Source organism: Schistocerca cancellata, chromosome 5, assembly GCF_023864275.1.
Source record: "Schistocerca cancellata isolate TAMUIC-IGC-003103 chromosome 5, iqSchCanc2.1, whole genome shotgun sequence".
NCBI classification, from domain to species: Eukaryota; Metazoa; Arthropoda; class Insecta; order Orthoptera; family Acrididae; genus Schistocerca; species Schistocerca cancellata.
Window position 1 is genome coordinate 226,820,843 of NC_064630.1, and position 144,087 is coordinate 226,964,929.

General features: G+C 40.4%; 1 protein-coding gene, 1 long non-coding RNA gene and 1 pseudogene across 2 annotated transcripts; 1 reads left to right on the top strand and 2 right to left on the bottom strand.

Moving 5' to 3' along the window:
• Positions 1 to 2,273: 2,273 nt before the first annotated feature.
• LOC126188915 (uncharacterized) lies at positions 2,274 to 3,031 on the bottom strand. The gene is made up of 3 exons (XR_007537878.1): positions 2,877 to 3,031; positions 2,613 to 2,723; positions 2,274 to 2,453 (listed from the first exon to the last, which is right to left on the bottom strand). It is a non-coding gene; the product is annotated as an uncharacterized LOC126188915 (long non-coding RNA).
• Positions 3,032 to 7,322: 4,291 nt separating this feature from the next.
• LOC126188180 (cystatin-C-like) lies at positions 7,323 to 57,219 on the top strand. The gene is made up of 5 exons (XM_049929702.1): positions 7,323 to 7,449; positions 21,242 to 21,388; positions 30,234 to 30,338; positions 32,812 to 32,922; positions 57,068 to 57,219. The coding sequence occupies exons 1-4, from the start codon at positions 7,372 to 7,374 to the stop codon at positions 32,920 to 32,922; spliced, it is 441 nt and encodes a 146-aa protein (XP_049785659.1). The 5' UTR covers positions 7,323 to 7,371; the 3' UTR covers positions 57,068 to 57,219.
• Positions 37,945 to 38,062, bottom strand: LOC126189426 (5S ribosomal RNA; annotated as a pseudogene).
• Positions 57,220 to 144,087: the final 86,868 nt, after the last annotated feature.

Below are 144,087 nucleotides of genomic sequence, written 5' to 3' on the forward strand. Positions count from 1 at the left end.
AGAATCTATAAACATTTAATAATTAGGCATTAAACAAACAACAAATAAGCTAATGCAAGCAACAACTACGAAACAATAGATGACGATTGGTGGGCGACAATGAGCAGTCTAGTAGTACTCGGGGGGGGGGGGGGGGGGGCGGAGTTTCTCACTCACGCATGCTGCGCCGTTGCGATATTTTGCGACAATGCAGTTTCATTCATTGAGCGACCGAATTATTCATTCAGATGTCGATGTTAGCAGCATAGCTGTGAATGTGTATCCGTAAATGTTTAAGTGCGATTTCCAAATAAGTATGTCATGTGACGACAGCAAGCGTGAAATGCTTCATAAGGAGGTGAGAAGGCTTATTTACCGCGTTTCTAACTTTTCCAAACGCTAATCTGAAAGCGGGACTCCTATTTTAGACAGTTTGAAGACACAACTACAGAAGCATAGGACAGCGAGATAACTATACAGAGAATAATAAGTATAATAGCTGTAGAAACCTCAGTACAATTTGGTTTAGTGTCACTTGGAGAGCATCTAAATCGCAAGAGAGCTCTAACAAATGGATATTTTAAAACGCTCCCGTGTTTGGAATGATGCAAACAGTGAATAGCCGAAATCACAAAAGCTTGTTGCAATTATGCATGAGAAAATTGGCTTCAAAGTTAGTGCTTCATCCATGCAAAGAATTTAATAACACATTGGCTTCAAATACGTTAAGAAGAGAGTTTTCAACAGAGAGAAGTGACACAGGTGCAGTAAGAACCACATCCCTTATAAAAATGCACGATACAAGGGAAGGAGTAGTGGTGGGCAGGAAATCGCGTATTTGTTAGAAATCGCAGTGACTGAGAAGTCACAGATATCACAGTAGCAACTTCACAGAATCTAACTGCGATTTCAGTCACAGTTAGCAGTCGCAAGTAGTATTTCACATTCAAAGACATGAGCCATCTATTGGTCGAATTTAGCACTGCTTTCTGCGATTTCAGTGACAAGTCGCAACTAAGAGTCGCAAGTAGCAACTAAAAAGCGCGGTTAACAGTGGCATCTGTTGGCCGAAGTTCGTACTACGTCCATCTCTGCGATACGCTATGGAGTCTAACTGCGATTTCCGTGACAAGTCGCAACTAAGAGTCGCAAGTAGCAACTAAAAAGCGCAGTTAGCACTGCCATCTGTTGAGCAAAGTTCATACTACGGTATTCGCTACCGAGTCAAACTGCGATTTCTGTGACAAATCGCAACTAAGAGTCGCAAGTAGCAACTAAAAAGCGCAGTTAACGTACTTTTCCTAGTGTCATCTGTTGACCGACGTACGTACTTCGTTATGAGAGCCTTGTGCCTCACGAGTTCGATGTGCTGTGTGTGCATATGGAGGGCTTATTTCAATAGTGGTACAAGTCCATTTTTGTTCATTTTGAGATACAGAGTCGCAAAGTTAAAAGAGCGCTGACAAATCTGCATTTGAGATACCAGAAATATTCAAGCATATGGCTTCTTGCTAGAGATGAACCTTTATTTATGTTTGTTTGGATCACTAATTTCAGAAGCATTATAGACAGAAAAGTGAAGCTAATGGACTTGTACCACTATTGAAATAAGCCCTTCATATTATATGACGACATGCACATTCAGCATCAGTTATGATTGATCAAATACTGCTGTGACTCTGAATGTATTATATTAATAAGAAGCAACATTGCCTTTTTCTCCTGAAAATATCAAGTAACGTAACAAATGTGTTTGATTCTGCTTCCAATATGACAGTTTTGGTTAATACTCCACATGCCTACAGGACTTTGCAATGTTAACACAGCACAACTCAGACATCTGTATAAGTGTAGAGAAATGAAAACAGTCATATGAATGCCTCACTTTTGTTCCGATACAGTTCAAGACTTGGGAGAAAAGTTTTACACCTGGTGTTCTACATGGCAACTTCACACACAAGAACTTTTTGCCGACACTACTACCACCTACATAAGTAAGCTTTTCCTGTGTTACTTTCAAGTAATGCACTTAAGCTATTCCCGATTTAACTGGAAGATCTGTACTTCCCACTTTCATATCAACAGCCTCAAAATGCATATTGTAGACTTCGGGATATGTTACAGGTCAGTGTCACACCAAGATTGTGGAGAAAGGGGGGGGGGCATGTCACTCTCCAACAAGTGTTTACCAATAAGTAAGTGGCGGAAAATTATGGGTATAGGACGGCTTAAACATGTGGAAAATGAGATTTTTATAATTCACTCACTGTATTTGACACATATTATTCCTTTAAAATCGCACAACTACTTCAATAAAACACAGTTTAATCATTCACACACTTATTTCACAATAATTTCACTTTTAAACTGCAAATCGTCTAAGAGCTGTCTTGAATCTTCAAGAGTCTCTCTCAAAAACAGCCTTGATGTGGATAGATACGTACAGCAACCAGTAATCAGAGTCAGAACTGTGTCTGCAAAAACACAAGGATTATTAAACAATTTTTGCTGTCATTAATTACTAGCAATATAATTGACAGAGTAGATTGCTAATATTTGCTATAATGAATATCACATTTGCAAGAACGATCTCACTGAAGTAATTAAGTCCATCGAAACGCTTAGAAACTAACCTCTCGTCTGACGAAAACGGTCTAAAGACGCTGTGGCAATTTCTTCAGATCTGTTGACAATGATATTTTGAGTTATCACTTTACTGAGTGACTGAAATGTAGTTCAGGTACCTGTGAACATAACAATATGTTAGAATTCATTTTCTAAATACGAACTATTACGGTACTGTACGCTACTTACATATTAATTACACTATTAATATTTTCACAGTTGTTTCTTTAATACAAAATTGAAGCCAACGGAAGAAAAAACGTAAAACATACTTGCCAATGACAGGTTTGTTGAGATGCAATTTTCTGTGTTGACAGATGTAACTTTTTCATACGGTGGTAAGTCGCAGGAATCACAGAAATCGCAGAAGTAGCAGAAGTCACAGAAATCGCAGAAGTAGCAGAAGTCACAGAAATCGCAGAAATCGCGGAAGTAGCAGAAATCGCAGAAATAGCAGTGGCGGAGGGATACACGAACTATGTTCCTTAACTGCGACAAATCACAGTTAAGAATAGCAGATACTGAAAAGTAAGATTCACAGAAATCACTGATATCGGAAAATCGCAGTTTAGCCCATCACTAGGAAGGAGGTAGTTCAACAATGTATTACCTTGATGAAATAAGAATAAGAATCATTCAATGAATACGCTCTGGAAAATGAGTGTTGGAACTGGCAATTTTAAAGTTCCCATAGGCAAATGTTGTCGAATAATTATTCTCCATGCTGGCCCGTCTTCTTGGTTTTGTTCCTGAAAGTAGGCTTGCAAGTAAGTGTAAGAAAAACTGCAATGACTCCATTAGGAAATGAACGTTGTCAGTTTCAAGAACTAGTTCACTGAATAGTTCTTACCGTGCTTCGAATTCGGTCATTGTAATTACGGAGCCAATAATCATTCAGTTGTTACAGAGAAAGCACCAAGTAAAAACACTAGGAAATCGGACATTGTGCTCTGGCTTAAAAATAAAAACGTTCTGCACGGGATAAGCCTTACTCGTGCTGAACTTCTGCAGTTCGTTAATTTATACAAGTCATGCTGACAAAATTTAAAATTTGGTTTTGTTGCACGTGAATGTGGACACACAACTTTGCGGTTGTCCACATATCGCTGTCGGTATAACCCGAGATAATTAATGTGGACACTGGTTAAAGACTATATGGTTAAAGACTATATGGGGGAAAAGAACAAAACATTCAAAATAACAGTCAGTGAATCAACTGCGCTTGAAGCAAAGACATTCCCCATTCAGAATACGCACACTGTATGCGACACACAGAAAAACTCAGAAAGACGGCTTTGACAGGGAAGTGAAGCTGGATGTAAGCATTGAGCTTATCATCCTAAATTTACAATCAGATGATTTGGGCGTGGCCGCAGATAGCAGTGACAAACGTATTGTGATGCAGAGTTTGGGGGCGCCCGCATCTCGTGGTCGTGCGGTAGCGTTCTCGCTTCCCACGCCCGGGTTCCCGGGTTCGATTCCCAGCGGGGTCAGGGATTTTATCTGCCTCGTGATGGCTGGGTGTTGTGTGCTGTCCTCATGTTAGTTCGGTTTAAGTAGTTCTAAGTTCTAGGGGACTGATGACCATAGATGTTAAAGTCCCGTAGTGCTCAGAGCCATTTGAACCATTTTTGCAGACTTTGGAACACAGTAAAGTAATAATATTTCCTGGTTTTAAAGACTCATGGTTTCAAAATTGTGTTTGTCAATATGTCAGTTGCATACGTAGTTAATGAAAACTTCCTAGCGTTTATTCATTAGGAATTTGTGTGCTATGAAGTTTGCAGACTATAATGTTCAACATAATGCACAAGGAGAATTAAGCTTTTCCTTGTCTGCTGTATGCTCTAATTAGAGGATGTGGTCGGATAAATTCGTCAAAAACTCCGCTATTTCGACAAGTAAACCTCTGCCATTTTCAGAGCACGAATTGGAAAATGCCTTAAATGGCAGGGAGGGTTACATGTCAAGATATCAGTAGTTTTCAGCGTTATCCGTCAGCATTCTCACGAGTTATTCAGAGATGATGGTCAATTTCTTCGTTGTTCAATTGATCACAAACGGAGCCTACCACTCTATTACATAACGAGTTAGTTTACACTCATAATGACCACTGACAGCGAAAAATATAACATTGAAAATTTTTACAGTAGTCTTTTGCACTAGTCTTTGCTATCAGTTATTATTTTTCAAGTCTCATTCCGTCTTTAGACCACAATTGGCCCAGCGGGACCGTCTGACCGCCGTGTCATCCTCAGGTGAGGATGCACATAGGAGGGGTGTGTGGTCAGCACACCGCTCTCCCGGTCGTTACGATGGTTTTCTTTGACCGGAGCCGCTTCTATTCGATCGAGTAGCTCCTCAAATGGCATCACGAGGCTGAGTGCACCCTGAAAAATGGCAACAGTGCATGGCAGCAGGGATGGTCTCCCACCCAAGCGCCAGCCACACCACACAGCGCTTCTCCCTCGGGCATGGGTGTGTGTGTTTGTCCTTAGGATAATTTAGGTTAAGTAGTGAGTAAGCTTAGGGACTGATGACCTTAGCAGTTAAGTCCCATAAGATTTCACACACATTTGAACACAAAGATGGGCAACGTGAATTTCTTACTGACTTGTTTATTTCACACGAAAGTTGCATAAATGGTTAAACCCTTAACATAAAACCCCAAGTTATCTCGTTTTTATTATTTTGACAGAAACTTAAAATCCTGAGTACACTCAGGCAACTTAAGAACAGACCGTTGTAAAAATAAAACCTTGCTTATATCCGTTTTAGCACTGGTAGTTGTAAGTTTTCAGACTAGACAACGTCCAGTCCTATATTTAGCCTGGATATCGTATTTTGATTGAGGTGGTTGACACTAGTTATCAACTGTAGTGTGTGCAGCTTTGGATATTCGATAACAAAACGGGTGCCTTCAGCCTCTGTCCTGTATTGTTGTTTGGGCAGTGCTTTCGAAAAAGGATGGCTGTAGTGATCCTGAGTTGGCATTGAATTTACCGGCCGAGTAAGTGAAGATGAATGTGATGTTACATCACTAGAGGATGAAAGTGACAACCAGTTCGTCTGTGGTACTAGATAAATATATCCACTATGCTTCCGCCGGTTACTCAGAGATGAATATCACAGGAAACCATTGTCAAATAAGCGGTTAGATTGCATAGCTACACATAAACTAAAAAAAATGACTTCTAGTTTCAGGATATTGTAGTCAAAGTCCAGTGCACAACTATACTCAGGATTTTATAAATGGTGATCGTCAAAAATTTGTGACTCATCATTTTCAGCCTTAAATGTGTCTTTATATGAGTGTAAGTAATGTCATTCATTATAGGACGTCCTTCATTAATAAAAAAATATTATTTCGAACATAATTTGGAAAAAATATCGACATGTTAAGGGCTTTAACATCAGAGTTAACAGACACTGGTAAAATATGAGTAATATCTCATGTGAAAATGTGGTAAAAAAAAAGAAGAAATATGAATCGATCTTGAGGGTGAAATCTATGAATATTTTCCAGGCCATCAATGTATCGCTAATCTAAAGATAGAGAACACGAAATTATTATTGAAAGTTCGCACGGGGATCTGTAAGAAATTATTCTTCACATTAATGAAAAATATCCACTGCTGAGTGAGTTTGCTAACTTGATGTAATTGATGGGAGAGTGACTACATGTATGGTTTTAACTTTGTTCTTTCTAGACTTTTGAATATTTTCGTCTCCTTGTTTGTGTTCTTTCCCGCTGCTGCACAGTTGTTACGAGCGCAGCAGGCTTTCTTTGATGTATTTTTTTTCTTTATTGTATTTCAATTTCCCATCGGGGCGGGCTGGCAGCAACATATGCGCTGCTCTTTAGCCGAAAGACATAGAACAAACAATAGAAGACATTTAAAAATAACAAAGGAGAGAATATGGTGAACATAGATATAAAAAAGGGGGAACATTATGGAAGGCAATAGACAAAAAAAACGGGGTGACCATAAAATGGAGATAAAAAAACTGTGAAAACTGTTTAAACGTAGCACACACAAAAAGCCACACACTGCGACAATTAAAAGAACACAAGGCACAGTATGACTGGAGCATAAAAGGTATCGACGGATGGTGTAGCACATAACAAACACTGACGGCGAACCTCAAGGCAGGACACAATTAAAATCACACCTCTTGACGCACAGGAGAAACAGCACTAAACACAACACTGATGTGGCACACTGACGATGATCAAAACAGGATCTGCCAGGCGCAAGGAGATGAGGGTGACTGGAAAGAGGGAGGGAGGGGAAGAGATGGGGGAGATGAGCAGGGGGCGCGCTGAAGAGGGCCAGGTAGGGAGGGATGTGGGAAGGAAAGAGGCAAGTATAGGGTGCAGGGTCTCAGGGGAGGGGGGGGGGGGAAGGAGGAAAATCCGCTCTGGGAGAAGGAGGGAAGAGGGAAAAGGGGGGCCCTGGGGAGGAGGGGGGGAACAAGGCCAGGTTATAGTTGGAAGGAAGGGTCTTCGATGTTATCTCACACTGCCTTTTATACACACAATTACCAAGCACGCCATATACACTCAGCGCCATCTAGGTATGAGGTGTTGGGAAGTGGGGGTACAGTACAGCCAATAGCCGCCCACGATTGTCAAACCGTCCCCCCACCCCTCCCCTTCCTCGCACATTTTAAAAGGAGCAACGCCTTGTTTGTGTCGTTACTTGTCACGAGTGAGGCGGAAGCAGGTTGTGAAGGAGTGCAGCTGCATCAGTAAATCGGTCGACCATGAAACTTGTTTATTTCTTGGCATTACTCTCTTTATGCATTTCATTAAATGCACACCCTGTGTCGGAACCGACCGAGGTAAGTCCAAAAATTACTGAAATCGGTATTCTATTTTGTATGTATATTATTGGTAAGTATTTAGGAAACAACGTTTAATTTGGATAAAAAAGAAATTAAAAGAGGTAGATTAAAGGTTGTTGCTCAACGAGTTTTGTATATGCTTTAGTAATTGTTTGGTAACGTAAGGTGATCTGGGGTAAAGTCAAAACGAAAAACGGAGTTCACACGTTGTTTCTAGACCTAGCAAAACACAAAATAATTGTGAATGCCCGGCCATACATGCCCCTCACATGCACAAGCAGTCTTAGTAATGACTCTTTAAATGCTGTTCGAAAATGTCTTTACAAAACGAAATTATTCAGTTAAGAATCCATGAAGTATATCGAACAAGACCGTATACTTCGACCCCTATTGTTTCTAAATTCGTGTAGTTTTATTGTTATCAGCCTCCTTCATTTTACTGTATTCTAGCATGCATTGGGATCTTAAACAGATAACATTATTTACATTATTCAACTTGTGCCAGCATTAATATCATATACAACGATTACAGGTGGTTCAACAAACTGAAATTGTGGCCTCTGCTTCAGGAATCGCCGTTTACTCAGTATTAACGTCGTATTGTCTACGTGAACCTGTTGTGAACCGTGAAATCGTAGAGCGACATTTTTCAATAGAATCACCCGTTGTGATTTGCATCAATTATCGATTGCGATAATTTGTACCTCTTATAGTGCCGATAATATAAGCATACTAAAGACAACAATACGTTGTCCTCTCCGTCTCCTTACAGCTGAATCGGCAGAACACGTTAAGTGTTAATTTTTATGTTTAATACATAAAAAATCAAAAACGAAGAAAAAACACTCTCCTACCAAAAATGAAAACAATCCTCATCATCGTCCTCTGCCTCATTTCCTTTGCTTGTGCTGCAGATTTCCCTTGTCTCCCATGTGTATGCAGCACATGTACCAATAAGCTTCAGTATTTCTTCTGGGACTTGCACGAGAAACACCTATGGCGGCGTCTCAGTTCATACCTTACACTCAGAATAGCAGAGAGTGTATCCGTATTAAGTCTGTTTCTGATTTTTTTTCACCAAATTTGCCTAGCTAAAAATTAAGTCAACTTCCGTTTTGGAGTGTGGTGGTGTTAACACTGGAAGTGTGAATGAGACCTCCGTAAAAAGATTTTCGCCTCCTGTATTACTCCACTGACTAACTTGTTGCCGGAATTCAGAAGTGGATGTCTGATTTAACAATTTTATGTAAGTAATGGTTTTCAATTTTGTTAGTGTTTTGCCCAAAACCCTTAGCTAACACCAAGTAGTAACAGCGTGTTTCACTGTTTCTTTGACGTTTAGCAACGATATTTGGTGAAGTGCTTCAGAATTACCTAAAAGTTGATTTTAAAAATGCTGACACAGCTTTTTTTGTGAAATTCACTCGTGTGTCTCGTAAATTTTTCTTTGCATACGCAGACACATTGAAGAGTTTTAGTTCATTTTCGCGTGTGTAGCCGAAATATGGGGATGGTTCAGTGTAATTCTCAATGCTACTCTTAATGGATCAGTTTTAGTAGTGGGATTTAATATTCTGCGTCTTATGAATTTAATATTCTGCCGCTTATGGACCAAACTAAGTTGACCAGCTATCTAAGAACTTGGTAGGACTCGAATTCGAAGAGTTTATTGGATTTCGTAGTTCATTCGCAATATTGTTAATGTAGCATAGTACACCTTATTGGCTGTATCATTGCACATATTGTACAAAAGTTCTGCAGTAAGGTCGGCCGAAGTGGGCGAGCAGTTCTAGACGCTACAGTCTGGAACCGCGCGACTGCTACGGTCGCAGGTTCGAATCCTGCCTCGGGTATGGATGTGTGTGATGTCATTAGGTTAGTTAGGTTTACGTAGTTTTAAGTTCTGGGGGACTGGTAACCTCAGAAGTTAACCCATAGTGCTTAGAGCCATTTTTCTGCAGCAAAGCAATGTGCCTTACGTCGGACTAATTCAAAATTTAGTTTTACTTCTGCATAGTGTCCACAACTGGTGCTCTAGTGACTTGCGTTGCTGCCTCTGGATCACGGTGTCCCGGGTTCGATTCCCGGCCGGGTTGGATATTTTCTCTGCCTGGGGACTGGGTATTTCTGTTGTCCTGATCATTTCATCATCATCATCATTCGTGACAATGGCTAGATTGGACTGTGTAAAAATTGGACTGTGTAAAAATTGGGACTTTCTAAGCGCGCTGATGACCGCACAGTTGAGAGCCCCACAAAGCAAACATCATCTGCATACTGTTCTAAAACTTTACTAACAGTGGGTTCAGTGGAACTCCTCGAGTATTATAATTTTCTGAAATGTTTCATGGATAGGCGTTCACCTTATTCACAATTAATTGTGTTGTATATATGACTATATTCTTAATCGGCACTGAGAAGAAACGTGAGAACTATTTATGTGATGCACGAATAAGAATTTCATTGTTTGTGGGCAGTGTTTGCTCGGTAGCATGAGAATGTGCATGCTGTATTGAATGACAGATGCATCACATAAAAACAATAGAAACGTTTGCAAATTAATTTTCATCTGGACATATAACACATTCTTGAGACCGTATACCACGATTTCGTTGTCTGTTGCGAGCCCCGGGATTTGTTTAGGACCAAGTTTCAAATTCAGCAAAAGCTGTTATATTCCTAAGAGTATAGACGCAGCATCAAATTGTTCTAGCTCAGCAGTACCCAAAAATGTGGCGTTATTTAGTTCAGTTGTGTGCTACACAGTCACACCGCAACTGAAGTGTTAGTCGATTCATCTTTAGTAAGATTGAATTTCTGTTCGCCTGTATCTCCCACTAATATATCAGCGAAGTGTGGGGCGAGTTTATTCACAATTATTCCCATACATTTTGTCCCAGGTAGACCAAGATCGAATGTTTTACTGTCACTCAGAAAAACTGTGTTACCGTACTGTATAATTACGACAGATGCTCAGTGCTCATTACTGCGGAATGTGTTGCAGTGTACTACAGGCGCAAACCAAGTCGACATTTGGCGCGTTGGCTGGTGGGACCGACCGCAGAGGCATTTCCCATTTACAGTCGCTCATGTCAGCCACCGCGCCAAGTGCCAATTTGGTTTGTGCGTGAAGTATAGTTCTAATCTAGCGTCAGCCTTTTTGCTACCCGTGATTTTATCATCTCTTTTAAAAGTTTCTTGGTTTGACATTTGCCACTAATACAACATGCATTTTATTTCAAGTGGGCACTCTGGCAAAAGGACTTTTAGATACTGAGGGAAGATCAGAGATAAGATTACGTCTCAGGAAATCAGCTTTATCTTTGTAGAATGAGATTTTCACTCTGCAGCTGAATGTGCGCTGATATGAAACTTTCTGGCAGATTAAAACTGTGTGCCGGACCGAGACTCGAACTAGGGCCCTTTGCCTTTCCCAGGCAAATGCTCTACCAACTGAGCTGAGGAAGGGGCGTGAATCATGCGTGGGCAGCTCAGTTGGTAGAGCACTTTGCCGCGAAAGGCAAAGGTCCCAAGTTCGAGTCTCGGTCCGGCATACAGTTTTAATCTTTTAGGAAGTTTCATATCAGCGCACACTCCGCTGCGGAGTGAAAATCTCATTCTGGAAACATCTCCCAGGCTGTGGCTAAGCCATGTCTCCGCAATATCCTTTATCTTTGTATATTGATCACATATGAAAGACATTTTCCATCTTTTTTCGTTTAACAAATTTAAATGATGCTCCTTAGCTCTTTTTGTTCTTGGATCCTAGGTACTAGAAGGATGTATCATACCTGTAGCTTGTACTTCACGTTAAAGAATAATGGAATTTAAACCATTTTCCCATTATTTTGGGAGCATAATACGAAGCCCTTCGTTCCTGTACAAATGGACAATATTTTGTTGAAATCTTGGCCTGAAAGTTAATTGGAAGTAATTAGTTCGGTGAGACAACAATCGCACGCCACAAGCAGGCTACCGTGTTGTCATTTCAGTCTTTGTAACTAAGGAAGTTCGACTGTGATAATTTTTACGATGCAAAACTAACTTTTTGGATGAATGGTTAACAACAGGACAATATGTCACTAAGCTCGCTGATTTTCACCGACAACTGCTGGGTCTGAAACTAAAATCATTTCACGCCATAAGAGAAGTTTAAAGCATGCCTATACTGTATTACACATTTTTCTGATTGCATGTTTCTTTTCTTTATGGCGATGTGATATATCCTTTCTCTCGACAAAATTTTACTCTCAAGAATAAATTTAAAATGCTTATCCATTCTGGAAGGAAGAGGGCACATTACAAACAGAGGCAGAAATGAGTTTTTTAGAACTTAAATGATGTTTTAAATCGTGAAGTCCAACATATTCTCCCACTCCTTTTTTTGTTTTATATACAGGGTGTCCCAAAATAATGTATACACTCTTTGAAACTAAACATCTCTTTAATGAAGGGGATTAAAAATAGAATTTTAGTGGTTTTGGAAAAAACGACATTTTGTCCGTGGAGTGAGTGATTGATTATTTTGTAAAAAAATAAACAAAAAAAATTTACAATTTTAGTTGTGTTGGGTGCCTCATGGTTCGACTTAAGGTGGTAAATGTTCAAACTGCTGTCTGTCCATCGCAATACACCCTCGACAACGACTTACGACTGAGCGACATGCCAACTTTATTGTTTCCAACGAAATAGCATCAAAGGCTTGCTCAATTTGCTTTCTACGACCAGTACACCACAGAAAGAAGTCTAGAGGAGTTAAATCTGGAGATCGAGCGGGATACTCCACACTCTCTCTTCGTCCTATCCGTCTGGCAGGAAACATAGGTTGAGAAATGCCCTCACATCCAGGTGAAAGTGAGGTGGCGGCCCTTCCTGTTGAAAGTAATAATCATCATTTCCAAACACAAGGCTAAGACCAGGAGTTATCATTTCCAACATTTCCAAGTACGGGTCGCCCGTGACAGTGTTGTCAAGGAAGTACGGCCCGATTAACCCTGTAGGAGAGAGACCACACCAAACTTTTACTCCTGGTAGATTAACATGCCTTTGCTCGGTTACGTATTGATTCTTCCTGGCCCAGTACACGCAATTAGGGCGGTTAATTGTTCCATCAGGTTTAAATGTCGCTTCATCTGACCAAGAATTCGATCTTGTAAACATTGCTTTTCTTCACATCTGTTAATGAACCACTCACAAAATTCTCTTCACCTATAAGGATCATCCTCGTTAAGAGCATGGAGAAGTCTTGGAATGTAAGGCTTAAAATTCTGAGACCGCAAAATTCTATGAACGCTGCTTCTGCAGATCCCAGTCTCAGAGATTTCTTCGGGGATCGTGTGTATGTCTGCATTACTGCATCAACACTCTCATTGTCTGTTGAACTTCTCTTTCGTCCGTTATGTCCCTTCTTCATATCGAGCACCGTTCCTTCGACTTCAAACTTATCTCTGATTGTTGTAATTGTTACTCTTGTTGGTGGTGGTGTTCCAAAATCAACTCTCCAACGTCGCGGCGTACCTCACTCACATCCTCTGTTTTCTAGTAACACTTAAGCACCCATTTCCGTTGTTCAAACGATAACGCCATGTTTGCTGACAATCCTGAAATAAAAGAAAGCATTTTTATGTTTTCACCGCCTTCTCAATTATTACCCATAAAAATTGTATTTCTGTCTCCTTTAATTAAAGAGATATTCTGTTTCAAAGAGTGTATACATTATTTTGGGACACCCTGTATTATAGTTTCAGCATGATGTGATAATTAACTGTCACAATTAGAAAGTACACTATATTCGTCTAACACTCACTGCTCACGTACGTTAAAAACAAGAAACTCTGCCCATCACAGTTGTAACTTTATTGTGTTTCCAGAAAACTGCTGCTACAATATTGGAAGCTCTTAGATCCATAGCTGATATCCCTGGCGTTCAGCTTTCTACAGGCAGGAACACAAAGTTAGCTGTCAGATAGTACAGGAGATAGGACTGCGTATATTATGAGGTCATTGCATTGGCACTGGCGTGCAGGGATATCCAGTATTCACACACCACCCATGCTTGCTATCTGTTGTCACGGAGGAAAAGGAATGGTAAAAAAAATACAAATAAAATTTAGAGCTGGCGAATAATACAAATGGTTAGAAAAATGACCAGGAATGCCAGCAGTAGCTTGTCTAAAAAGCAGCGGCTAGTTGCCTCATCAAAAAGGCTAGAGATATCCAAAAAATGGCTGACTTGCAACACTGTGGCAGAAGGTCAAGCCACTTTCGAGTTAAAAAATGTTGCAGACTTTGTTAAAAATGTTGCCGACTTTAAAAATCAACGGTGCTGTGGAGCAACAGCAGCTTTAGTGCCGTTGTTAGAGCTCATGTTTTAGTTTTTCTGTGCAGTAATACAGGAGGCGAAAATCTTTTTACGGAGGTCTCAATTTTTAGCTAGGTAAACTTGTCTCGTGTAGAGACGTACGTTGTTGTTGAGTACCGGTATTTCTCCAATTTTAAAATCAGTTAAATTCCAATTACAACGGAATTTAGGCGAACTGCTGTTTAGGTGTGTTAGATGGTCATAAAAAGTCAAGGAAAGCAATATACATTCCCGTTTGTTGACAGCACACAGACATTTGCTTTCTGATCGCTGTCGAGAGAGGGAGGGTAGTGACTAGTACACTGGACTCGCGACTGGGAGCACAACAGTTCAGAACCCCGTCTGGAGACCCAGATTTAGCTTCCGGGATGGGAAAGGGAATTTCCTACCCAGTTCGTGATTGTGATTTATCTCTAATTACCTCGTTGTCGACGGACATTAAACTCTGTAACAAAGGTAACCACTTACGTTACCTTTGGGAGCCGCTAACTTACGGTGCTGTTTCGAAGTGGGTCGCAGATTTTAGGGACTAATAATTAACGACAGTGAAGAAACACTATTTTAAAAATAACTTTATTGAACTGTTTCGTTACACAACATGAAATTGAAAATTTCATCTGTGAAGTGCTTTCTCGAGTGTTTACTTTTGCTGTGATATATCTAACGATTGGTGAACAAGTTCACTTGAATGTTCATCAGATAGAACAGATCGATGTTTAGATTTGATAAACGTGAGTGTTGAGTTCAGTGATTCGCACATATAAGTGGAACCAAAAATAGAGATCAATCTCTTGTCACACTCTCTTGGTAGTGGTCTTTTTTTTGTGAAACATTCTTCCAAAATTCAGCAATTGAACGACCACTACGTGCGAGACCATTCGTCCTCTTGAACTTCCAGTAGCGCCAACGCTGAATACTTAATAACTGGCGGTGAAACGGGACAGCCACCTTCCACAACTTCAACATGAAAAGGATTTTCCGAAACTGGAGGTGAAGCTTTAAGCGCCCTCACGCCACTGAACTTGACATTTCTTTCTTCAGCAAGGACAGCGTTCTACTTTTATATATTCTTGTATTTGCACCTGAACTAAAGGAAGGCCTTCTGTAATTTTCTTCAAGCGTGTGAAAAAAGCGAATATTTAAGTCTCAAGATCCTTCCGAAAGAGTCTTAATTTGTTATGAAAACTGAACACAGACTGCGCTAAATCAGAAATAAGTTTCTCACTTCTTTATAATGATGTGTTTAATGTTTGCAAATGCTGAACGAAATCAGTAAGAAAGGCCATAGCAGCCAGTGTGGCTCATCAAACTAAGGGAAAGATTTTCCCTTTTCTAGCAAATTCCTTGATTGGATCTCGTGACTCGATCCAGTAACTGCCAATAGCCATTTCACTAACGCAATACCGAGACACATCATCAGGAAGCTCGTCATTGTTGATTTCTTCAATTAGCTCACAATTTTTAGGGGCACCTGCATAACATGTAGAAAGGCCTTGGTTTTTACCTGTCATAGACGGTGCATCATCAGTCGCGATAATGACAATATTCCCAGCAGACACTTCACTTAAAACACAATCCAGAGCCCCCTTAATGACACAACCTCAAGCAGTATCCTTCGATGTAGCAAGCTCTAAAGAGCTCTTCCACAGCCTCTATTTCATTTGATACAAATACTGCATGTTGCGGTTTATTTTGGATATCTGTACTCGTCCAAAGCCAGACTCATTGCTAGGCAGTCACTTATATTTTTTTGCAAGTTACTTACAATATCATCACTAATAGCAGAAACTTGTCTCTATATTGTATGTCTAGAAGCGGGTATTTGGTCAACCAGTTTTTATAGTTTCTTACTTTTGGGGTCTAAATTAGAAACAATTCGTGCAGAATTGATTTCTGGAAACTACAGATCTGTGTAAGGTTTCTTTGATTTTGCCATATTTAAAGCCAAGACGAAGCCGGCTTCGCTTGTTAAATCTGCTTCCCTGGTAACCATGGTCATGACCTTGCTCTGCCACTGAAATATTTCCTTTAATGATAATTAAGCTTTTCTTAACTGAGAACTGAGAGGAAACTCCTTCCTGGAACCGCTGTGGATACTTTCACGATGGCTCTTGAGATTACTGATCTTGAACTGTGACAATGTCATTTGACATAAAAGGTTCGTTGTTTTACCATTCTTCTATACAAAAAGAAATTTCTCCTTCCACTCTTTATTAAACAGTCTGATTTCTTCTTCGCATTTACTCTTCTTAGATAACATTGTTAACTGTTAGAATACCGGCAATAATCACAAGTTTAATTAAACAATGTCACTGCACAGAGAATAGTAATCGTGCTATTATAGGAGGATGAGTTAATTATTATCCGCAATTTAGTTATATTTTTGTTTATTTTGGTAGTACTGTCGTTTTACGTTGATGAGGCATGCTTTGTTTATTTGTTGTTATATCTTTGCAATTTTCAAGCTGCTAGGTTAGTTTCGTTATCGCTACTGTGCTGTTAATCATGGCTGCTCTGCTGTCTATTTGCACCAAAGAAGAGCAACGTTCACTGATCCGTTTTTCGCGGTCGGAAGGCGTATCAGGGGCCGAAATTCATCGAAGACTTTCGGTACAGTACGGAAACAGTGTTTTGCCACAATGGAGTGTCTACGAATGGATTGAAAAATTCCGAAATGGTCGCACAAGTGTTACGCAAAATTATGGAGCCGAACGACCGTTTACCGCTACAAATGAAGAAACCATTGAGCGTTCACGTGAAATGATTCTCTTAACAGACGATTAACTATTGATGAAGTGGCACATCGTCTGCAAATTAGTCACGGTTCTGCCTACGAAATCATCCACAACAGACTTGGGTTTCATAAAGTTTGTGCAAGATGGGTCTCAAAACTACTCACACAGTTGCATAAACAAACGTGCTTGGACATCTACAAAAAACATTTGGATCGCTATGGTAAGGAAGGGGACAACTTCTTAGACAGTATCATTACTGGTAACGAAATATGGATCCATCATTACGAGCCGGAGATTAAACGGCAGAGTATGGAATGGAAACATCCAAATTCGCCATGCAAGAAAAAGTTCAAGACCCAACCGTCTGCAGGAAGACTGATGCTTACTGGAACATTATGGTGAAAGGGGCACAGCAATAAACAGTGTACGTTACAGTAAGATGCTTACTGCCAGGCTAAAGCCTGCAATTCGAAGCAAACGCCGAGAAATGCTGTCAAAAGGTGTTGTGTTGTTGCACGACAATGCCCGATAGCATACTGCTCTCCACACTGCTGAAACGCTCCAGAGACTCAAATTTGAAGTACTGGACCATCCTCCATATAGCCCCGATCTTGCCACTTCTATCATTTGTTTGGTCCACTCAAACAGGCATTAAGGGGCCGTCGATTTGCCTCAGACGGAGCAGTGAAAGAAGCCGTGCATTCCTGGCTCGCAGCTCAACTGAGAACCTTCTTTTATAAGGGCATCAGGAAGCTTGTACAACGATAGACCAAGACTGTCGAAAATTGATGTTTTTGTAAGTTTTCTATTTGATTACAATAAAATTTTATAAGTACTTTGCGGATAGTAATTGACTTACCCTCGTAGATACGAATGTTCCTGCAGCAACTCAATCCGTACTGCTACATGGGCAGTGCTGACCTGTATAGAATCGGCGAATTGATAAGAATGTTGCACAATTCGAGCAAGGCGTTCATTTTGCATTAAAAGAGGCGTCCACACTAGCTGTGCTGCGCTGCACAAAACCGACAAAAGAGGTTAGGCGCAACGCGTTGTGTCAGGTGTGCGGCACTCTACGCAACGAGTATTGCCGGGTCCACACATTCGTCTAATGTGGCACCACGGCTTGCGGCTTGCTGTACTGGCATCGTGAGTTGCCGTTCACGGTAGAATGCCACAAATTCTATGTAGTAGCACAGCTTTCAATATGGCGTCATCTGAAATCATATGGGCGGGTATGGAAGTTATACTGTAGGTTACAGCCTTAGAGCTGTTACAAGACTTAAATACAAGGAAGACGCACAGGAATAAATCAAGTGGAAACAAACACATTTATAAAAGAAGTAACATTTAGAGACGAAAATACTGACTGCAATGGGAAAATACCCAACAGTTGGAATGTAAATATCATCTGCAGACACGCCACTCTTCCAAAATTTTAGAATCTTATTGTATTCATTGATACAGGCATTTCGAATAATTAATTTTTAGTTTAACAGCTGCGACGTCACACATTGGAGCTATTTCCTGCATATCATCCACAATTTATACAGTGCTTAGTCTCACAAATTACGAAGGTTATTCGACTCGCTTTTGTGGTTACATATATTAAGTTTATTTATTTATTCCTTCATGGGATATGTCATTGGTTTACACACACACACACACACACACACACACACACACACTGCTGCAGAGAATCAAATATAGGTTGCTGTTCATGTACCGTAGTTCTAGAAGCTGTGAAATTGTATCTGCCGACCATTGTTTTCACTTATTTCAGAAATAAAATAAAAACACACTGAAATCAGATGAGTATAGCTACTGCATGATAACTGCAACAGAGATCTAGTGTTTCGCAATACTGCCGCCAGGGAGCAGTGGTGGTAGGAAAGTGGCGCAACCTGAACTTTCTGTGGCGTGACAAAACTTGCGTCTCTTAAGTTGCGCCACTGAAAATCGGGAGTTCACACATGCAACTGCAGTATGCCACTAGCTGTGGCGACACTTTTGTTGCTTATGTGAATCCGACTTAAGTTCCGCAGAGTGTCGGTATATCAAAGGAAATGGTTAGTTCGTTCGCGGCTCTGCTCGGCCAGCGTTTCTCGTTTCGAACTTTAATCACGCGCGCGTACTGGAACACGGCTGCGTACCACAACGAATGCTTTGCTCCGTCGTGCGCTGCTCTGCTCCACGCGTTTGCGGTCGGCGCGATGCTGCACAGCGCGCCGCGTTCAGTGTGGACGCTGCCTACGACAGCCCCCATATTAAAAGCTATTACAAAACATAGAAATGTGGACCTGAAGAGCAGTAGTTTAAACCTCAATCCGCATTTTTTAGAACACCAAATAATTTTCTTTTTTGTATTTGAAATTCTTCAAGGATGTCAGGAAAAATGATTTTAAAAATACTGCATTCTTAATTCCAGCAAAAATTTTTTTACACTTTGCTTTTATACAAAACTGTGTGAAATTCACGTGATTAATAAGCATTTGTCTGGTATAAAAAAGTAGTTTTAAACTCCAGATGAACAACAGTTACGATATAACTAACGGTATTATCGAAAATATAATGATGGGACATGTCTTCAAACACTGTAGAATCCAATAAAGTAATTTTTGTCATTATTTACACATTTCAAGGCGAATAACAACGTTTCCAGATACTCCAATATCTGGTTCATTCTCTAATTTGAATTTGGAATTATTTTCTTGCCCATTGTAGGCTTCAGTGTTGTGTGCAAACCCCTTTTCTCCACATAAAACAAGAAGTTTATACTCCCACTACGTGGTTTGTCTTTCATATATAGTACACGTTTATGTGATGCCTTGCTTTGGTTGAACATACTTGTTCGTCAATTGGAAAACGCTCACTCATTGCAACTGAAAGACATGTTTTACTCACATGATCAAATATAGGTCTAATTTTGTACAAGTTGTCATGAACTCGACTCTCAGGGTTTGATCGTTTCATACTGTCAAATGCAACGTGATCATCAGACTTTCAGGTATCTCTGAACGTTGTTGTACTAGCTCAACATCAGTAAAATCATTCCAGAGATCACAAACAGTGATAGGAGGAGCCAAAAAGCTAATAACACATGTGCCAATAAATCTATGAGTGTTATAAACATTGCAATTAAACGTTTTGTTCGCTTTTTTCTGTATGCTGTAAAGGTTAGTTTCATCTACAACTCCTGCCATTAATTCGCCAGTAAAAATATTTATAAAGACTGATATGGCACAGACATCTCCAGCATTGATTCGGGCAGAGCGAAATTTCCCTTATACCTAAAGAGGTCGTTTACGAATGGAGCACTTTGTTCTTTCCCAATGATTTGTTTTTTCTGTATCTTTTGGTTGGGGCAGTGCAGTGTTTCCTTTGTATCTAAAAATGTCATTTACAAATAAAGCACTTTTTTCCCAATTATTTGATTTTACTGCATCTTTGGGTGGTTTTCAGAAGCTTGTAGTGGCGGTATATCAGCAATAAACGCATAACTGTCATCCTCCAAAAAGTTGTTTGAATAATTATGTGTAGACCTACTGGTCTCAGCAAGCCATCACTATATGAAGAATCCAGGTCATTTACAGTTACACCAGAATCTTCATCCGAATCGTCAAAATCTAACCCAGCTTCACTGTCAGACGACTTCTGAGATGAATTCTTCATAAATCATTACTGTAAGTCGTCCATTTTCAAAATACGACAATGACCCCACTACAGCACTCAATAAGCACGAGAAACTAGAAGAAAGCAGAATAAAGGAAACACCATTTTGATATCGTTCAAGTGTGAATGGGAGCATATTTACAAACTATTACACATATGTTAACAAAATTTATTCAAATAGTACTTACAGTGTGTTTATTAACAGAAATACAAGCTAAACTGAACAGCATACTCGCCACAGGTTACAGAAGCACTATATATTTTTAAGGTCACATGTTCTTTCTTACAACACCAGCAGTCACCATCAAAAGAGAACAATGTGTATCAGACTGAGAACGCTACACACAACATTCATTGTCACATCAGGAGCTTAGTGGCACATTCTAGTGGCAAATTCTTTTCCATTACTTTTATAAAACAACATTGCCCCTTTGCAAGGCAGTTTTGAGTGTTAAATTTCAAGGACTATGATGAAAGGCGAGTTGAAACTTTGCTTTGCACATCTGGAAAGCAACGCAGTAAAGGGTTAACTTTTAAGACATTGACTACTGAGAGACCGTCAGTGGACACAGCAGAGGTTCACACCTGGCACCATGAGTCTGCCAGCAACCACATGAACCACTCTGTGAAGTACAGTGTACTGTTTCTTTGGATGGAGATTAAGTTGAAAAAAAAAGTACTGTACCTGATTTCCTGCATGCTGGCATCAAAACGGCCAGGAAATAACAAATTAATGTACTACATGCATACTGCAATAAACATAGTGGAGCACAGGGCTGCCGCCAGCTTGGGCCCGCAGGGAGGGGGGGAGGGGCATGGCGTCAGACTAGAACCACTCCTGTGCCTGTTGGCAGCCTCAACTTGTTACTCTGTGAATGTAACACGACCATTTTTCGAGTAACAAATTGGGGAAGTCTGGTAAATATGGAATATGATGTATTCGATTAAAGATTCTTACTTCTTTCGATATCCCCCACGGAACTCAGAATTTAGCATCATCATTCATTCTTTTTTCTCTCAGGTTCCTCCTCCAGGAGGTCTCGAAGATGCGGATGTAAATGACGAAGCCGTCAAGAATGCTGCAGCTTTTGCAGTAGGTGAAATCGATAAGCAACAAGATAGTGAACACAAGCTAGTCTTGGTTGAGATTATTAGTGCTCAGGCACAGGTAAGAATATTTAATACTAGTAATATTTATTACTGTTAAGAAACAGCTACAGGCTGTGTAAGGTCTGTGCGCCACTTTCAATAAAAATTTGACAAACTGTTCTGAGAAAGCATTAAAAGAAAACAATTATTTTCAAAAATTTAATCTGTCTGCACGTGATCTCATTCTATGATGGGGTTACTCATCCTTTCAGCTTTTATTTTTGCTACAATCTCAGGATCTTTATATAGGTTATATCTTGTAAAATTTGACTGTTTGTATAAGTGATTTATAAATACATGTGTTGGTTTTCATAGAGAGATTTCATCTCTTCAAGAAACAAATTTTGTGTCTCTTTGTCAGACAGCTGACAGAGGTGCTTTTTGTTTTCATGCATACAAGCATTGGGTTTTTAAACATCATATTTTCTGGAAATCGTTCATGGGGAGGTCACTTTAAATCAGATATACACAACTTGATTCAGTAAACATATATTCTTTGTTTTACGCAAAATGAGAAAGAATAGGAAGGCAAAAGTTTATGTTTGAAATTCCTGGTAGGCTTTAAGAAATGGTTGTGGGTGAGTGACATGTGATCAACATAAGATGACCGACGAATCTGTTCAGTGTCGTTTGGCAACAAACATCATCATAAGGAGGCCACAAGAGGTGTTTGGGAATATGGCCAGGTATGAGTGCTTTGGGTAAGACTGGTAACACTTAGAGGACAATACTGGTGGGAAAGGTGACAAGTTATTTTGAGATGCAACTGAGTATTAAATCAGCTCAGAGGCATGGTTGCTGGCAGGTTAAGGTTGGCCAAGCTTGGTTCATATACCGGAAAGTGAGAGCCAAACACAGATGGAGGCAAGAGATTGGGACTGCCATAGTGGATCCTTCGAGGGAATTACGTATGTTGTTGTATGAGCCTACCATTGACTTTATAGAAAACTATCTGATTACCCAGTTACTTATTTATATCGATCTTATGGAGTGATGAAAAGTCATGAAAACTGATCGATGTCACTCAGCCTAGTGACTCCTGGAGTTTTGGCTTCCACACTTAATGTCAGTTGACTCATACTGGTTCGAGAGATATCCATAGCCATAAGCTACCCCCCCCCCCTCCCCCCTCCAAATTAATAAGCAACACATGTATCAATTTCCTTAATATTTCACAAAACAACACAGAGCTATGCTTATGCCATTAAGCCCCCCACCCCACTGTCGCCACCATCAATGCCACTAAAATAATTGTCTCCTCGTACTCAATTTGGTATGTAGTCAAATATTATGCAAAGAGTACGGTAACTGTTTTGTCCATACACCAAAAGAAGAGCCCTGACAGTTAAGGGGGACGTGGTGTGAATTCTTCACATGCCTGCCAGTACCAAGCACATAATGTGATTTTGTGTAGCCTGCATCTCAGCGTTACTGCAGCTCAGTGACGTATCACCAGCATTCTTCTGTACTTAGCAGTTGAAAGCTGACAACAGTGCTGCCAACTTTCAGGGCTCTTCTTTCACTGTATGGAGCACAATAGCTTGTGAACAGGAAGGTGAGTGTCTAATGGAATTAGCTAAGAGACTGTAATGACAGAACCCACACACCCCGATGATCCTTTGCTAACTGTGGATGTGTTCTATCAACTGATCCCTTATTTTGGTCAAGTTGCACCATAAATCTCTTTGATTGCCAGTTCAATTCAGTAATTCCTAATTTATTATCTGATCAACCCATTTAAGCTTCAGCATTCTTCTGTAGCACTATATTCCAAAAGCTAATAGTCTCATTTTGTCTGAGCTGCTTATCATCCTTATTTCACTTGTCTACAATTCTACTCTCCAGACCAATACCTTCAGAAAACGGTAGCTAACATTTAAATGTACATTTGATTGTTGCAGATTTCTCTTATTAAAAAAATGCTTTTCCTGTTATTGGCAATGTGTTTTATGTCTTCTCTGCTTTGGTCATTGTCAGATATTTAACAGCTCAAATTAAAAATTCATGAAGAAGAACTTTTAGCGCCAATTGTATAAAACACTTGATCTTAGATTAACACAAAAAGTGATCTCAGATCAAGTTTAACTCGGAAATCTGCATTCTATAATTGTTAATATTGTTAATCCTAGACTATGTCGTTGTGAAGTAGGATCAACTTTGACTGGTGAAAATTCATAGGTCAAAGTCGTGTTAAAATGTAATCATAAGTTTACAATTTAGCAACATTACAGTGCAATGCTTCTGTTTTGTGCAAAAACATAGTGAAATGATAAAGAAGTTATTGTTAACAAGTAAATGTCTGTCACTTCCACACTGATGAAGCTCGAAGTAGCTATATTTTTCGATTGTAGGGTTAGGTTCAGAAAATTGTCAGATATTTACATAATGACCGCAGATAATTCAACAGTTCTTCGAGATGCCTCGTAGTTTTGTAGATACTCAGTGGCACAGTAAGAAAGGAAAATTGGAAATATTTGACATGAACAGTCAATATTGGAACTAGCTGTGCAGACTGCCTTTTGGCTATTAAAAACCACATGTGCTTGATACGATGGAACCAGAGTACACAAAAACCCCCTTGAACAATTAATGGTATCTTTATTGTTTACAGCCACGGGAGAAGATGAAAAATGCCATGGCTTGTTCAATCAATCCGAGCTTGCAATTCAGTATCATATAATATGCATGGAACAAAAATATGAGTTACCTCGTAGCTATGCACAACCTAATTACATGCATGGAAGATACAAATTATAAAAAGGATACGTACTCTAAGAGTAATAAAACTGTACACAAAACACAGTGCCCCTGATGTATGGCGTGTATGTGTTTGACAGCCCAGTGTTCGTAAGCAGCTGCACAGGGCACACATGACAGCATTACACAATTGCACAATGTCGCCATATCGACCAACATGGTGGAAACAGAGCGTTATTCCAATAGCAGCGGGTTGGGAAGTGGGCATGTCAACTGGATCTTGTAGTACTTGTTGGCAGGTCCTGTGATGTAATCGGTACTGGTAGCTGTGGAGTTGGTGTGGTGAGGCAGTTGTTAAGTAGGGCCATAGTCTTGGTAGCTCTGGCATTGTTGCTTCTTGGAAGACGTAAGCCAGTTTAACCCCATCTATAGACACAGCGGTCGTCTTGCCATTAATTGAAATGTCAACTGTGACTACATGGAAGGGTCCTGTGTAATGTGGCTGCAATAACCATTTGATGCCCTCCGTGTGTAACATGACATGTGAGCGAATTTTCAAGTCTTGATGCATGAAGTTGGTAGCTACACCATGTCTGTGAAGCTATTGTGGACTGATTCGAACTACATTTTCTTGCAGGTGGTGTGGTAATTCTGGTTGAGCATCTCATGGTTGCTAGAGTGTTAAGTAGTACTGTGGGAAGGGGAAGCCCACTCAGCTGCCTTAAGTGAGTGGTGCCATCTTTCAATCATCTGTTTGCTGGCCAAATGTTAGCTCGTTGTTTTGTGATGAGTTCTGCTGCAAAACTTCGGGTGTTGGCCAAACACGTTGGATTCAAATAGTCATGCCTAACAACAGCCAAAACATGGCACCCAATGCGACATAAAAGTGAAAGCCAGAGTTTAAGCTCTTGCATGGTGTACAAGTGCAGCTTTTGGCCAGTGGGTGTAACGATTTATCCTTGTAAGTATGTAATGTTGGCTGCCAGATGATGGCAATGGACTAATGTTGATGTGGACATGATTGAAATGGGCTGTAGTGATTGGAAAGTTTCCTATCAGTGCCTGCACCTGTTAGTGTATCTTGGTGCATTGGTGTTTAAGTCAACACCTTGCCCATTCACGATAGTCTGTCTGTTTTACCGCCCACACGCAACATTCACCACTAGGCAAGTTGTCGATCAAATACCAGGGTGACACAAGTTGTGTAGCATATTTAAGACGTCCTTTCTGAAGGCAATTGGTAGGAATGGTCATGATTTTGATATGGTCGTGTCACAATACAGCTTGACATAACTCCCTTGAATTGGATAAGCTGGTAATCTGACATCAGTATTCCAGTTGCTAAAATTCCATGTAGTTCTTGATCTTACTGTTGAGTAACAGCGAGGTTGGCATAACTGATCGTGCCAATAATGCTTCTGACCTGATGCAAACAATGGGTTACCACATTGTCAATGCTGGAGATGTGCCTGATGTCCGTGCCAACTTTGCAGTGAAAATCAGCTGTCTGAGTTGCCTAGGTGAGCTGTTTGTATTGTTCTGGTGAAAGGCATAAGTTTGTTGTTGGTGTAGATAATAAAGTCTCTAGCTAAGGCCTGAAATATTCAAAGACTCATAAACAGCCAGAAGTTATCTGTTGTATATGCTCCACAGTTTTTGTGAGGGCGATAGTTTGTATGAGAAAAACATGAGTGGTTGCCATGTGCAACTACATAGTTGCTGCAATGCTGCACCAGTCGCTGTCTGGCTAGCATCAGCTACTAGTGCCAAAGGTACAGTAGGCTCAGGGTGCACCAGTAGTGCGGCGTCTGCAGTGCTCTTTTTGGCTGTTTCAAATGTCATACGCATCCTATTGTTCTCCTGTGTCCTGAGAAATCCACTTGGGACTGGCCATAGACACATTTAGCAGTGTTTAGGATGATGCTGTGAAGTTCCAACTGCTTGCACACTTCTATTAAATGCTGTTGATGTTGCCCAGACAATGACGAAAAAACTAACGTATTATCCAGGTAAGTTAGGCCCTGTAGCACTGAGACAGTGAAGTGTTGCCATGTTAGAGCAGTGATCCTAAGCCCAAAAGTCACAAATTTGCTCGCTTTAAGCCTGATATGTCGTTCAGCTACAGGGATCTGTGTGTGTGTGCTTTTCCACCGTGTAAGATGCTAAAAATAAGGCCGCCATGCAGCACCCTTCTTCAGGAACAAATGTAGTAGTGAGAACCAGCAGCTGTTGGAATGCCACATTACACCTTCACAAATCAAATTGTCGAAATCTGCCGTTCCAAGTTTAAGATGATCTAGAGCCAAATTTCATGGAGTGCGAGACATGGAGGGACCGTCAGTCATCTCATTGTATTGTGTAGTGTCATGCCTCACCTCCTTAGATGCGCCAGGGTATCATGTCAGAGTTGGAAGTCCATGCAACAGCTCCAAGTACACACCATCTTTCACCCAAATTACTTTGGCGGTATGAACGGCTGCAGCCACACTTAAATCAGGATGCTGATAAGCATATGGTGTTGTCATTTAGGTGCGGTCCCTCATGCCTGGCAGTAATTGTAATGGGTGAGGAAGTCCACTCTGATGATAGTTTTGGCAACATCTGCATCCGAAGGGGCAACATCTGCATCCGAAGGATCGTCGTACACTCGGCTTTAGTTCCAAGCATAGAGTGAGCTTGTAGTTACGACTAAGTTGCCGGCAGCAGTTAGAAAGAATACCATGGGTGGTCGCTTTCTGTGCAGTATAGTCCATGGATTAATGGACAAATCAGATCCAGTCCATATTAGATATTTCTAGCTGGACCATCGATCACCAACAAACAGATGTGGAGACACTGACTGGCAGTCGGAGGGTGCGCCTACTTCTGACTGCTACTGCCATTTTGGTAAGTGTAGGGGGTTGTGCATCTGCACCCTTGCTAGCTGAATTTTCAGCAGCGTCAGCAGATACCTGGCTGTTCAGGGTTAGTTGCAAAAGAGTGTCGGTGGAATGAGTTCTGGCCTGTGTCATTGTTTAGGTCATGCTGAGATAACATTTCACCAATCTGCTTTATCAATAGATCTATCTTGGCCACCAAGGCATCATTTTCAGCACATAAACAGTTGGTATCACTGGATCAATTCTGTTCTTAGCCAGTCGTAGGAGTTAGCCTCTGGTGGTGAGGTAAATATATCTTGCACTTCTGCAGTGTACTGTTGATCAAACTGGCTTACTACCAGCACAGTCTAGGACACTAAAAGTGACTGCACCCTCAGTGCACAACTATAGTTGTGTAACAATGCCGCTGGAACTTGGTAGTGAGTGCTGAAATTTCAGAATAGAAAAATCTGACCTCCACCTGCACAAACAATAAAACTGGATTGTGTGGCCAGAAAGATGGTAGTTTTACAGCGAGTCATGACACGGCAGGACTAGTATCAGCCAGTTTGCAAATCTCTTTCATAAGTGCTCATTAATTCAATGACACTACACTGGTAAATCGTGTAGGGGGTCACCACTCTGCCAGTGCAATATGTTGTTCAAGTATTAGAACCTGCGTATACTTCATACAACATACCAGACTACACAAAAACTCCATTGAACAGTTAACAGTAGCTTTATTGAACAATCAACAGTAGCTTTATCAATCGAACCTCAGGAGTTGGTGAAAAATACAATGGCTTGCACACACACACACACACACACACACACACACACACACGTAACTGCGATGTTGCCACAGTTAAGTAAATTGGCTATGAAAGCAGCCAAAAACATTCAGCATCACTGAAATGTGCTCTCTCAGTTCGAAAGCAGTAACAATACAACACATGTTATTTTTTTTTTTAGCTACCAAACACTTGCAAGGCTGCTATGACAACTGAACGCACATTGGTGAATGAAGTGTAGGCAAGTGTAAGTAAGTTCTTTGGCAATGTTTTTCAGGCTTTCTACTATTATTGTAGCTCAGAAGACGCCAGCACAGAGCTTATTGTGTTCAGACAGAGAGCTGGATGGCCTCTATGATAAAAAAAAAAAAAAAACTTAAAATAAATGATGAACCTGAAGGGGTGCAATGTGACATCCACTCAGACCAAATGTTGAGAATAATGATGGAAAAAAAGTCTTGAAACTGTACTATACTTTTTTTCCTGAATGTTGTGGGACACTGTAGTAGGCAGCATTCTGTATGCTTACGTGATGTGAATTGAATGGTTTCCTTTCATTTACTTTACAGATATCTGAATATTCTGATGTGTGTACTGATGATGAAAAATGACAATTCTGTTTTTAAAATTAAATGTCAAATGATTTAAAATAAGGTTTCGCTTGGACAAAATTACTGTGCAGAAGTTAGAACTAAGATTGAGAGCACGGGACTTTGAGAGTATCTGCTGAAACCAAACAAAAGAAACCAGTCACTGACTACAATGTGCATGCTACTTTTAACATTAAGATTTTATGCCACAGGAGCCTTTCAGATGGTGGTTGGCGATTTGTTCAAAAAACCGCAGATGTAGCAACAGCTTGCAGAACTGTGCACAAGGTATTAGCCTGCATTCTCTCACTGAAGGAAGTACTCATTGAAATGCCTATGAAAGAAAATGATGTGAGAAAACCTAGTGTGATTTTTATCAAATACCAATAGTGCACTTACCTGGTGATGTAGGTGCTATTGACTACACACTTATCTCCATGAAATCTCCTGCTTGTGAAAGTGTAGAGATAGTTAGGATTTGTCATGGATATTTTTCATTAAGTGCAAAGCTTAATTAGAGCATATAAAATGCGTACAATGCACCACATATAACTTTAGGTTGAAAATCTGTCCATGGAGAAATTTCAGTACCAACAGAAAACGAAGCTAACAAGAGTCACGATGCAATGAGTACATAATTTATTAACAGTGTACTTGCATGAAAACAGTTATGCCTTTATGTTTTTGACCATAGGGACCTGTTCAGTTTTCTTGTTTCCTTTTGCATTCTATTGTGTCTTTATATTGGCCCAATGATTCCCAGCAACCAAATTTTTTATATGGGAAAAAGTTTACATGACGCCTTTGATTATAAATATTGTGTATCTACGATGTACACTTAATGTCTGCATTCAAACTGCGATAACTGTAATTTACAATACTAAAAGCCAAGATCTCTTGATGTGAAATACTTTATTTCATTGCCAGTTTTGGCAGTAACTAGCTGTCATTCACAGACCTACAATGTATGGATAGATTAACATTAAGGTTGTAACCTGCATGAACCTATAACAAATCTACACAAGGAACCATATTATCTGAATAATAAAAATTATATATACCTTTGAGAAATATCATTACATGTCAGTCTCATCTACATACAGAGAAAGTGCACTGATTATAATCATACAGCTTCACAATGGTTTGTCAAATTTATAAAACTTGCTAGATAAAATGTCCATAGCACCAATAAATTTTTGATGAAATATCGTAATTGGATTCATAAAAGGAGTCTTTCCTTGTCATCCCGTGTGGTAAGTCTCCCCTGACCTGACTTTCTCGAAATCTACCCCTTTTCTTAGATCTCTCCAGTCTTTTTCCTTCATGCCTCTTCCTTCCCCTTCAACCTTTCTGCCTGAAGAAGGAGCCAGTGTCTTTGAAAGCTTGCCTAGTTACAGCCTTCTTTTATGTGTGTTCTGCCGCAACTTGGTAAGTAGATTTTTTATCTATCCAATTAAATTATTTTGTCGTAGCACCAATAAGGAGTATAGGAGCAAAAACAGGTACACCAGTAAAGATCATGCATTGACAACAACCCAGGAAGACTGAGCTTGAGCTGGTACACTGTGAAGTCACTGTTAGGTCGCTTATAGCTCTAAAGCTCAGAATTTTTTAAAAGTATTTTTCTTCCGTCTTCTGTATGTGCAATCTGTGATGTGTATGGTCCTTTTGCATAAGTGTAAAAGTAAGTTTGCAATATATGCAAATGTGATTGTACTTCTTTATTTACTCTTACACACCAAGAAACATATTTAATCAGAACAGCATCAAGTTAAGTTTTGGATCTCAACTGTTTTCACAGGTGACACCAGTATCATTAACAAGCTCTAGATGTCTCTCATTACAATCATTAACTGCTGACTACTGTGTCAAAATGTCAGGAATTTCACAGCAATGCACATGTAACTAAACATTACATTTATTTCTAGATTGTTTCAGGAACAATGTACTATTTGGAACTAGAAATTGGGGAGAGCAACTGTACCAAAGGAATTGATGTTGCCACCACAGAATGTATAGTCCAGCAGAACTCGGTAAGCTATCTATAAACAGATGTTATTCATTTACATGTGACTATTTTGAAATAGCCAGTGGCAGGGCTAATCTCTTTGCATGAGTATTCTAGAACAGAAGTCACTGACATGAGTGTACAAGAGAGTGATATGGACACTATACAGCTATATTTAGTTGAGTACAAACACTGATACTGAATTCAGAATATAGTAGCACACACTGGACAAGTCCGCTGTCACACTGTTAATGTAGGAATCACAATATTATCACATGAGTGTAGGAGCAAGTCTGGACTGTGGCGGACTGAAATGTTGCTTTGCAGTGAGTGGCCATAAAATACACTGTTCGAAGACACTCTTTGCATGAGTATTTTAGAACAGAAGTCACTGACATGAGAGTACATGAGAGTGATATGGACATTATACAGCTATATTTAGTTGAGTACAAACACTGATACTGAATTCAGAATATAGTAGCGCACACTGGACAATTCCGCTGTCACACTGTTAATGTAGGAATCACAATATTATCACATGAGTATAGGAGCAAGTCTGGACTGTGGCGGACTGAAATGTTGCTTTGCAGTAAGTGGCTATAAAATACACTGTTCGAAGTTTGAACTGTGCAGTTTGAACAGGGAGATGATAGCAGCTTTTGGGTTAAGAGGAATAATGGTCCAATACTAACAAGAAAAGGTAGATCATGGCTCGGGCTTCCAAATTCATAGCTACTGACCACTAATCTCCTGCTTATAAATTTAATATAGTTATCTGGAAACTAAACTCCCCATGTTGGGACAGCAGCATATGGTCCGGATGAAACAGTTCTCCCCATTGCCTCTTGTGAAGGTACAGTGCTGCATTTCAGTTATTTTTACCCCTGGGTTGGTATAAACTACAATTTGGTGCTGGCCATGAGATGGTGTTGACTCTGGGCAGCCCTTTGAGCCAGCTGTGTAATAATACTATTAACATTATCGGATTCTAAAGTCAACGTATAGTAAAAGTCAGTCCTGCATGAACAAGATCTTCCTGCCTCAAACTAATGATGCGCCACTGAAAGTAGTAATAATCCTTTTAGGTCTCTGGCTGCACTAACTGGAGAATAGTCTGTGCTTTATGCCAGTCAAAATAGCAGAGGCAGCTGTATGTACAGATGCCTCTGCTATTCTGACTCAAAATGAGTCCAGGTTACATAAATACATATATAAATTGTCGTTAAAATATGGTACTGTATAACAGTCAGTTCTTTGCATAAAGGCAAAAATGTGTGCTGCCACAGGACATTGTTATTGCTTTTATGCATTTCTCCATGTTATGAAGCAGATCTTGTGTTATGGTTTAAGGTGATAGAAATGGACAGCAGTTCACAAGACAGTCTTTCCACTGAGAAATAGTTCACTGCTAACTTTAAAGTAGTGTATGAAAGTGGGGATTTGTTTTTGAGAGGAAGTGAGAGCTCCTAACCACATCATGAACTGTCGATCCTCTGCAGGTATTCCTGCATTTTGCAACAGTCTTCTTATATTGCAACCCCACTGTAGAGAAAAGCATTGTCCACAGATATTCTTATCAAGCTTTCAGTGCTTCAGTCAAGAACGATATCATTTTTTTGCAGTGCTGTGGAATTCATCCCCTTTTTCCTTTTTTTGATGTTTTGGCTTATACAGTATTCTTTTGGCAACATTTTTGCTATAAAGAATGGAAAATTCATCATTTCTGCTATAACAGCAAGTGTGCTGAGTAAAGTATGCAAACTGACTGAAATCCATGAAATTCAGGGTAGTCAAACTTCGTTTATGTTGTATGATTCGAATGCAATCAAATTTTATTGAAATTAAGTGATAAAATACTGGACTTGGTAGGAGACATTAATTGTTGTCCTCTGAGACTTTCTTGGCTGTAGGTCTTAATCTCTGTATTGTAGCTGTATAATTTCAAATAAATTTCTAGAGCTTTCAACAACTGTCTCAACCATTGTCTTTAGTAATGAAACTACTGTCTGCTGGGTGTGGAATGGTGTTACTCAAGGCAGGACAGTTTGGAGCCTTTCAGAAGATGACTTAAGTAAGACATCTGTGGGCAGGCAAGTTGAGCAGCATCTGACAGTTCCAGTCGGCTGTGCAACTAAATGGTGTCGGGTAGCATGAAGGAGGCTCCACATTTGGAACTGCAGATCCTGCCTCCCTACAAACAGTGTGCATCCACCTATGATTTTGCTCAGTGTCCAGAACCTGTCCCATATTCTGACTCAGTACCCCTGATCTTGGTCAAAATTATTACAATTTAATGTAATCAACTGAAGCAGTTAATTGTTGGTTCAAGTAATAACATATAATTTGTTACAGAATAAATGCAGTGAGCACTCACACATTTGTTAATAAGGAACTGTAAAGTTTTTGTGATACATGCAAGTCTGATTTGAAGTAACTTTCTAATTGCATATTTACTGATAATAACAGCATTTTTTCATTTCCTGTACTTCTTGTTTTAGAACAACCAGATCTGCAGTGTGCAAGTCTTGGAAGTGCAATGGGAAAATATACTTGAGGCTTCAAACATAAATTGTGTCCCAAAGTCAGAAAGCCAGAAGAAGAAATCATAGGTGAGTTTTGGACTTCTTTGCAAAATATTTACTTCCAGTCCAGATATTAAATAGTTTGAAAGAAAGAACATTTTTTCTCATTTCATCTGTTGCACAGGAAAGTAAAAATTAACAGTCATTGTATTATGTCATGAGTCCTGCTTCGTAGATAGGTATAAAATTTTATCCACCATTCTGGACTTTTCACATACAAATACTGTTGGCTTCTTGGCCAAGCATGAAATTAGTGAACTCGGTTAGTCAAATGGTAGTGAACTCTCAGAGGGTAGTAGCTATGGGATGCTTGATGATAGACTCAGATCATTGCTGTGAAATTCAATTAATTCTTCCTGACAGTAGCTAAAACAAGGAGGGAAAAATGGGCCATTGAAACCAAAATATTTAGGTCACTGTAAACAATTAACTCCTCTAATTATGTCACTATTTCAACTAAAGCACTAAATTCTTGTGCTGACTTGGTAGCCACACCTTCCCTCCCTCCCTCTCTTCCATGTGTAACCTCTCTAGTCAGTTGATGGTTCAAGGTTAATTTAATAAAAAGCTGGAATATGTTATGGAAATACTCATTTAGAAAAGTATATAAGCAAATGAGCTGTAATTAGAGGCCTCTTGCATTCTTGTTCTCAAAAAATATTATACAATTTATCAGAACGTTATGACCCTATAATAGGTTGAGAGTGCAAATTTCATTTACACTAATGTTCATATTAATCATTTTTTCACTTTGTCAGTAATAGTATTGTTCAATGAACTGCTAGATACAAATTGCAGCCAAAATACTGTTCAAGGAAGAATAATAACTTTTTGTTGTCTCATTTAGTTGTTGATATGAGTATACTGTAAGTAGCCGACAGTAGCTGCTGCAGCCAATGTGCAGTTTCACCTGTTCCACACCCCTGAAGACTCTCCTTCATGGAGGAATAATATAGACTGAATATAAAAGTAAGACAACATTAATAAAGCATTTACAGTGGTGTGTCTTAATACCCTGTTAGATTTATGGTCTTGAACCAAACATGCAGCAAGCAATTTTTAGCATTTTATTACAAACCTTGTTAGTGCTGTCATGATTTCTCTATGAACACAAGAAATGCATTCACAGTACGGCAAGTTAGGTCTTACAGAGACAGGCTTACCATATTTCTTTGGACCCAACCCAGGGCATATTACCATGCCTTTTTCGGTCCAATACAGAACATAGTTTTGAAATTACTTTAAAATCCTAACAGTTTATTGAAACATTAACTTTGTATTGAGTTGTATTTTTCACTAGACATGACTTTTTAAAAATGGTTTGTTTCTTTAATTACACCACAAAATTCAGAACAAAAAAGTTTTGAATTAATTTTATCATTTAGCAAATGATTGACAGTAGATACTGAAAGTATACTCCTTTCTGCAGATCAAAGTTCGCCATAATTTATAAAAACTCCCTTAACTGGGGCAGATGTCACAGGCAAAGATATCAACAAACTCAAATAATTTTAGAAACATTGCAGCATGAAATATCAGTCTTTTGAAATACGTTAAAAATTGCTGTCAACTTCTTTTCAATAGTATTTGATACTTTTTCAGAACTGAATTATGTGGTTCAAGAATGTTTCTTCCTCATACAGCACATCAATGTATATGGAAAATCTTTAGCAACACACTCACAATCCAGTTCCTCTTACTCCCATTTTGACTTCAAAAAAATTCTTATGTTTTATGAAGCAGTAGTATTAGTAGTACTTCTATATTTAGCTGTTTTCATGTGGTCTTATTATCACCATTTGTATTATTTGCAACCAAAAATTCTCCAATTAACAGTGTGCAGTAAACACACTCATTGTTATTGTTATTACCATGGAGGTAAGAATAAGGGGAGATGGCGCTACGTATCCCAGCCGTACTATGTTTTGAAGCCATGGGGCGTGGCTCGCTGCCGCGACACTCTGACCAAAACAGTGCCAGTATGCTATAGCGCTGCGTGTATTACAGTCGCTAATTGCACCATATACGCATGTAACGTCATCAGATTGGTTGTTTCAAAGTTTTTGTTTAAAATAAAATCTCGTAAAGGCGAAATTCCGCATTTCTTCTGATTAAAAATAGTTTTAAATGTAATATTACGAATAGCTAGCCTTCAGTGTAAACGATACAATTTTGTTAATTCAGTAATAAACGTGTATCACAAACTAAATAATAGAAACTGAAAACTAAGTTAGTTATACCCTCCCTCCAAAGCCCCATAAATACATCTTGTTCGTAATACGTACTGGGACATTTCAGTAATGTTACACTACTGGGAAACACTGTTTATTACCACCAATATTTACTGAAATACGGTACATAGAATGGCAAATCTACACAGTGTCCCGTTTAGGCCTATACTTTACGCCAGTTAATGTAGTGTTAGCTTTTAATTTGGTACATGATGAAGACAAAGTGAGTTACTCAACACATCGATTATCGACGATATGTACGTATCATACTGAAACGTGAACTTGAAAACTAAGAATTTAATTCTTTGAATTAACATACTTTTTGCAAATGTTTTGGGTGTGTAGGGAAAACTGATGGTACAGCATTTTCTCGGAGCCTTACTGTTGAAAGGGAAGTTCGGTCTATGTCCTCTTCTCGGAAATGCTGAGAACATATAGTGCTCCATTTAGACGCATGCTAATTCTTCCTCCTCACGGCATTCTTCCACAGAGCTTTCCGACTTTCATTTTTAGGAAATCTAAAATCATACAGGAGAAAAACACGCTATAGTGCAAGTACCGATGTAGCACACGTTCATTCACAATGAAGTTGTAAAATCACACTTAATGAGACAATTTACACATGAAATGTTATTCCCTTTGATTTCGCATCACAATCAGAACGATTCGTACATCCGAACACCACACAAGTCACCATAATAGCGCAAAATCCTTCCAAAAGCGAGCGACAAGCCTATGCACACAAGCTTACAGCAGCAGTGTTTTGGTCGGATTGAGATGGCTACCCTCGGCTTTACATAGCTTCACAGCTGTGACGTCACGGCGTCTCCCTCTATTCTTACCTCCATGGTTATTACACAGTTTCAAAAATTTTTATTCTTGTTGGACACACATTAACATTTAACACATGCTTTCTTTTACCTATTGCTAAATGATGATACAAAAAATGAATGGAGATAAAATGATCAAAAATGTGTAGCTGAATTGCTTCACACCTGAAAACAACATAAAAATGTGGACCGCCCTTGTTTTGTTTAGTTGATAAGATACAAATCACTGCTGCAGGTTGTCTTGGTTCTGTGCAGTGGGTCGGATGTCAAGCCAAACTGATGTAATGATGTGCCCTGGTTAGTTACAGACTCTAAAACAACTCATTTGTGTCTTCACTGCCACCAGTTTAGCAGTAGAATTACTTAAATTTACTCATCTGCTTTTGTTTCTCATAGCAGATATTCTAGATTCCTATGACTACCAAGATCGTTGAATCTGTCATCCCATATCAACTTAGGAGCAAGCACCAGTGTTTTCCTTTAGTTTAAAATTTCTTGTTAATTTGTTTGGTAAATAACTGAGTATCTGACTTACAATGTGATAATGGATTCCTGTGTAGCTTCTAAGTAGAAAAAATTTTTTCTTTAAGGGTCATAAACACAATGACTATAATTTTTTCCACTGAGAATCATTTATTTCTAGATGGTAGTCTTTGTGTTGTGTCAACATCATGTAACTACTGACGAGTGTCCATGAAGACACTCACAAGCTTGGAACCCAAAATCATAAGCAACTAGGATTACAGAATTATCCAATTAGTTACTTTTCACACAGTAAACATCTACACTCAACAATTTCTTGTTTAATAATTTCTTGTTTACTAGTTACAGTCTTATGTAAATACACAAATATTTTTGGTAACCAATTACACTCCTTGTGGGAATTAATGAATGAAATGTGCTGCTTGAAAATCCTACTAATCTATGTACCTTATGGACTTTATGAAAAAATCTGGCAATGTATCCCAACAACACAGACCAACTCTTACCTTCCATTTTTAACAATGCCAAGTCATGCTTGAAGTTAAGAATTGTGTCCTCAGGTTTTACATAGCAGTCTCAGTGTGACAGCATAAACTTTGCTCAAAGAGTCTGTGGAGGGAGGGGGGGGGGGGTGTTACATTAGAGTTGGTATTTTCCAAATTCCTTATTTTTTAATTGAATATTCCAAACTTAGAATTTGGCTAATTTTCAACATAATTCTTCATAACATAAGTGATGGGAAGATTTATGAAGAAAAAGTGTAAGATTTAATGAACCAATAATGGCAAGGTCATTAGAGATGGAGCACAAGCTCGAATTGTGGAAGGAAACTGGACATGTACTTTACAAAGAAATCATCTTAATATTTGCGTAAAAGAAATTTATGAAATCAACAAAAAACCTAAAGTTGTATGATACTGTGAGTTGAACTTCCACCCTTCTCAATGTGAAGATAATGTAGTAACCAATGGATCACATTGCTCAGTACTGGTACCGCAATTTGTTATTTAGACTATGCTCCTATGGGTTACTGCATGAAGAAATTCACCTGTCACCATCTTGAATTAAGAAAAACTGTAAGAAAATAGTAAAGAGTGCTTACTGTGCTTCCTTTCATTGTCACCTGAAATACTTGGTGCATTATTTGTTGTGTAACTGTCAGATTACGAAAGCCAGTGGTTGAATCAGCAACTGCAACGTCTCGCATGATGATGACGGCCAGCTGGTCGGCCGAAATATTGTGTCCACTTGACTTGTTCTGACTGCAAACTCTACAAGAGTATATAAAAAAACGAAACTCCTCCCGAACAGGCCATGAAGGCCCAATAATACCGACCAGCTGCCATGTCATCCTCAGCCCACAGACGTCACTGGATGCGGATATGGAGGGGCATGTGGTCAGCACACCGCTCTCCTGGCCATATGTCAGTTTCCGAGACTGGAGCCGCTACTTCTCAATCAAGTAGCTCCCCAGTTTGCCTCACAAGGGCTGAGTGCATCCCGCTTGCCAACAGCACTCGGCAGACCGGATGGTCACCCATCCAAGTGCTAGCCCAGCCTGACAGCGCTTAACATCAGTGATCTGACTGGAACCGGTGTTACCACTACAGCAAGGCTGTTGGCCACAGCGCATCTGCAAACAATCTAAGGGGGCTGCTCAGATGATCACCTAGATCATTTATGTAAATCAGGAACAGCAGAGGGCCTATGACACTACCTTGTGGAACACCAGATATCACTTCTGTTCTACTCGATGATTTACCATCTATCACTATGAACTGTGACCTCTCTGAGAGGAAATCATGAATCCTGTTACATAACTGAGACGATACTCCATATGCATGCAATTTGATTAATAATCACTTGTGAGGAATGGTATCAAAGACTTCTGGAAATCTAGGAATATGGAATCGATCTGAGATCCCTTGTCAACAGCACTCATTACTTCATGTGTTGCACAAGAACGATATTTTCTCAATCCGTGTTGGTTATGTATCAATAAGTCATTTTCTTCAAGGTGATTCATAATGTTTGTGTACAGTATTGCTCCAAAATCGTACTGCAAATTGAGGTCAGTGATATGGGTCTGTAATTCAATGAGTTACTCCTATTTCCTTTCTTGAATATTGGTGTGACCTGTGATACTTTCCAGTCTTTAGGAACAGACCTTTTGTCAAGTGAGCGATTGTATATGATTGTTAAGAAAGGCGTTATTGTATCTGCATACTCTGAAAGGAACCTGATTGGTATACCATCTGGACCAGAAGACTTGCCTTTCTTAAGTGATTTGAGTTGTTTTGCAACACCTAAGATATCTACTTTTATGTCACACATGCTAACAGCTGTTCTGGTTTTGAATTCTGAAATATTTACTTCATCTTCTTTCATGGAGGAATTACAGAAAACTGTATTTAGTAACTCCGCTTTAGTGGCATCATCATCAGTAACATTTTGAAAAGTTCATAGGCTGCATTTGTGGTAAAAGGTAAAAAATATTCTGAAAGAGTGATAGCTTCAGGTGTCCAGTCATCACTGTGTTTCAGACCTGTGAGAGAAAAATTTTCCCTTTGTAAACCTGTTGTGTGCTTTTCATGTAAGACCACCACATGCTGTATGGAGGAGGGACATAGTGTACCAGTGTCATTGTCTACCCTTCCCATACCTTTTGCTGGTAGTACTTGGGGAGAGAGACTGTCAATACTTTATATTATTTATTTGTTTATTTACACATCAAGTTCCACAGGACCAAATTGAGGAGCAAGTCTCCAAGGTCATGGAACATGTCGGTACATGAAATTACAACATAAAAGTAATAACAGATAAAAATAAAATGTTTATGAACCCCAAAAAAGTCAAGCCTCAAGTTTAAGTAAACGCAATCAACAATACAACAAGAATCAGCATAATTTTTCAAGGAACTCCTCGATAGAATAGAAGGAGTGACCCATGAGGAAACTCTTCAGTTTTAATTTGGAAGCAGGTGGATTACTGCTAAGAGTTTTGAATTCTAGTGGTAGCTTATTAAAAATGGATGCAGCAGTATACTGCACAACATTCTGCACAAGATCACTTATTGCCTGAACCACCCATTTCTGAGTCACAAATATCCTTTTAGAATGGGAAGAGTTACCCCAAATTATAATACCATATGATATAAGCGAATGAAAATAAGCAAAGTAGACTAATTTTCATGTCAAACCATCACCCATTTGAGATACCGTTTGAATAGTAAAAATGGCAGCATTAAGTCTGAACAAGATCCTGAATGTGGGCTTTACATGGCAGCTTACATCTGTCTGAACACCTAGAAATTTGACTGTTCAGTTTCAGTAATCATATGCCCATTCTGTTAAATTAAAACATCAGGTTTTGTTGAAATGTGTGTTAGAAACTGTAAAAACTCAGTCTCACTGTGATTTAGTGTTAGTTTATTTTCTACAAGCCATGAAATTATGTCACGAACTGCACTCTTCTCTATTGGGCAAAATTTCTCTAATGTTGGGGTTATGGTCATTACCTTATATATATAAATATATATAGTATGTTTCTTGACTCATTTTGGATTGTGGGGGCCACTCAGAATTTTGTAGTGCTCTTCACAATGCATAATGCCTTTCTTGAAATGTCCCTGATTACAATTATTAAAGCTTTCGGTAAGATTCTTACATTGATGAAACAAACCTTTGACGAATTGTACAGCTCTTCTTTGAATTTATTCTGGATTGTTAATCTGACTTGATAAGTTACAGCTGAATGAACAGTACCCAAGAATTTGTTGTAAGCAACATCTTACTTATTGAATTACTCTTCTGTAGGATCCTTCCAATAGATCAACCTGGCATCTGTCTCTGCAATGGCACTAGAGTTATGTGTCCAGGAAGAGGGGTAGCAAGAGTATGGGTGGGGTATAGAAGAGCTCTATCTGGTGTAGTGTGCAGGGACTTCTGTAGAAGTTGGCAGGACAAGGTTGCCAGGAATATTGTTGAAAGGCTGTAGAGCAGGGGGAAAGGATAGCAGAAAAGGAGAGGAGCAGAGAGGAGAAAAGACTGGTGGGTGCATTGGCAGGGAGTGAGGGTGAGAGAATGTGAATTGTGAGGAGGTTATAGCACAGAGTTGGCAGAAGCTGTGGATGGTGGGTGTGGGGACAGTAGGTTGTCGTAGGGTGAGGCTGAGTAGATGGAGAATGTACTGTAAGAATAACTCCCATTTGCACAGTTCAAAGAAGCTGCTGTTGGAGAGGAGAACCCGGTCCACTTTGCTTGTAGTCACAGTTTGGTGGTGGCCATTAATCTTGATAGACAGCTGACTGTCATATCAATATAAAAAGCTGTGCAATAACTGCAGCAGAGCTGTATATGGCATGGCTGCTGACTACCAACCATCTGTCTACCAGGCTGAATGGGTACTGCCAAACTGTGGCTAGGAGCAAAGTAGACGACCCTGTGGGACAACATTCTTGATTTTAATGGGTACTTCACTACCCAGTCCAATTGGATCCTCCCCTCCACCACTGGCTTTTCTGAACTGCACAGATGGGAGTTATCCTTACAACACATTCTCTGATCCTGAAAATATCCCAGCCTCAACCTATGGCAACCTACTGCCCCACACCCTCTACCTATCAGCTTTTTCCCTCTCTCTCCTGTAACCTCCTCCCAATTCATGTCCTCACTCTCATTGTGCTTGTTCTCTGCCTAGGCACCTACCAGTCTTTTCCCTTCTCTGCTTCTCTCCTTTCCTGCTACCTGTCCCCCCCCCACCCCCTCACACACACACACACACACACACACAGCCTCCTGACATTGCTCCTGGCAGCCTTGTTCTGCTACCTTCTACAGTAGACTCCACTCTCCACCAGGCAGTGCCCCTCTCTTCCCTCCACTTTACTCTTCTATCCCTCACCCTTCCCTACCCCACTCCTGAGTGCTGCTTTTGTTCAATACAACTGTTGCTGTCCAGCTAGAGTGGCCAGAGATAGTGGTCATGTGTGCATGTGGTGTACCTGCTTGTGTGAGTGTGTGTTTTTCTTTCATTTCTGCAAATCAGCATGTCATCTTTATGGTGAGTAGCAGTCTGTCTTTTTCACAATTGTTGATATTCCAATCTGGACTTTCCATTGCTTGATTTTGCTGATGCTTTAATATTGTAACTCAACACTGATTGTGCAGTGAAACAACACTGGATGCTTTCAACTGCTTATGTACATTACATTACTCTTTTATGCTGAGATTTGAATCAGGCAATGATCTGAATGTGTTGCTGCATTTTGTAATAAGTTTCTAATGATACCACCACCTTCTACATGCCTGCCACCAGCCAAATGGGGGTACAGCAGAAAAAATAAAAAGAAACATTCCACATGGGAAAAATATATTAAAAACCAAAATTCCATGACTTACCAAAAGGGAAAGCGCTGGTAGATAGACACAATAAAACAACAGAAACACACACACAAAATTTCAAGCTTACCTCTAAGGTAAGTCTTTCCACTCCCGGGATTGGAATGACTCCTTACCCTCTCCCTTAAAACCCACATCCTTTCGTCTTTCCCTCTCCTTCCCTCTTTCTTGATGAAGCAACTATTTGTTGCGAAAGCTTGAATTTTGTGTGTATGTTTGTGTTTGTTTGTGTGTCTATCGACCTGCCAGTGCTTTTGTTTGGTAAGTCTCATCATCTTTGTTGTTTTTAGATATATTTTTCCCACGTTGAATGTTTCCCTCTATTTTACATACATACACACACACACACACACACACACACACACACACACACACACACACACATATATATATATATATATATATATATATATATATATATATATATATATATATATACCTAAAAACAAAGATGATGTGACTTACCAAATGAAAGTGCTGGCAGGTCGACAGACACACATTATTATAACTATATATATATATATATATATATATATATATATATATATATATATATATAATAGAGGGAAACATTCCACGTGGGAAAAATATATTTAAAAGAAATGCCTTGGTGCACGGCCAGCACATCTTGGCACAGTGTTACACCGTCCGGGTTATCTGGATACTTCCCACTAACACCAACCTGTCAGAACTCCGGAGATGGGAACTTGCCCTTCAGCATATCCTCTCTTCTCGCTATCTGCCTGGCCTCAATCTCCGCTAATTTCTAATCTCAATCTGCCGCCGCTCATACCTCACCTGTCTTTCAACATCATCTTTGCCTCTGTACTTCCGTCCCGACTGACATCTCTGCCCAAACTCTTTGCCTTTACAAATGTCTGCTTGTGTCTGTGTATGTGTGGATGGATATGTGTGTGTGTGCAAGTGTATACCTGTCCTTTTTTCCCCCTAAGGTAAGTCTTTCCGCTCCCGGGATTGGAATGACTCCTTACCCTCTCCCTTAAAACCCATATCCTTTTGTCTTTCCTTCTCCTTCCCTCTTTCCTGACGAGGCAACCGTTGGTTGCGAAAGCTAGAATTTTGTGTGTATGTTTGTGTTTGTTTGTGTGTCTATCGACCTGCCAGCGCTTTTGTTTGGTAAGTCTCATCATCTTTCTTTTAAATATATTTTTCCCACGTGGAATGTTTCCCTCTATTATATTCATATCATTAATTTGAACCCAACAATCACGTTTGTTATTGTTATTGTTATTGTCACTGTTACATTTCGTAGTCTTTTCTGTCATCTTATTTCCTCCTTCCGTTTTTGCCAGCAGTTTTACTTTCTATTCACCTTCTCCTTTTTTACCGTAATCCAGTATACAATTTTATCCCGCCGATATATACTCAATAATACGTAATAATACGTAACCCACTTCCAAACCATAACCAAAAATTTTTTTTTTCTTTTTTTCTTTTTCCGCTTTCAACACTACCGCTGCTATAAAATCCACCGTTTCCAGTTCACAAACAGTTCCTTTCAGCTATTAAACAACCTTTTCGGCTAGTTTTAATATCTTTTGCTTTATTTCCATTTCCGTTTTTCTCACATCATCGATCATTTTTAGCCGCTTCCCACAGGTTTTAACGTCATTATTTCTTCATCAGACAATTGTTAGCTTCATTTCCATAATCTGCCACCACCAAACTACCCTTTTAATACATCCTCACGTAGTTTTTTCGAAATTTTCCCGTATTTCTCCACCCTTTAACGTGTTTTGGCGGCAACACAACCACCTAACCTTTATGCACATCATTATCTACCTACACAAGTTCACCACAGGATCAACATAGCCCAGCTCTAACCAACCCTTTTTCGCCTTTTTTCACACCAGATCTCCATTTGCTTTCTAGTTTTACCTTTATCTAACCCCATATATTTTTATATTTATTTTCATTTTCATTTCAGCCTCGTGTTCCACTTTCCACCTTCTAGTACCATGTCACCCTCACAACACCTCCACAACGACCCCATTAAGTTTTATTTACATTCCCTCCGCAAACATGCCTTCGCCCTAGCCAGATTACACTCACATATTTTATTTTCTCAGGCTTGTCTGACATTTGGCATCACCCCCAAAGGCCTCACACTTAAAGTTCCCATCTCTGGCTGCAACCCTTCTTTCCATCAGTCCCTATACCAGTTCCAAACCGAACAATCCATTGCCCTCACCCACCTAATCCTTCACCTACACATCCACTCAGCCAATCAACACACCCATCAACTCCTGTCCCTAATAAAAGTCCTCAATCTTTCCTCTCCCACATCCACACCGGTTGTTCAGAGCATCCTCCTACAGGCCAACCGCAAATTAGAACAGCATGCCACCCTCCACCTTAAAAAACTATCCAATCTCCTGGTTTCCCACCTCCGGAAAGGCAACTCACTCACCCTTCACAACCTTTCCAGCAAACCTCAACCACCTCTCATTGCACACAAACCCAGTCTCTCCCATCTACTCAATCTCCCACTTCCAGCTCCACTCCCTCCAAAACCTGAAAATTCCAATCAACACAATCTGGAACCACAACACCCCAATTCAGTAGTTAACCTCTCCTCCAAACCTCTCTCCCAATCCGAAACCTCTGTCCTATCCAAAGGCCTCACCTTCAGCCCCACTCCCAGATTTAACCAAACAGCCCTTGTCAATGATTTACTGTCCTACACCCGTACTCTCTGCTGGAAATATCACTTTGCCACGAAGAAAAATGATCCTAATCCTACTCCTAATGATCCAACTCCCCAAGATACTATCCAAATTGAACCCTGCCTGGAACAGTTCCGTCCTCCGTCACAGCGGGACCCACCTCCTCTTCCTCAAAATCACCCTCTCCAAACCTTCCAGGAATTACTGACTTCCAGCCTTGCCTCTCAATCCTCCTTAAAAAACCTTAATCCTACTCCCAACATCACCACTGCTGAAGCCCAGGCTATCCGTGATCTGAAGGCTGACCAATCCATCGTCATTCTTCCGGCGGACAAGGGTTCCACGACTGTGGTACTTGATCGTCGGGAGTATGTGGCTGAGGGACTGCGTCAGCTTTCAGACAACACTACTTACAAAGTTTGCCATGGTAATCCCATTCCTGATGTCCAGGCGGAGCTACAAGGAATCCTCAGAACCTTAGGCCCCCTACAAAACCTTTCACCTGACTCCATCAACCTCCTGACCCCACCGATACCCCGCACCCCTGCCTTCTACCTTCTTCCTAAAATTCACAAACCCAATCATCCCGGCCGTCCCATTGTAGCTGGTTACCAAGCCCCCACAGAACGCATCTCTGCCTACGTAGATCAACACCTTCAACCCATTACATGCAGTCTCCCATCCTTCATCAAAGACACCAACCACTTTCTCGGACGCCTGGAATCCCTACCCAGTCTGTTACCCCCGGAAACCATCCTTGTAACCATTGATGCCACTTCCTTATACACAAATATTCCGCATGTCCAGGGCCTCGCTGCGATGGAGCACTTCCTTTCACGCCGATCACCTGCCGCACTACCTAAAACCTCTTTCCTCATTACCTTAGCCAGCTTCATCCTGACCCACAACTTCTTCACTTTTGAAGGCCAGACATACCAACAATTAAAGGGAACAGCCATTGGTACCAGGATGGCCCCCTCGTACGCCAACCTATTCATGGGTCGCTTAGAGGAAGCCTTCTTGGTTACCCAGGCCTGCCAACCCAAAGTTTGGTACAGATTTATTGATGACATTTTCATGATCTGGACTCAAAGTGAAGAAGAACTCCAGAATTTCCTCTCCAACCTCAACTCCTTTGGTTCCATCAGATTCACCTGGTCCTACTCTAAATCCCATGCCACTTTCCTTGACGTTGACCTCCACCTGTCCAATGGCCAGCTTCACACGTCCGTCCACATCAAACCCACCAACAAGCAACAGTACCTCCATTATGACAGCTGCCACCCATTCCACATCAAACGGTCCCTTCCCTACAGCCTAGGTCTTCGTGGCAAACGAATCTGCTCCAGTCCGGAATCCTTGAACCATTACACCAACAACCTGAAAACAGCTTTTGCATCCCGTAACTACCCTCCCGACCTGGTACAGAAGCAAATAACCAGAGCCACTTCCTCATCTCCTCAAACCCGGAACCTTCCACAGAAGAACCCCAAAAGTGCCCCACTTGTGACAGGATACTTTCCGGGACTGGATCAGATTCTGAATGTGGCTCTCCAGCAGGGATACGACTTCCTCAAATCCTACCCTGAAATGAGATCCATCCTTCATGAAATCCTCCCCACTCCACCAAGAGTGTCTTTCCGCCGTCCACCTATCCTTCGTAACCTCTTAGTTCATCCCTATGAAATCCCCAAACCACCTTACCTACCCTCTGGCTCCTACCCCTGTAACCGCCCCCGGTGTAAAACCTGTCCCATGCATCCTTCCACCACCACCTATTCCAGTCCTGTAACCTGGAAGGTGTACACGATCAAAGGCAGAGCCACGTGTGAAAGCACCCACATGATTTACCAACTGACCTGCCTACACTGTGAAGCGTTCTATGTGGGAATGACCAGCAACAAACTGCCCATTCGCATGAATGGACACAGGCAGACAGTGTTTGTTGGTAATGAGGATCACCCTGTGGCTAAACATGCCTTGGTGCACGGCCAGCACATCTTGGCACAGTGTTACACCGTCCGGGTTATCTGGATACTTCCCACTAACACCAACCTATCCGAACTCCGGAGATGGGAACTTGCCCTTCAGCATATCCTCTCTTCTCGCTATCCGCCAGGCCTCAATCTCCGCTAATTTCTAATCTCAATCTGCCGCCGCTCTTACCTCACCTGTCTTTCAACATCATCTTTGCCTCTGTACTTCCGTCCCGACTGACATCTCTGCCCAAACTCTTTGCCTTTACAAATGTCTGCTTGTGTCTGTGTATGTGTGGATGGATATGTGTGTGTGTGCAAGTGTATACCTGTCCTTTTTTCCCCCTAAGGTAAGTCTTTCCGCTCCCGGGATTGGAATGACTCCTTACCCTCTCCCTTAAAACCCATATCCTTTTCTCTTTCCTTCTCCTTCCCTCTTTCCTGACGAGGCAACCGTTGGTTGCGAAAGCTAGAATTTTGTGTGTATGTTTGTGTTTGTTTGTGTGTCTATCGACCTGCCAGCGCTTTTGTTTGGTAAGTCTCATCATCTTTGTTTTTAGGTATATATATATATATATATATATATATATATATATATATATATATATATATATATATATATATATAATTATATTAATATAATAGAGGGAAACATTCCACGTGGGAAAAATATATCTAAAAAGAAAGATGATGAGACTTACCAAACAAAAGCACTGGCAGGTCAATAGACACACAAACAAACACAAACATACACACAAAATTCTAGCTTTCGCAACCAACGTCAGGAAAGAGGGAAGGAGAAGGAAAGACAAAAGGATATGGGTTTTAAGGGAGAGGGTAAGGAGTCATTCCAATCCCGGGAGCGGAAAGACTTACCTTAGGGGGAAAAAAGGACAGGTATACACTCGCACACACACACATATCCATCCACACATACACAGACACAAGCAGACATTTGTAAAGGCCTGCTTGTGTCTGTGTATGTGTGGATGGATATGTGTGTGTGTGCGAGTGTATACCTGTCCTTTTTTCCCCCTAAGGTAAGTCTTTTCGCTCCCGGGATTGGAATGACTCCTTACCCTCTCCCTTAAAACCCATATCCTTTTGTCTTTCCTTCTCCTTCCCTCTTTGCTGACGAGGCAACCGTTGGTTGCGAAAGCTAGAATTTTGTGTGTATGTTTGTGTTTGTTTGTGTGTCTATCGACCTGCCAGCGCTTTTGTTTGGTAAGTCTCATCATCTTTATATATATATATATATATATATATATATATATATATATATATATATATATATATATATATATATATATATATATATACCTATATGGTTATAATAGAAGGAAACATTCCATGAAGGAAAAATATACCTAAAAACAAAGATGATGTGACTTACCAAATGAAAGTGCTGGCAGGTCGACAGACACACAAACGAACACAAACATACACACAAAATTCAAGCTTTCGCAACAAACTGTTGCCTCATCAGGAAAGAGGGAAGGAGAGGGAAAGACGAAAGGATGTGGGTTTTAAGGGAGCGGGTAAGGAGTCATTCCAGTCCCGGGAGCGGAAAGACTTACCTTATGGGGAAAAAAGGACGGGTATACACTCGCACACACACACATATCCATCCACACATATACAGACAGAAGCGGACATATTTAAAGACAAAGAGTTTGGGCAGAGATGTCAGTCGAGGCAGAAGTGCAGAGGCAAAGATGTTGTTGAATGACAGGTGAGGTATGAGTGGCGGCAACTTGAAATTAGCGGAGATTGAGGCCTGGTGGATAACGGGAAGAGAGGATATATTGAAGAGCAAGTTCCCATCTCCGGAGTTCGGATAGGTTGGTGTTAGTAGGAAGTATCCAGATAACCCGGACGGTGTAACACTGCGCAAAGTTGTGCTGGTCGTGCACCAAGGCATGTTTAGCCACAGGGTGATCCTCATTACCAACAAACACTGTCTGCCTGTGTCCATTCATGCGAATGGACAGTTTGTTGCTGGTCATTCCCACATAGAATGCATCACAGTGTAGGCAGGTCAGTTGGTAGATCACGTGGGTGCTTTCAGATGTGGCTCTGCCTTTGATTGTGTACACCTTCCGGGTTACAGGACTGGAGTAGGTGGTGGTGGGACGGTGCATGGGACAGGTTTTACACCGGGGGCGGTTACAAGGGTAGGAGCCAGAGGGTAGGGAAGGTGGTTTGGGGATTTCATAGGGATGTACTAAGAGGTTACGAAGGTTAGGTGGACGGCGGAAAGACACTCTTGGTGGAGTGGGGAGGATTTCATCAAGGATGGATCTCATTTCAGGGCAGGATCTGAGGAAGTCGTATCCATGCTGGAGAGCCACATTCAGAATCTGATCCAGTCCCGGAAAGTATCCTGTCACAAGTGGGGCACTTTTGTGGTTCTTCTGTGGGAGGATCTGGGTTTGAGAGGATGAGGAAGTGGCTCTGTTTATTTGCTTCTGTACCAGGTTGGGAGGGTAGTTGCGGGATGCGAAAGCTGTTGTCAGGTTGTTGGTGTAATGCTTCAGGGATTCCGGACTGGAGCAGATTCGTTTGCCACGAAGACCTAGGCTGTAGGGAAGGGACCGTTTGATGTGGAATGGGTGGCAGCTGTCGTAATGGAGGTACTGTTGCTTGTTGGTGGGTTTGATGTGGACAGACGTGTGAAGCTCGCCATTGGACAGGTGAAGGTCAACATCAAGGAAAGTGGCATGGGATTTGGAGTAGGACCAGGTGAATCTGATGGAACCAAAGGAGTTGAGGTTGGAGAGGAAATTCTGGAGTTCTTCTTCACTGTGAGTCCAGATCATGAAGATGTCATCAATAAATCTGTACCAAACTTTGGGTTGGCAGGCCTGGGTAACCAAGAAGGCTTCCTCTAAGCGACCCATGAATAGGTTGGCATACGAGGGGGCCATCCTGGTACCCATGGCTGTTCCCTTTAATTGTTGGTATATCTGGCCTTCAAAAGTGAAGAAGTTGTGGGTCAGGATGAAGCTGGCTAAGGTGATGAGGAAAGAGGTTTTAGGTAGGGTGGCAGGTGATCGGCGTGAAAGGAAGTGCTCCATCGCAGCGAGGCCCTGGACGTGCGGGATATTTGTGTATAAGGAAGTGGCATCAATGGTTACAAGGATGGTTTCTGGGGGTAATGGATTGGGTAAGGATTCCAGGCGTTCGAGAAAGTGGTTGGTGTCTTTGATGAAGGATGGGAGACTGCATGTAATGGGTTGAAGGTGTTGATCTACGTAGGCAGAGATACGTTCTGTGGGGGCTTGGTAACCAGCTACAATGGGGCGGCCGGGATGATTGGGTTTGTGAATTTTAGGAAGAAGGTAGAAGGTAGGGGTGCGGGGTATCGGTGGGGTCAGGAGGTTGATGGAGTCAGGTGAAAGGTTTTGTAGGGGGCCTAAGGTTCTGAGGATTCCTTGAAGCTCTGCCTGGACATCAGGAATGGGATTACCTTGGCAAACTTTGTATGTGGTGTTGTCTGAAAGCTGACGCAGTCCCTCAGCCACATACTCCCGACGATCAAGTACCACGGTCGTGGAACCCTTGTCCGCCAGAAGAATGACGATGGACCGGTCAGCCTTCAGATCACGGATAGCCTGGGCTTCAGCAGTGGTGATGTTGGGAGTAGGATTAAGGTTTTTTAAGAAGGATTGAGAGGCAAGGCTGGAAGTCAGAAATTCCTGGAAGGTTTGGAGAGGGTGATTTTGAGGAAGAGGAGGTGGGTCCCGCTGTGACGGAGGACGGAACTGTTCCAGGCAAGGTTCAATTTGGATAGTGTCTTGGGGAGTTGGATCATTAGGGGTAGGATTAGGATCATTTTTCTTCATGGCAAAGTGATACTTCCAGCAGAGAGTACGAGTGTAGGATAGTAAATCTTTGACGAGGGCTGTTTGGTTGAATCTGGGAGTGGGGCTGAAGGTGAGGCCTTTGGATAGGACAGAGGTTTCGGATTGGGAGAGAGGTTTGGAGGAAAGGTTAACTACTGAATTAGGGTGTTGTGGTGCCAGATTGTGTTGATCGGAATTTTGAGGTTTTGGAGGGAGTGGAGCTGGAAGTGGGAGACTGAGTAGATGGGAGAGACTGGGTTTGTGTGCAATGAGAGGTGGTTGAGGTTTGCTGGAAGGGTTGTGAAGGGTGAGTGAGTTGCCTTTCCGGAGGTGGGAAACCAGGAGATTGGATAGTTTTTTGAGGTGAAGGGTGGCATGCTGTTCTAATTGGCGGTTGGCCTGTAGGAGGATGCTGTGAATAGCCGGTGTGGATGTGGGAGAGGAAAGATTGAGGACTTTTATTAAGGATAGGAGTTGACCGGTGTGTTCATTGGCTGAGTTGATGTGTAGGTGAAGGATTAGGTGGGTGAGGGCAATGGATTGTTCAGTTTGGAACTGGTATAGGGACTGATGGAAAGAAGGGTTGCAGCCAGAGATGGGAACTTTAAGTGTGAGGCCTTTGGGGGTTATGCCAAATGTCAGACAAGCCTGAGAAAATAAAATATGTGAGCGTAATCTGGCTAGGGTGAAGGCATGTTTGCGGAGGGAATGTAAATAAAACTTAATGGGGTCGTTGTGGGGGTGTTGTGAGGGTGACATGGTATTAGAAGGTGGAAAGTTTAACATGAGGTTGAAATGAAAAAGAAAGATAGAAATATATGGGGAGAGATGAAGGCGAACTAGAAAGCAATTGGAGATCTGGTATGAAAAAAGGCGAAAAAGTGTTGGTTAAGTTGATCCTGTGGTGAACTTGGGTTGGTAGACAGCGATGTGCAAAAAGGTTAGGTGGTTGTGTTGCCGCTAAATCACGTTAAAAGACGGAGAAATTCGGGAAAATTTCGAGAAAATTTCGAAAAAACGTATTAAAGGAGTGGTGTTGTGGTGAAAGATTACGAAAATGGGGCTAACAATTGTAGAAATAATGACGTTAAAACCTGTGGGGAGCGGCTAAAATGATCAGTGATGTGCGAAAAACGGAAGTGTAAATAAAGTTAAAGTTATTAGAACTAGCCGAAATGGTTGTTAAATACGTGAAAACAGCTGTTATAGTACTAGAAACGGTGGATATTATAGCGGCGGTAGTGTTGAAAGCGGAAAATAAAATTTTTTTGGTTATGGTTGGGAAGTGGGTTACGTATTGTTGAGCATATATAGGCGGGATAAAATTGTATAGTAGATTACGGTAAAAGGGGAAGGTGAATACACAGTGAAACTACTGGTAAAAACAGAAAGAGAAAATATAAAGAGAAAAAAGAGAAATAAGACGACAGGAAAGATTTCGAAATGTAAAGGCGACAATAACAAACGTAATTGTTGGGTTCAAATTAATGATATGGTTATAATAGAAGGAAACATTCCATGAAGGAAAAATATACCTAAAAACAAAGATGATGTGACTTACCAAATGAAAGTGCTGGCAGGTCGACAGACACACAAACAAACACAAACATACACACAAAATTCAAGCTTTCGCAACAAACTGTTGCCTCATCAGGAAAGAGGGAAGGAGAGGGAAAGACGAAAGGATGTGGGTTTTAAGGGAGCGGGTAAGGAGTCATTCCAGTGGATGGATATGTGTGTGTGTGCGAGTGTATACCCGTCCTTTTTTCCCCATAAGGTAAGTCTTTCTGCTCCCGGGACTGGAATGACTCCTTACCCGCTCCCTTAAAACCCACATCCTTTCGTCTTTCCCTCTCCTTCCCTCTTTCCTCATGAGGCAACAGTTTGTTGCGAAAGCTTGAATTTTGTGTGTATGTTTGTGTTCGTTTGTGTGTCTGTCGACCTGCCAGCACTTTCATTTGGTAAGTCACATCATCTTTGTTTTTAGGTATATTTTTCCTTCATGGAATGTTTCCTTCTATTATAACCATATCATTAATTTGAACCCAACAATTACGTTTGTTATTGTCGCCTTTACATTTCGAAATCTTTCCTCTCGTCTTATTTCTCTTTTTTCTCTTTATATTTTCTCTTTCTGTTTTTACCAGTAGTTTCACTGTGTATTCACGTTCCCCTTTTACCGTAATCTACTATACAATTTTATCCCGCCTATATATGCTCAACAATACGTAACCCACTTCCCAACCATAACCAAAAAAATTTTATTTTCCGCTTTCAACACTACCGCCGCTATAATATTCACCGTTTCTAGTACTATAACAGCTGCTTTCACGTATTTAACAACCATTTCGGCTAGTTCTAATAACTTTAACTTTATTTACACTTCCGTTTTTCGCACATCACTGATCATTTTAGCCGCTCCCCACAGGTTTTAACGTCATTATTTCTACAATTGTTAGCCCCATTTTCGTAATCTTTCACCACAACACCACTCCTTTAATACGTTTTTTCGAAATTTTCTCGAAATTTTCCCGAATTTCTCCGTCTTTTAACGTGATTTAGCGGCAACACAACCACCTAACCTTTTTGCACATCGCTGTCTACCAACCCAAGTTCACCACAGGATCAACTTAACCAACACTTTTTCGCCTTTTTTCATACCAGATCTCCAATTGCTTTCTAGTTCGCCTTCATCTCTCCCCATATATTTCTATCTTTCTTTTTCATTTCAACCTCATGTTAAACTTTCCACCTTCTAATACCATGTCACCCTCACAACACCCCCACAACGACCCCATTAAGTTTTATTTACATTCCCTCCGCAAACATGCCTTCACCCTAGCCAGATTACGCTCACATATTTTATTTTCTCAGGCTTGTCTGACATTTGGCATAACCCCCAAAGGCCTCACACTTAAAGTTCCCATCTCTGGCTGCAACCCTTCTTTCCATCAGTCCCTATACCAGTTCCAAACTGAACAATCCATTGCCCTCACCCACCTAATCCTTCACCTACACATCAACTCAGCCAATGAACACACCGGTCAACTCCTATCCTTAATAAAAGTCCTCAATCTTTCCTCTCCCACATCCACACCGGCTATTCACAGCATCCTCCTACAGGCCAACCGCCAATTAGAACAGCATGCCACCCTTCACCTCAAAAAACTATCCAATCTCCTGGTTTCCCACCTCCGGAAAGGCAACTCACTCACCCTTCACAACCCTTCCAGCAAACCTCAACCACCTCTCATTGCACACAAACCCAGTCTCTCCCATCTACTCAGTCTCCCACTTCCAGCTCCACTCCCTCCAAAACCTCAAAATTCCGATCAACACAATCTGGCACCACAACACCCTAATTCAGTAGTTAACCTTTCCTCCAAACCTCTCTCCCAATCCGAAACCTCTGTCCTATCCAAAGGCCTCACCTTCAGCCCCACTCCCAGATTCAACCAAACAGCCCTCGTCAAAGATTTACTATCCTACACTCGTACTCTCTGCTGGAAGTATCACTTTGCCACGAAGAAAAATGATCCTAATCCTACCCCTAATGATCCAACTCCCCAAGACACTATCCAAATTGAACCTTGCCTGGAACAGTTCCGTCCTCCGTCACAGCGGGACCCACCTCCTCTTCCTCAAAATCACCCTCTCCAAACCTTCCAGGAATTTCTGACTTCCAGCCTTGCCTCTCAATCCTTCTTAAAAAACCTTAATCCTACTCCCAACATCACCACTGCTGAAGCCCAGGCTATCCGTGATCTGAAGGCTGACCGGTCCATCGTCATTCTTCTGGCGGACAAGGGTTCCACGACCGTGGTACTTGATCGTCGGGAGTATGTGGCTGAGGGACTGCGTCAGCTTTCAGACAACACCACATACAAAGTTTGCCAAGGTAATCCCATTCCTGATGTCCAGGCAGAGCTTCAAGGAATCCTCAGAACCTTAGGCCCCCTACAAAACCTTTCACCTGACTCCATCAACCTCCTGACCCCACCGATACCCCGCACCCCTACCTTCTACCTTCTTCCTAAAATTCACAAACCCAATCATCCCGGCCGCCCCATTGTAGCTGGTTACCAAGCCCCCACAGAACGTATCTCTGCCTACGTAGATCAACACCTTCAACCCATTACATGCAGTCTCCCATCCTTCATCAAAGACACCAACCACTTTCTCGAACGCCTGGAATCCTTACCCAATCCGTTACCCCCAGAAACCATCCTTGTAACCATTGATGCCACTTCCTTATACACAAATATCCCGCACGTCCAGGGCCTCGCTGCGATGGAGCACTTCCTTTCACGCCGATCACCTGCCACCCTACCTAAAACCTCTTTCCTCATCACCTTAGCCAGCTTCATCCTGACCCACAACTTCTTCACTTTTGAAGGCCAGACATACCAACAATTAAAGGGAACAGCCATGGGTACCAGGATGGCCCCCTCGTATGCCAACCTATTCATGGGTCGCTTAGAGGAAGCCTTCTTGGTTACCCAGGCCTGCCAACCCAAAGTTTGGTACAGATTTATTGATGACATCTTCATGATCTGGACTCACAGTGAAGAAGAACTCCAGAATTTCCTCTCCAACCTCAACTCCTTTGGTTCCATCAGATTCACCTGGTCCTACTCCAAATCCCATGCCACTTTCCTTGATGTTGACCTTCACCTGTCCAATGGCGAGCTTCACACGTCTGTCCACATCAAACCCACCAACAAACAACAGTACCTCCATTACGACAGCTGCCACCCATTCCACATCAAACGGTCCCTTCCCTACAGCCTAGGTCTTCGTGGCAAACGAATCTGCTCCAGTCCGGAATCCCTGAAGCATTACACCAACAACCTGACAACAGCTTTCGCATCCCGCAACTACCCTCCCAACCTGGTACAGAAGCAAATAAACAGAGCCACTTCCTCATCCTCTCAAACCCAGAACCTCCCACAGAAGAACCACAAAAGTGCCCCACTTGTGACAGGATACTTTCCGGGACTGGATCAGATTCTGAATGTGGCTCTCCAGCAGGGATACGACTTCCTCAGATCCTGCCCTGAAATGAGATCCATCCTTGATGAAATCCTCCCCACTCCACCAAGAGTGTCTTTCTGCCGTTCACCTAACCTTCGTAACCTCTTAGTACATCCCTATGAAATCCCCAAACCACCTTCCCTACCCTCTGGCTCCTACCCTTGTAACCGCCCCCGGTGTAAAACCTGTCCCATGCACCCTCCCACCACCACCTACTCCAGTCCTGTAACCCGGAAGGTGTACACAATCAAAGGCAGAGCCACATGTGAAAGCACCCACGTGATCTACCAACTGACCTGCCTACACTGTGATGCATTCTATGTGGGAATGACCAGCAACAAACTGTCCATTCGCATGAATGGACACAGGCAGACAGTGTTTGTTGGTAATGAGGATCACCCTGTGGCTAAACATGCCTTGGTGCACGACCAGCACATCTTGGCGCAGTGTTACACCGTCCGGGTTATCTGGATACTTCCTACTAACACCAACCTATCCGAACTCCGGAGATGGGAACTTGCTCTTCAATATATCCTCTCTTCCCGTTATCCACCAGGCCTCAATCTCCGCTAATTTCAAGTTGCCGCCACTCATACCTCACCTGTCATTCAACAACATCTTTGCCTCTGCACTTCTGCCTCGACTGACATCTCTGCCCAAACTCTTTGTCTTTAAATATGTCTGCTTGTGTCTGTATATGTGTGGATGGATATGTGTGTGTGTGCGAGTGTATACCCGTCCTTTTTTCCCCATAAGGTAAGTCTTTCCGCTCCCGGGACTGGAATGACTCCTTACCCGCTCCCTTAAAACCCACATCCTTTCGTCTTTCCCTCTCCTTCCCTCTTTCCTGATGAGGCAACAGTTTGTTGCGAAAGCTTGAATTTTGTGTGTATGTTTGTGTTCGTTTGTGTGTCTGTCGACCTGCCAGCACTTTCATTTGGTAAGTCACATCATCTTTGTTTTTAGGTATATATATCTCTGTGTGTGTGTGTGTATGTGTGTGAGAGAGAGAGAGAGAGAGAGAGAGAGAGAGAGCAAGAATTGTTGTATTACAATGTTTTGCTACACAACAGATGCTATTTTTGCTTCTGACAATGTCTTCCCCCTTAAAAATGACCTGCTGACTTTGTCCAGTCACACATCTGGTGAGATTGTTTATTCAGATGTGTTCAGTTTTATCGTACATTTCCTGTAGCTCCACAAGGGTCATGCATTGCTATGAATGAAAAGTAGCTCTTCCAGATATTTATGGACTTACAGTGTGACACACAATTCAGACCACTGTGCAGACATTGTAACAAACAGTTTCCATAAAAAAAGGTCCTTAATGTGAAGCATAAGTTAACTGCAAGTATTTTTATTATTCTGCTGTCAACCAAATGGAGTAACCAAATTGCACAGTTTTCCTAAGAACTTGTAATGCATTGATTTACCATAGAAGAGAATGGTCCACCACATTGTGCGCAGTAGTTATGCCTGACAAAGCTAAAATTGCTGTAAATTAAGGAAAAATATATAGAAGTATAAAGCAATTGCCTCCTGTTTGTGCCCAAATGAAACGAAAAATTTATTTGTGACTGATGGGTAATTTTATTACAGATTCTTCTTCACTTTTTTTCTAGCATTTAAGAAGTCCAAAGCAATTTTGTCTTTGCAAAATTGTGCAAAACTTTTTTTTATTTTCCAGGGATGGTACTGGAGTCAAGGTAATATCCTTCATAACTCTAAAAACATTGGCTTTGATAACTTCCAGAATGGACATCTTTTGACAACTTGAATGATGTGGCTAATCTGCACTTAAATCTGAAGCTTTTTCATATTATATAAAACAGTTTCAAACAGATTAATGTAAAGGATAAAAATAGAAAGAATAAAGGAACTTTTAGATTGAAATGTGTGTATATATATTTTAATGAAACGAAATTCCTTGTTTTTTTCCATTCAGTATTTTTCTATGTAATTTTAGTTTGCAAAATGAAGAATGAAAAACTCTTCCACCAACAATCTGTGAGCAAGCATTGATCCTGCATATTCTTTGAAACCTGTCTTCTTGTTTCAAAATATGCAGTGTGTACTGTCATATTTTGTACATAATTGTACTGCCCTGTTCTGCATTAGTCATCATTTGCAAGAGTATGAGAACAGGATGATAGTGCAGATTTTACTTACCATATTGTTGCAGGAAGTAAAACTAAGAAGTTGCATAGTAGTGCAGAACTTGACATTCAAAGTCAACCATCATTTATCAGATTGAAGTAGACCAAATATCTTCCTAGCATAGCAATTGGAATTCTTCATATGTAGTTAACTATACGGGCAAAGAAAGTTAATGTTTTGATACACTGTTGCAGACAGCTCTCACTTTTATAGAAAGGGATTGTGAATAGGCTTCATATAGTGAAGCAGAGTATAGTCATGCTCACACCTGATGAGGAAACTAACGCAGACACAATTTCCTGCATGGCTGTTGAGTGCTGAGATATGTTGATACACAATGTGGTTAGAAATATTATTTGCAGCCAAAACATTCTTCATCAGCAGTTACTAGCTACACAGAGTTTTCTAACTAAAATTGACACACTTGAAATGAACTTTATTGATGACTTCCAAAAGATATGCAGAGCAAATCCTAAAGAATACTACGAGGGTTGTTTTTTAAGTAAGGGCCGTTTTTATTTTTTAAAAAAGATACAAATACTTTTGTAAAAAAACTTTTATTTTCTGATTCTACACACTTTTACCTATTTTTCTACATAGTTGCCTTGTTGATTTAAGCACTTGTCATACCGTACAACTAAGATTTTAATTCCCTCTTCAAAGAATTCGGCCGCCTGCTCCGACAGCCAAGAGTTCACGGCCGCTTTCACTTCATGGCCGTCATTGAAGCGCTGCCCGCCAAGATGGTGTTTCAGGTACTGGAAAAGGTGAAAATCGCTAGGAGCAAGGTCGGGGCTGTATGGTGCATGGTCCAAAACTTCCCAGCCAAAAGAATCAATCAAATCCCGAGTTTTTTGAGAGGTGTGAGGCCTAGCGTTATCATGCAGGAGCAAAACTCCTTTTGTCAGCATGCCTCGCCTTTTGTTTTGAATTGCTCTGTGGAGCTTCTTTAGAGTTGCACAGTAGGCATCTGAGTTGATTGTCATTCCTCGTGGCATAAAGTCCACTAGCAAAACACCACACCGGTCCCAGAACACAGTTGCCATAATCTTGCGCTTTGACAGCGTCTGTTTGGTTTTGACCTTGATGGGTGAGATTGTGTGTCTCCATTCCGATTGTCGCTTGCTTTCGGGAGTGATATGGGATACCCATGTTTCATCTACAGTGACAATTTGACTCAACATGTCATGCCCTTCTTCCTCATAACGAATCAAAAAGTCCAATGAAGTGGCAAGTCTCTTCCCTTTGTGGTCCTCTGTGAGGAGTCTGGGTACCAACCGAGAACACAGTTTCTTAAAGTTTAGGTTTTCAGACACAATTTTGTACAAAACCGATCTTGAAACTTGTGGAAATTCCAAAGAAAGAGTGGAAATTGTGAATCTTCTGTCCTCACGAATCTTTGTTTCAACTGCAGCCACCAAATCATCAGTGATCACAGAGGGCTGGCCTGAGTGTTCTTCGTCATGGACGTTTTGACGGTCATTTTTAAACTCTCTAACCCATTGACACACTTTACCTTCACTCATTGCATTCAAGACATAAACTTCTGTTAACTGACGATGAATTTCTGCAGCTGATAGCCTTCTTGTGGTCAAAAAACATATCACTGACCGCATCTCACACGCGGCGGGTGATTCAATAATGGTAAACATTATAAAGTAGCACAGCTATGCGTATACATCAGCTACAGAGCTGCAACTTGCATCAGTGTGAATGGGAAGGATGCCGGCAAGTGGTGCGGTCTCTTGTTGCGGCGTCCGCGCGAACTAAGGGACTATACGCGCGACGGCCCTTACTTAAAAAACAACCCTCGTATTAAGGTGTCATTAGGTTTAAAGGTGCTCAAACACTGATGAGAGATCTCTAAAAATATCTGATTTTGTCCTACATAATATATTATTGATAAAATATTGGAACATGCAAACCAAGTTTTGAACTTTTCAGTAGTGTTAAAATATTATGTCAGTGTTTGAATCTAACATAAATCTTCACACTGACAAACCTTCTTTTATTATTGTTGACATTTTTTGTAGCTTTTATACTTCTCCCCAGCTCTCCACACTAGTTTATCTTGGGCAGTTCTCTTTATATATGTGTAACTACTGTACTTTACTTACAACTGAGTCTGACTACTGTAATTAAGTCTTAGTTTCCCTCTATAATTTTTACCCCACATTTCTTTACCAATTTAATTCTCAGTGTCTCAGGATGGATCCTACAGCACACCTCTCCATTTAGTCAGGTTATGCTGTACTATTTTGTTCTAATGGCTGCTTACAAAGTTTCCAGAACCAATATTAAGTGAGGAATCTAGGAATATACATCTGTCATATATTGCTCCAATAGGGACAACAAAGATATAATTATACTTTGTAGAATGCTCTCTAGTGTCTAACATGGTGCAGCCATTTATGAAACATGCTGTTTTGACAGCACATCTTGCTGTCACCTTCAGGTAAAAGCAGTAGAGACATTGCTGTATTTCACCTCCATTGTGTTCTTATTACTCCCCATCTTGGCACCTGCAGACGACAGCTGAAAAAAATTCTTTGTAACAAAATTGTTTTGGAATCATAACCTTATGGAGAACTGTGATATGATCCTCCTCTTCACCAGAGTACCACTGCCTGAGTCCATCAGGCTGCAGGCTGATAAGGGGGAAGTTCTGCCCCATAACGACTAACCACTTCAAATTGGTTCTCACATCTACAATCTCTTTGATGGTGACTCATAAACTGTGTCCATTACCAATTGTGTCAAACTTATTAATGGAAAATTTTGAGGGGAGAGCTCTGGAAAAAGTGGCACTGATACCCACATGCTTTTCAGATACGCTTATGACAGATATGTTGTGAGTCCACATGGGTATGAAACACTTCAGGAGTTACAACATTTGAACACTTTGTAGCACATCACTATATTCACCAAGAATGTGAAACAGATGACACTATAGGATGCAGTGTTTACAGAAAAGCCACCCACAATGATTTGTAACTGCACTCCTCCAGCTGCCATTATTCAGAGTTGAGTGTTGCTACACACACTGGTCTTCCGTGCCAGTGCAGTATTGAAAGAAGATGCCTACCAAGGGAAGTCAACAACATTAAGGATATTCAAGAAGAATATATATGTTGAGAAAGAAATCCTTTTATACCCTGGTTTCCAGCTGCATTTGGAAACAAACCATCAAGCTTACAGGACACCACTTAACAGAAACACTTGTTGAATTTTATTACAGTAGTGTACCTAACCCAGTGACAAAACAGTACCAAGATGCATGAACACAGTAGCCCTCGAGATATGGCTCTTACCACACTCAAGTCCAATCAGCAATTTTCCAGTCCAAGTCCAGGCCCAGGCGTGAACTTGAGGAAGCTGTCTTGAGAGCTAAGACACAACTGGAATCAGGCGCTCAGTGCTGTATGTAAATAGAGCCACAGAGACATCATTTCCTGTAAGCATTGTCCTTTCTGTCACCTTCCACTGCAAGTTGGTGTGTACCACTTGCCTGGAATCTGGTGATGTGTACAGGCACTTGCTAGTGCCAGCTGTTTACTCTTAATATGGGTTACCTGGTGTGGTGTGTGTAACATTGGACGACACTACATTTCTTCCCTCCAAAACCTCTGCACCATTGTTGTGTAGTGTGACAGCATGTACCAATGGTGCGGTGAGTGGAGTGGGGCATGGTTGTGAGAGAGGTGGCAGGGAGGGAAGGTCTGGATGCAGATGCAGCTGAAGAGACAGGAACTGTAGTGGTAGCCAGTGGCAGGTCCTGTCTGCACCCTAGCATGTGCCCCATGAGTGACTGGAAACATTGGAAAAAACTGGACAAAGGATGCCAAGGACTGAAAAGCCACTGACACAACAAATGGGGCATCTGGGAAGGCAGTTGGACAGAGAGTAGTGTTGTGTGGTGATGGTGGGGGCTTCATGCTGATTTCCATGAGTGTCTCATATTGTGGAGTATGCGCTGGGCCTGCAGAAGTTGAGGGTGGCAAGTGCTGTGGAATTGTAAGAGTATCAGCTTCTGTGAACAAAACAACTGTGGCAGGGTTATGCAGCCAAGAGAAACACAATTGATTTTGATGCTGTGAATGTAGCTTAGTGTAAAAGTACCTGCCAAAACACTTGTTACAATGACCATCTCCCAGTGATGACCCATTTTGAAAACCAGAGAGAATACTTTGTCCTGAGGGTTGAACTTAGTGTGCTGCGGCAGAACATATGACTGCTGCAATGGTTTCATTAGATGCAGGAGAGTGCAATCCCATTATCCATGAAGGAGTTTTGCTGGTGACCCTCCATCATGTGGTAAGGAACAATACGACAACAGAGACATGATAACTGCTTGTTCCAGAAAGGCGGAGGAATGCACTTTTTAAATCGTCCTCATAAAGGTTTGTACAAAATGTTCAGCCTACCCATTGGCCTGCTGATGGAACATGGCAGTAGTAACATGCTGAATGCCATTAACTTGACAGAAATGCTTAAAGTCTGCAATAATAAACTGATGATCAATATCTGAAACTATGATCTCACATAATTGTTCAGTGCAAAAGACTGAGGTGAGTGCCTGCATCGTACCCACCATCAAAGTGGACTGCATAAGAACAATGAAAGGAAATTTGCTGAACGCATCATTAACAACTACCCACCAAGTTCCAGTAAGAACCAGCTATATCAACATGTAGACATTATGTAGGGTTGCTTGGCTGTGGCCATTCAATAAATCACGGTGAAGGAGTGGATTGATGTACTGCACATTTTGTTCAGTGGGCGGCCAATGCTTTGATCTATGTACCTATGTCTAATGATGGACAATGGTACCTAGCTAACTGTTTCGTGCCTACAACACTCCAGTGACAGTGGTGAAGCAACTGAAGCACTTCCTGCTGGAGGGACTGAGGGATAAGAACCTTTGAATTGTATTACTGGTATGGATTAGGATAACACCAAGCCAAACACAGAGCATGCTGTAGCACAAAATAACAATGAGACAGAGGATTGTGAATACCTTTCATTCTGTGAAGCTAGCCATTGCAAATTTACTGTCATAACACTCTGAGATCAAGTGTGCAACCAGCCTCTGAGCTATCTAAAATAGTCAATATAAAATCCTTGAATTTTCTTGTGAAACTGAATGTCAATCTGACAACATGACTTCTCTGAAGAGTCAAAAGCTGAATTTTCACATGTCAGCATTAGAATGCTGAGCTGTGGCCCAGTGAAGGATTTCATACAGGTAATTAGACAAAACTAGTGCTCACTGCCATAAATTTTGCACCATGTATTGTAGAACAGTCTTTGATGGACTGCATAAAGCCTTGTGGTCTGTGACAAGGAAGAACTTCCACCCACATAAATCCTGCTGAAACTTTGACATGGTGTAGATAACGGTGAGTGCCTCTTTTTTTTACTTGACTATAATTGCACTGAGCTTTGAAGCAAAAGAAATAGGTCTACACTGTAGATCCCACTCTGTGGGTGAGCAATGCCCCAATCTCACACAAAGATACATTCAATCGTTAGCACAACTGGCTTATTGGGAATGTAATGAGTGAGACATCTATCACTAAACAAGGAATCCTTGAGTTTTTGAAAAGTGCGTTGACAATCCTGAACCCAAACAAAAGGGACATTCTTCAGGCACAGCCAGTGCAGTATCAATGCTATTTGCACTGCATTAGGTATGAATTTAATGTAATATGTCAGCTTGCCAATTACTATCTGTAGCTCACTAGCATTGTGATGTGTGAGGAGATCCCTAATAGCAGATAAATGTGACTTTGACATTAATGCCTTGAGCATTGATAACATTCCTGAAGTATTCTATTTCCATTTGAAACAAATAACATTTATCCCTGTTACACTAGAGGCTGGTGTCTGAAAGCGCTTCGAAAAGGTACTCAAGGTTTGCTAAATGTTTGGCTGGAGAACGCCCTGAAACCACAATGTTGTGCAGATGACTGGGAGTTGATGGGTCAGGCACAGTCAGCTGTTATAGGAAATTGAATATTGGTGGAGCAGATGCGTAGCTGAAAGGCTGCCATTGAAACTTGAAACAACTCCATGTGGGTGTTTAAGATGAAATGCTTTGACTGGTTATCTAATGGCAACTGCGGGTAAACATCTCATATATCAATCTTCGAAAAGAACCAACCACGCCTAATTTATCCATGAGGTCATCAGGCTGGTGGAGTGGACAAGAATCTGCCACTGTCTGTGGATTAATAGATGATTTAAAATCTGCACAAAGACATTGCCTGCCTGATGGTTTTGTAGTAATCATATGGGGTGAGGTCCGTTTACTCACAGAAATGGGGGTAATGATGCCACTATCTTGCCACCACTGCAGTTCAGTCGCCATTTGGTAGTGGACTTCATGAATAGGTCTGTCCCTGAGAAACCTAGGCTTTACTTAGCCCTTCCTGAAACAAAGAGCCATACTCCTCACATGACTTTGCAACAATGTCATGGGGAACAGAAGAGCCCAGTTGCAGAATGTTATCTTGAATACACAGTCCAAACATATCAAAGTAGCCTATACCAAAAATATTCTGACTGTCATGTGAGCACAACATGTGAATGATACTGTTTTCATCATATCAAGAAATTTTGTTAGGAGGTACAAACACCTAGAGCTGGAATCTCATTACCATAATGTACAGAGAGAACAGTCTGCAATTTATAAAGCTTAGGTCTATCCACATTTGTTCAGGAGCTTAACTGAAGACCGTATCCAGTTGCAGTTGACACTGTGATAAGCAATCTGCAAATCTACAAAAAGTTAATTTGACTAGCTTTGAGTTACTGATGATTGCTGTGACTGTAATTCAGGCAAACACACTGTTAGTTTCTTTTGGAGAGCTTGGCGAATACAACACTGAAAACCAAAGGTGCATAGGATTTCCCACTGTGTGCCGGGGCACTAGCATGCCGATGGCATGACTTGACATTGACTGAAATAGGGCTTGGGCATGGCTCGTTGGGCTTCATTCGGTTGACATGGAAACTTACGGTTACCATTATCCTCAGTGATTGAAATGGCTGGAGTGTTCAAATCGACCTGTGCTCTGTCAAATGTGTTGTGCGACTCTATAATTTGAAGCACTTGTTTTAAACTAGTGTTTGGCAACTGTAGAATGTCTGCTCAAACTCTAGTGTCCAGCATATTTTGCATAATTAGATGTTGTAACATAGCATCACTGTAAGGCTTTCCACAAACACACTTGTATGTACAGCACCTCATCAGATCCATAAGTTCTATTATTCACTGTCTGTTTGATTGGTGTGGTTGCTTCTGTAGTATGTAAAACTTGAATGTAGCAGGTGCCACATGAATTTACATTTCAAAATAGTCATTTAAGTGTGCCACTAACTGTTAATAACCAATGTTTTCTGGATAAGAATCCAGGAAAAGCTTGGAACACAACTGATACACACCTACACCCACAGTTGAGAGAAAATGTGCTTTGCAATCCACACATTTAATGATATGCACAGCAAATTGTGCCTACAATTATGCACAGTACTCAGCCCAGACTTCCCATTGGACATCAGATTCTATAAATTTGGGTGATGACACCAACATTGCTTGTTGTGAAGCTGTGTCATACATTGGAGTTGGATCAATTGTAAAGCACCTTCAAGTGACTGTTGTATGTGCAGCCTCTGTAACTATAAAATTTGAGTTAGGGACAGTTCTTGCATCAGAATAGCAATGGGGAATAACAACCACAACCACATATAAATGGATGCACTGTGACTATGGAAACTCATAACCATACAGTTAGTGAAACAACAGCTATCCACAAATTTCTAAAATGGAAGAAGGGCAAACATACCAAGCCAAACAAACCATTGTAAACACCAACAACAACTGTTCATAATCTGATTGTGTGGCAAGACCTACTGTGGATGAAAAGTACCTCATCACCAACTTTACTTTTATATCCTGGGATCTGGCTGCTGTGGGAAAGGAACCATCACACTGACAGTACACCACATAGGGAAACACACTCTTAACTAATCCTCAAGATACTTCTCATGAGCAGTCCAAGTCCAGGTGATTGTTGAAACTATAAACACAGCAAATGAATAGCTTACAAATTTGAGGAAGCTGGCTCAAGAGATAATGATGACATAGACCAGGCTCTTGGCACTGCACGTAAATAGTGATGTTGAGACACCACTGCACGTGCTTCCGGAGGAATTGCCCTTCCCATCACTTTCCATTGGATGCTTGTGCACATCACTCAACTGGACCTTGGCAATCTGTACAGGCTCTTGCTAGTGCCAACTATTGAATCTTGGCATGGGGCATGGGTTGCTTGGCATGCTGCACGTAACAGCAGGCAGGAGCACAAATCTGACGTGCTTACAGGCAGAGGATACAGGCCTAGCCAGTAGAACATGTGGAGGGCTATACAATAGCCAGTCTGCCAAACATCACAATGCATCAAACAAAATCTGCAGAATCCTGGCTCAGGATACCATTAAATGCAGTTTCTGTCCACCTTCTATAATGCATGCACTGTTAGCCATTTTGTACTGTGAAAGATGACTTGGGGTTGTAACATATTCCATGGAAATACGTAAGGCATACATGGGCCAATCAGTGGTGATGGTTGCAGAAAGTTGTCTGGAGCATGGAGTGCACTGAACTCTACCAATTCACAAAATCTGCAGTTGCAGGACACTGTGTAGGTACTGGGATTCAATGGAATGTGAACAAATGGAAGTGCTAAGACTTACCTTGTTGCTTTGGGATTGTGTTTTGAAAGAGGCTGTCAAGACATGAGTGACTGATGACCTGATCAATGCATAATGACTTCCCTCTCAGTAAAGCATGGGACACAGCATGCTCTGTGTCAAATAACAGCAGCAGAAGCACTGAGGGACTGGAGTTTGCATCTAGCATTTGGCAATCACAACCCTTCACCACTCCACCCGACATGACACATGACAAAGATGCATGAAGGAATGGGAAGTGATAAGAGTATAAAGGATGAATGATGTAGCATAGGATGCTCATTCTATGATGTTAGCAAGTCATCGTGTTTTGGAAAGCTTGCACAGATGCATTTAAACAATCAGTGTTCCCACACTCCATACGCAGATGCATGGGAAGAAACTGTAAGGTGTGACACAGTGAAAAGTACCCTCCTTTGTTCACTTCATAATGGTTTGCAGAGTTCTGATGTGGATGTGGAAAGCTTTTTCTCCCCTGTTTGATTCAGAACCTCCTCATTAGCTATTGGATTCTTCTTTAGCAGTGTATTTCAGAAGCTTCTATTCTCTTCTTCTCTTTTCTGTTTATTGTCCACATTTCACTTCCACATGTTCCAGACATATACCTTCAAAACACTTCCTAACATTTAAATTTATATTCATTGCTAGAAAATTCTTTTTTCAAAAATAGTTTTCTTGCTACTGTCAGTCTACATTTTATATTCTCTCTACTTCAACCATAAGTCACTTTGTTGCCCAAATAGCCTTGATCACTGTTTCTAGTGCCTCATTTCTGAATTTAATTGCCTGAGCATCAGGTGATTTAATACCACTACATTCCACTACCCTTGTTCTACTTACTTATAAAAAATTTTCAAAGCCCTATCCATTACATTCAACTACTCTTCCAACTCATTTGCCACATCTTGCAGAATTACAATGTCATTGGCAAACCTCACAGTTTTATTTCTTATCCTTAGAGCATAACTGCTTTTTCAAATTTTTATTTAGTCTCCTTTACTACTTGCACTCTGTACAGATTAAATAACATGTGGAATAGGCCACAAAACTCTTTCACTCCTTTTTAAATTACTCATTTCCTTTCATGTCCTTCTTTTTCTATCCAAGTTGTTGGTAACCTTTTGTTTCCTCTGGTTTATAATCAATAACATAAGAATTAAATTGTCCAGTACCTTTTCTAAATCTACATGTGGGTTATCAATAACCTTTCTTCAACATTTGAGAAACAAAGAAGTTACCAGTTGCATGACAATGGTCATCAAAGATCATATTTATTACTGATCTGACCCCATACCTTCACATGTACATTTCCACGTAATCAATGGGGATGCACACAGGCACTAGTTATGTAAGACAACTGTGGAGTCTTATATTCCCTTCCTATATCTTTCGATTTAGTGGCATGGTAGTAGTTAACTATCACTTTCCACCATTTTATCTTTGGGAATTGTACAAAAAAAAATGATGCTTTTTTATGTATCTTTAATATGCTAGTACTTGGAAACAATATTTTCGAACTTTCAACTTGTAATACAAAAATGGCCACTTATAACTAAAGCTGCATTATGGTGTATGTCTGCTCTGTTATCACATGATGTGGAAAGTCTTGTTGAATTGTATTGGTTCACATTTCAAATGAGGGTGCTTTGAAAAGGTTCTCGGAATCACCACAAGAGGTCAGCACTGGCACAACAAGTTGTTCACATGATATTCATTGGACTGTTGCCTGTAAACAAGTGCCATGTCAGAGAGCTGTGGTGGTGACGTGGTTCTGTTGTTGTTCCCACAATTTGCGGTGATGGAAAAAAATTGGGATTCGAGCAGTGATTAGGTACTTTGTAAAGAAAGGTATGAAAGCAAAGAAGAGTGATGCACATTTCCAGAATACACTGGGGGACTCTGTTCCTCCATATTCAACTGTTGTCAGTGGACAAATGAATTTAAATTTCCAGAACGAGATTTTCACTCTGCAGCGGAGTGTGCGCTGATATGAAACTTCCTGGAAGATTAAAACTGTGTGCCGGGCCGAGACTCGAACTTGGGACCTTTGCCTTTCGCGGGCAAGTGCTCTACCAACTGAGCTACCCAAGCACTGGTGCTTGGATCGCTCAGTCGGTAGAGCACTTGCCCGTGAAAGGCAAAGGTCCCGAGTTTGAGTCTCGGCCTGGCACACAGTTATAATCTGCCAGGAATTTAAATTTGGTTGGGAGAGCTTAGATGATGATCTGCAAGGTGATTGGCCAAGATGTGTCACTTCTGCAGAAATCATTGCAAAAGTGCACAAAATGGTCATGGAGGATCACTGATTGAAAGTGTGTGAAATTGCTCATGCTTGCCAGATGTCACCTGAAAGGGTATATCACATTTTAACTAAAGAATTATAAATGGAAAAAATTTTCTGCAAGATGGGTGCTGTGACTCTTGACGCTGCATCAAAAATGCATGAGAATGGATATGGCAGAATTACACAAATGAAGGGGTGAATTGTTGCCACATCCATCCTATTCACCTGATATGGGGCCACAGCAAGAGAACTGTGTCTGACAGTTTCCCAATTGGCACAACCAATAGATTTGCCTTGCTACCACAGTTAAGTAAGAAAGAGGCTCCAGTAGAAGTAGATGTAGCTAAGATGCAACAGAATCTCACTAGGAAACCAACTGTTTAAAAAAAAAGTAGAAAGTAAGAGGAAAGTTCTGTTGTTAGTTAGCAACCATGGGAGAGGTGTGGGCCAGATTTTGCAGAAAAGGTGACAGGTAGCAGGTCACAAACTTTTTCAAGCCAAGTGCATGTCTTAGCCAGGTGGTAGAGGATATAGGTTCCTTGTGCAAGGGTTTCTCAAAGCAGGATCATGTGATGATAGTGGGTGGAATGGGAAACAGTATTGATAGGGATCAGGGCTACAGTATTGAGTGTGACTTGGTGAAAATAGCCTCTGCAACAACCCATACCAATGTTGGGCTGGTGCCTGCTTTCATGCAGCATGATCAGCCCCAGTTGAACCACTCTGTCAGGAGGGTAAATATGGAGTTGGATCAGTTGCGTAGGGCAGCCACTCTGTCAGACATTGGATTGGTTGCTGTCAAGGCTATTGATAGGGGGGATTTCACAAGGCATGGCCTACACTTCAATAGGAAAGGGAAGGGTAAACTGGCAGGGTTGTTAGCAAAATCCATAAGGGGGGACACTAGTACTCATGGATGTACCTCTTTTTTAAAGACTAATATCAGTGTCCAATGAGAAGTTCAGGCAGGCAGGTGCTAAAGAGGTCCAAAATTCACAGGATTCTCACAACAGTAAAGTAAATAATAATGTTACCACATTTAACCAATATATTGGTGGATTAAAAAAAAAGTAGATTCTCACAAAAGTAAAGTAAAAAATAATGTTACTATTTTTCACCAAAATATTCCAGGATTGAAGAATAAAGCAGATGAGCTCCTGGTTTGTTTAGATGACATTGACTCTGATAATGTAATAGATAAACTATGTCTGTCTGAGCATCACATTGTGTCTGATACGGAAAAGGTAAATATCAGAGGTTATAAACTAGCTGCACATATGAGTAGAGAGAATAAGGTGGGAGGAGGAGTTGCCATACATGTCAAAAGTTATCACTGTGTAAAAAGCTTAGATACAAAAAAGTTTTGTCTAGAGCAACATATAGAAGCATGTGCCTGTCAATTTAAACTGAAGGAGGGCACTTTTATAATTGTAACAGTATATATGTCCCCTTCAGGAAACTTCCATTTTTTCCTGGGAAACTTGGATGCCTTGTTGTGCTATCTGTCAGATAGGTGAAAGCAAATTATTATTTGTGGGAACTTCAGTGTCGATTCACTGAAAGTGTGTAATAGGAAGAATGACGTGGAAGTCTTGCTCAGTTCTTTCAATTCGTCATATGTCATTGATTTTCCTACTCGGGTAGTAAAGGACAGCAGCACATTGATAGATAACACTTTTATAGACCAAGGTAAGTTTAAAAACATAAATTCTTGTCCTGTTGAGAATGGACTTTCTGATCATGGTGCACAGCTAGTTACAGTATATGACATAGTTCCATTCAGTAATTCAAAACTACCCTCAAAAGTTGTGCATTCAATTAATGACTCAACAATTAGAAATTTCAGGGAAAATCTTCAGCAGTTAGACTGGGATGAGGTGTACAAGGAACCCGATGCTAATTTAAAATATAACTTATTTCATGATACACTTGTAAGAGAATTTGAAAACTGTTTCCCCAAGAAAGTAGTTAAATCTAATTATAAGAAACCATGCAAAAAACCTTGGTTTACTAAAGGAATAAAAATGTCTTGTAACCACAGAAGGGAACTGTATCTAACAACAAGAAAGGGTAATGACCCAGAAACAGCCAAATATTATAAAAGCTAATGTGCTACATTAAGAAAGATTATTAAAAAGTCAAGAAGCACGTGCATCAAGTCTGAGATTGATACCTCTGATAACAAAATCAAAACAATTTGGAATATTATTACAAGGAGACTGGGCAACCAAGAGTACAGGATGATGGCATTACCATCAAAGTGAATGGAAACTTGGCAAACAACGAGCTGGAAGTCAAAAACATTTTGAATAATCATTTTTTAAATGTTGTAGAGAAAATAGGATCTAAATTTTCACTAGAATAAGGAAGGCAGTTAATGCAAGATGTCTTACCCACACGATTTGATACAATTGAAATTCCACCCACCTCTCCTTCTGAAATTAGGAAGATAATAAACTCTCTCAAGAATAAAAGCTCACATGGAATTGATGGCATTTCCAGCAGGATAATAAAAGCTTGTTTCCAAGAGATAAGTGGGATTCTTAGCCACATATGTAATAGCTCTCTGAAGCAGCGTACTTTCCCAGATAGACTGAAGTATGCCGTTGTTAAACCACTGCATAAAAAAGGGAATATGTCTGATGTCAACAATTACCACCCAATCTCTCTTCTGACTGCCTTATCCAAAATTCTTGAAAAAGCAATGTATTGTACAGTAGCTTCACACCTTTGTAAAAATAAAGTTTTAACAAAATGTCAGTTTGCCTTCCAGAAAGATTTTTCAATGGGAAATGCTGCACTACTGGCCATTAAAATTGCTACACCATGAAGATGATGTGCTACAGACACGAAATTTAACCAACAGGAAGAAGATGCTGTGATATGCAAATGATTAGCTTTTCAGAGCATTCACACAAGGTTGGCACCGGTGGCAACACCTAAAACGTGCTGACATGAGTGAAGTTTCCAACCGATTTCTCATACACAACCAGCAGTTGACCAGCGTTGCCTGCTGAAACGTTGTGATGCCTCATGTAAGGAGGAGAAATGCCTACCATCACGTTTTCGACTTTGATAAAGGTCAGATTGTAGCCTATCACGATTGCGGTTTATCGTATCTCAACATTGCTTCTTGCGTTGGTCGAGATCCAATGACCGTTAGCAGAATATGGAATCGGTGGGTTCAGGAGGGTAATACAGAATGCCGTGCTGGATCCCAATGGCCTCGTATCACTAGCAGTTGAGATGACAGGCATCTTATCTGCATGACTGTAACGGATTGTGCAGCCACGTCTTGATCCCTGAGTCAACAGATGGGGATGTTTGCAAGACAAAAACCATCTGCATGAACAGTTCGATGATGTTTGCAGCAGCATGGCCTATCAGCTAGTAGTCCTTGGCTGTGGTTACCCTTGATGCTGCATCACAGACAGGAGCGCATGCAATGGTGTACTCAACGACGAACCTGGCTGCACGAATGGCAAAATGTCATTTTTTCGGATGAATCCAGGTTCTGTTTACAGCATCATGATGGTCGCATCCATGTTTGGCAACATTGCAGTGAACGCACATTGGAAGCGTGTATTCATCATTGCCATACTGGTGTATCACCCGCCGTGATGGTATGGGGTGACATTGGTTACATGACTCAGTCACCTCTTGTTTGCATTGACGGCACTTCCAACAGTGGACATTACATTTCAAATGTTTTAAGACCCATGGCTCTACCTTTCATTCGATCCCTGCAAAACCCTACATTTCAGCAGGATAATGCACGACCGCATATTGCAGGTCCTGTACGGGCATTTCTGGATACGGAAAATGTTCGACTGCTGCCCTGGCCAGCACATTCTCCATATCTCTCACCAATTGAAAGCGTCTGGTCAATGGTGGCCAAGCAACTGGCTCATCACAATATGACATATATGAACTGTGGTATCATGTTGAAGCTGCATGGATGGCTGTACCTGGACACACCATTCAAGCTCTGTTTGACTCAATGCCCAGGCGTATCAACGCTGTTATTACGGCCAGAGGTGATTGTTCTGGGTACTGATTTCTCAGGTTCTATGCAAACAAATTGTGTGAAAATGTAATCACATGTCAATTCTAGTATAATATATTTGTCCAATGAATACCTGTTTATCATCTGCATTTCTTCTTGGTGTAGCAATTTTAATGGCCAGTAGTGTATATATACTTTCACTAATGAAATATTAAATGCTCTGAGTAACCGGAAGTCACCCGTTGGGATTTTTTGTGATCTCTCAAAGGCTTTTGATTGTGTAAATCATGAAATACTTCTAGATAAGCTCAAGTACTATGGTATGAATGGGACAGCACTCAAATGGTTTAAATCATACCTTACTGGAAGAGTGCAGAAAGTTGAAATAAGCAGTTCACATAATATGCAAAAAACTGGCAATTTCCCAAACTGAGGAACAATCAAGAATGGGGTTCGGTCTTGGGTCCTCTGCTGTTCTTAATATATATTAATGACTTGCCATTCTCTATTCACAAAGATGCAAAACTGGTACTTTTTGCCAATGATACAAGTATAGCTATCACACCCAACAGACAAGAATTAACTGATGAAATTGTTAACAATGTTTTTCAGAAAATCATTAAGTGGTTCTCTGCAAATGGGCTCTCATTAAACTTTGACCAAACACGGTATATACAGTTCCACACAGTAAATGGAATGTCACCATTAATAAATGTAGATTTCGATCAGAAATCAGTAGCTGAGGTAGAATATTCAAAATTTCTAGGTGTATGCATTGATGAGGGGTTGAACTGGAAAAAACACACTGAAGATCTGCTGAAACATTTGAGTTCAGCTACTTATGCTATTAGTGTCATTGCAAATTTTGGCAATATGCAGCTCAGTAAATTAGCTTACCATGCCTATTTTCAATTTCTGCTTTCTTATGACATCACATTCTGGGGTAACTCATCATTGGGTAAAATAGTGTTCATTGCACAAAAGCGTGTAATCAGAATAATTGCTAGAGCTCATTCTGCAGACAGTTATTTAAAGAGCTAGGGATCTTCACTGTAGCTTCACAATATAAATATATTCACTCATGAAATTTGTTATTAACAATCTGAACAAATTCAAAAGCAATAGCAGTGTACATGGCTACAACACTAGTAAAAAGGATGATCTTCACTACACATGGTTAAACATAACTTGACTCAGAAGGAGGTAAATTATGCTGCCACAAAAGTCTTTGGTCATTTACCTAACAGCATCAAAAGTCTGACAGATAGCCACATAGCATTTAAAAGGAAATTAAAAGAATTTCTTAACGGCAACTCCTTCTACGCATTAGATGAATTTTTGGATATAGTAAGTGGGTAATTTCCTCCCCCCCGCCCCCCCAACCCCCCGTCATGCCACCACAAAAAAAAAAAAAAAAATAAAAAATAAAAAATAAATAATAAAGAAATAAATAAAATAAAAAAATAAAGTGTCAGGTAATATTTCGTGTAATGTAATATCTTGTATAGACACCTATTAACCTGACACATTCCACATCATTACAAAGTGATGTATTCATCATCTCTGGAACAAGTACTAATCTAATCTAATCTCTACACTTTGTTGAGCCGAGTTATATTTCTATTTCCTCCATCTGCTTCTCTAGCCTTGGAATTCATCGAAGAAGATTCAGCTCCGCAGGAGGTACCTGGTAGTGCAAGTTAAGGAAGTTTTTGTGCTGTTGTATGACCTACGAAGACAGCCCTTGTGATTTTATTAATAACCATCTTCTGTATGTTGGGTGATATTGATTGAGATGTGCAGCTTTTTCTTGTCTTAAATCAAGCTTGTTCCAGACACAATATATTAATATTTACAAGATTGGCTCTCTGACAAGGAAACTGGCTGATAGCTTTTCAGATTGCTTCTCTCTTTGCTGGGTTTTAACACAGCTATAACCTGGACAGTTTGTTGCTGGTCCATTCACATAAATGGACACAGGCAGACAGTGTTTGTTGGTAATGAGGATCACCCTGTGGCTAAACATGCCTTGGTGCATGGCCAGCACATCTTGGCACAGTGTTACACCGTCCGGGTTATCTGGATACTTCCCACTAACACCAACCTGTCAGAACTCCGGAGATGGGAACTTGCCCTTCAGCATATCCTCTCTTCTCGCTATCCGCCAGGCCTCTATCTCCGCTAATTTCTAATTTCAATTTGCCACCGCTCATACCTCACCTGTCTTTCAACATCATCTTTGCCTCTGTACTTCTGCCCCGACTGACATCTCTGCCCAAACTCTTTGCCTTTACAAATGTCTGCTTGTGTCTGTGTATATGCGGATGGATATGTGTGTGTGTGTGTGAGTGTATACCTGTCCTTTTTTCCCCCTAAGGTAAAACTTTCCGCTCCCAGGATTGGAATGACTCCTTACCCTCTCCCTTAAAACCCAAATCCTTTCGTCTTTCCCTCTCCTTCCCTCTTTCCTGACGAGGCAACCGTTGGTTGCGAAAGCTAGAATTTTGTGTGTATGTTTGTGTTTGTTTGTGTGTCTATCGACCTGCCAGCGCTTTTGTTTGGTAAGTCTCATCATCTTTCTCTTTAGATATATTTTTCCCACGTGGAATGTTTCCCTCTATTATATTCATATCATTAATTTGAACCCAACAATTACGTTTGTTATTGTCACTGTTACATTTCGTAATCTTTTCTGTCGTCTTATTTACTCCTTGTGTTTTTGCCATCACTTTGTATTCACCTTCTCCTTTTTTACCGTAATCCAGTATACAATTTTATCCCGCCGATATATACGCAATAATACGTAATAATACGTAACCCACTTCCAAACCATAACCAAAAAAAATTTTTTCCGCTTTGCTGCTATAAAATCCACCGTTTCTAGTTCACAAACAGTTCCTTTCAGCTATTAAACAACCTTTTCGGCTAGTTTTAATAACTTTTTCTTTATTTTCATTTCCGTTTTTCTCACATCACCGATCATTTTTAGCCGCTTCCCACAGGTTTTAACGTCATTATTTCTTCATCAGACAATTGTTAGCCTCATTTCCATAATCTGCCACCACCAAACCACTCCTTTTAATACATCCTCACGTAGTTTTTTCGAAATTTTCCCGAATTTCTCCACCCTTTAACGTGTTTTGGCGGCAACACAACCACCTAACCTTTATGCACTTTATTATCTACCTACACAAGTTCACCACAGGATCAGCATAGCCCAGTTCTAAACAACCCTTTTTAAGCTTTTTTGCACACCATATCTCCATTTGCGTTCTAGTTCACCTTTATCTCTCCCCATATATTTTTGTATTTATTTTCATTTTCATTTCAGCCTCATGTTACACTTTCCACCTTCTAGTACCATGTCACCCACACAACACCTCCACAACGACCCCATTAAGTTTTATTTACATTCCCTCCGCAAACATGCCTTCGCCCTAGCCAGATTACACTCACATATTTTATTTTCTCAGGCTTGTCTGACATTCAGCATCACCCCCAAAGGCCTCACACTTAAAGTTCCCATCTCTGGCTGCAACCCTTCTTTCCATCAGTCCCTATACCAGTTCCAAACTGAACAATCCATTGCCCTCACCCACCTAATCCTTCACCTACACATCCACTCAGCCAATCAACACACCCATCAACTCCTATCCTTAATAAAAGTCCTCAATCTTTCCTCTCCCACATCCACACCGGCTGTTCAGAGCATCCTCCTACAGGCCAACCGCAAATTAGAACAGCATGCCACCCTCCACCTTAAAAAACTATCCAATCTCCTGGTTTCCCACCTCCGGAAAGGCAACTCACTCACCCTTCACAACCTTTCCAGCAAACCTCAACCTCCTCTCATTGCACACAAACCCAGTCTCTCCCATCTACTCAATCTCCTACTTCCAGCTCCACTCCCTCCAAAACCTCAAAATTCCAATCAACACAATCTGGAACCACAACACCCCAATTCAGTAGTTAACCTTTCCTCCAAACCTCTCTCCCAATCCGAAACTTCTGTCCTATCCAAAGGCCTCACCTTCAGCCCCACTCCCAGATTTAACCAAACAGCCCTCGCCAAAGATTTACTGTCCTACACCCGTACTCTCTGTTGGAAATATCATTTTGGCACGAAGAAAAATGATCCTAATCCTTCTCCTAATGATCCAACTCCACATGACACTATCCAAATTGAACCATGCCTGGAACAGTTCCGTCCTCCGTCACAGTGGGACCCACCTCCTCTTCCTCAAAATCACCCTCTCCTAACCTTCCAGGAATTTCTGACTTCCAGCCTTGCCTCTCAATCCTTCTTAAAAAACCTTAATCCTACTCCCAACATCACCACTGCTGAAGCCCAGGCTATCCGTGATCTGAAGGCTGACCAATCCATCGTCATTCTTTTGGCGGACAAGGGTCCCACGACTGTGCTACTTGATCGTTGGGAGTATGTGGCTGAGGGACTGCGTCAGCTTTCAGACAACACTACTTACAAAGTTTGCCAAGGTAATCCCATTCCTGATGTCGAAGCGGAGCTTCAAGGAATCCTCAGAACCTTAGGCCCCCTACAAAACCTTTCACCTGACTCCATCAACCTCCTGACCCCACGAACACCCCGCACCCCTACCTTCTACCTTCTTCCTAAAATTCACAAACCCAATCATCCTGGTCGTCCCATTGTAGCTGGTTACCAAGCCCCCACAGAACGCATCTCTGCCTACGTAGATCAACACCTTCAACCCATTACATGCAGCCTCCCATCCTTCATCAAAGACACCAACCACTTTCTCCAATGCCTGGAATCCCTACCCAATCTGTTACCCCCGGAAACCATCCTTGTAACCATTGATGCCACTTCCTTGTACACAAATATTCCGCATGCCCAGGGCCTCGCTGTGATGGAGCACTTCCTTTCACGCCGATCACCTGCCGCCCTACCTAAAACCTCTTTCCTCATTACCTTAGCCAGCTTCATCCTGACCCACAACTTCTTCACTTTCGAAGGCCAGACATACCAACAATTAAAGGGAACAGCCATGGGTACCAGGATGTCCCCCTTGTACGCCAACCTATTCATGGGTCGCTTAGAGGAACCTTCTTGGTTACCCAGGCCTGCCAAACCAAAGTTTGGTACAGATTTACTGATGACATCTTCATGATCTGGACTCACTGTGAAGAAGAACTCCAGAATTTCCCCTCCAACCTCAACTCCTTTGGTTCCATCAGATTCACCTGGTCCTACTCTAAATCCCATGCCACTTTCCTTGACGTTGACCTCCATCTGTCCAAAGGCCAGCTTCACACGTCCATCCACATCAAACCCACCAAAAAGCAACAGTACCTCCATTATGACAGATGCCACCCATTCCACATCAAACGGTCCCTTCCCTACAGCCTAGGTCTTCGTGGCAAACGAATCTGCTCCAGTCCAGAATCCTTGAACCATTACACCAACAACCTGAAAACAGCTTTTGCATCCCGTAACTACCCTCCCGACCTGGTACAGAAGCAAATAACCAGAGCCACTTCCTCATCTCCTCAAACCCGGAACCTTCCACAGAAGAACCCCAAAAGTGCCCCACTTGTGACAGGATACTTTCCGGGACTGGATCAGATTCTGAATGTGACTCTCCAGCAGGGATACGACTTCCTCAAATCCTGTCCTGAAATGAGATTCATCCTTCATGAAATCCTCCCCACTCCACCTAGAGTGTCTTTCCACCGTCCACCTAACCTTTGTAACCTCTTAGTTCATCCCTATGAAATCCCCAAACCACCTTCCCTACCCTCTGGCTCCTACCCTTGTAACTGTCCCCGGTGTAAAACCTGTCCCATGCACCCTCCCACCACCACCTACTCCAGTCCTGTAACCCGGAAGGTGTACACGATCAAAGGCAGAGCCAGTGTGAAAGCACCCACGTGATTTACCAACTGACCTGCCTACACTGTGAAGCGTTCTATGTGGGAATGACCAGCAACAAACTGTCCATTCGCATGAATGGACACAGGCAGACAGGGTTTGTTGGTAATGAGGATCACCCTGTGGCTAAACATGCCTTGGTGCACGGCCAGCACATCTTGGCACAGTGTTACACCGTCCGGGTTATCTGGATACTTCCCATTAACACCAACCTGTCAGAACTCCGGAGATGGGAACTTGCCCTTCAGCATATCCTCTCTTCTCGCTATCCGCCAGGCCTCAATCTCTGCTAATTTCTAATTTCAATTTGCCGCCGCTCATACCTCACCTGTCTTTCAACATCATCTTTGCCTCTGTACTTCCACCCCGGCTGACATCTTTGCCCAAACTCTTTGCCTTTACAAATGTCTGCTTGTGTCTGTGTATATGCGGATGGATATGTGTGTGTGTACGAGTGTATACCTGTCCTTTTTTCCCCCTAAGGTAAGTCTTTCCACTCCTGAGATAGGAATGACTCCTTACCCTCTCCCTTAAAACCCAAATCCTTTCGTCTTTCCCTCTCCTTCCCTCTTTCCTGACGAGGCAACCGTTGGTTGCGAAAGCTAGAATTTTGTGTGTATGTTTGTGTTTGTTTGTGTGTCTATCGACCTGCCAGCGCTTTTGTTTGGTAAGTCTCATCATCTTTCTCTTTAGATATATTTTTCCCACGTGGAATGTTTCCCTCTATTATATTCATATCATTAATTTGAACCCAACAATTACGTTTGTTATTGTCACTGTTACATTTCGTAATCTTTTCTGTCGTCTTATTTACTCCTTCTGCTTTTGCCATCACTTTGTATTCACCTTCTCCTTTTTTACCGTAATCCAGTATACAATTTTATCCCGCCGATATATACGCAATAATACGTAATAATACGTAACCCACTTCCAAACCATAACCAAAAAAATTTTTTTTCCGCTTTGCTGCTATAAAATCCACCGTTTCTAGTTCACAAACAGTTCCTTTCAGCTATTAAACAACCTTTTCGGCTAGTTTTAATAACTTTTGCTTTATTTTCATTTCCGTTTTTCTCACATCACCGATCATTTTTAGCCGCTTCCCACAGGTTTTAACGTCATTATTTCTTCATCAGACAATTGTTAGCCTCACATCCATAATCTGCCACCACCAAACCACTCATTTTAATACATCCTCACGTAGTTTTTTCGAAGTTTTCCCGAGTTTCTCCACCCTTTAACGTGTTTTGGCGGCAACACAACCACCTAACCTTTATGCACTTTATTATCTACCTACACAAGTTCACCACAGGATCAGCATAGCCCAGTTCTAAACAACCCTTTTTCGGCTTTTGTGCACACCATATCTCCATTTGCGTTCTAGTTCACCTCTATCTCTCCCCATATATTTTTGTATTTATTTTCATTTTCATTTCAGCCTCATGTTACACTTTCCACCTTCTAGTACCATGTCACCCTCACAACACCTCCACAACGACCCCATTAAGTTTTATTTACATTCCCTCCGCAAACATGCCTTCGCCCTAGCCAGATTACGCTCACATATTTTATTTTCTCAGGCTTGTCTGACATTCGGCATCACCCCCAAAGGCCTCACACTTAAAGTTCCCATCTCTGGCTGCAACCCTTCTTTCCATCAGTCCCTATACCAGTTCCAAACTGAACAATCCATTGCCCTCACCCACCTAATCCTTCACCTACACATCCACTCAGCCAATCAACACACCCATCAACTCCTATCCTTAATAAAAGTCCTCAATCTTTCCTCTCCCACATCCACACCGGCTGTTCAGAGCATCCTCCTACAGGCCAACCGCAAATTAGAACAGCATGCCACCCTCCACCTTAAAAAACTATCCAATCTCCTGGTTTCCCACCTCCGGAAAGGCAACTCACTCACCCTTCACAACCTTTCCAGCAAACCTCAACCTCCTCTCACTGCACACAAACCCAGTCTCTCCCATCTACTCAATCTCCTACTTCCAGCTCCACTCCCTCCAAAACCTCAAAATTCCAATCAACACAATCTGGAACCACAACACCCCAATTCAGTAGTTAACCTTTCCTCCAAATCTCTCTCCCAATCCGAAACTTCTGTCCTATCCAAAGGCCTCACCTTCAGCCCCACTCCCAGATTTAACCAAACAGCCCTCGTCAAAGATTTACTGTCCTACACCCGTACTCTCTGTTGGAAATATCATTTTGGCACGAAGAAAAATGATCCTAATCCTTCTCCTAATGATCCAACTCCCCATGACACTATCCAAATTGAACCATGCCTGGAACAGTTCCGTCCTCTGTCACAGCGGGACCCACCTCCTCTTCCTCAAAATCACCCTCTCCTAACCTTCCAGGAATTTCTGACTTCCAGCCTTGCCTCTCAATCCTTCTTAAAAAACCTTATTTCTACTCCCAACATCACCACTGCTGAAGCCCAGGCTATCCGTGATCTGAAGGCTGACCAATCCATCGTCATTCTTCCGGCGGACAAGGGTCCCACGACTGTGCTACTTGATCGTTGGGAGTATGTGGCTGAGGGACTGCGTCAGCTTTCAGACAACACTACTTACAAAGTTTGCCAAGGTAATCCCATTCCTGATGTCGAGGCGGAGCTTCAAGGAATCCTCAGAACCTTAGGCCCCCTACAAAACCTTTCACCTGACTCCATCAACCTCCTGACCCCACGAACACCCCGCACCCCTACCTTCTACCTTCTTCCTAAAATACACAAACCAAATCATCCTGGCCGTCCCATTGTAGCTGGTTACCAAGCCCCCACAGAACGCATCTCTGCCTACGTAGATCAACACCTTCAACCCATTACATACAGTCTCCCATCCTTCATCAAAGACACCAACCACTTTCTCGAATGCCTGGAATCCCTACCCAGTCTGTTACCCCCGGAAACCATCCTTGTAACCATTGATGCCAGTTCCTTGTACACAAATATTCCGCATGCCCAGGGCCTCACTGCAATGGAGCACTTCCTTTCACGCCGATCACCTGCCACCCTACCTAAAACTTCTTTCCTCATTACCTTAGCCAGCTCCATCCTGACCCACAACTTCTTCACTTTCGAAGGCCAGACATACCAACAATTAAAGGGAACAGCCATGGGTACCAGGATGGCCCCCTTGTACGCCAACCTATTCATGGGTCGCTTAGAGGAAGCCTTCTTGGTTTCCCAGGCCTGCCAAACGAAAGTTTGGTACAGATTTACTGATGACATCTTCATGATCTGGACTCACTGTGAAGAAGAACTCCAGAATTTCCTCTCCAACCTCAACTCCTTTGGTTCCATCAGATTCACCTGGTCCTACTCTAAATCCCATGCCACTTTCCTTGACGTTGACCTCCACCTGTCCAAAGGCCAGCTTCACACGTCCATCCACATCAAACCCACCAAAAAGCAACAGTACCTCCATTATGACAGATGCCACCCATTCCACATCAAACGGTCCCTTCCCTACAGCCTAGGTCTTCGTGGCAAACGAATCTGCTCCAGTCCAGAATCCTTGAACCATTATACCAACAACCTGAAAACAGCTTTTGCATCCCATAACTACCCTCCCGACCTGGTACAGAAGCAAATAACCAGAGCCACTTCCTCATCTCCTCAAACCCGGAACCTTCCACAGAAGAACCCCAAAAGTGCCCCACTTGTGACGGGATACTTTCTGGGACTGGATCAGATTCTGAATGTGACTCTCCAGCAGGGATACGACTTCCTCAAATCCTGTCCTGAAATGAGATCCATCCTTCATGAAATCCTCCCCACTCCACCTAGAGTGTCTTTCCACTGTTCACCTAACCTTCGTAACCTCTTAGTTCATCCCTATGAAATCCCCAAACCACCTTCCCTACCCTCTGGCTCCTACCCTTGTAACTGTCCCCGGTGTAAAACCTGTCCCATGCACCCTCCCACCACCACCTACTCCAGTCCTGTAACCCGGAAGGTGTACACGATCAAAGGCAGAGCCAGTGTGAAAGCACCCACGTGATTTACCAACTGACCTGCCTACACTGTGAAGCGTTCTATGTGGGAATGACCAGCAACAAACTGTCCATTCGCATGAATGGACACAGGCAGACAGGGTTTGTTGGTAATGAGGATCACCCTGTGGCTAAACATGCCTTGGTGCACGGCCAGCACATCTTGGCACAGTGTTACACCGTCCGGGTTATCTGGATACTTCCCATTAACACCAACCTGTCAGAACTCCGGAGATGGGAACTTGCCCTTCAGCATATCCTCTCTTCTCGCTATCCGCCAGGCCTCAATCTCTGCTAATTTCTAATTTCAATTTGCCGCCGCTCATACCTCACCTGTCTTTCAACATCATCTTTGCCTCTGTACTTCCACCCCGGCTGACATCTTTGCCCAAACTCTTTGCCTTTACAAATGTCTGCTTGTGTCTGTGTATATGCGGATGGATATGTGTGTGTGTACGAGTGTATACCTGTCCTTTTTTCCCCCTAAGGTAAGTCTTTCCACTCCCGAGATAGGAATGACTCCTTACCCTCTCCCTTAAAACCCAAATCCTTTCGTCTTTCCCTCTCCTTCCCTCTTTCCTGACGAGGCAACCGTTGGTTGCGAAAGCTAGAATTTTGTGTGTATGTTTGTGTTTGTTTGTGTGTCTATCGACCTGCCAGCGATTTTGTTTGGTAAGTCTCTTCATCTTTCTCTTTAGATATAACATTTATGTAATATATACATAAGTTGTTTGACCTCTTTAATGGCTCATAACTTTGAAATATGCAACAAAACGTAAGTAATGTAATTAATTACATGTGCTAACAGTGATCAATTAATTATTTTAGTAATGGTATTAGTTCTGGTTTACAAATTTGCGTTTGAAATTACATATCATTTGAAATTACGTGAATTTAAATTTGGTTCTTGTATTTTGATTGATTTACGATAACATTTTCAAACTGAACTTTCAAGATCTAATTGCAGCTAATTAATAAAAGTAATAACAATGATAACATTTATAACTACTTCTAATCAAATGAATTACATACTGATTATTATAGTTCTGAGTAAATGTTGATGGTTCATAGTGATTATTATGTTAGATATTTACATATTATTTAATTATTCATAAATTTTGTTTAAATATCATTCATAGTATTATATAGTACAATTACATAACAGGAAAAGGTGCCATAATGGCATGATTTTTATTCTTTGTGTAACAGAACGTACCGATACCCAGCTACAAATTCTAGGTATTGAATATTATAGTAATGCTGTGGAAATGGGGGGGGGGGTTGGTATGTTACAAAGTGTGCTGAATAACAACCTATACTTAATAGAAACATGTCCTTACTACCCACTTCACTGGACTAACCAGTGCTTTGCAATTCCTTTCTCTCAGCTGCTAGCTTCATCCAACACCCAACTGTTGCAAACCAGTGGCCATATATGATTTTAATAGTCACTGGTAAGTAAGTAAGTAAAAAAAATAAATACATATCCTGTGAAAAGTGAGAGATGCTGTGACGAAGCAAGCTGGGATAATTTTAATTCCCCTCTTGTTTTGTCATCTGTCTCCGGAAATTTGTTTTATTACTTTTAACTAATTACTGTTAACATACATGAATATTATTCAAAAGAGAAAGGTTTTAAAAGTTTTAAAGAATTTAACACCAGATTTAATTTTGTGCTTGGGTTTACATATGTAATTGATTTTCTAATTTATTTTGTCTAGGCCTAGTTAGTATCTTTCATTATAGGGTGAAATCAGTGATTGTTTCGTAACTTAAATTCTATTGTTGATGTGCAAACAAATATAAATTTTGTACTACTTATAAATATTTGGAGGAACAACTAATAGAATACTTAAAGTATTTATTTGGCTCTATTCGAAAACATGTTAGTAAAGCCACCCCTTAATTAATTCCAAAGTAATTAACAGTTTTGTCCTAAGTATTGTTTGTGTAACTATATTTGTTAATTTCATCATTTAAACAAATAATTCAGTCTAAACCTTGTAGTAGAAGAAACTGTTAAAAAGATGGAATTTTTTAATGTATTCAGTTAATTTAAAGAGTAAAGTTTTAATTGTAATTTCTGTAAATTTAACTTCAAACAATGTGTAGTTTCAGCACCTAATATTGTGATGATATATAAGGACCAAAATTTTGGTCATGAGGCAGTCAGTCAACGGCCGAGTTTTAGACGACTAACCTACGCTGATTAGACCAACAGCAATGCTTCAACTTAACAGTGTAATAAATGTTAAACAATTAGGCCATGTGTAAAAACAAAGACAGTGTCTGCTCCATATGTACCTGATTATTCTTCAAGAACTGTGAACCTTGTGGTTAGGTTTTTACTGCTAATAGATGTTCCACAAGAAACTATTGTAGCAGTATGTGGAGGTTCACCTGCAATCTATTAATGAGGCTTTTCAGAGATTAAACGGTAGTGCACTGGCCATATCACTGTGTATTATTGGGGGGTTGTGAACAGCAAATGTAAAAGACTGTGAAACGTAACTGTGCATCTGTCGGCTACATTATTTACCGTATTCAGTGTACAAATTACAAACTCCATTTTTCAGCCAATGTAGCAACGCAGTACGTCAACACTGAGGACATTCAACAACCAAAGAAACAAACGTAGGTGGAACCGCTACAATGCGTTACCAACTGTCAATGACAATGGAAGCTGATAAATGGATATTAATAACAAAGCCGCACATCCTGTCACAATTAGTACACAATTCATTTTTGTATCCAAACTGCCATATAAACAGTACTCATGGTGGTACATTAAAGCAAGTTCCATCTTCCTCTCACAGCATTATACTTTGACGTAGTCATGTAACCTCCTGTGCACCATCTGAAGAGTTTCCCCCCTCCCCACCTCTCCCCTGCCCACGTCTGACCTGCAGCCCTTCACTGTCAGCCACCCCCACCATACTATCCCTCCCCCTCCTCACCTCAGCCTTCTCCTTACTCCCAAACAGTCGCCACTCCCATGATGCACTGGTGCTGCTGCTCGCAGTGTGGTTTCAGTTGCCTGAGACTGCAGTCATGTGTGTGAGTTGTGTTTGCATGAGTGAGTGTGTGCGTATGTGTGTCTAGGGTTGATGAAGGCCTTAACGGCCAAAAAATTTATTGTGAGAGTCTTTTTGTTGTGCCTATCTGCAACTCAGCATCTCTGCTATATGGTGAGTAGCAACTTTCCTTCTCATAGTAATGTTACATTCCATCCAGGATTTTTCATGGTTTGATTTAACTATTTAAAAAAGTTTTTGGTTGCAGTTTTCTGCATTCAAAACAAAAAAATTGTCTTCCATATATGAGGAGGCCCTTACTTTGTCTGGAACCAGTCAAAATGGTCATACTCCTTTTCTCAGATCTACATTTACACCTTCACTCGACAAGGCCTGTTCCATTCATGAATGGCACATGAGAAGATGATTTTTGGTAAATCTCCATGTTATCTCTTATTTCTTGCATTTATTTGCTGTGATAATTTCATGAGATGCATGTGTGAGGAAGTAAATGTTGTCTGACTGTTCCTGGAATATGCACTATCAGAATTTCAATGGCAAACCTCTCCTTGATGTACAACGAGCTTCCTCTGTCTGCCACTGGAGTTAGCAGAGCATCTCTGTAATGCTCTCATGCCAACTTAACAATCTTGTGATGATATACACCACTCTTCATTGCATCTGGTCAATCTCTTCAATTAATTGAACCTGGTAAGTATTTTGTGAGACACTTATTTCATGGATGATTTACATTACCTTGATATTCTTCCACTGAATATCAGCCTGGCATTTGCTTTTCCTACTATATGTTTATGTGATCATTACACTCCTAGGTATTTTATGATAGTTACCATTTTCAGCAATTTGTCACCAATAATGTAATTGTGCAGTAGTGAATTTCTTCTCCTGTATATAAACAATAAGTTCCATTTATTTCCATTCAAGGTCAACTGCTAGTCCCTGCAGTTTATTACAGTTTTCTAACATTGCTACTTTCTTATAGCCAACAGCATCTTCTGCAAACAGCCTAGTGGAGATCCCAGTTATTTTTGTATATTGTGAACAGTAGATGTCCTCTCACACATACTTGGAGCACTCCTGAATTACGTTTATGTCTGTTGATTTTTTCTGTATATCTATGACACTCTGGATCTCAAGAAAAAACAGAGTGAGCCACATTTCACAACAATTCTGTTTATGGAACCCTTATAGATTTTTATAGTGGGGATTTTTGCTGAAAAACATCATAATGAATAAGCACGAAACTTTTTTGATAATTTAACAATGGACTGACTTCAGCAATTTAGGCCTATTGTTTGCAAACCTGTCAGATAAGCCTTCTTGAAAATAGGAATGACATGTACTTTTTTCCAGTTGCTATCTACCCTTTGTTGCTCCAGCAACCTACAATAAAAGGACCATATCAGTGTTTACTGGAGAGGCAGTGCCTATCATGCAAGGCCTCCAATTCATTGAGCCTTTGGAGTGCGGGACATGCAGGACTCATGGACTCATGAGGCTGTCTCTGCACCCGTACATGTCCATCTGCACGATACAATTTGAAATGAGACTTGTCCTACCAGGCAACATGTTTCCAGTTATCAACAGTTCAACATCGGTGTTGACAGGCCTAGGTGAGGCGTAAAACTTAGTGTCATTGTGTCGTGCAGTCATCAAGGATACTCGAGTGGGCCTTCAGCTCTGAAAGCCCATACTGATGTTGTTTCATTGAATGGTTTGCACACTGACATTTGTTGATGGCCCCAGCATTGAAATCTGCAGCAATTTGCAGAAGGATTGCACTTCTGTCTCACTGAATGATTCCCTTCAGTCATCTTTGGTCCCATTCTTACACTATCTTTTTCCAGCCGCAGTGATGTAGGAGATTTGATATTTTACTGGATTCCTGATATACACTGTAAACTTGTGAAGTGGTTGTATGGTAAAATCCCCACTTCATCACTACCTCAGAGATGTCCTAAGGCTCATGCGCACTGTAACCCCACATTCAAACTCACTGCTGTCAACGACAAAATTCAACAGTCCACTGGTAGAACTGGCAAATCATAAGAGGTCAAGGCAGAAAAGAGAACACTGCCCAAATTAACAAAAGACAGTCTGACTTTTCCAGAATGTGGGTGGAAACAACCAAAAGAAGTAGCACTATAGCTGTGATGACAGATCCACAGAGTTTGGTTGTGTAAGGATGTAAGTGGGGGAAATGCTAAGCAAAACACTGATAGCAGTGAGTGAACACTGATTTTATATTGTGTAAATTATGATGATGTCAAAATATGGATAGTTTGTTACTATACTGGTTCTAATTTTAATTTCATGACAGCAGTCCTTTCCAATTTTTTTGGACCAAAACTGTATTTATCTGAAGTGAAGTCTTGGAAGTTATCCTAAAATGATGTACCATGCACTGTTTTATACAAATTCTTATTATTACCACATTAATAATTTTTATTGTTATTAAAATCATAGACAGCTGTGGGATGTTACTAGTGAGGGCGATGTTCTATTTGAAAAGGGGGAGGGGGTGAGGAGGCAGTAACAAACTATATACCCCCTCCTCCCCCTCTCACTGAATCTTGGATTCACTTCTGAGTGCATTTGTGGTTATCTACAAACCAGCAAGCTTGACACCTCATACTTCTCCAACTATTTGCTCTTCTACTGAAGCAAACCTGGTTAACAGTGTATAGCATTTGTGTGATCTCTTATTGCACATACATTTGCTGTCAGTTCAAATACTTTTTTCTAATTTAATTTGGACATCTTTTTCCCTTTAGATGCTGTATTTTCTGTGATCCAACGATGGGCTTTTTGCGTTTCCACAACAGGTGTAATTTACAACTTTATTTTTAAAAAATATTGGCTGTCTGCAGACTAATACTAACAAGATACTAAACTAGGCAACAGTGAAAGTGATGGTGGGTAGGGCAAGTATGGAAGGTACCCTGTCCATTTTTCTTTATGCTTCACCCACTAAGGATCTCAACACAGACTTGATAATGCATTTTCATTTGTGGAATGTCATGCTGGAACTGACCTCCATATTCATCACCAGTGGTGCCAAGGTTATTTGGGAAGAAGTCCAAATGATCATTGAAGAAATGTATTTTAAGTAACATGTTACATCATGAAAGGTAGTTCTTGTACATCATTATAGTTCTCTGCTGAATGGTACCTAAAAAGTTACTGCAGGCTCTTGTGAAAGTCAGCTATGCCTTTCTTTCATCAATCAACAACTGCATAAAATGTTTATCAGACATTAATTACCTGAGTTGTGGTCTACAAATATTCCTTCCTTTACTTTTGCTTCAGTGATCCCAAGTATCATTGAACTTCTCTTGCAAGTACATGAATCTACATGAATTTTTGTGTATTGTAATACTTCCATTGGTGACCACTTTTGTTGACACAGAATCACAGTCCAGGATAAGAGGGGAAGCTTCATTGAGCGAGTGCCAGAGACACTTTCTGCAAACATGCAAGGGGTAGGCTGAAGGAGGCCCTCACCTTGCTTAATAATGGACAGTTTGTGAAGAGCCTTGCAGACAATGAGAAGCATGCACATAACTGTGGGCCCCTGCAGGCACTAAGATAAAGCACAGACATGAAAGCATCAATAATGCACACCTGTAGGGTTATGAAACTTCTGGCTGGCAGCAGACATTTTTACTTTCCTTAAAAAATAAGAATGTGTTGAGAACTCAAGCATCACCATGGGCACTGGTGTGGAATGTAGATACAAAATATCATGAATTTGCGCAGGGAGCCATGTGCAACTAAGGAACCACAAAAGTAGTTAACTTGGTTTAAAAAAATATTTTCTGACCAGTAAGACTTACAAGTCATGAATGCCAGCAGTTTCTTAGACAAAGCATAAACACAAGAGTCATCATGCCTCATGCAGAGTTAGTGGATACAAAGTAGTGTTGTGTGGATGGTTTCACAATACCTAAGAATGCAGAAAGACACTGGAACAATGAGTGACAAATGCTGGGAACACCCATGGCAAAGGAAATGGGAGAAAGAAGGGAATTCCTGAGTCACAAACCAGCCCATGCAAGACAGAAAATTTCCACCCTGCTCTGGGAGGCATGCACACAAAATAATGATCAGTCATTGGATGGCATTGCAAATTTAGTCTACCATGAACAATGCTGAGGGGAGTCTGTGAGCTTAGCAGAGCATTTAAAAGTGAAGTGACAGTCGGTGAGACAGCGCAGAAGCAAGAGGACATGGAAGCTCTTCCATCCATCACATACATCTACCTCCTGACACTGTTATTTTGCACCTTTGGCCATGCAACCCACAACAAGGCTTACCGCAAAGCTGAGAAACTGAGGGGAGAAGCCAATTCACCATTGGTGATGTGCTGTACTGACCCAGCACCTGCTGCTGCCATCACCACACACCAAATGACTATGAAGAATGGTGAGAGGGTTCATTACACCCTTCTTCTCCTTAATAACTGAGTTGTGTTCACACCCAGTCAATTTGTAATCTGTGTGCAAGAGATCAAAGAATTCTCAGTTCGCTACCCAGCATGGGGCACTATAATTAAACTGCAAACAATTTACTGAAGAGAGCAAAGAATTCACAACAGTATGGCTTTCACAGAGCTTTTGATGAGAACCAATTTTAAGTGCAGCAGAGGTAGATATACATTTTTGTGATCATCAAGAGGTGTATTCATTGTTCTTCTTTCCAGGTTGTAATTCATTATAGGAGGCCTTTTTGTCCCACTTGCATATAAAGCAGCAGCCTTTGTCTACCTCAGCTGTATGTTGAGAAATGCAGTTATCTTAATACAAGGTTTGTGAGAAAAGTAATGAGACTGATAGCACAGTGAGCAATCTGCAATGCTGCGTCATTGTGTTTATCCCTTTCAGAAGTTCAGTCCAAGTTTCAGCTTGGTACAGCCTCCAGATGATTTTTGAAAGCACTACCAGTGCAGCTGTATTTTTTTTGTGTGTTATAAAAACGAAACAGCTGTATTTAGAACAATTTTACGCCATCAGATTTTGTGTTAAACTTGGGGAAGTCTGTGTGTGTGACCTTCGAAAATGTAAAACAGGCCTATGGGGAATATTCATTATCAAGAGCACAAGTTTTTTGCTAGCACAAATCATTTTTGTAAGGCTGTGAACACACTGAAAATGAACCACACTCAAGGAGACCTTCAACTTCAAAAACTTACAAAAATGTCAAACGTGTGTGATCCCATAAGATCAGACCAACATTTAAGAATACCAACAAAGTGTTTTACACAGATGTCCTGAAAAAGCTCAGGGAAACGATGAATCAAGTGAGGCTGGACATTGCAGACAAGTGGATGCTCTATCATGACAATGCCCCATGAAACATGACAACTTCCATAATGGAATTTCTGACTTCAAAAGGCATTCCTGTTATTCCACAGCCCCCCTGTTCACCTGATCCGAGTCCTTGCAACTAGTTTTTTTTCCTGTAATTGAAAACTGTCTTATAAGGATATCATTTTGGGACTCTGGAGAACACTCAGAAGAATGTGACCAACATGTTTAAAGGTCCTAACAGTTGAAGTCTTTCAGTGCTGCTACCCAGACTGGGAACAATGACTCTGTCATATACAGCTGCCAAAGGGAACTACTTTAAGTGGACAATATTGTTGTTCGAAAAAAGATAAAACAAAAACTTTGCTAGATAAAAAATCAGTCTGATTTCTTTTCTCACACATGTCATATCTCAACAGATATGCCATTTGTATTTATCATGCTGGGAAACTGTGAGTAGCTGTTTAAAGTTCTCACATGTCATCTTTAGAATAACTGGAAGAGCAATCTGAATAATGGAAATTTGTTCACGCTGTGGAATATTGCTTTTAGATTAATTTTGCTGGAATCTGTGAGCAAGCGCCACACATTTACACTGGAATCACAGCGAAAATCCTCCATTAATTGGCTCAGTATCATCACAGAAAATCATGTCATATTCCTTGAAAAAGTGGCAATGAACACTCACTTTTGTATTGTGAAGAAGATTCCATCCTTTTAATCATGAAGCTAAAGAGTCACAGTCTATCACTTCAACAAATTTTAATTATGGACAAGATTGCTGTGATCCTCGTGAGACAAAAGTATGGCTCATCTGACACACAGAGGTCTCAAAATGTTGGGTTGGCACTGGTTTCTCCTTGGCTGTCTTCTGTATGTTCACCACCATATTCATCTTCATTTACTTTCACATTCTCAGGACACACAGCGGTGGCAACCATATCACAATATTTTCTACCTGAACATAGTTGCATTACTCTTTGTTTTGTGCTGTATGTTTTGATGACCACTTACTAGAGGCTTTTCATTGTTGTGAAGGTATTTTCCCACAGAAACATAAAAGTAATTGGTTTAACAAACCATATAAATCATATATGGGGGTATACATGGAATGAAAAAAAAAACTCCTGGAGTTCCTGGTTAAAAATATACTTTTCCCAGGGAAAGTACATTTTTTCCATGTGAAGTGACAATATACTTTCCCTCAGAGCTGGAAAACTTATGAATCCTTTGAATGGCAAAGATTTTATACACTAGTGTAGAATTTCCCAGCATTATAGGAAACAAAACCCAGCAAAAAAGCCATGTGTTTTGGGTAGATCTTTGATGAGCAGCACTATGTAAAATGCATATTTTCATATTACAAAAGTATAGATACAAATTCCAACAAATACAGCACAGTAGCTTCCAAAGAAATGAAGCACTGAAATCAAGATTGTGCTGTGCAATGCACTTTTGTCAGACAATCATGGCTCATGTCATGCCAATTGTAAATAATCAGTCGAGTAAAATTTATGAAAATACGTGTTGCACGTGTAAAAAGTACAACATTTTCAGTGACAGGATGTGCTTAGCTTGCACTAAAATATCAAAAGTTGCGGAAAGGAGACATGCAGAATCGGAGAAATTCCAGTGTGTAGCAATTACATCTAACGAACAAAATCAGTATATTATTCCTAAAACATCTAAAGCTGTGAAAAAAATTGCGAATGATTCCTCGTTATACATTATGACAAGGAACAAGTTTGATGTGCTACAAAAAGATGAAAATTGTGAACAACAAAGCACTGGGGTAAATAAAAACTTCATAGTTCAAGAAAACAGCATAAGTAGCAAGAAACATTTGTACAACAGACACAGCACTAACACAAAAAGTTCACCTAAACACAAAAAAAGAATAACAGTGTTTGCAGACAGCCATGGGCGATCAGTTGCAGCTAACTTAATGCATCAAAGTCATAATAATTTCGTAATCCAAGGAAATGTTATACCAGGTGCACCATTAACTTCAATACTTGAAAGCTGTAACAACTTACAAGATCTCACAATGAATGACAGAGTAATAATCTGGGGTGGCACAAATGATGTAGCAAAAAACGAAGCAGACAAGGCATTAAATGCTATAACATCAGCATTAATTAAGCTTCAGCACACAAATGTAATCATAGTAGGGATACCCCATAGATATGATCTTGAAAGCTGGTCTTGTGTGAACGATGAAACCAGGCGAACAAATAGGAAAATAGCCAAAATAGTGAAATCTTTCCAAAACACTCAGTTTGTAACAGTCCCTGAGAACAGAGACTGGTACACTTCTCATGGACTACACCTAAATGCTAATGGCAAGGAAGAAATGGACAGAACTCTACTTGCAGCCATCTCTCAAAAAAATCAACTAAAGCCTGCAATATCACTTGAGCGGAAGGATCCAGATGGAACTGAGCAAGTAATACCACAGCAAGAAAAAAATTACAGTACCAGAAATCAACCACAATGTTGTCAAGAGGACAGTAACGAACAATGGAGTAAGAAGATCAGTTTGCAGGAACAGGATATTCAAAAGTCCAGAAACACATTGTGCTCCTAGAAGATCCCCAAGACCAATAAAACCAAGAGTTCAAAGTGACATGTTTTTGTGGGAAAGTAAAGCAACTAACAAATTCCCAGGGCTGGGTAAAAACAACTGGCCAAGCCAGCTAGTTAAAACAACAGAAGCTGTTGCATCAACTGCAGACTCTTCAGCATCACTTACTCAATCAAATGTGGTGGAGTATACAACTCCAGTTACTGCAACACCAGGCAGCTTGGCAACTCCTCGGACTGTACGGAGCAAGAAGGCACCTCAACAGCTACCTTGACAACTAGACAGACAGAAGCCAGGTTGGGTAGTAGATCGAGAAATGCAAGATTGCCAAAGAACAGGAACACTTTTAGTGCCTGGATCCAGAACTTATGTAAGTGAACTAACTCAGTGCATTTTAAAGGAAGATAATCAGAGTGACCAGTTAAAAATACCACTAAGGCTCTTGCACCTAAACATACAGTACCTTAGAAATAAGCTTAATATATTACAGGTTTTCGTAAGTGAACAGTCACCTCATAGTAGTGTTAACTGAGCATGGATTAAAATCTGATGAAATTATTTACTGTAAACTAGAGGGCTACTCCTTAGCAAATAGTTATTGTAGACAGCAACATAAGGGTGGTGGTGTGGCAGTTTACATTAGTGAGAATCTCGAGTACAAGAAAATAAACTATCTAGACCAGTACAACAAAGAAGGCTTGATTGAAGTGACAGGCATTGAAGTCCACACCAAAGAGTGTAGAGAGGTTATGAGAAAACATAAAGTTATTGGGATTTACCATCCACCAAAGGCTGATGTAGTTAGCTTCATAGACATATTTAGTAGAGTAGTGGGACGTCGTGGTCCCAGTGACCTAACTATACTTGGTGATCTGAATATTGAGGCAAAATCTTCCAGTTTGTGTAATATGAGGTTAATAGATACTATTAACTCATATAATCTCATAAATGTAGTAAATAGTGATACCAGGGTAACAAAGTCCATATCTAGCAGAATTGATTACCTTATACTATGTAAACATATTAAAGACAGTGTTAGGTGCTGGAATATGGATTTTCACTACTCTGACCACAAATGCCAGCTTGTAGAGTATGTAAACACAAGCATCCCAAAAATGACAAAAGTTATCGAAAATAAAAGAATCCTAAAAGAGGGTAACATCCTTGCCCTAAGAAATAAATTAGCTATAGAGGACTGGGATCTGGTTTACCAGACTGAAGGATCTGAAAACAAATGGGCCAAATTCTATGACACTATGCTAAGACACTTTGACAGATGCTGCCCTGTTAAGAAAATACAAAGAGTGTTCACCCATAACCAAAGTGCAAAAACCAACAGACTGATACTTCCAGCAAATATGATAAAACTCAGGCAAAACATCCAGGACCTGGATGTGTTACACAAGTCAACAAACCTGCAGGTTTTTAAGACCAAGTACAACGAAGCCAAGAAAATCTTTAAGAAAGAGCTTTCAAATCTAAGAAAACAGATATACAGCAGTGAAATAGCTCAATCAGACAATATAGCCAAGACCTCATGGAGAATTGTAAATCAATTTCACAAAGCCACACCGAAGCCAGAAACTGAAATTTTAATTATAAGACATGAAGGAAACACAATTAAAGATCCTAATAAAGTCTGCAATGTTTTCAATAAATACTTTATATCTGCAGCTGTTAGTCCAATTAATAACACAGTTGTGAGTAGTGAGGTAAAGCTCTGCCCCTTTGAAGAGCCACCTTTTGAATTCAAACAAGTAAGTGAAAAAGAAATAGGCAGGATAGTAAATAACCTAAAGAATAAGATCTCATCTGGATGGGATGGTCTGAGTAGTATCGTGATTAAAAAATCTAATAAGGAATTAGTTAAAATAATCACCCACCTGGTAAACTGCAGTATCAGAGAACATACATTTCCAAATGTAATGAAATGGAGCACAGTTAAACCAGTGCATAAAAAAGAATCCAAGGAAGAGGTTTCAAATTTCAGGCCCATATCATTAATACCTGTCTTCAGCAAAGTATTTGAAGATGCACGGCTGACACAACTTAGTGACTATTTCTTGAAAAAAAGTTCCTAACAGAGGCACAACACGGATTCTGAAAAGATCATAGTACTATCACAGCAATTACGGAATTTCTTCACAAAATGTAAGGTGCCCTTGATCAAGGAATGCAAACAGCTGGCATATTTCTAGACCTTAGTAAAGCCTTTGACTCGGTAAACCATGAGTTACTTTTAAGTAAACTTGAGTCATACAATGTAAATGCTGCATCCATGCGATTGCTGGCTACATATTTATTTAACCACATGCAGTGTACAAAGCTGACTTACAAAATCAATAATCAGATCATTAATTTCCAGTCCAAATATGAGACAGTCACACAAGGTGTACCCCAAGGCTCAATTTTGGGCCCTTTCCCTTTCCTAGTGTACATAAATGATATAGAGCAACCTTTCAACTCCCAATTGGTAACCTATGCAGACGATACCTCACTGTTATTTCTTGGTAAACAAAATGATGAGTTAACGTTGGTAGCAACTGAGGGACTACAGCAAATAACTACTTATTTCCAAGATCAAGGTTTGAAAGTTAATATCAGTAAATCTCAGTTATTGCCATTTAAACTTACAAACTCACACCAAACCTCTATCAGTAACATAGGTCGAATTGAAGTAGTGGACACAGAAGGCTGCAGATTTCTAGGTATTCACCTAGATGGAAATCTAAAATGGGTAAACCATATCAAATTTTTATGCAATAAAATCAGCAGTTCATTACATCTAATCAGCCAGTTATCAAAAGTAGCTCCACATCAGACATTAAAAACAATTTATTATGGAACCATTTTTCCACAGATTAATTACGGAATAGAGATATGGGTTTCTGCTGCCGACATACATATGAACAGAATATTAACCCTACAGAAAAGAGAAATCAGAATTATCCATGGATTAGGGTATAGAGATTCATGCAGGGAAATCTTTGTTCATCATAAATACCTCACAGTCTACTCACTATATCTTTACAAATTAATTATACTTTTTGTGATACATCAAAACAAAGAAACAAAGTGCTCTGATATGCATGCCTATAATACAAGAAATAAAGACTGCTACTACAGACAAAGAACAAAATTAAAAACAACAGACCATAGTCGATGCATTAGTGGTCAAATATGGTACAACAGATTACCGAGCTCTATAAGGTGCCACAAAGGGAACTTATTCAAACTGAAACTGAAACATTTCTTAATTGACAAGTGTTTATACTCTTTAAGTGAATATTAATATTAAACTAAAATAAACTATTGTATATATATATATATATATATATATATATATATATATATATATATATAGTTAAATATGTCTGCTTGTGTCTGTATATGTGTGGATGGATATGTGTGTGTGTGCGCGAGTGTATACCCGTCCTTTTTTCCCCATAAGGTAAGTCTTTCCGCTCCCGGGACTGGAATGACTCCTTACCCTCTCCCTTAAAACCCACATCCTTTCGTCTTTCCCTCTCCTTCCCTCTTTCCTGATGAGGCAACAGTTTGTTGCGAAAGCTTGAATTTTGTGTGTATGTTTGTGTTCGTTTGTGTGTCTGTCGACCTGCCAGCACTTTCATTTGGTAAGTCACATCATCTTTGTTTTTATATATATATATATATATATATATATATTTAAAAAGAAAGATGATGAGACTTACCAAACAAAAGCGCTGGCAGGTCGATAGACACACAAACAAACACAAACATACACACAAAATTCTAGCTTTCGCAACCAACGGTTGCCTCGTCAGGAAAGAGGGAGGGAGAAGGAAAGACAAAAGGATATGGGTTTTAAGGGAGAGGGTAAGGAGTCATTCCAATCCCGGGAGCGGAAAGACTTACCTTAGGGGGAAAAAAGGAGGAAAGGAGGAAAAAAGGACAGGTATACACTCGCACACACACACATATCCATCCACACATACACAGACACAAGCAGACATGTCTATATACCCTATACCCTAATCCATGGATAATTCTGATTTCTCTTTTCTGTAGGGTTAATATTCTGTTCATATGTATGTCGGCAGCAGAAACCCATATCTCTATTCCGTAATTAATCTGTGGAATGTCTGCTTGTGTCTGTGTATGTGTGGATGAATATGTGTGTGTGTGTGCGAGTGTATACCTGTCCTTTTTTCCTCCTTTCCTCCTTTTTTCCCCCTAAGGTAAGTCTTTCCGCTCCCGGGATTGGAATGACTCCTTACCCTCTCCCTTAAAACCCATATCCTTTTGTCTTTCCTTCTCCTTCCCTCTTTCCTGACGAGGCAACTGTTGGTTGCGAAAGCTAGAATTTTGTGTGTATGTTTGTGTGTCTATCGACCTGCCAGCGCTTTCGTTTGGTAAGTCACATCATCTTTGTTTTTAGGTATATTTTTCCTTCGTGGAATGTTTCCTTCTATTATAACCATATATATATATATATATATATATATATATATATATATATATATATATATATATATATAATTTGTACTGAACTTGCAAAAAAATGCTATGACATTTGCAAAAGACACCAGTTGGTGTCTCCGTGCAAAAAAAATACAATAAATAAATAAATAAATGTGATTTTGTCAGGCAATGACAGCAGATATTTGGAGCAAAGGACATGTGATGTAGTCAGACAACAGCAGCATCACTGTTAAGCACTCCAAACACACAAATAGGAAAAGTTAATAACTTAAATTAATATACATAACAGTATAGCTACAAGGAAAGCTTAACTTTCACATACAATATTGTTTTTTTCTTGTTTGTTACCCTTTAAGATATATCAGACACAAATGAGCCAGTAAAATTTTAAATAATGACACAAATGGCTCGTCTTTCGAGCCTGAAAGTTTTCTGAGTGTCTCATTCTCAAAGCCCTAAGTTTTGAGTGAGAGTCAAACATTCTGTGGTTTAAGAAATTCATCACGTATTCTCACATGTAACATAATTCATCTTGTGTAAAAGAAAATTTACTTTGAAAGTAAAGCTTTTCAAAATATCATTCACAATATTTTCCCTCAGCCTGTTAGAAATGTAAACAGCGGTGACGTCACACTCACAGAAAGCAATTTGTTGTTATGAAGTATTGCATAGTCTTGGCCAGAAAGCCTTTGACTCATTTTGCTGTTGGCAGATGGTTGTGGGCACTGTGTTTTGTTGTTGTAAATGGCACATTTCCTTTGCAACAAAAGTTTTATTTTGGTGTTGTTCTCATGTTCATATTTTATTGTTACAGCATTACCCTGCAGCTGCAGTCTAAAGTGAAAATCTTTGTTAGAGTATCAGTTCTTAGCAGTCAAAATTACAAAAAATTAACTAAAAAAATCCCAGAATTATAAAAAATTCCTAGGTTTTTCCAGGATGAAAAAAATTTCCGTGTTTTTCCCCAGATTTCCTGGGGTGAATTTCATATTTAGTGGTTTGATTTTAACTCAAATACAACCCATTTGGTCTTACGTCAAAACTGTTAAGTTGATCATCCTTCAGCCTTTTCAGTGAGCCATGACTTTTTACACATATGTAAATTTTGGGTTAAGTGTTCTGTCACAATATGTATTAATTTGTATTCTTTAATTGCGTCTTTGGCTTTACTGTATTAATCCATGAGAATATGAACTCAACATTATGGAATTATACAAGAACAAAAAGATAGTATTTTGATTTGTATTTCATCATTTATGGTATTATTTGTCACTAACTCTCTATGATAGTATCACAAAAATTATAATTGGATGTAGTAAAAGGAAATCTTTGGAGTCTTGTGGCCCATTTCTGCTGCTGAACAGTCAAGCTCAAATGGCTGTAAAGGTGCACGAGGAAACTGACTATATCAAAAATATCTGGAATCGTATAGTGGACCAAAACCAAAATATGTTTTTATCTTCTACCCATCATGTAATTTATTCCTTGTATTTGTTTGACTGTGACTAGTGTCAGCCATAATGCTGATACAATGCTCTCTAAATCACACAAATCCAAAATCAGTACTTAGATGTATCAATATTCATCTCATTGCAATAATTGCTAGATTTGATGGATGTAAATACTAAATATGCACCTGTGATGAAGCCATATTATTGTGATCCTGCACAATGAACAATAGGTTAGTTTCCTTTGTCAATCAGCACTTTCAACTTGCCATTGCCCTTTGAATCTGTTGAAATGAATAAAAAGGACATATTTATTTTTTAATACATTTGGGGGTGCTACATTTATTTTCTTTGTTTATCATAACTGTTTACTGCGTGTGTTTCCTTTACAGCCCAGTATCCTTGTTTATCCTTTCACAAGTATTCAGTCTACTTCCAATGTGTTGTGCGTGTTACAAAATAAAATACAAGTTAATCAAATCCTTAGTATTATTTGTTCAAATCCTATGTATTATTTGTTAATCAAGAAAGAATCAGTTCCAATAGGTTATGGGCCCAGGAATGCAAGACAAATAATATTTTTGTGAAAAGTTCATACTGGACTAAAAATGATAATTCAAATATGATCGTGCCATGTGAGGTCAGTTTTCTGGCCATACACAAGGAGAAATATAACTTAACCTCAAGATGGAAAGTGAGATAAATAAACTCAAAGATGTCACTAATTAGACTGCCTGGAAGTTTCAAGTATGCATAGTGTTAGACTGTTGGACTGTTGTCGATGGTTCATATAAACTGTCGGAAGAGACATCCATTAATGCTGCTACACATCACGCTGGTTGCTGCCTGGACAAAGTGTGACACAACAGCTGAACAAATTATTGCCATGTTAGTTGAAGAAAAAACTATGCTCCCTATTATGAACTGCAACTCATTGAAACAAATGTGGGACAAGCTAGTATCTATTTATGAACAAAAATCTGGAACCAGTGTTTACATGTTACTGCAACTTTGGTATAGATTGCAAAAGTTAACTGACCAATGATATAGTGACACATATTTCTAGAATTGAAGATCTTACACATTGCTTGCAGATTCTATGTGAGCAAATATCTGAGCAGATGAGTGCTACAAAAATTCTGATTACTCTGCCAGCAGCATACAAATGCTTTGCCAGTGAATAGGAATCTGTGCAGGCAAGTGAATGAACACTTAGAAACTGATCTCCAGACTTGCCACTGAAGAAGACAGAATGAATATAAGTGATGAAGGTGAATGCTCAGCATAAGTAGCAGCAACAGCTCTAATAAAAATGGCGGTAAAAACACAAGCATTTTGCAAAACAGGCACTTATCACTATTGCCACAAGCTATGTCAGTTGATCTATGAATGTAAAAAGTAAAAATCTACAACTGCAAACCAATCCTGACCCAACAGAGAAGCTCCCATTCTAGAAGCATTGTTCGGGGCAACAGATTCAGATTCAACTGGAGAAGCATATGTCCAATCAATATTCTTGGTTCACCACCTATACGGAAATTCTGGAGGCAAGACCTGTTCATATGGGTGATGGAAAATACATTCCTGCTCTTAGAACTGGAGACATTAATATTCTGGCCTACACTGGAAATGAGTGGAAGGAGAAGCCATCAGCAATGTTTTGTACATTTCAGAATTAACCTATAATATGTTTTATTTGGGAGCAGCCCTTGATAAAGGTATGACACATCAATTTGAAAACAGAATGTGTAAATTTTCAAAGAATGATAGTGTTGTTGCTGTGAGAGAGAGAAATGATAAACTGTTTAAAATGAAATTTAAGGTTGTGTCAAATAGTGAATGCTGTGCAAATGTTGCTGCTTGTGAACCTCTTCCTTTGTGGCACAAGAGAATACCCCATCAGAATATCATGCAAGTTAAACAAGTTTTTTCAAATGCCAACATACATTTTCAAGATCAGAAGTTTCAGTGGGAGGACTGCATTATTGGTAAAATATGTAAACTGCCATTTCTATCTATCACAAGATGGCGTCAGTTGCGAAAGTATTGAAAATAGAAGTTCCCGATAATAGTGTTATACAGTGTCAATCTTGCAAAAAGTGCACGAAACCTGTTAAAAGTGGCTTCGTCTGTGTCCAGTGTAACCATAAATTTCATTTTCGTTGCGGAAAGGTTGATCCTTCCCTGAGAAGCGACGATAATTGTGCGACTATGTGGAACTGTGCGGATTGTAAACAAAAGCCTGCATCCCTTAATGATCAAGAAACGTGTACGTGTGATGCAGCAAGGAAGACCGACAGTATCAAAAAGGAAAACCTATCATATATTACAATTATTGGACTCTTACAGACCGAATTTAAAAAAAGTACGAGAAATATGAATTAGATCCACACAAGTCAGAGCAATGGCGTGGTAAAACAAAAACCAAAGATGTGAAAATCGGTGCTTCATCCTCCGAAAATGATCTGTTGTTAATTATTGCTGAGCTACGAGAGGACACAAAAATTCTGAGTGATGAAAACAGAAGACTCAAGCTTAAATTGGAAGAGAGTGGTCATCAGGTATGTCTTAATATCCCCAAACCTATGGAAGGATTGCCAGAAAGTGACGCTACGACTAAAACGGCTCACAACAGGCCTAGCAGTAGATGGGTAACTGTAAAATCGAAGAGGAGCGCTTACAAACATATTAACAATAAACATAGGCAGGACTTTGTTTAAATAACAAATATAATTCACTTCAAAACACAGATGACATAGAAACTGCATCAGCAAACTCATCTGATAAGGTGGTGCAGGACTCTCAAAACTTAGTGAACAGCCAAGTAAGGTATAAGAAAAAACGTAAAATCAAGATTTATTCAGACAGTTATGCCAGAGGATTAGCAGCTATGTTAACGGAAAGCGGACCTTGCGTGATTAATGAGTTTGAAGTGGAAGGTACCGTTAAATCAGGAGCTGGTTTAATAGATGTTTCAACATCAATCAAGAAAGAAAGCACAGTCCTCGTGGACAGAGACTTTGTAGTGGTAATGACCGGAGCAAACGACGTCAGCAGAAACGAAAGGAAGATTGCTACTTCGACAATGAAGAAAACTCTCGGAATGTTAACCCACACCAACATGATTGTTGTTAATGTGCCACATCGACATGATTTGCCCCAGTGGTCATGTGTGAATAAGGAAGTGGAGCAGACAAACAAGGAGTACAAAGCTATCTGTAAGCACTTTAAGAATGTTTCCTTAATTAACACCAGTAGTTGTAGCAGAGAATGGCATACCAAGCATGGTCAACATTTCAGTTATCTAGGTAAACGTGTTTTAAGTGATACAATTATCGGAATAGTATTGGATAAGCTAGAGAAGGAAAAAAGACCAGTAATGTGTTTGGATTACGTTTCAACTGAGATGACACAAAACTTGTATGCATAGACCAGGTTGGGTGTTGTAATAACATTAGGACACAACCTGGTCAACTTTCATGCAGTAACAGTAGGTCACGTCAACTAAGAGAATATGCAAAAAAAGAAATGCATAAAGTAGAGTTTAAAATATGCTACCTCAATATTCAGGGCATGGCAAATAAAAACTTAATTGTCAACGAATTTTCAAATGAGAACGTGATAGATATTCTATGTTTAAGTGAACATTGGTGAAAAGAGGATGAGCTTGGGTACAAAGTATTGGATGATTACACACTACTTAGTTGCTATTGCAGAAAACAGCACTTATGTGGTGGGGTAGCAATACAGGGCTATTACAAATGATTGAAGCGATTCCATAAATTCACTGTAGCTCCATTCATTGACATATGGTCACGACACACTACAGATACGTAGAAAAACTCATAAAGTTTTGATCGGCTGAAGCCGCACTTCAGTTTTCTGCCGCCAGAGCGCTCGAGAGCGCAGTGAGACAAAATGGCGACAGGAGCCGAGAAAGCGTATGTCGTGCTTGAAATGCACTCACATCAGTCAGTCATAACAGTGCAACGACACTTCAGGACGAATTTCAACAAAGATTCACCAACTGCTAACTCCATTCGGCGATGGTATGCGCAGTTTAAAGCTTCTGGATGCCTCTGTAAGAGGAAATCAACGGGTCGGCCTGCAGTGAGCGAAGAAACGGTTGAACGCGTGCGGGCAAGTTTCACGCGTAGCCTGCGGAAGTCGACGAATAAGGCAAGCAGGGAGCTAAACGTACCACAGCCGACGGTTTGGAAAATCTTACGGAAAAGGCTAAAGCAGAAGCCTTACCGTTTACAATTGCTACAAGCCCTGACACCCGATGGCAAAGTCAAACGCTTTGAATTTTCGGCGCAGTTGCAACAGCTCATGGAAGAGGATGCGTTCAGTGCGAAACTTGTTTTCAGTGACGAAGCAATATTTTTTCTTAATGGTGAAGTGAACAGACACAATGTGGGAATCAGTAGAGAATCCTCACGCATTCGTGCAGCAAATTCGCAATTCACCAAAAGTTAACGTGTTTTGTGCAATCTCACAGTTTAAAGTTTACGGCCCCTTTTTCTTCTGCGAAAAAAACGTTACAGGACACGTGTATCTGGACATGCTGGAAAATTGGCTCATGCCACACCTGGAGACCGACAGCGCCGACTTCATCTTTCAACCGGATGGTGCTCCACCGCACTTCCATCATGATGTTCGGCATTTCTTAAACCGGAGATTGGAAAACCGATGGATCGGTCGTGTGGAGATCATGATCAGCAATTCGTGTCATGGCCTCCAGGCTCTCCCGACTTAACCCCATGCGATTTCTTTCTGTGGGGTTATGTGAAAGATTCAGTGTTTAAACCTCCTCTACCAAGAAACGTGCCAGAACTGCGAGCTCGCATCAACGATGCTTTCGAACTCATTGATGGGGACATGCTGCGCCGAGTGTGGGAGGAACTTGATTATTGGCTTGATGTCTGCCGAATCACTAAAGGGGCACATATCGAACATTTGCAAATGCCTAAAAAAACTTTTTGAGTTTTTGTATGTGTGTGCAAAGCATTGTGAAAATATCTCAAATAATAAAGTTATTGTAGAGCTGTTAAATCGCTTCAATCATTTGTAATAACCCTGTATATGCAAAAACACCTCTTGCACCAAACTGTGGCAGGATAGATCTCAATACCCTTTGTGATGAAACGCATTTTGAAATGGCAGGTCTAGTAATTGACAGCCTTAAGCTAATGGTAGTAGTAGTGTACAGGCCACCTAGTGGTGACCCCCATATCTTTCTGGAGAAACTTGAGGAACTCTTAATGTACATATGTATACCGAAATGGAAAAAAATACAATGTTGTCATTGGAGGGGATATAAATTCAAGTTTTGATGTCTGAAGGACAGAAAAACTGTGACAGAGCTCAAAAATGTGCTTCGACAATTTAACCTGTACTATGTTAACTGCAAACCTACCAGAGGCTCATCCTGTCTAGACAATATATTTACAAATATTAAGAGAACTTGTATGTCCACTGATGTAATTAGTTTCCCTTTCTCAGACCATGATGCAGTATATCTTAGTCTTAATAATGTAACTTCAGACTGCACCAAACCAGAATGTAAAACTGTGATTACTAGACCAGTGAGCAGAGAGAGGATGGATAGGTTTAGACATGCCCTCACTTATCTCAGTTGAGATACATGTTTCATTAGGCTTCAACACTGTTCTGCTGATATTGTATTCACAAAGTTTTTCTCCATCTTTTTAAATGTATTTGAGAATAACATCCCTCTGAAAAAGTGTACAGTGAATATTAGTAGTAATTACAAGAAAAGGAAAACGAAGGAATGGTATACTCCACAGTTAGGGCAACTGAAAAATACTGTTATGCTGTATTCTAGTCTGTACAAAACCAGTAAATCAGAACTGTATAAAGACCTGTATGCTAAAGCTAAATGCAAGTATAGGAAGGCAATAAATGAAGCAAAGAAACTGCATAACATAGTAAACATTGAAAAATCTAACAAGAAATGCAAGAAGGCCTGGAGTGTAATAAACTCCATTGCACACACTAAACACAAAGAGGAAATTGCCATTACCCCAGAAGAATTTAATAAATATTGCATTCAGTCCATTGAAGAAAAGAGTAGTTGAATAATCAAACCACCTGAAAATGCACTTAGTATTATGGACAGCTGCTTTGAAAAGCTTCCCCCAAGCACCTTCACTTTCACAGAAGTGAGCCCATATAATATCCTAAAAATAGTGAAAAATTTCAAACCTTCAGTTAGTGTTGATTACTATGATATGTCATGTAATTTGTTGAAAGATGTTATTGATTGTGTGATTTATCCTTTAACCTTTTGTGTTAACAAATGCCTAGTTGAAAGTAAGTTCCCCAACATACTAAAAATTTCTAGAGTTGTGCCCATATACAAATAAGGGGAAAAGAACTGTCCCACTAGTTACAGACCTATATCCATAACCCCAGTTTTTTCAAAAAATTTAGAAACGATTATGTGTGAGCATGTTAGTGCCTACTTGGGTAAACTAAATATAATTAGTGATAAACAGTTTGGATTTAGGAAAGGTAAATCCACAACGGACGCAATGGACTCCCTCGTAAAATTAGTCCTAGATGTGTTCGAGGCTAGGGACTATGCCCAGGCTACATTTTGTGACCTGGGCAGAGCCTTTGACTGTGTAGAGCATGACACTGTGCTGAATAAGGTAGTTTACTATGGTTTTGATGATGACAGTATAAATATGTTCAGGTCTTTTCTAGAGAACCGTCAACAAGTTGTGTGCATTGGTAGGGAGAAATCAAATTTGGTTAATATTAGGTACAGAGTGCCTCAAGGGTCGATGCTTGGACCTTTACTGTTTATACTAATGATTAATGGTCAGCCCTTATTCATGAATTCTCATACAATATTGTATGCTGATGACACAACTTTTCTACATAGAAGCTCTGATCTAGGTACACTGAAAACACTGACCGAAAATACCATTGCTCAGTCCTCATTATGGTTCAAAGCTAATGGCTTCTTGCTAAATGAAAGCAAAACCTAGACACTTTACTTTAGCCTCAAAGAGATTCCTAACTACCAGGAATTAGAAACTGTTAAACTTTTAGGTGTTACTATTGACAATAAATTGACGTGGGAACCACACATTAAAAATATATTGCCTAGGCCTTCAAGAGTTATTTATCTAATTCGAAATTTAAAAGACATGTTCCCAATGACTGTGTGAGATCAGCATATTTTGCCTTCTTCCAAAGCATCATCTCTTATAGAATTTTACTGTGGGGTAGTAGCTGTCATGTAAATGACATTTTACTTTTACAGAAGAAAGTAATAAGAATAATAACGGATTCTGATAAAACAGAACATTGTAAACCTCTGTTTATTAAATTGCAGTGTCTTACAGTAGTAAACTTATTCATCTACAATGTTTTAATGTACATTAGAAACAATGTGTCTAATTTTTTGTTGAGAAGTGATATTCATAGTAATACTAGAAACAGAACATCTGTAGACGTACCATATCATGGATTATCAAAATCGCATAACTCTTACCTAGTTCTTGGACTAAGGATGTTTAATAGACTAAGTGCTGACTTTAAAGAACTGCCTGTAGATATCTTTAAAGCTAAATTATACAAGCTACTAGTGAACAATCCTTTTTACACCATTGATGAATTCTTTGAAACAGAACATCTGTAGACGTACCATATCATGGATTATCAAAATCGCATAACTCTTACCTAGTTCTTGGACTAAGGATGTTTAATAGACTAAGTGCTGACTTTAAAGAACTGCCTGTAGATATCTTTAAAGCTAAATTATACAAGCTACTAGTGAACAATCCTTTTTACACCATTGATGAATTCTTTGAAGATGAAAATACTGTATTCTAACGTGTACCTATTTTATGTAAACCAATTTACATCGATATAGTAGTTTATGTAGAAATATATGCTCTTGACTTTGTCTATTGCTGTAATCAGCTGAACGACAATAAAATTATTATTATCATCTTCTTTCCTTTCTCAGATCTTAGGTCTGGTTAAAAATGGAAAGTGACGTGGACCTTGATCAAGCGTGACTTCCTTTTAACTGTACGGTATATGTTATATTGCATTTAGGAACTCCTGGGTGATTGAACATGTATCAATAATTATGGATTTCTGCAGTTGTATATATAAGTTTGGATGTAGCTGTATTGCATTGATGTACTGGTGGATATTGTGTGGTATGACCCCTGTAGTCGATAGTATAACCGGTATAATGTCAACTTTATTCTGATGCCACATGTCCCTGACTTCCTCAGCCAGTTGTGACTGGATTGAAGAGTTTTTAGCAAACAGAACACAGCATGTTGTTATCAATGGAGAGACGTCTACAGACGTTAAAATAACCTCTGGTGTGCCACAGGGCAGTGTTATGGGACCATTGCTTTTCACAATATATATAAATGACCTAGTCGATAGTGTCGGAAGTTCCATGCGGCTTTTCGCGGATGATGCTGTAGTATACAGAGAAGTTGCAGCATTAGAAAATTGTAGCGAAATGCAGGAAGATCTGCAGCGGATAGGCACTTGGTGCAGGGAGTGACAACTGACCCTTAACATAGACAAATGTAATGTATTGCGAACACATAGAAAGAAGGATCCTTTATTGTATGATTATATGATAGCGGAACAAACACTGGTAGCAGTTACTTCTGTAAAATATCAGGGAGTATGCGTGCGGAACGATTTGAAGTGGAATGATCATATAAAATTAATTGTTGGTAAGGCGGGTACCAGGTTGAGATTCATTGGGAGAGTCCTTAGAAAATGTAGTCCATCAACAAAGGAGGTGGCTTACCAAACACTCGTTCGACCCATACTTGAGTATTGCTCATCAGTGTGGGATCCGTACCAGATTGGGTTGACGGAGGAGATAGAGAAGATCCAAAGAAGAGCAGCGCGTTTCGTCACAGGGTTATTTGGTAACCGTGATAACGTTACAGAGATGTTTAACGAACTCAAGTGGCAGACTCTGCAAGAGAGGCGCTCTGCATCGTGGTGTAGCTTGCTCGTCAGGGAAAATTGAAATATTTTATGAACAGCTGCTGCTACAGTACCAGTGACAAAAAGTTCATTTCTTCAAGACCTAGCTGTTTCATACATAAAAAATGCATTGGTGTGATATTTAATTGTCAAAATAGCTACCTTTGAAACAAGTACAGAATTCAGGACATTGTGAGGTGGACAAGAAAAAGATGCTAGAAAAATGATTTTGTAAATGTATCAGTGATAATTCTTCAGCATTGTCGGAGAACTATGAATGACAACTGCATCTCCTGCAGCAGTTAGTGCTTCACAGTTGGAGACAGGCAACAGCATTGCTCGTTGTTAGGGATTTTGTTAGACTGATTCGACTAAGGAATGTCTCATACATCACCTGGGGGATGCAAGTGTGACCAACTATCAAAAACACCCAATAAATATGAAAGGTTCTCCATCAACATTGAAGGAAGAGAAATGTGTAATGGACTGAGGACAGAAAAGATCATACAGGGGTGTGGAATTACTTGAAAGAGAGTGTGAAAATTCTTGGCAGACATTGACACTTTCCTGACACATTCTTGCTGTGTTTGTGAGTGCCAAATGTTTTCACATCTTTTGGTGTGGCTTACAGTAGGATTAAACACTGGGCAAACTTACGGCATTACCCTGAAGGTAGTACAATGTGCATGACAGCTGCAGCTGTTGCTCTTTGCACAGCAGCCTTGAAACTATAATCTCATGGCAAAAACGTATTTTGATGCAGTTTTGTCGAGTGTGCAAGCGGCTTACAGGAATAAGTGACAGCAGTCGGATCACAACATACTTTTGGCAAAAGAGACAATTGGTAAAATCGACATCACAACTGGTCAAGCTGCTCCCTGTTTTTCTAGTCTTCATGGAGAATAAATGTCGATCAATTGCTTCAACAGAAATTAAGTACCAGAACAGTGTTTGTGGTCAATTATCACTGCTGATTCTGAACTGAAATGTATATAATGGGAGGAATAATGTTAGTCATGAACATTATAGTGAATATGTAATAACCACTGGTCAAACCATGACTATACCTTTGGACAAAAGTTACATGTATTACTATACTTACTCGCAAGCTTGAGTGCCAACTGGTTATTGCAGTTGTCATTTGTGGTTCACTGTAAATTGCAGTCAGGCATCTCAGAAGGAAGTTCACGAAATCCATGTTGAAAATCATAAGATTGTTATTGGCTTCAACTTGTCATTGCTGTTGAAATTCCTAGAAATGTTTCTTGACACTCTGTTGAAACTAGAATAGTTTCTGACATGTCTGATTCCTACAAAGACCTGTGATTGGAAAACATGTTCTGCTGGTGAATAAAGAATTCCAGCCACCAGGCATTCAACAAGTTTTCAAAGAAGAAGAAGGAGAATCTGGACCATTTATAAGACAATGTAAATTAGGAAAAATTGGCTATTGATTGTGCCAAAAATATTTGGAGGAATCTTTATCCATGTGGAAGAAATGAATTCACAGAAGAATGTAAAATAACCATAACAACATATGACTGGTTTAGTGAATATATTTTTTTTACAATTACAGTTTTTATCTGAAGAATATGAATTCTAATTCAAATTACTGAAGAAATATATCAAGTGAGGTCATCAGAGTGGTCAAACAGTTAGTATCTCCTTTCTGCTTCCTCGCTTCAGGCTCAATGATGTTCAAATGGTTCAAATGGCTCTGAGCACTATGGGACTCAACTGCTGTGGTCATAAGTCCCCTAGAACTTAGAACTACTTAAACCTAACTAACCTAAGGACATCACACACATCCATGCCCGAGGCAGGATTCGAACCTGCGACCGTAGCGGTCGTGCGGTTCCAGACTGTAGCGCCTTTAACCACTCGGCTACTCCGGCCGGCGCTCAATGATGTATTCTGGCCTCAAGTGTTGAGCAATCTGTTGATTCTGGACAGCACTACCAGTGAAAAAACAAATTAGAATGTGGCACTGGATGAAAGGATGGCATTATTAGACAAATTTCCTGTTCTTGTGACATACTTTTATCATTGCTTTTTCAAGCCTGTACACAATGTAATTTTTGAAGACAAACATTTTAAAGATATATCTGCTAATTCATCCGTTTGGATTTCAAATGATGGGTTCTGCACACGCTCATGCTTTGCTCTGGATTGAATGTGTTCCCGATGTGTATTCAACTGCAAGAATTGCATACGCCGAGCAGGTGATTCATTATAGTCATCAATTAGTACAGAAGCATCAGCTACAAAATCATTGCAAGATTTGAAAAAAAAGAGAATAAACTCAGCAGATCCGATCTTCCTTGTGAATCCTGCTGGAATAAAACAGCTCTGAAAATGGTGGAAAAAATTCTATTTGTCAATTACACCTGAGAAGCTGGGGAGTCAATGGTCAGTTACTATACTCCTGACATTCTCTAACTATGCAAGCCAATATGGACATTCAACTAACTGAGACTGGTGTTGCCATTTATGTTTGAAAAGGTATTGCCATAGCTGAGAAAGACAAAATGAGCAAAAATATTTAAGTGATTGTAAGAACAGATCCACTAGATGGTAGCATTTTGTTTGATGTTATTCAACATTCTGAACAATTGGGAGATTTCTAAACAAGAAGCATTTGTAAAGTTTCACAATCTCGTCATATTGCACTGTGTCAGAATAATGTGAGTAAAGTCTGAACGTGGAATCTGCCTCCAGTGATAGTCCTGACAATGTTCACAATCCATGTACTAGTGTGTGTCTAAAATTAATCACTGCATCAGTCAAAACTCTGTGTACTGCCCCACAAAGTAATATTTAACTCACAGAATGTTCTAGCACTTCAGTATTTCCTGGCCACACTGTTCTGACAATCAAACATGGTGTTTACTTCAGTATCAATACATATACTGTGTATATTTCTGTCTGGGATAATTTTGTAAGCAATCATTGATTACATCTGTAAACAGTGGGTAGGTGCCTTGCTTGTCTCAGACCCATATTACTCCTTTCCGTACACAAAAAATTATGTACATATGTGCATAGTTTGATGTTCCTTCGGTTGGTTATCATGACACTGAGTGCTGAGTAACATTTATTCTGGAGCTATAATTTCTTGTTTATGTGCTCACGTTATTATTTCTTCACACTCACCACTATCTCTCAATCAGACTCCGTCTCTCAAAGTACTGCAGTTATTGGTCGAAGTTAAAAGTACAATCCCACATCCAAATTCTCGAAATAAATACTATACTCCTCAGCTACAAAGTGTCATGTATTGTACTCTTATTAACAATGTGTAATAAAGTTTTCTCATTACTTGGAGCATCACAAATACATTAATATGGACTATGCCCGAAAAATGTCCATTCAAGTTAACAGTTTCGAATTCAATATCAATATAACAGTTATTCTCTTGTCCACGTGATGTCATTGGGACTGTGACAGTCATTCTTCTTACATGGTTTGCACCATTACTCCTAGGAAAGGCAAGACTCAATGTAATTGAATAAGCCACTCAACCAGCATGTAATGAGGATGTACTAAAAGCACTACAGTCTACCCGGCTTGCAGGTATGATGTGTCCAACCACTCCAAAATATATGTACATAAATAAAACACACATCCAAACATCAAGCTACGCCAATTCATTACTTAAATAAACTTTTAAGAGTGACGATTGTCATTCGTTGGTTTGGTAGATGCTTGTGCAACATATCACTTCACCAAAGTGGTGGTGGTGGCATATGTTCCTATGGGACCAAACTGCTGAGGTCATTAGTCCCTAGGCTTACACACTACTTAATCTAACTGAAACTAACTTATGCTAATGACAGCACGCACACCCATGCCAGAGGGAAGACTTGAACCTCCAATGGGGGAGCTGCGTAAACTGTGGCAAGACACCTCAGACCATGCAGCTACCCCACGTGGCACTTCACCAAAATGATATGTTACACTACATAGTCCTCCCCTTAGCCAGACGATGTCATTGCTGTTGTAAAATGCAAATAACAATGAACATTTCAAGTTTAAAACTAATTCTAACCTTCTTATCCAAAACTGTTGATGTTGTGTATCTATTTGATGCATGATCACAACTGTAATAGCATTTTAGTTGTAATAAATATAATTATTCATATTTATTACATGTGGAATACCCCACAATGAATTATAAATCATTAATCACAGGCATGTATTTAACCTAACATCAATTTGATCAAGTCCCTTTGCACCTCTGCCAGGCCATCATTCTCTTACTATGAATATGAATCTTTGGATAACAAATACTTATTACCAATGTAGTTCATTTAGCAATTTTATTTTATACACATGGGCTACCTGTACCTAGGACTTGTAGTCCATAGTCCATTCAATCTAATCGTTCATATTTCTTTTAACTAACTGCACTGATCAGCTAGAACATTATGACCATCTGTTCAATAGCCAGTATGTGCACCTTTGGCATGGGTAACAGTGGTGACACATCATGGAGTGGAAGAAAAGAGGTTTGATAAGTTATTGGAGGGAGTTGGCATCACATCTGAACATACAAGCCACATAATTCCTGTAAATTCTGGGGAGGGGTGCAATGAGCTCTGACCCCACGTGTCACATCCAGATGTAACCAAGTGGGTTCAGATCTGGCGAGTTGGGGAGGGTAGGGTGGACAGCACATCAATTGGAACTCACCACTGTGTTCCTCAAACCTCTCCATCACACTTCTGGAAGTGTGACATGATGCATTACTTTGTTCAAATATGCCACTGCCACCGGGAAACATAATCGTCATGAAGGGGTGTACATGGTCTGCAACCAGTGTACTATACTCTTTGGCCATCATGGTGCCTTGCACGAGCTTCGCTGGACACATGTATGCCCATGTCAATGTTCCCCAGAGCATAATGGAACCACTGCCAACTTGTCTCCATCTCATAGTACAGGTGTCAAGGAGCTGGTCCCCTGGGAGATGACAGATTTGTGCCCTCCCATCGGCATGATAAAGAACGTATCAGGATTCATCAGACCGTGCAATGCTCTACCATTGTACCAACTTCCAGTGCCAATCATGTGTCCATTTCAGTCATAGTTGCTGATGTCATGGTGTTAACATTAGCACATGCATGGGTCGTTGGCTGCAGACACATTTGCACTCTGCCCAGCATTAAAGTCTGATGTTATTTGCACCACAGATTGTTGCCTGTCCTGTTTTACCCGTCTGCCCAGTCTATGATGTCCAACATCCGTAATGAGGGGTGTGGACACCTAGCCCCACAGCACCTGGACATTTTTACACCCTGGTTTCCTTACGTGTTGAAGACATTTACCACAGCACTCCTTCAATATTCACCAAGTCATGCAGTTTCCGAAATGCTTTTGCTGAACCTCCACGCCATCACAATCTGCCCTGGGTCAAAATCAGGCAGATTGTGTGCCTTACCCATTCTACACATGGACAGCACACTCACTGATACTACACACACTATGAATATGTCTGACTAGCAGTCATTCCTCACCAGGTGACGCTGCTATCGCCTGGACAGGTTTATATCAATAGCAGATCAGTGGTCATAATGTTCTAGGTGATCAGTGTACATTTCTTCCAGGACTTGGGCGTTACTAACCCTACACCCCTTTGGAATTCACTGGACATGTAGGATGGCTCTGGCAAGCTTATAAACAAAGGTTTTGATAAACGGTTACGAGATGGTTTTTGCAATGGAGAAGAGGGACTATAGCCAAGGTACTCTATCTGGAGAAGACAGAAACGAAAAGAAAGAGTAAGGCTGTTGGTACTTAGGGAAGAAAGATGAGAGATCCCAAAGACTGATAGCCATCCCACCTCTAGTACCAAGGGTATCACCCTGGGAGCAATGCCGGATTAAGCAAGTGCGGGGGCCAGCAGCAAATTCTGACAAAGGGCCCTTGGTTTGTTTAGGTCGTATGGTTTAGGGCATAAAATAAAACAAGATTGTTATGAATAAACTTTTCTCGATTTAATTTCGGCAAATTTAGGAATAATAGAAGTTAGATCAATGTCTCTGAGCAAATCGTATTCAACATTCATTACACTGAGGTCATTTAGACATTCCTGTTCCATCGTATTTCTTAATTCATTTTTATTGCGCTTCGACATTGAAAAAGAACTTTCTCTGCTGCAGTTGGTGATATTTAAAGATAATTAAATGCGTAAGGTCATTTCTACATTTGGTAAACGCGATCCTAACGAATTTTCCAACAAAAATCTGTAAATTTGTAGTTCCAAAGCTTCGTTCTTTTCTCTGTCAATGGCAGCAGCTCAGCGAACTGTACCAGTTCGTCGCCTAGCGACTCTTCTAAATCATCGGGTAAGCATTCACGATATTAGGAGTTCTTTTCAAGATCTCTTCTGCTGTATGAGATTTAAAGTCTCGTAATATTCCAAAAACATTAGTCAGGTGATGGTATTCTTCTATGCGTTTAACTAATGCAGCCAGTACATTGTCAGTTATCACAATAAACACCTGAAATTCAAAATGTTCTCCATGTGTTTGATTTTCTACATCGTGTGTAGCTGGTAGCTGACCCATTTTAATGACTGTGCTTTGTATTTCGCTTGCGTCGTCTTGAAGTTTGTTGCTGATATTCTTCACATCTAGTCAGGGATTTAGCTTTTGCTTCAATTTTTGAAAATGTTTGGATATATTCATGTAAGGATTTATAAAATGTATATTCGGTGCTCAGATCTTGAACAGATGACTGTACTTGTCACTTATGTTACTGGCATTGTCATAGCTTTGCCCAAAATCTCTGATATTAATGCCATTCTCTGTTAAAAAAGATACTAAGCTTTAGGAGACTTGTTCAGCAGTTCCATATCCAAAAACTTCACAAATATTTCAACTAGTCCGGATTGTAGGGCATAGCGCAATACCAGAATCAGTTGATCAACGTGAGATATATCAGGAGCAGAATCCAATGAGACTGAATTGTATTTGAATCTCTTAATTTCGCAAATAATATGATCCAGTATGGCTGATGCAATTAGACGGATAAATTCCTTCTACGTTGTTTTTGACAAATATGACGTATGTCCCCTTTCATTATTTGCATGAATACGTATATTTTGGGCCAGAAACACATCAAAGTTGGTTAGTAATTCTAATAACCCTAAATAATTTCCATTGTGGGGAGAACCAACAATTTCATCACTACCTCGAAATGCTGACCCTCGTTCAGCTAAAAGACTTATAACTGCTTCAGTTCGTTCTAAGAGTGTTTGCCAACACTTTTGTTCGTGCTCAATTTGACTTACAAGCTGAGAATCGACACGTGCTTTTTTGTTTTTTAGAACTAACAGGGAAATTATCACTTTTCTATGCCAACTGCTTTTTTCATGTCTCTTCAGCAAAATATTTGCATTCTTCCAATCATCTAATCCGTCTTTCGTAAACCGTGGCGAGCCGTCAAAATCTGCCACTTTGCAAATAAAACAGAACAGTCGCCCTATGCTTTCTGATTTAAGTTTTATTTGTGAGTTTATGTTTATGCCTGAAAAACTACTTTCTACAGAATCTTGGCTTATTTTCCGTCTCACATATTTTCGTTGAAGATAAAAAAATCGAAGTTTTTTGGCTTCGTTGAAGATAAAAAAGTCAAAGTTGTTTGGCCACTCGCGCCAATAACGTTAGAATACCTTTTACTTTCACTTGTGTTTCACTTGCACAAGCTGCAGTTACATTTTTTCGGCTTCTCTTTGTCTTGAAGACAAGGTCTCTGGGCCGATAGGACTTCCTACACTTTTCGATTCAGTTTGGCTTAGAGACGATGTGGCTGAACTGTGTCTGTTCAGTTACTGTATCACTTGTGGAAAACGTAACTACATCGGAAAAAGTTGCATATTCTGACGAATTTTCTGTATTGTAACTATCACCCTTACAATCAACTACAGCTTTTGTATTTTGTGTCGCGTGAAGTGGCCGTGCTGCGTGGATGTATGTGTGTTGTTCTTAGCAGAGAAGTTAGTTTAAGTAGTGTGTACGATGACCTCAGAAATTTGGTCCCTTAGGAATTGACACAAATTTGGACATTTTTTGTATTTTGTTCATCATTTTCCGTATATTCGGCAAAATCATTCTGAATACTGAAAAATTCAGCCAGTTTACGTGTTTTAGATATAACAGCATGTGTCTTTCCCTCCTTTTCATCTCTTTCTTCACGCTTTGCGCTTCCAGCTTAGTGGCGTCTAGTACCTCTCTGTTTGCTGCTCATGGTGGTTAGCTCGATCTGTGTAGAAGAGAAAATAAATTACAAAATAAAATGGAACACTACTATTTAATGGGATTACGTAACGCATAAGTATCATAAATAATATACGTCCATTTTATATTGAAGCTAGTGCCAGTTGCCTGCGCAAATGCTAAGCTATATATATATATATATATATATATATATATATATATATATATATAGCCGGCCTCGAGAGCTTTGTCGACCGTGATGTCATCGCATATAGAACCTATCATGTTACTGAAAATGCTAATAAAGACTTTGGCAAATCTACCTATATGTCCCCCTCACCCTTTAGTTTATATACTCGTAATAGACGTAAGCTATCATCTAATGAAACTGTATTTATTTGGATCAAAGGCAAAGGTACTTGTCAATGTGTAAAGTTTGTTGGTGATTGTACTTTGTATTTTCATAAATAAATTGATCTGTAGCGTAGCTTAAAAACGGGCAAGGGTACATCTAGAATCTGTCGGCATAGAGCGAGAACAGTATGTTACGTCAGCTCTCTGAGCGCCTGACCTTTGACCCAAATAAATACAGTTTCATTAGATGATAGCTTACGTCTATTACGAGAATATAAACTAAAGGGTGACGGGGACATATAGGTAGATTTGCCAAAGTCTTTATTAGCATTTTCAGTAACATGATAGGTTCTATATGCGATGACATCACGGTCGACAAAGCTCTCGAGGCCGGCTACACTTGGAACTCCTGAACCACCTCGTACAATAGCGACGGTTAACCATCCGTTGCCATGTGTGAAAGAATCATTGATGTCAATGCTGAAGTTTAGTCTGCACCCACAGAAGACAGCTGGTCCATCGAGTAGAGAGTGTGCAGCAACAGATTTTATAGTATTCTTCTTCTTGTCTGCAGCTGATGTTGTCATCTCCACGTCTTCAATAGTTTTATATGTTGTCTGTCTTGAACGTCGCCGATATATATATATATCTATATATATATATAAGAGTTTTTCACCCACCGAGCTTTTGCGAATGAAATGTGCCGTGTAAGCAGAAGCGCTCACTAGCACTACACGAGAGTGGGGTGAAACCGACAGTCGCCTCCCAAGAGTTTAGACTGCTACAGCTTCCCGCCTATCGAGGTGTATTGAATCTCTGCTCATAAAAATTGTGCAGGAAGAAGAAGAAAACGAGTTGACAGTGAACCCTCAGCTATTATCCACCCATCAATATAAACTCAGGCACTACTTTAAATTACCAGTAATTAGGGCTCTCAACAAGACATCATACACTTGGCTTCATGTTTTATATTTAATAAAGGAAGCACGCTGGTAAAATGTCAGCTTCCACAAACGACCCAGCTTGAGAATGTGAGCCATATAGTCCAGGTATGCAGGTAAGACCTGACTTACTCGTGCGCACGGTTGTTCGTCACTCGCTCTGTCACACTGCAGCCATTTTACGCCTAAGCGCGAAGTACAAACCAGTGTTGCCAACTCTAAAAAACCCGAGTCGCTAGATTCAATATCAAAAGTCGCTAGAAAGTCGCTAAAACTGATTTTACTAGGGGTGTACTGAAAATTTCGTGCTGTGAATGGTGCAATAAGCCAGTGGGAGGGGGGGGGTAATAAAATATTAATAAAAATTGTCTCATACGTAATAGCTATATTGTCTTAATTAAATGACGCATCGCTTGCAACAACATACATATAAAATACGCTAACGTTTAAACATGTTATCATAATTGACGCAACACATAAATTGTTGTTTCAATCACAGTAGTCAAATATTCTAGAACTATACAACTATATTTGTAACAAAAGAAAGCAAGAACTCAAATTAGGTTACAAAATATCTACATACCGGTATGTGAGCTATTCATCGTCGTCCCTCAGAACATGGAATAACTCTTCTGTTTCATGCTCTGGCAAAACTGTAGTTGATGTAGAGGGTTGAACGTCGCTCAAAAGATGATGTTGCAGTTCGACTGGTTTTGTCGCAAAAGAGTAACTTTTGTTCGTTCCAATAACCTCCCATACATCTGACGGTATGTCAAAAGATGCTCAATCTTTATTTTGTTTCTTCAGCTGGTCTCTCAATAAGATCAAAGCATTAATTGTCTTTAACGATCATCTGTTACGTTGTTTAGTTTTTATAATGTTCATAGAAGTGAATATTCTTTCCACTTCTGCATTTGAATGCGGTAGGCATAGAACAGTCATTGCTAGCTGTGAAATCAAAGGAAAAGGATCCTCCCCTGCGGCATTTTTATACTGCAAAACCTCACTCCAAAATGGAACATTGTTAGTAGTGTTATTCCACCTAATGAAGTTGATATTATGCCATTCTTGCAGCATACTGTCTATGAAATCGCCACTAAAACCCAATTCTTTGGCTACATCCGATACAGCATTATTTTTATTCACTTTTAGTGTTTCTTCAACATTCAGTATTGACTTTTTTCCAGGATCGTAACGTTACTTGGCAGTCTTTGTTGAATTTCTTTTATGAGTTTCAGTCTAAACTGAATGCGTCTCTTCTTCAAATAAACTTTATTTTCTTCAGACAAACTTGATTCAAACAATTTCTGTTCAAACATAAAGCCAAGGTTCGGATTTGCGTACATACATTCGCTTGGACCTGGTATTGTCAACAAATCAACAGTTGGAAAAACTATGTTTTGTCCGAGTGACTGCATGAGAAATACAAGTGTACCTAGTAATTTGGTGGGGTCATTGTCATCTTCTTCAAAAGCTTTTACTGCTATTTGTGCGTCTTTTAAAGCATGTTTAAGGTAAAACGTGTAAAAATGATTTGAGTCGTCGCAATACATCTTGTACAAAAGATCGGCAGTGTAACAATTATCTTGAACCATGGCAAGTGAAAAATGTGGCTTTAGTTCTTCCCACTGCTACAGAATTCTTTGTATTGCTGGTTCAATTAAAAGCCAACGTGTTGCACAGACCTTCAAAATTTTTAGTGGCTGTTTTCCACAATTTATTGTCTCATAAACCTTTTTGTATTCCTCTTGTCTTTTGGGTGAAATGGAGAACCAATTGTAGGTTTCCCGTACAAGGAACTCTATGTTTCTAGGTATGGTATTCACTGAGGCGTGCGAAACTGCAAGCTGAAGAGTGTCACAAATGCAACGGATCAATACCAAATGCTTCAAACCATATTCTCTCTTGAGTTGTTCGAAAAGCTCATTGTTTATTCCAACCATTGCAAAAGCATTATCTGTGCCAAGTCCTACCATATTAGTGACTGGAAGTTTGAGATCTTTCAAATAATTCACAAGAACAGCAGCCAGATTTCTTGCATCTGCAGTTTCTACTACAGTGAGTTTGAGAAATGCTGATCTAATGGTTTGGTTGTTTACACTATGGTACCGTATAACCATACCTATCATTTTAGATATTGATACATCTGTGGATTCATCTATTAGTACATTGTATTTTTGGTTACCTATATCTTCAACAAATGATTGTGTAAAATATGGAGCCAAAACTTCAGTTATAATGTTAGTGCACTTTGTACGATGTAATTGCATGTTTTTAGCGCCCTCATCACCGGAAAACACCTTCTTGCACCGTATTCCTAAATGATCTACAGCTAAAATAAATAAAGAAAGGGTGCCTTCCGCTCTGCTTGCTATTCTAACTGTAGTTTTCGGAACAATTTTCACAGGTACCATTGAATTGACGTTCTGCTTCCCACGCATCCCGATATTTTTGAGCGTACTGCTTCTTCTTCTGCGGTAAATCCATTTTGTAAGCCACCACACCATAAGTTTCACCAATTTATAATCACTGAAAATACATTAAAACTCAGGCGAACTAGAGGTCATGAAACAATCTACTCACACGGTAACTCGATGTCAGTCCTATGTCGATTGTTTAAAACGTAATAATGTCTGAGATACCCTCACCGAATTGTTCTTGCGTTACCACTGTGCATGTGGTAATAATTTGACTGCGAGTTAACATTTCGAAAAATTAGAGGTTGCTGGACAGAAATGTATTTTATTATACTTAATATTATGTATGTTTTTGTCAATTCGAAAAATAAAGGGAGTTCAAAAGTTGAAGAATTATAGATCGATACGCCATCGACGATAACAGGCTAGTGGGTAACGAATAATGAATTGTTCTATAGTCAAGGTTTTCTTACTCTGTAGGCAATTCCCACATTCAGGTTTACTAAATGCTGAACAATGCTACATGATCTGCTAAGAACTTAATTTAACTTAGTAAATCTAGAACAAAGTCAGTGTAGTACCCAATCTATAGTTAAAATCTTAGTTTTGTTAATGAAAATACTAGCCCAAAATAGTTTTGATTTGTACTTCAAAAGTCGTCAGTACTCCAAAAGTCGCCAGATAAGTCGCTAAATAATTTTTGTCGCTAAAAAGTTTCTTTTGTCGCTAAGACGAAGGCAAAAGTCGCCATTTCTAGCGACAAAGTCGCTAAATTGGCAACACTGGTACAAACGCAACTTCGATTTACCGGCTACCCACGAGCTACAGTGGGGCAAGTCCTGGATTTGAATGGAAAGACGGTCAAATTGAAACGGCTGAATGTAAATCAGCGAGAGCTGGTGAAGACATGACTGATTAAAATCATTATTTCCGGCTGTTTCACATGCAAATGGAAGTGTATGGGCTTTTCTTTGCGTTCGTATTTATACGTTTCAGTTTCGCTGCAGATATTATAGACAACTCTCCGAATGAAGATGTAAATAATGGACAGACGTTCGATGCTTCTTTACAACCTCCAATAGTGGTAAGGACAATGGCTACTAAAGTGAGGAAGTAAGTGATAATGAAGGCTGTTCTGAAGACTAAAAATCATCAGTAATAGCTCGAGATGAGCGCGAAGGAGTATACGAGACGGTCTGTCCCTTTCTGGAAGACTAAAAAGAACAGAATCTTTCATTGCCCTTAAGAAGATTTTTTAATTATTACAACAAAAACTATCTGTAAATCAACAGTAAATAGGTTAGAAAACGACGTACGCGTGTGCAAATGTTTTCAGAGGTCAACGTAATTGATTTACATAAATTTAATATTGTATACTACAATAACGTGACGGTACGCGCTGACGTATTGAGCAATGGGACGTTATAGCCACAACACAAGAGGGCCCAATTTTTTAAAATAATCTGTGACGCAGGTGTACGCATTAAATAAGAGTTATATTGTGGTGCGAAAGCTAACCATCTTACTACAATAAAACAACTAGGTTTTGTTACGAAACAGTCATATTTACTGTGTGTGAAGAATTTTTCAACGACACTCTTGCTACTATACCTATGTGAGTTTTCAATAGATTATGTATAAGCGTATTTTCATTTAAGAAATCACATACGGTCGTCCTCCTATCAAAAAGGGACGAAAGACGACTAACTCGTGCAGTCTGTGCCTCAGAAATACTATGTAAAGCTAAACTACATGCCAACGGTGTCTACAGATCGACACTTGGTGTAGCCTCTGTTTCTACTTTTAAAAGAAGCGACATGCATACTAGGGGCACGAGATGAGCAAAGTATGATTTTTTAGCAGACAGGTGATTTTATAGACAAGGAATACTGATGCATGTCGCGATAAGACACGTTTCCTAAGATCATACAAGATTACAATAGATTAGTTTTCAGCTCACAAAACCTTGTCAGTGAATGAAGAACATGGAACTGAAGAGTCTGCCCTTTCTGGAATGACGATAAAACCAGCTAGAAGATTGCCTATGGTTTAGAGTTGTCACAAGTCTGGCTTTCTCTGGATTTGTGTTCGCATTGACCACATCCAAGGTTGTCCATTGCGGGAAGGGACTGTCTGAGATCAACGCCGACTTGTTTCTGTCTTCGGAGAAACTAGAATGATTAGAAATAACACACTAATAAGTACACTTTGCTAAAAATTTATTAACTGGTGACAGTTGTGTGCGTAGTTTCGTCCAACGGACATTACAACGTACACGTATTTTTTCGCCACTTCCCGCGAAATGTAGTTCTGAGACAGTTCACGTGCTATATTGATCTGTAACTGGTGCCAGAGACATCTTTGCTTTGCACCTTTTCATACTGCGACTGGCTTTTTACCCGTGACTTCGTCCGCGCATAAAAAAAGCTGGTGCGGGCGGCTGCTCACAAATCTTTGCCGTTTTGTCTGCACATTTGATTGATTGCAGCAGGCGACGAAGTCCTATGGCGTCTTTAACAGTACGTGTTTTTATAGAAAAACTGCGGTAACTTTGATTCTACGCGGCGTGTCAAAATGAAAACTGTATCACATTTTAAATTAGACCTGCAAAAATGCAACAGAAAATCGCATCCAATTACGCGCATTAGTTTTTGCGTGGTGCGCGTACAGACACACACAAAAATTCTAAAAAAATTATTTTCGCTTCTATAGCTGTTATAAAAAATAGCCTCATATTCAGTTTTCTTAAATATCTCCTACGTACAGATATCTTCAAGCTACAATTTTGTTAAATGTGTAAATTCACAATGCAGTGGAAACACTGAGCACTTCATTTTAAGAGTACCGGCTTATATGCAGCAAAGCTACACCCAATATTGAATCATTTTCACTGCCAGTGTCTTGAGTAGCTGGGTGGACGTCACTCCAAATCATCATACTTTGAAAAATTGTTAGTGGTACCGTTAAGGGAGCACTTCCTTTGAATTATAAAGCTGACAATATTAATGTGAAGTACAGATTCAAGAGCTACATCATTCTTCAACGCTATGGATTTGTAAATTGAAAGTTATTAACCCATTATTAACATAATTGTTTAACCAATTAGCTGTGTTCGTGCCTCACGCTTTACCATTAAGAGGATACAGTGGGGAGGGGTACAGCAACGTGCTAATGCTTAAAACGTATATCACAGAAGGTCAAAGCTGCGCACTATCAAAATTATTTCTCAGATTTTGACGCAAAATCGACTGCAAGGTTTTTATTTCACTAGTGATCTGTTTTCCTCTTTAAGATATGACTTCAAGTCGATGACGTTCCATTGTGGTATTAAAAACTCTCAGGTATATACTAGTAATAACGGTGAACAAATTCTGAGCGCCGCGCGGTTTGAGGCGCCATGTCACGGATTGCGCGGCCCCTCCCGCCAGACGTTCGATTCCTGCCTCGGGCATGGGTGTGTGTGTTGTTCTTACCGGAAGATAGTTTAAGTAGTGTGTAAGTCTAGGGACCGACGACCTCAACAGTTTCGTCCCTTAGAAATTCACACACATTTGAACATTTTGAAATTCTGAGCGCTAAATAAATGTCTACTGTATCCGAAATCATCCAAATAAAAATTACAGTTTTTATGATGATATCAAACACAAAATGCTAGTTCCAACACAGTTACACACTGAAAAGCAACTTACTTTTTTATTGTTTAATTTTCGTGGAATATATGAACAAGCGAGGCCCTTACCTTATGCTTCAGTGGTTTCCTCTGTTCAGTCAGCAACTTTGGAATCACTATATAAAATCGATGTCACCCACTTGATAAACTTCTACTTCGTAGAAGAAGTTGACGATTGACCTCCAAGCACTGATTGTTAGATGTCTGTACCTCTGAATCTGCCCTTTCTGAATCGCTGTTGCCAATGTCAACAAACCCGCGCTTTTACACTTCTAATTATTGTGCTGTGTGGCATTGTGTAACGGAACATATTAAAGGCTTTACTGTACCGAAGTATGCGATACCCGCCAAATTCAACCAGTTTAACGAGTATTTATGATTATAGAAAAGTTATTGTGTATGTTAACAAAGATTGCGTAACATGTCTCCATAAACAGTCAACCCATTAAATTATACTGAATAACTAACCCACACAAAAGTTAATATCACTTGATCACTGATACAGCAAATGTCATCATGTAAAAACACTGAGTTCATCTTAAATAATTAATATGAAGTACGAAAAATAGTGTACAACTTAGGTATTTTGGATCTCCTTAAATAAAAATCACCCAGTGAAACCTATTTGTTCACTAGGAGCGGTTTCACTTAGTATTCACGAAATCAATCCTGTTTTAGACGAAAACCAATGTATTTCTTAATAATTCATGTTAATTACTTATTTATGCAAATTAGAGAAGTCAATTGACAAACTTCTAAAAAACGGACTTTTTGTAACAAAGAATTATTCTGTCAAGTCAACAAATCTGACTGTCATTTTAATAACATGTTAAATTATGTCACTCGATGCAAATTAATAACTTTTCTGCACAAATTATGATAACAGATGTACATGTGATTTGTAAACTATATTTCTTTTTAGTAGTTCTTTGACAATGTTATAAATACGAGCAGCAAGAAGGGTCGAGAGGCAGTCGGAATGTCACTTTGGTACAGTGTGTTAGTATGTTATTGTTTGAGGTGGATAAACAAGGCGAAGAACATGTAAAGGGAGTTGTGTTGTGTCATAGTCTTTGGTGGACAGTGGAATTAAGATGGCCACCAGAGAAATAAATATTTGAAGTTTACATATTTGTTGGTTTCGTTCATTCTTTATCATCAAAAGCACATAAAAAACACGGGACCTCATGTTTTTAACCCTAGACAACCCGATTTAGAGCCAGCATCAACATCGAGACACAGCAGCGATCCAGCAAGCAGCAGTGATTACTACAATGCATGGTAATGGCGCCAACCTAACATCAAGTGCTAACAAGCTCCGTAAATGGGAGTGAAATAGTGCGATTATAGCAATTAGCAATATCTACGACCAGGCGACCATTACAAAAGTGGGGGCTCGTCCGGGATCTTTAAGTGCATCGATGATAATAGTGCAGCGATAAATTTCGTAAGTGCTTAGCATTCCAAAAAAAAAGTTTATTTGTGCAGTGTGGCAACAGTGAAAATATGTCAAAAAATAAATAAATAAATAAAGTGTGTTTGTGCGACTACCTAAAACCATCATCACACTGCTCGGAAGATTAACGTCTGGATTATGTCAACAGAAGTCATCAATCAAGACCTCAGCTTCAATAAAACCGAATAGAAGTGAAGAAACCAACAGGAACACCGATCACGACATCATAGCATAAAGCAAGGTATTTTGTTGTTGTTGTCATTTAAAATAATTAATAGTTAACATGTCTCTACCTGAGAGTGATGAGATCGTAGGAAATATAAAAATTGAACCAGGGGATGGTGAACAATTAAACTTAACAGAGTGGCTAGCAGGGTTTGCAACTCAAATAAGCTCGCAACTTAAACAATCCAGTGAAGAAATAAGTGTGAAACTGAAAGAAGTTCTCAATGAGAAGTGTGAGGAAATTAAAACTACCCTCAGTAAGGACACTAGAGAACAGTTGATACACTTCAGAAAAGAATTTCAAGTTAAAGTTGAAAGTTTAAATGAAAACATACAAGCTAACACAGACAGCATTGCTGTCATCTACAACAGAGTAGATACTGAAGTTGAAAGATTAGATCAGAGAATAGACAAAACTTCAGAAAACCTTAAACAAGAATACAACCTGTATACCACTAATGTAGATACAAAAGTAGAAAATATACATACTAAATGTACACAATTGGAGGACGCATTGATGTCCAAACAAACGATTTACAATCAAAATACAATGTATGGGCACATCCAAGTGAAATGCTTTCCTTGTGAAAATCTGCACCCTATTGACTTTATTCACCAATGTAACGATATGTTTGCGGTAGGAATGTCAGATAACATAAAAATCAAGTTAGTAAAACGGTTTCTAGAAGGGGAGGCCCTATCCTGGGCAAATGAGAATAATGATTCTTGGAATACTTTTGAAGAGTTTGAAGCTAAATTTATTTGCAAATTTTGGTCACAATCCATACAAGCCAGATTAAAGTCAGAATTTCTAAATGGACCAGTGTATAGAGGGAAAGTAGGGGGAATGCAAAATTTTTGCAGAGATCAATTGAAAAAGCTTGCTCACTTGAATAACTCTTTTGATATTATGACACAAATTGATGTTTTGAAAAGAAGGTTACCAGAGAGACTGCAGTGGGAATTGGTCCATGGACCAGACGATTCAATGGAAGAGTTCCTGAAATTTGTAGATAGATTAGATAGGGCCTTGGAAAGAGAAAATAACCAAAGTTTTGGCTCTGGCAACAACCAGTATGGGGGGTGGAACAGGAATGTAAATAGAGATTATTATGGGAGAGAGACTTTGAAAATTCTGGAAATAATGCTCCAAACAGGGGAGATAGGAGATATGAAAATGATTTCAGAAACAATACACAGGAGGGAGGATGGAGGAGAGATAACAGGAATGATAGAAGTAGGTATTGGGGAAGAGAACAAGATAGAAGGGGGTTTGCTGAAACTAGTGAACAAAACGACAACTACAAACGGACAGACCGAGGGAACCAGCCGGGAAACGGTGGACAGTCCCACTAGATGTCCGTAGTTTTGGGGCTAGACAATATTATGATAGGACAACACATAACCGAAACTGGAAAAAGAGAGGATACAATGTAAAGAGTAAGTACCATGAAAACACTGATGTTGTTAGAATGAATAAATTAGAATTTAATAAAAGGTTTTGGGATACTATGAGTAAAAGTGATACAGTTAATAAAAACAGTGTTCAAGCACAGGTAGTTAGTGAAAGTGCAGAAGTTGTAGGTATTGCAGAGTTCCATAGTTGGGCTGAAAAAGATACTGGTGTTAATATCAAGTCAGACACACCACAAATAGAATCTATTTTGGGAGGTTTATTTGATAAGAAGGGGGATGAAGAAGTGTTTAATGGAGCCAAAGACTCAAATGCTGAGATTCAGATACATAGGGGGGAAACTGAAGATGGGGTTGTTGCGGAGGAGGAGGAAGAAGTAATAGAGGGACATTTAAATAATGATCCTAAATGAAGTGATGTTGTTGATGAGAGTGTGGAGGAAGAAATAAAAGTATTTGTAGAATTGAAAAGTGATGATGAGGTAAAGGTAAGTGATGTGACAAACATGGGTAATAATGAGGTTAATGTAAGTGAAATGCAGACTGGGGAATGTGTATCTGAGGACAAGCTATTGCCTATTGGGAACTATGAAACACTAATCTATGAGAATGGTAATAATACTAAAGAAAATATAAAGGGATGGAATGTAAATGTGTGTTTTCAAGAGAAAGGGGAAAAGATTTTAGAAGTTTTGTGGAACAACTATGAAAACTGTATAAACAAAGATGCCTTTTGGAAAGAATTAGCAAAGGTAAGTGCAACCTTGTATCCTGCATGGTGGACAAGAATCCGTAGTGGACTTTATAAAAAAGGGGGTGAAAACAGTAGTTTGTTAAGTGACAACACAGTGTTAAAAGGAACAGATGAAAACAAAGGTTTATGTTTAAATGTCAATGCTTTGCAAACAGAGAGGGATGTGTCTAAGTGTAGGAAAGAGACATTAGACTTAGGAACTAAAGAAATTGAAAATGATCTATTGTTTGAAAATACAGAAATAGACAAAGATGTTGAGTTAGGTTGTCCATATGTTAAAGTAAACATTGACAAGTGGGAAGGAAGAGTGTTAGTAGACACAGGAAGTCCTGTTTCTGCCATCACTTCTAGACTTAGAGATAAGCTCAGAAGTTCTCAACATTTTCCTGGGATGCCAGTTGTTGGATTAAAAGTGAACGGAGCTACAGGCAGAGCCAGCAAGGTAGTTAAGAAACAAGTGTTACTTACTTTTAAAATTGATAACCTAAATTTTGAACATGGATGGTTAGTAGTAGATGACCTGAATGAAAATTTCATTTTAGTTAATGTTAAAGTAACATGAAGAAACATCACTGAATTGAAGCCATATAAACATGGTTAAGCACATTTCCCTGTTTGAATATAGTTACTTACCCATTTTCCATAAAGCATGTTATCAGCAAAGTCTTTTACTGGGTGTGTCTAATAGCAACTACCACTCATCCTACAGACCCTGGAGAAGTTCCAGATCTCTGAGAGAATGTTTTTATATTTATATTGTCACTATTGAATATTAAATTTTGAGACATCTTCTTTACTTGCAACGGGCAAGAAGGTGACAAACATTTATTACTTTCCTTTTGTATTGTTGAATATGGGACATACTTGCACCAAATAAAAGACAATGAAAAAATTGTTGTGCAAGACCCATCATTTTGTGACTATTGTGTTCTTAGGCATAAGATTTGTGTACAATTTTCTACAGTTAATCAGATGTTCACCAAGTTTGATGTTTGTGTTATGTTGTGACCAATTTAAGTGTCCAATTTTAGTATTAATATGTTCTTGTACTGTCTTGACTATGCGTCTCAATGGGAGACAAGTTTTTTAAATATTTCCTTTTTTTGCAAGTGCATATTAAATTCATACATGTGACTTCTCTAGTGTTTGTGTTTATATATCATGTCCATACTTATATTTATGTTCTGTGTTTTCATTTCTTTTATGTGGCTCAAAAAGAGCAGACAGTTGCAATATTTTATTATGTACATATAACTTGTCCATCTATGTAATATATTTATGTTCCTTCTATTATCTTGATTAATCTGTGACTCAATGAGAACTGACTTTGAAATAATTTACATATATTTTTGATATATCTTAAAATCGCATGTGATATATTTGTGTCTGTTTTTAATCATTTTCCATGTGGCTCACTGGGAGCAAAGATTAACATTTTTTTTACTTTCATATATTACTAATAATTTTTATTATGCTGTCATACTGAATGACATAACACAAAGTGCATTTGAAACAACACAACTAAAATATTTGCAGGAAAAAGTCATTTTGAAACGGTGTAACGGTCATTGCATACATACACATTATGCATAGTAAAACAAAAAAAAAATTCATCAAAATAGTACTTTACCAAATTTTAACCATTTGACACATTTGTCCTAGTCGGCAAATATCATTAACGTTCTGTAAATGATATTACCCGAGGGGGGTATTGTAATGGAACATATTAAAGGCTTTACTGTACCGAAGTATGCGATACCCGCCAAATTCAACCAGTTTAACAAGTATTTATGATTATAGAAAAGTTATTGTGTATGTTAACAAAGATTGCGTAACATGTCTCCATAAACAGTCAACCCATTAAATTATACTGAATAACTAACCCACACAAAAGTTAATATCACTTGATCACTGATACAGCAAATGTCATCATGTAAAAACACTGAGTTCATCTTAAATAATTAATATGAAGTACGAAAAATAGTGTACAACTTAGGTATTTTGGATCTCCTTAAATAAAAATCACCCAGTGAAACCTATTTGTTCACTAGGAGCGGTTTCACTTAGTATTCACGAAATCAATCCTGTTTTAGACGAAAACCAATGTATTTCTTAATAATTCATGTTAATTACTTATTTATGCAAAGTAGAGACGTCAATTGACAAACTTCTAAAAAAGGGACTTTTTGTAACAAAGAATTATTCTGTCAAGTCAACAAATCTGTCTGTCATTTTAATAACATGTTAAATTATGTCACTCTATGCAAATTAATAACTTTTCTGCACAAATTATGATAACAGATGTACATGTGATTTGTAAACTATATCTCTTTTTAGTAGTTCTTTGACAATGTTATAAATACGAGCAGCAAGAAGGGTCGAGAGGCAGTCGGAATGTCACTTTGGTACAGTGTGTTAGTGTGTTATTGTTTGAGGTGGATAAACAAGGCAAAGAACATGTAAAGGAAGTTGTGTTGTGTCATAGTCTTTGGTGGACAGTGGAATTAAGATGGCCACCAGAGAAATAAATATTTGAAGTTTACATATTTGTTGGTTTCGTTCATTCTTGATCATCAAAAGCACATAAAAAACACGGGACCTCATGTTTTTAACCCTAGACAACCAGATTTAGAGCCAGCATCAACATCGAGACACAGCAGCGATCCAGCAAGCAGCAGTGATTACTACAATGCATGGTAATGGCGCCAACCTAACATCAAGTGCTAACAAGCTCCGTAAATGGGAGTGAAATAGTACGATTATAGCAATTAGCAATATCTACGACCAGGCGACCATTACAATTGGTTGCATGCAAGAGGTTTATTGCATGAACTAAATGTCACTGATAAGCTATTCATGGCCATTTCAATTAGCTTCGACACACCGATTACCTTGTTCTTCATCGTGACGCCAGAAACATTATTAATCAGTTGGCAGAAAGTTGCGAACTTAACCAAATGGTGAGATAATTCACCTTTTTCACTAGTCTACTTGCAACAAATAAATGCTTTAGCGGACCACCTGCTTATCTGGGTGGTAACGTGCTCGCCTCCCATGCAAGAGGGCCCGGGTTTGATTCCCGGACGAGTTGGAGATTTTCTCCGCTCGGGGACTGGGTCTTGTGTTGTCTTCGCCATCACTTCATCCTCATCACTGGCGCGCAAGTCACCCAATGTGGCGTCGACTGAAATAAGACTTGCAATTGGCGGCCGAACTTCCCTGAATGGGGCCTCCCGGCCAACGATACCATACGCTCATGTCATTTCATTCCAGTGCTGTACTTGAAATGACTGTCAAAAAAGACTTCGCAAGAGTTTTCGCGGCCATGCGCTCCACCCCACTCCCCCTCCCAACGCGAGGGGCCCGGAGGATTTGCTAACTCCTGCTACGTGGAGAGAGAGCAGCAAAACAACATAGTAATCACCTTTCATCAGTAAACCCAACAGTCAAATTAAACCAATTCCAAGGAATACATTACCCAAACCCTCCATAAAAAAATTCGCATAAATTTATCCATGTCACTTATCTCCAATAAAAAGGTTAGAAATTCTTGTAATACAAACTTTTAGTGAACTAAATTCCTACTTCCCTTAGGAAGCACATATGAAATTCTACAAGACTTATAAAGCTATTATGACATACTGCCGCCGGCCGGTGTGGCCGTGCGGTTCTAGGCGCTTCAGTCTGGAACCGGGTGTCCGCTACGGTCGCAGGTTCGAATCCTGCCTCGGGCATGGATGTGTGTGATGTCCTTAGATTAGTTAGGTTTAAGTAGTTCATGACCACAGATGTTAAGTCCCATAGTGCTCAGAGCCATTTGAACCATTTTTTGACATACTGCCCTATGCAAGTTATTACAGGAAATAGAATAACCATTGTTATGCAGCTGGTCTCCTCATCAGACACTCGTGAGAACTGCTAGAGCATGTAGAGATACATAATACTTTTAGTACAGTATTTATGAGACTGCCACCAAACCACAGGAGTCACATACTTTGACCAATTAATAACCCTTGGTTGCTGGCATTCCACAATCATTTACTTACTGGTCCAATCCTGAATAATAATAGCATACAAAACTTAGACACTTGCATCTATATTAGTCCATCTTTAAATTAGCATGTGGTACAGATTAAAAAAGTCAAGTAAGTTCATCTACTTTGCTACTTTGGAGGAATCTCAAAACTAACATTGCCTACCACTGTAACTGTCAAGATACGCCACTTACTGTAGAATGATTAACTCTACACAACTATTTAGCTCTCTATAGTATTAAAGTCCCTATTTATGTATCCTCCTTTCTCTCTCAGGTATAGGTCACTTTTTTTTCTCTAGGTGCACCAATCCTTTGCAAGACATACTTACATACAGATTAGGGTACAATATCCTGTTAATATCATCTTACTTTGCCTTTTCTTCGATACATACATATCAAAGTAAAATATCCCTATTGTAACTTGAATTCATACTGGTTTCTAATCTGCCTTCTGTGCATAATCGTCCGATCCCGTTAGCTGAGTGGTCAGCGCAGCGGAATGCAACGCCCTCACCGACTTGGTTAAAAAATGGTTCAAATGGCTCTGAGCACTATGCGACTTAACTTCTCAGGTCATCAGTCGCCTAGAACTTAGAACTAATGAAACCTAACTAACCTAAGGACACATCCATGCCCGAGGCAGGATTCGAACCTGCGACCGTAGCAGTCGCTCGGTTCCAGACTGTAGCGCCTAGAACCGCACGGCCACTCAGGCCGGCACGGATTTGGTGTTGTGCTGTCCTCATCATCATTTCATCCTCATCTCCGACGCGCTAGTCGTCCAATGTGGCGTCGAATGCAATAAGCACTTGCCCTCGGCGGCCGAACTTTACCAAATGGGGGACTCCCGGCCCCCAATGCCGTACGCTCTTTTCCATTTTTGTGCACAATTACACACTATTTACCTATATACTACTTTAACTCTGAATGTCCTTCTATTCTGTGTTCCAGCAGTCATAACTTGACGTTAGCCTTTCATATTTACACTTTATAGCGAAGGGCGTAACCCCATTTATTCCCCTGTCAAAAGTGACTCTGTCAACAGCCAGTACCACTTAGCAGAAATAACTCAATATGTTCCATAGCCCATCTGCTGGCTACTGTATGCTAATTGCTGCTGTCTGCCAAGTATGAATGTAGCCCCATGCCATTTGTTACCCACAATTATCTCACTGTATACGACCTATTCTATCATATTATTTGTAAAACGTAGGCTAGTTAAAAGTATTACAGTTTTACAGAAGATACGGAAAATGGTAACAGACTGCTGTACAGAAAGCTAAAGCAGACAACTTGATACGTGGTGGACATCAGTCTTCTAAATTCACACAGGATGTGAATAACTCTGAGGTATGTTTCCTAGGACACGCATATTTTTACCATATCTATCTTATACGGACCCTGAAACGAAGTCCGTTCTGTGCAACCACATCTAGAATATGTTTTCGTTGCTCTCTCAATCTCTGCAATACTCTTGTCAAACCCTATGCTTCTTCTGCACCCGTCTTCCAAACTATGGATTCTACCCCTATGACCATCCCCACTGTAAAACTTGTACCATGCACCCTCCTACCATAAGCTACGTCAGTCCTGTAACTGGCAGAACATATACCAGATACTATCACAGGAAGAACCACCTTTTCCAAGAGGAAGCGAAAGCGTTGATCTATCACAGATAGTAACGATATTATGGGGAACAAAAGAGAACTAGGAACAATCAATCACTTCTTGTATGTTCCTTCCTTTACCTTTGGAAGCATTTCAGATATGGCGCCTAACACGAGATTATTACTCGCTTAAAAGAACTAAACGACATGATATAAGAGAGGTTCTTATCTCTAAGAAAAGGAGCTGCGGCAAAAATGTCATTTCGTTTTTATTGTAGTCTTTAATCTGAAGACTGGTCTGATGTAGCTCTCTACATTAGTCAATTCGGTGCTAGTCTCTTCATCTCTTCATACCTACTGGAACAGGCGACCACTGGAACCTGCTTTCTGTAATCAAGTCTCTACAAATTTTATCCTCCAACAGCTTCTTTCACCACCAAATCAACTAATCACTGACACCTCATAATAGGTGCTAACAAACTATTCCTCGTTTAGTTGAGTTGTGCCCTGAAACTCCTGCCTCCCCAATTCGGTCCACTATCTCTTCACTAGCTATTCAATCTGCCCACCTAATCTTTAGCACTCTTCTCGAAAAACACATTCCAGAAGCTTTTGTTCTCTTCTTGCAGGTATTGCTTATTGCCCCGTTTCATTTTTGTATAAGGCTACAGTCTAGACAAATATCCAAAGACTTAACATGCAAATATGTATTCGCTGTCATCAAATCTCTCTCTACCAGGGAAACGTTTCTTGCTATTGGCAGTTTGAATTTTATATTCATTCTACTTCGGCGATAGTCACTTACTTCACTTCTCAAATAAATAACCTATCGACTACTTTTGGTGCCTCATTTCCTATCCTGATACGCTCAGCATCGACTGGCGTAATTGAACTACAAGAACTGGCCACGTGCGAGGATGACTCGCGCACTGTGGGTTCCGCACAAACTTAGTTTTGTAATTTGTATACCGGTATACAGACAGTTCATCCATTCTGGAAATTGAGATTCTTTTTGCCTTTTACCGACACTGATGCTGGCAAGATATCGCTCCCAAGGGTTCCAAGATTTTCGAGAATGTTTTAATTCCAACAATGTAAATGTGACACGAAATCATGCATGAGGCAGGCAACCATTATGACAATAATCAGTCCCGGTAGTTCTCCATTCAGGCTGAACTGGGTCGCAAAGGTAAAAGTCAAACATCAGGCAAAGAATGTCTTTCTCATATGACGGAGAAATTGCGAAATGCGTCAAATGAGCAATAAAATCATCCTTAGCTGAAGCTTGACTTTTGCTATTGCGAACCAGACAGCTTGAATGCAGGACTACTGATGGTTTTAATTTAAAGTTTGACGTCGGATAACAAAAGACGAAAGAAATATTGTTTTCGTCCGATATAATTGCACTTTAACAATTTTCGTTTTTTTCCTGTGCTTGTACTGTGAAGCCTTGCTTCTTGTCAAATTTCGTGATTCTAGGTCAACTGGAAGTGCCGTATATTAGATTCTGACGAGTCAGTTTGCGAGTATCGAAATATGTGACCTTTTGATTGCACTGATTTAGAAGCTAAACTTTTGTTCAGTATGTGACACAAATTTAAACTTGATATATCTACCCTTTTCCTGAGAAAAAGGGGTCCTAACAGACGGACAGCCAGACAGCCAGATATGAAACGACAAAAAAAATGTGTGATATAATTACAAATTTACAGTTTTCGGGTTTTTTCCATTATTTGTACTGTGAAATCTTGTTTGTTGTCAAGTTCCATTAGCGAGTATATGTGACGTAAATAGCTGTATCTTTTTATTGCATTCATCTGGAAGCTTCCATTTTTTTACGTAGACAAGGGAACATAGGCCTTAGTACGTTATATAAATTTCAACTTGATACGTGTATCCGTTCCTAAGAAAAAAGGGACATTAACAGACGGACGAATAGACAAAGCGCTGGATAAGAAATGGCAACATTTTTTTCCCTTGTGATATAATTACAGTTTTTGGATTTTTTCCATTGGTTGTACTGCGAAATCTTCGCTACTGCCAAATTTCATGATTCTAAGGCAACTGGAAGTGGCCTATAGGTTTTGGTGAGTAAGTCTGCGAGTATCAAAATATGTGACATAAATGGCCGTATCTTTTTTTGGCATTGACATACAAGCTTCAGTGTTTTACACCGCCAAGAGATCATATACCTCATTACGTAACATTAATTTGAACTTGATACTCCTCCAGTTCCTGATATAAAATGTTTTTAACAGTCGGACAGACAACAAAGTGATCTTATAAAAGGGTTCCCTTTTTACTGACTGGGGTACGGTACCCTAATAAATTACCCTTGTTTTACTTTCATTGATTTTCATCTTGTAACCTCTTTTCACGAGACTATCCATTCCGTTCAAATGGTGTTGTAAGTGCTGTGACTATCACAATTACGTCACTTTCACTTCTACATCATCATTTCTCGTTAGTTTTGGCCGGCCGGAGTGGCCGTGCGGTTCTAGGCGCTGCAGTCTGGAGCCGCGAGGCCGCTACGGTCGCAGGTTCGCATCCTGCCTCGGGCATGGATGTGTGTGATGTCCTTAGGTTAGTTAGGTTTATGTAGTTCTAAGTTCTAGGGGACTTATCACCTCAGAAGTTGAGTCCCATAGTGCTCAGAGCCATTTCTCGTTAGTTTCTGCACTGGTTCCTTGATTTAAGATTGAATAACATTGGTGATAAGCAAAATCTTGTCTGACTCTCTTCGTAACTATTGTACTGTATACATGACCTTCGGCTCTGATAACCACAGTTATGTTTCTGTACAAGTTGTAGATAACCTTCCGCCCTCTATATCTTTAGCTGGTAACTTCAGAATTTCCAAGAGTTTGCTATAAATGTACTATGTCTTTCCTCAAACTACGTTTTAAGATAAGTAAAAGGTTTAATACTGCGTCGCGCGTTCTTGCATATCTCCGGAAACCAAACTGACTTTACTGTTCGGCTTGTCCAAGCCGCTCCATTCTTCTGTTGGTAGACTTACCGCTGGTTTAAGCGATGTTATGAACAGACAAAGAGTAGGATGTACACAGTAGTTACAACGTGAGTGGGTATTGCTTCACTTATCGTCGAGTACATTCCCAAGCTTATTTCAGCTAGAAGATTTTGACCTCCTGAAAACATTGAAGTGGTACGAGGGGCATTCAACAAGTAACAATCCTTTTTTTCTCGGGCAATTCCGACTGAAAAAGAAATGCGGAATCTGTTGTGGGACGTCGTGGAATATTCCCACTTCAGCCCCTATACACTGATCAGCCAGAACACTGCACCCACCCACCTAATAGCCGGCATGTCCACCTTTGTCACAGATAACAGAGGCGATGCGACTGGCTTGTAAGCAATGGGGCCTTGGAACGTCGCTGGAGGGAGTTGGTACCACTTCTGCACATAAAAGCCTGGGCCAGATGCCTTCCTGACGCCCGCATCTCATGGTCGTGCGGTAGCGTTCTCGCTTCCCACGCCCGGGTTCCCGGGTTTGATTCCCGGCGGGGTCAGGGATTTTCTCTGCCTCGTGATGGCTGGGTGTTGTGTGCTGTCCTTAGGTTACTTAGGTTTAAGTAGTTCTAAGTTCTAGGGGACTGATGACCATAGATGTTAAGTCCCATAGTGCTCAGAGCCATTTGAACCATTTTTTTTTCATGGAACATATTTTGTGTTCAGACATAATGACCTTTCTAGACTCTGAGAAGCTCATCTGCAGAAACCAGCACGGTTTTAGGAAACAGTGGTCATGCAAGACACAGCTGGCCCTCTTTGTGCATGATATAAAAATGGTTCAAACGGCTCTGAGCACTATGGGACTTAACAGCTATGGTCATCAGTCCCCTAGAACTTAGACCTACTTAAACCTAACTAACCTAAGGACAGCACACAACACCCAGCCATCACGAGGCAGAGAAAATCCCTGACCCCGCCGGGAATCGAACCCGGGAACCCGGGCGTGGGAAGCGAGAACGCTACCGCACGACCACGAGATGCGGGCCTGTGCATGATATACAACAGGCTCTAGATACTGGCTCCCAGGTTGATGCCATATATCTCGACTTTCGAAAGGCGTTCGACTCAGTTCCTCACCGTCGCTTGCTCCAAAAAGTGCGCGCTTACGGTCTATCCGATGACATATAAGGTTGAATAGAAAGTTTTCTAACAGACAGAGAGCAATGTGTTGTCCTGAATGCGGTGACTTCAACAGAAACAAGCGTAACATCAGGTGTGCCCCAGGCAGCGTAATAGGTACGCTGCTTCTTACGATTTACATAAACGATCTGGTTGATGGTATTGACTGCGACATTAGACTGTTTGCCGATGATGCTGTAGTCTACAGGAAAGTAGTATCACACCAAAGTTGTGAACAAATCAATGAGGATTTGCAGAAAATAAATGCGTGGTGTAATGACTGGCAGTTGTCTGTCAATATTAGTAAGTGTAACCTACTGCGTATAACAAGGCGAAAATTCCCATTAATGTACGAGTACAAAATAAATGCCCAGTCTTTGGAAGCGGTAACATCCGGCAAGTATCTGGGTGTGTCTATTCGAAATGATCTCAAATGGAATAATCAGATTACACAAGTAACGGGCAAGGCGAACTCTAGATTGCGGTTTATTGGTAGAATCCTGAAGCGATGCAGTCCTTCAACAAAGGAAATTGCTTACAATACGTTAGTTCGTCCAGTCTTAGAGTATTGCTCTTCTGTATGGGGCCCTTACTAGTTGGGTCTGATTCAAGAGATTGAGAAGGTCCAAAGAAGAGCGGCAAGATTCGTGACTGGTACATTTAGCATCGCGAGAGCGTTACAAATCTCGTAGAAAGTTTGAAGTGGGACACACTTGCAGATAGACGACGCGCTAAACGGAAGGGGCTGCTCACTAAATTCCGAAATCCGATCTCCGCCGAGGATGTAGAGCATGAGTTCGAGTCTCGGTCGGGCACACAGTTTTAATCTGCCAGGAAGTTTCATATCAGCGCACACTCCGCTGCAGAATGAAAATCTCATTCTGATGTAGTGCATATATTATTACCACCAACTTTCAAATCGCACAGTGATCACCATTCAAAAATAAGGGAAATTAGAGCTCGTACTGAGGCGTTCAGTCAGTCGTTTCTCCCTCGCGCGATCCGAGAGTGGAGCAGAGGGGAGAAATATGACTTTGGCGCCAATTGTACTCCCCGCCACACACCGCTTGGTGGTTCAAATGGCTCTGAGCACTATGGGACTTAACATCTATGGTCATCAGTCTCCTAGAACTACTTAAACCTAACTAACCTAAGGACAGCACATAACACCCTGTCATCACGAGGCAGAGAAAATCCCTGACCCCGCCGGGAATCGAACCCGGGAACCCGGGCGTGGGAGGCGAGAACGCTACCGCACGACTACGAGCAGCGGACTCCGCTTGGTGGCTAGCGGTGTGTATATGTAGATGTAGATAATTTCCTTAAATTCTGGGGAGGGAGGTGATGAGCTTTGACGCCACATCAATCACACTAAGAATTGGCGAGTTTGGGAGCCAGCACATCAAGTGGAACTCTCCACTGTGTTCCTCGAATCACTCCATCACACTCCTCGCCTTGTGACATGACGCAGTATCTTGATGAAAAGTGTCACTGCCGTCGGAAAACATGACTGTCACGAAGGCGTGTTCGGGGTCTGCAATCAGTGTACCATACTCCTTGGCCGTCATGGTGCCTGGCATGAACTCCACTGGAGCTATGGATGCCCACATAAATGTTCCAAAGAGCATACTGGAGCCTCTGTAAGGTTGTCTCTTTTCTGCAGTACAGGCGCCAAGGAGCCGTTGCTATGGAAAGCGAAGGATTCGCGGCCTATCATTGGAACGATAAAGAAGGTATCGGGATTCTAAGGTATCGGGATTCATCAGACCATGCAACACACTACCAATGCGCTAACATCTAGTGCCATTGTTCACGTGTGTGGTGTTAAAATTGGCAAATTGGCACATGCATGGGTCACTGACTGCGGAGGTCCATTGTTAGGAGTGTTTGGCGCACTGTATCTTCAGACACATATGTACTACGCCAACAGTAAAGTCTCCGTGCTAGTTCCACCACAGTTCGCTGCGTATCCTGTATTATAAGCATGCACAGCCTACAACGTCCACTGTCTGTAATGAGGGGAGGCTGCCCAACTGTACGACGACTGGAAGTGGGTTCACCTTGGTTTCGCCATGTGTTGAAGACACTCACCACAGCATTCCTCAAACACCCACCCAATTATGCAGTTTTCGAAATGCTTGTGCCGAGCCTCCAGTCTGTCACAATCTGCCCTCGCTTAAAGTCACATAGATCGCGTACCTTCCTCATTCTACACATGGATAGTACGCTCACCGATGCTACAAATACATACACTGTGCATATGTCTGACTAGCAGTCATTCCTCAACGGATGACGCTAAAATCGGCCGAACTGGTATATATCGATAGTCGGTGGGTCATCATAATGTAGTTTTATAAAGTTTCAGTAGGTGGCAGCGCTAAACGTAGCTTTCAAAATGGCGTCTGTTAGAAATGGATGCGTATTCCAAGCAGAGAGCTGTCGTTGATTTCTTTTGGTGAAAAAACCAGAGCATTCCAAATATTTATAGGCGTTTTCAGAATGTCGACAAAGACCTGTCAATGAAATAAAAGCACGGTTTTTCACTGGGCGAGGCATCTATGATTGCAACATCGTCGTGCAAACCTGTCCGATCTCTCGCGTGCCAGCCAGCCACGTTCAACAATGACTCCCGCAATGTTGGAATGCAAGCATACTCTCATTTGATGTGATCGACGGATCACAATCAAACACGTTGCTGGACAATTGGATGTTTCTGTTGGTAGCACTGACAACTCGTCTACCATTTGGGGCAGTAGAAGGTGTGCGCCTGCTGCGTTCCTCATGGCAGGGCGCATTCTTCGCTGCCTCGGCCGCGCTATGTATCTGGTTTTGGGGGCCTCTGGTGAGATGCATCGGCATCTCAATCAGCTGCGCCTCTGTCGTCGCACGGGATCTGCCGCTCCCCGTCTGCTTTCAGCGACGGTGCCGTCCGGTCAGCGCCCTGGGGACCCATCTACTGGCTCGCCTCATCCCCGGGTGTTACCGACGCTGCCTTCCATTTTGCCCCATGGCGACGCGCCGCCGCCGCCACCGCCGCCGCCGCCGCCGCCTGTTCTCTCGCCGGCGCCGCCCGCAGTGGACGCGTCGCTGCAACCGCAGGGCGCCTCCCTGGGTCACGCGCCGCCGATCGCTTCCCGTGACCAGTTGTCCTCCGCCATGGAACTCTTGCCCGCTCCGGACCATCTGTCGTCTTCGCCCGTCGGGTGCTCCGACTCGATGGAGGTCGACCCTTCGGCCCCTCCTGTCTCTCTAAGGGCGCATACACCGCATGTTGGCGTGCACCCTGGACTAGGTTTTCAGGCGTTTCCTAGCTCCCCTCGGACCGAATGGCCGGGTGCGGGTGGCACAGCCTCGCCTGTTGTTAGGCTCCCCACCTCGTCGCATACGTCAACATGGGGTCCTCCCCACGACGGGCGGAAGCCTTATAACACCACCGTTCGCCGATTTGCGGGGGAGGAATGTGGTGTCACCGCCAGACACCACACTTGCTAGGTGGTAGCCTTTAAATCGGCCGCGGTCCGTTAGTATAGGTCGGACCCGCGTGTCGCCACTGTCAGTGATTGCAGACCGAGCGCCGCCACACGGCAGGTCTAGAGAGACGTCCTAGCACTCGCCCCAGTTGTACAGCCGACTTTGCTAGCGAAGCTACACTGACCAATACGCTCTCATTTGCCGAGACGATAGTTAGCATAGCCTTCAGCTACGTCATTTGCTACGACCTAGCAAGGCGCCATTACCAGTTTATATTGAGATTGCACTTATGTGATATCAAGAGCGATGTTCACCAATTATGGAATAAAGTTAAGTATTACTTCGACTACGTACTTTATTTGCTATATTAATAACATTGTAATGTTCCAGACCTCACGCCAGTCTGCGTGAGCTTAACGCGTGCCTTTCGGCTACCCGTCACTGTGGATTGGCTGTCTTGCCAGTCCACAACAATATTCGTAGTGCCCTTCCCCATTACACTCATTACTCGTGGCTTTACCGATTCCCGTGAGAGTGTGAGCACTGTTTGTGCATTCGCACAGAAGATGGTTAAATGGTCGGTGAGCCTTAACTATACAGGGTGTTAAAAAAAGGTACGGCCAAACTTTCAGGAAACATTCCTCACACACAAATAAAGAAAAGATTCTATTTTTAGAAAGATCCAGGAGCTATTTAGGTTGGTGCCAAACATGTATCAAACTCTGCTAAGAACTGTGATAGAAATGAAGATCAGAGAGAAACGCCATGTGTCCAGAAACGCTTAATTTCCATGTTAGAGCTCATTTTAGTTTCGTCAGTATATGCTGTACTTCCTCCATTCACCGCCAGTTGGCCCAATTGAAGGACGCAATTGAAGAACACGTCATCAACACAGTTTTTCTGTGTACTTTTGGGCAGGCATTGTTGGTGATGTCTTGATTGGGCCCCATGTTCTTCCAACTACGCTCAATGGAGCACGTTATCATGATTTCATACAGGATACTCTACCTGTGCTGCTAGAACATGTGCCTTTACAAGTACGACATAACATGTGGTTCATGCACGATGGAGCTCCTGCACATTTCAGTCGAAGTGTTCGTACGCTTCTCAACAACAGATTCGGTGACCGATGGATTGGTTGAGGCGGACCAATTCCATGGCCTCCACGCTCTTATGAACTCAATCCTCTTGAATTTCATTTATGGGGGCATTTGAAAGCTCTTTTCTACGCAACCCCGGTACCAAATATAGAGACTCTTCGTGCTCGTATTGTGAACGGCTGTGATACAATACGCCATTCTCCAGGGCTGCATCAGCGCATCAGGGATTCCATGCGACGGCGGGTGAATGCATTTATCCTCGCTAACGGAGGACATTTTGAACATTTCCTGTAACAAAGTGTTTGAATTCACGCTGGTACGTTCTGTTGCTGTGTGTTTCCATTCCATGATTAATGTGATTTGAAGAGAAGTAATAAAACGAGCTCTAACATGGAAAGTAAGCGTTTCCGGACACATGTCCACATAACATATTTTCTTTCTTTGTGTGTGAGGAAGGTTTCCTGAAAGTTTGGCCGTACCTTTTTGTAACACCATATATATATATATATATATATATATATATATATATATATATATATATATGGCTCACCGGCCATTGGACCATCTTCTATATACATATATATTTATATGAAGATGGTATCTGTTCTTGCGGACATATCCGGAAGAACAGACACCATATCCATAAAAGTACCGGGTGATCAAAAAGTCAGTATAAATATGAAAACTTAATAAACCACGGAATAATGTAGATAGAGAGATAAAAATTGACACACATGCTTGGAATGACATGGGGTTTTATTAGAACCACCCCACATTGCTAGACGCATGAAAGATCTCTTGCGCTCGTCGTTTGGTGATGATCGTGTGCTCAGCCGCCACTTTCGTCATGCTTGGCCTCCCAGGTCCCCAGACCTCCGTCCGTGCGATTATTAGCTTTGGGGTTACCTGAAGTCGCAAGTGTATCGTGATCGACCGGCATCTCTAGGGATGCTGAAAGACAACATCCGACGCCAATGCCTCACCATAACTCCGGACATGCTTTACAGTGCTGTTCACAACATAATTCCTCGACTACAGCTATTGTTGAGGAATGATGGTGGACATATTGAGAATTTCCTGTTCAAATGGTTCAAATGGCTCTGAGGACTATGGGACTCAACTGCTGTGGTCATAAGTCCCCTAGAACGTAGAACTACTTAAACCTAACTAACCTAAGGACATCACACACATCAATGCCCGAGGCAGGATTCGAACCTGCGACCGTAGCGGTCGTGCGGTTCCATACTGTAGCGCCTTTAACCGCTCGGCCACTCTGGCCGGCAGAGGTTCCTGTAAAGAACATCATCTTTGCTTTGTCTTACTTTGCTATGCTAATTATTGCTATTCTGATCAGATGAAGTGCCATCTGTCGGAAATTTTTTGAACTTTTGTATTTTTTTTTTGTTCTACTAAAACCCCATGTCATTCCAAGCATGTGCGTCAATTTGTACCTCTTTATCTACACTATTCCGTGATTTATTCAGTTTTCAAAATTATACTGACTTTTGATCACCCGGAATATAGTTCTGGCAATACTGGCCATGACCTTCTTCTTCTGTACAGATGCACACATATTACCCGAACTCTTACGGAACTTGTTAAGAATGTCTTCCACGAGTAATGAGCGTGTTGGGTAGGGACACTACGAATTTAGTGCCCTCTGTGCCCTCGGGTGGCTCAGAAAGCCGGCACGGTAACTCAGAGTGTTCGGTCAGAGGGCTGCGTGCTCTCTCTAATAAAAAAAACTGAGTCAAGGAATCGACGATCAGCTTGAACGAATGTCTTGTGACGTCCACCCAGACCAAACACAACGAACTGTAACGAAAAAAAAAAAAAAATCGGAGGTGGATAGCGCGTCAGCCATGTAAGCAGGAGATCCTGGGTTCGAGTGGCGGTCTGGGCATAGATTTTCACCTGTCCTCG

Bases quoted from the DNA above. Each gene is read 5' to 3' on its own strand.
- LOC126188180 (XM_049929702.1), top strand. From the start codon at position 7,372: ATGAAACTTGTTTATTTCTTGGCATTACTCTCTTTATGCATTTCATTA. The intron at 7,450-21,241 runs GTAAGTCCAAAA...TTTTTCTCTCAG, and splicing joins CTGTGTCGGAACCGACCGAG to GTTCCTCCTCCAGGAGGTCT. The intron at 21,389-30,233 runs GTAAGAATATTT...ATTTATTTCTAG, and splicing joins TTATTAGTGCTCAGGCACAG to ATTGTTTCAGGAACAATGTA.